We start from the raw sequence: 137384 nt of genomic DNA on the forward strand, positions 1-137384 counted from the left end.
TGCACAACAGGCGTATCCAACAGCACTGTCAGGACGGGCTGGGGGCTGACACCCAGGGGGTGTACCCCACGGGAATAGGTGAGAGTAGGGAAGCAACTCCCGCACCCGCTGCAGCTGGGAGCGGGCGGCTCTTGCGAAGCTCAAAGCTGGGGTGGGTTTTTTTTCAGTGGTGGTCTCTGATTGGCTGGGAGTCAAGCACTGGCCCCTGATTGGCTCAGACTCAAGCGGGTAGACAGGCAATTGGCTTCCCCCGTCGTTATCAGTGAGCTAGAAGGCGTGCTGGCTTTTGAATGCTTTAGGGAAGGGGATTGTGTGGAACAAACAGATTGTTACCCGTGGAGATTAGTTCAAGAGTTTCAAAAGTGAGGAAAAAAAAAGAGTTTCAAAAGTGAGGGCAGGGTTACCGCGTGGTGAAGGAGCCAGGGCCTACATAAGTGCCGAAGTGGGAGTTATGTTGAAAATCATCATCCGTGAAGGAGGGGGGAGGTGTTCTTGGTCAATGAGATGGATTCATCGGAGGAAGAAGAGCAGGACCCCTGACTACTGACCTCACCACGACTTCGCGGAAGCCTTTTGTCTCATTCAAGAAGGGAGGGCAACGTTGAAGGGGCAAGACCCCAATACAGAGAGGTTCCCCAGAGGTGGGCAGGCAGTTGCTGAGGGCCTCAGCTGCTAAGGGCTATGTGCCAGAAACATAAAAGCCCGATACCCCCCTCCCAGACTGCCTGTTTCATGCCGCCGACTCCACTAGTAAACTTGCCCCCTCCAAGGACCAGTCTGTGGTACCCAACCCTTGCCATCTGGAAGGCACAAGCGTCAACTTGTGATGGTGACTATTGATCTATCTAAACTGGGTTTTTGTTTTATGGTATTGTATACCTGTGTGCAGGCGCACACACACAACACACACAGATTCTCCTCTCGTGCATTTTGATTCCTACTGTATTATTACTTCCTGTCCTGTAGTGTTGTTGTTTTCTGTGACAAGAGACCACAGACCTCAACTATAACTGGAGCAGAACATTGATTAAGTCTTCAATAGGACACTGATAAAGACATGGTCTGGGTGGGGGGAAGCCCCTAGCTGGAGGTCATAAAGCCATCCGTGGCTTTACAGTCAGGCATGGGGGACTCAGGAAACGGTCACAAAGGCTGCCGTCCATCCTTCACAGTTCAAGGTGGGATGACAGGAGTAGGAGTGGGCCCAAGATTGGGTCACAAACAAAATGTCAGAAGGAGGTGCTTACAATAGGTCTCACCAAGGCAGTCAGGACTGATAGTGAATGACTCATGACTGTGGGGACCCCCACCCCCAGTAAAGGGAGCTCCCTTAAGGACACACCCAGGCCAGCCCCTAAGGGAGACTGCCCCTCCCTGGGCTGGCTAGAAAAGGGTGGAGGTCATCTAACTGCCAGCTGCACTCTGCCTGTAATCTCCTGGTCAAAGGCGCAAAGGGATTTAGTGGAAGTTTATTAATCCATGGGGTGGGACTTTGCAAATGCATTTTGAGGTTTAAGTGCCATCCATAGTCTTATGCAAATACGGTCTTTAGGATTTAAACGTGATAATACAAAGTGGTGTATTTGGGCTTTCAGTATCTGACAATACTCAGTAGCTCCTACAAGAGTAACTGAGTCTTGCTTCATGGTCTGTTCTTAGTCTGGAAGCCCGGCTGAAACTTGTTCACGTAGGGCCTTAGGGCTAACCTGCTGGTATTTGAAATACCAGTGACAGCTTCTGCTAGGTTTCTGGAGTCAGTAATACCTCGGTTCTTGGCTTCACAGAATGAAAGAATTTACGCCAAAGCCTGTTTTGTAATCCAAGTGGGTTTTTATGAAGGACAGGGCGAGTTTCAGGTTTTCAGTCTCAAGGGAGTTCACAACTGGGCCCGAACAACCACGTGGAAAAGAACACCCACGCGGATAGATCTTGGGGTGGGGAGGGGGTCCCGGGAGGCTAGGAACCCAAGAACCTAGAGGCTGAGAGCAGGTGGGTCAAGAGGCTGTGGGCCTGAGTAGGACCAGAGCGGGTGCATGTGCATGCTCCCCATTGGTTGAGTTAGGCCCACCTGGGTCATGTCATGAGCTGGGCCTACTTCGGCCCTCCCAGGTGTACTTCCCACCTGGCTCAGGGGCTTGAGCATGAGCATGCTCAGTTTGGGGTCTTCATAGGTGTCTAATGGTTGCCTGATTTCTTTGCAACCTCCACTGTGGCCTTTGCAGGCATGGGAGGGACAACCCCGTCCCTAAACTAGCTACCTAACACTCCCAGTATCACTGCCACACACAAGCCACCACAGTTCGACATTGTGTAGATCTGCTGCCCAAGATCTCTTTTGAGGATTGATGAGCAAGCGTGTTACTTTGAGGACTCTGGTGCACCTGACCCGAGCCATAGTAGTCTCCATTCCCTCACGTGAAAGTTGGGCACTGAATAAGGAAGACTGGAATAGAATGTTGAAAGTACCATGGACTGCTCCAAGGACAAACCGAGATCTATGTTGCAAGATGTATGTCCAGAATGCTTCTTAGGGCAGTGGTTCTCAACCTGTGGGTCGTGACCCCTTTGAGGGTCGAACGACCCTTTCACAGGGGTCGCCTGATTCCTAACAGTAGCAAAATGACAGTTTTGAAGTAGCAACAAAAATAATTTTATGGTTGGGGGGACCCAACAACATGGAGGATCTGTGAAAGGGTCGAGGCATTAGGTAGGTTGAGAACCACTGCCTTAGAAGCAAAGATGGCAAGACTTCCTCTTACATACTGTGGACATATTACTGTCAGGTGAGACCAGTCCCTGGAGAAGGCCATCATGCTTGGTAGAGGGGTAGTGGAGAGGAAGGTCCTCAATGGGACACTATAGGGCAGAGTATAACTGCAAATTTCCAAGACTGTAACTTTTTAAAAGGCATCCAAAGCCTCATCTTTCTTCTACAGGGTGGTGGGGTTTTTTGAACTTCTGGCCTCGGAGTTGCCAGCCCAAAGTGTAACCACTGTGAAGCTCTAATAACAGGACCTGTTCCGACTGACCTCCACATGTGACTTCCAGACAGACTTAGGAACCGATCTCATTCCTCACTGGGGAACTGCTTAAGTAGTCCTAGGTAGCCAGGATCAGGTGTTCGGCATTTTTCTAAGTGCAGCATGATGCCATTAGATTGTGGAGCTGGGTTGTGGCCAAGGCTTCCTGGAAATCTGGACTGCTGAAGGACTTCTATCCGCTCATCAATCTGTGCAAAAACCTGGCTGTGAACTGGTGGCTGTGCCTCAAAAGAAAGGTCTGGCCAGCTATTTCCCAGAGGTCACAGCCATCGAAATCCTATCGAGCAGAGTTCTGCTCTGACACACAGGGCCTCCATCCTGGAGTTGTCATGGCTTCCCTTCTCTATTATGCCTGGCTTCCTGGCAGAGGGAACCCATTTCAGGCCAACCAACGGGGCTTTCATTTCCTCAAAGCACGCATTTTCTCGGCCTCTGGCTGTTCCATCTGCCAGAAAGATTCCCCTTGGAGCTGTGGCTGATTTTGGCTGGAAGTTCACAGCCTCTTAGAAGCTTTTCCTAACCCCCAGCAGGAAGCAGGCGCTGCCTTAGGGCGCCTATTCTTCACACACACCCCCCACCCCACCAGGTCACCAGGTCTGACCCTTGTCTGATCTTTGGACTGTGGCACTAACAGAGCAGGGGTTAGGTTTGTCTTGCTCACTGCAGAAAACTAAAGTACAGGGCCTGACGCTTTAAATGAAAAACCAACCAACCAACCCAAAACCTCTATTGATTCCTGGTTGCAGGGCGTAGTGGTGGTAAGGGCCTTGGCCCTAGTGACCCTTCTCCCGGTGCAAACTGGTCCCCAAGGAAGCCAAGGATCATTTTCCGCGCTAGTCCGCAGTCCTTGTGCGCAGGCGCTGTGGCTCGGGCGGACCCTTCTCCCCCCTCCCCCCAACCTTCCCCCCTCCCCCTATGCTAATCACTGCGCTCAGGAGCAGGGCTTCCACGGGGAATATGCAAAGCAACCCTTCCAGCAGGAAGCCAGCCGGCGTCCCGGGGCTAATTATGCAAATGACGCCTCCGAAGGCCGATTCCGCCCGAATTGACGACCCCCACCCCAGCCCATATTTATAAGAGGGGGGCGGCTCCAGCTCCGCACACGCAGGCGCCAGCGCCGCAGCGGTCCGTGCGCCCCGCGGACCGTACCAAGAGCCGCCGCCCAGCGAGGGGCGAAGCCCGGCAGCCCCCGAGCGGGCCTCCCCGCTCGCCAGCTCTGGGGGGCCCCTCTGCTCCGCGCGCGACAGGAACGGTCCGTTTGGACGCGCAAGCGCCCTAGCCCCTGCGCGCCCCCCAAGCGCTCCCTGCCCTCCCCGTTCGCGGCGCAGGCGCAGGCGCAGAGCCCGGGCCGGGCCTCCCCGCCGCCACCGTCCACCCGAGCTGGGGCCGCCGGCGCCGGTGAGTGTCCGGGCCGCGAGGCGCGGGGCATGCCGGGAAGCGGGCAGTGTGGCCCCTGTGCATGCTGGGAGTGACGGGCCTGTCGCCGGGCAGCTGGCCGCGGCCGGGGCCCCGATGGCTCGTGCGCGGGACCCCGTGCCCCGTTCCGTGCCTCGCGCCGGTGCCTCGGGGCATCCTGGGAAAACGGGGCGCCTAGGCCGACGTGGGAGTCGGGGAGCCGGCCTGCTGGCCGTTCCAGGCGGAGTGCATTCTGGGGAAGGACTCATCCTGGCCCTTTGGGGCGGGGGGTCGTCTGCGAGCATCTTGGCAGCGTCGCCTGGACCCGGGACACTCCGGAATGTGATCGTGGTGGGGCCAGCGGCCTCTGCGGAAGCATGGCCCCAGCGCCCTCGGGAGCTGGTCCTTAATTGCCTTTTCCAGGATTGTGGGAGCCGGTGCCTATTGTGTCCCCCTGGGCATCTTGGGAGGTGTTTGCTGTAGGCTTGGGCATTGTGGGGTGTCTGCCTTATGGAATTGGAAGGCCTTATCCACCAAGGGATGGGTCCACTAGAGGCGGGGCAGTTTTTGAAGAGGCATTCAGTGATGCTTGGCTTGGAAAAGCCCCCACCCCCCAAAAAAAAGATTAAATAAATCACTGGCATCCAGTCAATGGTTATTCATAAAGACCCCATCTGACAGGGTAGAACTGCCCTTGCCCATTTCCGAGACTAACTCTTTATAGGCGTAGAAAGACTCATCTTTCTGAGGGAGCGGCTGGTGGTTTCGAACTGCTAACATAGCAGTTAGCAACTCAGTGCCTAACCACTATACCACCTGGCCTCCTCAGGCTTGGAGAAGGGGAGGCCAAAAACCTATGGTCATCGAAATCCTGGTTGTCCCTGGTGTACATTGGGCAGTAAAATTGGACATGCATAAGGGAAAACTCTTAGCAAATACTGCCCCGAATATTGCAGGTGACATTGTTTGTTACCCTAGTGTTGGCTTGCCTGAAATTCAAAATCAGATTTTATTTGCTAAGTCTGGCCAGCCTTCTTCCGGTAGAAAGCAAAACCTTTGCCGCCCAGTTGGATTGTGATTCACAGTGACCTTATAGGGCAGGGCAAATCTCCTATTGAAGCCCTGGTGTTTTCGGGAGTTACAAATTGGACTGCTAACCATGAGGTTGGCAGTTTGAAACCACCAGTCTCTTCCTGGGAGAAAAAGGAGGCTTTCTACTCCCATAAAGAGTTACAGCCTGGACACTCACAGGGCCAGTTCTACCCAGTCCCATAGGGTGGTTGTAAGTCAAAATCTGCTCCACCGTAGTGAGTTTTGATAGGAGTTCTGGTGGCACAGTGGATTACTCATTGGTCTCCTAGCCACAGTGGTGACGGTTCAAGGCCACGAGCCTCAGAAACCCACAGGGCCAGTGGAGCTCTATCCTGCAGGGTTGCGGTGAGGCAGAGTTGACTTGGTGTGGTAGTGAGTTCGTTTTTGGAAATCTTCCCGGAAGCAGATGACCACGCCATCCTTCTCCTTGTGGCTGCGGGGTTCCAACCACTGACCTGTTGGGCTCGCAATCACTGCGCCACCAGAGCCAATTGCAGTACAACTATTAGATTCCTCAGGTGGAAATACCTCCGGTCCTCGGCTTCGCAAGAGAAAAAATTCAAGCCTAAGCCTGATTTGTGATCCAAGCAAGTTTTTATAAAGGACTGAAGTAGTTTCAGGTTTTACACAGGCAGAAAAAATGTTCCACACTCTTCCTGAAAAATGGGTTCCAGGACATTTGGTCTACTGCTCCCTTTTCAGGGAAAATAAAAATTGATTCGCCCATTGGTAGCCAACCGGACACCCCTTACTGAAGGGTTGTGGGGAGGAGATGAACCAGTCAGGGTGCAGGGTAGCAATGATGAAACATCTAAATTTCCTCTAGTTCTTAAATGCTTCCTCCCCCCCCCCCCCCACTATCATGATCCCAATTCTACCTTACAAATCTGGCTAGACCAGAGGATGTACATAGGTACAGGTAGCAACTGGAAACAGGGATTCCAGGACAGATGACTCCTTCGGGACCAGTGGTGAGAGTGGCGATGCCTGGAGGGTGGAGAGAATGTGGAGTAGAAAGGGGGAACTGATTACAAGAATCTACGTATAGCCTCCTCCCTTGGGGAGGGACAGCAGAGAAGAAGACGGGGGGGGGGGGCGCATTAGACAGTATAATATATGACAAATAATAATTTATGAATGATGAAGGGTTCATGAGGTAGGGAGGGGGAAAATGAGCAGCAGATATTAAGGGCTCAAGTAGAAAGCAAATGTTTTGAGAATGATGATGGCAACACATATACATATGTTCTTTACATATTGGATGGATGGATTATGACAAGAATTGTAGGAGCCCCCAATAAAATGATTAAATAAAAACATTGATTCGGGATCCCCCTGGCTAGTCAAACGTTTTGTGCCCTAGTCCATAACCTGGGATAAAGTGTACTCATCCGCTTTTACGGCTCCTCCCCATGGGTCCTTCCAGCACCTCTAGGAGGCAGTAGCACCCACTCTGGAAAAAGCAGCTGCTCATCTGAACAGAGTGGAGAGCCTCATCTTTCTCGGAAGGGGCGAGTGGTGGTGGGTGAGTGCAGCCAACCTTGTGGTCAGCAGTCCAAGGCATAACCACCACGCCCAGGCTCCGAAGCTCCCAGCACACGCCTGGGCGGATGTATAGGAGGTGCAGTTGATTCTGCCAAGCCAGACTGCTCACTTGTTCACCGTGGTTTTCCACCTTCAGGGAGTACCCCAAACTCACCCCACTCGTCGTGGAGTCCATTCTGACCGATAGCGACCTGACGGGAGACTAGAACTGCCCTGCGGTATTCCTAAGGCTGTAATCTTTACCGAAGCAGCCCTCCACATTTCTCTCTCCACAGCGCCACCCAGCAGCCTTTCGGTTCATGGCCAAGTGCTTACACACTGTGCCCTAGGGCTCCTTTCAGGACATACTCACTGCCATCTGATGTCTGTAGGACTGGGTAGCCCTGCCCCTGTGAATTGCCGAGACTAACTCTTTACGGGAACAGAAAGCCCTGACCTTTCTCCCGAGGATCAGCTGGTGGTCTTGAACTGCTGACCTTGCGGACGGCAGCCTAATGCGAAAGCAGGGCTCCCGCATGCAACTAAAGGGTGACTCCAGGATGGGTGCGGGGGGAGAGAAAGGAAGACGTCAGGGAAAGTTTCGGGAAAGATGCAGTGTTGGGGCTGGGAAGAAGTAGAGGGTCAGGTTTGATGTGGGCTTTGAAGGGTGGGTAGGAGCCCTCCAGGCAGAGAAGGGCCAAGAGGACATTGGAAAGAAAGTGCCAGGATGTGGAAGGACTGGGTTGCAGCAGCAAGAGATGATGGGGGCAGAGTTGCAGTAACAGCCCCTGTTCATGGACTCCCTACCACATACTGGCAGTCTGTACTTAAGAACATAACTAGATCGGTACCCCCAGGAACCTTTACTGGAGAGAGACCAATTTTATGGGGTCGTTGTATCTAGGCTTCCAGGAGGAGCCAGTGCCCACTAGACAGCACGACCCAGAGCTAGTTGTTTATTCCATGGGCTCCCCGTTCTTTGGTCTGTACAGTGGGGGCGGGGGGGGGGGTCAGGGTCTCTGTCTTAACCTGGTTCAAAGGAGACCCTGCGGCGAGCCCCTTCTCAAAAGAGCAGGAACTTGGCTGGAGAACACGTTAAGACCGCTCTGCTTGAAGCCACACTGGAGAGCGGCCGGGGCCCCATATTGCAGCCTGGACAGGCTCTAAATCCTGGGAAAACTGGGGCTGACATTCACAACCCCGGGGTCGGCCCTCGCTGTGCTTGGCTATCGAAATACTTCCTGACTGATCATTCACCCCCCCCACCCCCCAGCGATCCCTACCTGCAACTGCCACTTTGGAGCATCCCCCCAATCCCAGATGCCCCCTGCCCTAGTTCAGCCACTTAAGGGCCTTGGTTGGCCCACTTGGCACCTGCACCAAGAGCTGGGGCAGTGAAGGTGACTGGTGCCCATAAAGCCCACGGAGAAGCCAAGGTCGGGCAGGCGGGGATCTACAGCCATCTTTGTCTCCCCCGGCTGCTGCCCATCCCTCTCCCCAATCCCCCCGTGTGGCAGACCCCACAGCTGGATCTGGGCCAGGGTGGAGGGTGATATGTAAAAATGTATTGAGTCAACACGGGCCTTTTCTTTCCCCTACCCAGTATCCCTCTCAACCTGCCAACAGTCTGCGTCAGAGAAGCCCTTGTGGCCGGAGGTGTGGCTGTGGAGAGCTGGCGGGGAGGTCGGACACTGCCCAGCTGCTGCTCTCTCCTGTCTCCTGTCCCCTTCCCCGGCCATGACAGAGACCCGTGAGCCAGCGGAGACCGGGGGCTACGCCAGCTTGGAAGACGACGACGAGGATTTGTCCCCAGGTGAAGTGGTCTTCGGTTTGGTGGTGGTGCTGGCCATGGCGGCGGCGGCCCGAGCCACCTGCTGGCCAAGGACTGGGGCTCTGCTGGGGATTCTCGACGGCGAGGGGCTCCAGGTCTCGCTGGGGGTTCGGGCCTCACTGGGACTCCTCGCCCTCCTCGAGGGTCTCTTCCGGCTGCACTGCCGGGGTTTTCTGGCCTGGCTGTGTGTGCCCTCCTGGCTGGAGGTGGTAGACTGGCTGTGGCCTTCTGCATCCTTGGGCATCCTGGAGCCGCTGCAGCCTCTCTTGGGGCTGGGGGTCCTAGACCGGCTCTGAGGGCGCTCCCTGGTGTTGGGTCGAGCTGGCCTGTGATAGCGTCTCTTGATGGGCATTCTAGATTGGTCGGGGCTGCTCCCCTCGCTGCTGCGTCGTCCCCCTGTGCTGGGCTCTCTCCACCTGCGGGCACTTCGGGATGGGCTGCGTGCCCTGGATCTGCTGTGGTACCTCCTGCTGCTGCGGCTTCTGGGCCAGCGGGGGCTTGTTGCGTAGTCGTCGTCGTCGCTGGAGCTGCTGGACGGGCTCTGCCTCCGTCGCTCCTTCCTGGGCCGTCTCAGGGAGGTTCGGCTTGGCCCCTTGCTGTGGGTCCCAGACTGGCTCGAGGAACTCTCCCGGGCGCGGCTTCTGCTCCGACTGCTCCAGCTGTGGTTTCGGTTCCAGCTATGGCTTCTCTTCTGACTGTAGCTTCTTACCCTACTGGGGCTCCTGGACCAGCTGGGGTTTCGGGTCCTGCTGTGGGTCCTAGACCCGCTGGGACTTCTTACCCTGCTGGGGCTCCTGGCTCGGTTGTCACTCGTGGTCCCACTGGACAGCTTGGGTGGGCTGTAACTCCTTTCCTCACTGGGGGTGACCATCTGACCCGAACTCTTGGCTCTCCTTGGTGACAGCGGAGACTGGCTGTAGCTCTTCTCCTTGGTGGCAGGCTTCGTGGGGCTGTAACTCTTGGCCCTGCTGGGGACGGCGGCCAGCCCGGAACTGCTGCCCATCCCTGAGGCCCCTGGGGGGCTGTTGCTCTTCTCCCTGCTCGCCGTCCCAGACGGGCTGGCGGTCCTGGCCTGAGTCCCGGTTCTGGGCCGGCTGTGACTCCTGGCCCCGCGGTGTTTGTGCTGGGCAGTCGGCGTTCTCACCCTGCCGCCCGGGCCCACTCGGGCCCTGGGTGTTCTCACCCTGCTGGGGGTGCTGGCCCTGCTGGGTGACCTCTGGGACTTTCGGCTTCCCCTCCTGCCGGGAGTCCGGCCCCTGCTTTGTGCGCTCCTCTGTCGGCGGCGCCTCGAGCCACCGGCCTTGTTGGCTTTGGTGTCCGTGCTGGCCCTGCTGGGGGTCCTGGACTTGCTGCCGGGCTGCTTAGAAGGTGGCTTGGTGCCTGCTGACCGGGTGAACTTGGAACTGCTGGGGCTCACGGTCGAGTTGGGCCCCGAGGCGGCACCAGGAGGCTGAGGAGACATGGTGGGCACGGATGGTCCAGTGGATGCTGGGGACATGTTGGGCTTGAAGGTTCTCCCAGGAGGAGAGGGCCTGGTGGGCGTGAAAGGGCTGGGGACCCCAGGGTCACAGTGGACACAAAATACCTGGTAGCCGGGGGCAACCCCCTGATGCCTTTCCCAGGCCAACTGGGTGAAGTCATAGTGGGCATTGAAGACCCTGCAGGGCAGTAGTGTGAAATCAGAGGCAGGGCCTTGGCCAGGGACCCGGGCTGTTTTCCCTCTGGCCTTGTCCCCTTGCCGCCGGGGCATGGAATTAGGGAATTCCCAGCTCTTGCTTTGAAGGGGATCTTCAGTGTGCCGAGAACAAACCCAGACAGTCACTGCCCAGCTGGTCAGGATGTGAGGGCAGCACAGGGGCCTGAAAGGAGGGACAGCTTGCCCTAAGCAAGAACAGAGGCAGACTCCCAAGAGTGGACTCTTGGGGCCGCCCTTGACCAACCAGCTACCCAGCCTGTGCTGGGCAGGAAGGGGAACCTTAAGAGGGGCCTGATCTGCCCTGCTGCGGGGTCTTAGTTTACAACTGCCAGCACCAGCACCATGACAGGCTGTATAAAACCAAAGTCTGGGGCAGGCTTAAGCTTTAATTTCAGATTTTTGGACATTGAGGTAATTCAGTCAGAGAAGGCGTCATCTGTTTTAGACTGACCAGTAGAGTGCAGCAATTACTACCCCTAATTGACTAGTTAAGAAAACACGTGCGAAACTGCTTGCTAACCACCACTGGACAATGCTGGCGCCAGAAGTTTTTTTAAATTTAAAGAACAGCAGCACTGGACTGTCCCCAGTCCCTGGCCCCATAAAAGCCCAGGGAACAAAGAACTCAGGGTTGATTCCCTTTTGGACACTGGGTCCCCGCTGCGCTGGGCAGTGGAGGGAGGGAAGCCCTAGCTCAAGCTAGAAAAATAAACTTTTGCCGTTTTTGCATCTCAACTGGTCGCAATTCTTCCCGTGCGCCCAAGGTGAGCTCGCGTTCCCTTCCCCAATCCAACAATGCTAGGGATCCCAGTCTCACTCGATGCAGGGGGAGGTGGCTGTTAGGTGCCCTGGAGGTGGTTTCGATGTACAGCGACCCTGTGTTTAACGGATAAAGCACCACCCTGTGCCAAGCCATCCTCCTAATCAGAGCTGTGCCGAGCCCATCGTTCCTGCCGCTGGGCCAATCCATCTCTTGGACGGTCTTCCTCTGTTTCCTTAAGCTTCTGTTTCACCGAGCATTGAGTCCTTCTCCAGGGACTGGTCCCTCTTGATTATATGTCCAGGTAGGTGAGGAGGCCAGAAGTCCAATTGTAAAGGACCCAATTGAGGAAGGCCCGCTCTCTCTCTCAATGTTGGGGGAAAGTCCCTGTCTCCTTTCAGCATCTGCAGGCCCCCTATTTGAGGAGCCTTTGCGGCAAGAGGGGGTTACTCGTTGGGCAAGGTCAGTCGTTCAAACCCGTGAGCAGCTCATCTGGAGGGAGATGAGGCTTTCTACTACAGGCTTAGAAAACCGCAGGGGGGCTGCCATCTTGTGTGTGGCGGGAACTGTGTGTCTGGGGGGCTGAAAGGTTATAGAACAGCTCGTCGTTTGAGAGAGGTCCTGGGGGAGCAGTGAGGGAGATGAGGGGTCTGAGAAAGGAGGTCGGTGCCTTCTCACTTCAGAGGAAACATTTTTCTGGCCTCCGTCTAAGCGCTGGCTAGAGAGGGCGAGAAGTTGTGTTGGTAGGGGTGCCAAGCTTTGGCTCATTCGTCCAGGTGGCGCCTTGGGGGGTTGGTGGGTGGGGGTTGCTCTGATGCCTGATTAACATCGATCCTTGGTTACGGGGGCTGATCTCTGACTTGGAAAGATTCTGTTACTTTATCTCCCGGACTGACAAAAGAGGATGACGCTAGAGACGTGGCTGGTGATGGACGAAGGGAGAGGAAGATGTCTTTACCACTCTTCTCAGCTTCAGAAGCGGTCTCTTCATCATCTGTCGCTCGCGCGGGAGAGATGGCACTTGTAGGCGATTTTCCCAGTCGTCAGCCTTTGAATAAGGTTTTTTCGGATGGCAGTGGACGTCAGGTTTTGCGCTTGCGTTCCTGAAGCTTTTTTTTTTTTTCTGGGGGTGGGGTGAGGAAGCTACATTAAAGTCTGCAGAAAAAAAAAAAAAAAAAAAAGAAAACCGCAGGGGAGGTTCCACCCTGCTCTGTTGGGTCGCTGTGAGTCAGAATCCACTCAGCGGCAGTGAGTTTGGGATGAGGCAGGGCTTTCCTTGGAGATGGCTGTCTATCCTGGCCTCAGCCTTCCCCTGGATCTAGAACTTTCTCAGTACAGGGACTCCAGGACTCCATTCTACTCTTATTTGTGCAAGTGAGTGCCCCTCATCCCCACACCACAAGGACACTCCCCAGCATTGGATCAGGACAGTGATAGGGGATGGAAGGACGCGCTGCCTTCAGTCCTTTTACCAACTTCCTTTACCAGTGGCCACACCATGTTCATATCACATCATTACGTAAGCACACACGCCTCACTGAGAGCCTCAGCCCAGCCACGGGGGCACATGCTGGGGAGGGGCGGGGGTGCAGGTGGGGGCGGTACCAGTCCATCCCGAACAGTGTGGCATTGGTCATCGCTCTGCTAACACCCGGATTGTGCTGTCGGATCAGCTTCCTTCGGAATGGGCAGGCACTCGGCTCTCGCCCAGGGGCTTGACAAGGTCGCCCTCTTCCAGATTGCTTGGCACTGCGGCGCCCAGGTGTTGAGACATTTCCGTGAATGTCCTGCAAGTGCCCAGTGCCTTGCTCCGCTCCACAGTGCCCTCAGTGCAGCTTGCACTTGGGCCTTCGGTACCTGGGCTTCTTGAGCGTGCGCTTCCTCCTGAACCGGCTTGGAGGCTGACCATGCTAGGAGCCTGCAGGACCCGAGATCAGGGCAGCATTGGGGGAAATCCTGGAGGGAGCTGGAGTAGACACTGCTCCCTGGATCCACAGGGAAAGAGCACTGGCTTCCTGGAGGATGAGCCTGTGCTGGGTCCTGGAGGATGAGTAGGAAGGAGGTTACCAGGCAGACAGCAGGGAACAGCATGTCAAACAGAGGGAACAGCCCTTGCCAAAGCCTCAGCCAATGGTGGTTAAAACGCAGGGAGACGGCCGACTGAGGCAGGAGCAGGTAGAGACAGAGAGGGGCAGGGGGGGGAAGTCATGCCCTGGGACACTCCCCAGCAGACTCAGGGCAGGGACAGAGAGACCATTAGAAGTTCCTGACTTCCGAGACAGGGAGGGAGGGAGGGGAGGAGGGAGGCCCTGTCCTGGAGGATGATGAAGGGATGGCACATGAGGGCCCAGGAAAGGCTTGTCCCATGGAATGAGGTGCTGTTGGCCGTCCGTGCCAGGTACTACTGCAGGAGACACAGCTGAGAGCCAAACACTGTCCCTGCTCTCTGGGACACGCAAGTGCTTGTATGAGGTGCGGGGAGCCCGGTAGGGAGGGCTGGGGAAGGGCTGCTGGTGTGCCAAGTGGCTCAGGGGGTAGGTGAGGGTGAGGGGCTGGGCGTGTCTGCAGAGGGGGAAAGACAAGCTCCCAGCTGGTGGCTGCACACCTGCGCCTGCAGCCTGCAGGTGTTAGCAGCATGGAGCCCAGAGTGGTTTGTAGGGTCAGGGGTGAGGTCAGAGAGGTGGGCCCTTTTATTAGGACCTTTCTGGGCTGCTGGGGGAGAGATGGAGGCGGCGTTGGGGCCAGCCCCGGCACAGGGGAAAGCTGTCCTGGCCTGTCTGACCGCTGCTGTGGGCAGTCACCCTCACCACGGCCAGCGCAGAGGGTTTCTCCCCCACTGCAGCTGAGGGACCCCGATGCACTCCCTTGTCTGTCGTTGGCACTGTCGGGGCCGTCACGCCTTGTGGCTGTCTTCCTGAGTGACTTTCCCAGGGTTCTTTGCGAACTGTCCCCTGCAAGGTCAGCAGTTCGAACCTGCCCACCTCAGGAGAGGATTCATGGTCTTGGAAACCTGAGGTGGCCCTGACCCCTCCCGTGGGCCCCCGATGCGTCACTCTGTCGTATAGGGCATCGACTCAACGGTACTGGGTCCAGGCATCTAGCAGGGACGGCGGTGGGTCAGTGGGAGACTCCCCACGGGTGAGCCGCGGGTTCGATTCCTGGCCAGTGCCCCGTCAGCCAGCGGAGGCTGGCGGTCGCTGTGTGCGGAGCAGGTGTCGGTGGAGCCTCTGGCCAGACTCGGACGCCCCGGAAGAAAGGCCTGCTTTCTGAAACCACTGACCCCTGGTCTGCCGCCAGCCAGTCCTGGGGAAGGGGCGGGGCCAGGCAGTGTCTCCTCCCACCCCGGGACAAAGTGGGCGGGGTCTTTGTCAGTTTGCTGCCAGGCAGCTGGTTCCTACCCAGGTGTTTGCTGAGTAGTACCGCTCCGTCCTGGTGTTTCCTGGGCTGTAATCTCCGCAGGGGCGATCGCCACCCCTTTCTTCCACATCACTGCAAGGCAGGCCTGGTGCACCAGCCCCTATCTTACTTCGTGCAGGGCAAGCCATCTTTGCCCGCCTACCACTAAGCACCCGACTGGCACCGAGCCCATGCCATCTCATAAGGACCCCACGGGGCAGGGTAGAGCTGACCCCTCTGGGAATCCGAGGCTGTGAATCTCCAAGCCTCTTCTTCTCCTTTCTGAGCGGCTGGTGGTTTCGAACCGCCGACCTTGGGGTGAGCAGCCCCCTGAGTCACCACCGCGCCACCCGGGCTCCGGTATTGTGATGACGGGGGGTTAGTGGGAAGGCTAGTTCTTCGTTGCTGGGGTGTTGGGGTGCAGTTCTCCCACAAGACACCCTTCGCTTGACACGTGTTGAGCATCTGCTGGGTACCGGGCCTTGCGTGCTGTGGTGGGGCAGCAGGGGGCTCGGGGAAGGGACAACTGGGCATGGTCTTCTGGCCTCTGATGGCGCTCTCTCCCCACACCCCCCTGCCCCCCCCAGGCCCCGAGCACTCCTCGGACTCCGAGTACACCCTCTCAGAGCCAGACTCGGAAGAGGAGGAAGATGAGGAGGAAGAGGAGGAGGAGACCACGGACGATCCCGAATACGATCCCGGCTACAAGGTGAAGCAGCGCCTGGGGGGCGGCCGAGGGGGTCCATCCCGCCGAGCCCCGCGAGCAGCCCAGCCCCCGGGCCCAGCGGCCCAGCCCTGCCAGCTGTGTGGCCGCCCTCCTCTGGGGGAGGCCCCCCCAGGCACCCCACCTTGTCGGCTCTGCTGCCCTGCGACAGCCCCCCAGGAAGCACCGGCCCCGGAAGGCAGGGTCCTCGGGGAGGAAGAGGAAGAGCCCCCGCGGGCTGGGGAGAGGGCTAGGGAGGGCCGGCCAGCCGGACGCCGGGAGGAGGACGAGGAGGAGGAGGACGAGGAGGAGGACGAGGAGGACGAGGACGAGGAGGGCTCCTACCAGTGTACGGAGTGCGAGGACTCCTTCGATAACCTCGGGGAGCTGCATGGCCACTTCATGCTACACGCCCGCGGGGAGGTGTAGGCGGAGCCAGGGCGGGGGCGGGGGAGGAGGGGGGGCTGGGGGGGTGTCTCGATGGTCGCGGCGGATGGGGCACCCGCCGATCTGTGTCGTCTCAGTAATAAAAGCCAGACTCCGTGTGTGTCGGTCGGTCCAGCGTGTGAGTGTGCGCGCGCAGGCGCGCGTGTCTGGACGTGCCCCCCACCCTCACCCCAACCCAGTGCCCATAAGCTGGTCCTGGCCAACACGGCACCCCCTGCCTGTGCTGTCCTCGGGGAAACTCGGGCTGGCCCGTGCCAGGTGGGCAGGCTGGCGGCAGGACCACGTGGGCCCCCAGATGTAAGCACCCCAGCCTCACAGTGGCGCTGGGAGGGCCCGCGGGGAAGGACCCACTCCAGGGCGCTCTCCTAACTAGCCCTTCACCCTCACCCCCCCAGCCCCCACCTCTGGAAGCCGCACAGATTGTTTCTGTTTCCTGCCTTCCCTGGGCCATGCATCACGTGGTCACTGCTGGCTGATCGGGGCGTTGAGGCAGCCCCCCGCCCCCCCCCATTGCCATGCAGAAGCAGAAACCTGCTGGCTCTTGGAGGGCAGCTCAGCGCCCCCCAAGACTCCACAAAGAGATTGTAATTGTAATTACAGCCGCGCTTCCTGGGGGCCCTGCTGACTCAGGGAAGTGGTGCGTCTAGGAACGCCACCAAAATAGACCTGTGAGGAAGGATGTGAGCCCAGCCGCAGCCTTGTGCTTCCACGAGGCCGCCTCCGGCTCCCCAGAATAACTCAGAGGCTGAGCCGTGGTGCCTCCTGCAGCAAGTGCCCCTCCAGTGCCCGCTGTGCGGTCCCAGGGACTCCTGTCCTGAAGGAGCCTGCAAGGCGGTCAGGAAGGGGTGCTGTGCAGATGGACCGTCCCCAAACCAACAAGGTGGAACCCTTGGAGATGGTGACCAGCCTGGAGGGGGGGATGGATCAGTGAAGCAGAGCAGGGAAGACGGGCCGGGCCGCCCTTTTACAACAGGGCCACATGGATGGTGGTGGCTGGCGGTTAGGGGCCATCGAGTCTGCTCTGAGCCCTATGGACCGCATACAAAGTGGGCCCCAGCCCTGCCTGGCCCTGCACCCTCCTGTGCTCCAGCCCATTGTGGCAGGCGCCCTGTCAGTCCACCCTCACTGAGGGTCCTTCTCCCGGGACTGGCCCCTCCTGATAGCGTGTCCAAAGTACGGGAGATCAAGTCTCACCATCCTCCCGGTACTTCAGGACCAGACGCCTGTCATCTTCGGGCCAGCCTTAGGTCTGTCTTTCCCAGCACCCGCATTCAGATGCCTCCGTTCCTCACCAGTCTCCCTTCTTCACGGCCTAGCTTTCCCAGGCATATGGGTGAACGGAGATACCGCGTCCTGGGTCAGACGCCCCAGCTCTGGGTGGACAAGGGTTATGCAGTGGGCTGCTAAGGGCAGGCAGGGTCAGCAGTTCGAAACCACCAGCCTCTCCAAGGGTGAACGACAGGGCTGTCTACTCCCAGCCAGAGTTTTACAGCCTCGGGAACTCACAGAGGCAGTTCTGCCCTGTTCTGTGAGTTACCTTCGATTCGATGACAGTGAAGTTTGTTTGGGGCTGTTTTGTTTTCCATGTCGGGTCAGGTGCACTGTAGTTTTTGGTGACTGCCAGCCAGCTGCGGGCTGGGAGCGGCCTCACCCAGGCGTAGTGCAGGAGGAAGACTGGAGAGCCCGGTCCATAAGACGAAGGCCGCTGGGGGCACAGTTCTACTCTGAAGCCCACAGCATGGTCCTGAGTGGGCACCGTGACAGGGCAGCAGCACCCAGTCCTCCCTGAGAAGCCCTGCTGGTGGGTGGGGAAGAACACTCCAGGCCAGAGAGGGGCCGGAGCTGCGCCCGGATGTCGCGGGGGCCGGAGGAGCCAAAGGAAGGGGAAGCTGGAGCGATGAGGCCGAGGGTGGCAGAGGGGTGGGGTTTCCACAGCCCCTCAGGACGTTGCCTCTTGTTCTGAGGTGGGAAGCGTTCACTCACTGAAGCTGGGCACCGAAGCCCCTTCGGAAACAGAAGCCCAGCTCTCATGTTAGCCACCACCTGCTGAGCCTTAGCTGCTGTTAGGGTTCTCTAGAGAAACAAAACCCGAATGCTAATAAATTTATATATTATTTATACAGATAGATGTATAGCATAAGAAATAAACAGGTAATTAAATTCTAAAGCAATACAAACGGCTCAGTGCAACTCACTCCCATGAGACAGTTGTGAGACACTGGCAGTCCTTCATGTCCTGAGGGCCACCGGGTAGACCTCTGTAGAGCAATTCAGGCTATCCAGCCACAGGCAGCAAACAGCAAGGCAGGTCACCAACAGTCAGCCAGATGACAGGGTCTGACAGTCCCCAGTTCAAGAGAGGTAAATTCCAATGGGGTGGCGAAGCAGGTCTTGAAGGAACTTCAAATGACAGCGACACAGTCCACAGGTTAGGTGTCCCACAGGTGTGTAGCTTGAAAATTGAGACAAAGAACAAGCAAGGCAGCCGCACACTGGTCCGATGATCAAAGAGCAAGAGACAAGAAAGGCGAGGCTCATGGAGCCATTTCTCTCTCTGCCCTTCAATGAATCCCACTTGTGGTTGTCGGCCAGGTTGGCAAAACTAACTACCTCAGCTGCCTCATACGGACCAGGTGCTTTATGTGTGTTGACCCAGAGAAGCTTGGCAGCTCAGAGCCTCCAGCAATAGGACTTGCCTTCTCGTCAGGAAGCGGACCTGAAGTGCTCTGTACAGACGGTCACTCCAATCCGCACGAGGAGGGGACTGGTCTTTGTTTACTCACCCATCCGAGAATGGATTGAGCACCTACTCCATGGCAGGCCCCATTCTGGGAGCAAAACACCACCCTTTGCGCTGGGAGAGACAGGGCAACCACGGGTGTCAGTAAATGCACACGGGATCTAGGAGATTAGAAAGTATGAGTGATGTGGAGGCAGGGCAGGGTGGGGCTTTAAACAGGGTGGTCAGGGACGAGGTCACAGCCAGCAGAGCAGAGCTGGCGAAGCTGGACGGTGCTGCATGCAGGGAGTGTCCCAAGGGGACAGCAAGTGGAAAGGCCCAGAGCTTGTGAGGAATGTGTCCAGAGGAGCACGTGACCCCCGAGGCTGGGCCAGAGAGCCAGGCCTAGGAGGCCATTGTGTAGGGACTGCTGAGGTGGGAAGTCCATAGGACGTGAAATTTGTACCCATTTCCTAGGGTTCTCCGTGTGATGTAGACCGGGCTCTCCCAATAGCCCTCTGTGACTGTCATTCTATCCATTTGCTGGCCTAGTGCGTTAATGTGTCTGCTTGCTAACCACAAGGTCAGCAGTTCAAAGCCCCAGCCGCTCTGAGGGAGAAAGATGAGGCTTTCTGGTCCCATAAAGAGTCACGGTCTCAGAAGCCCACAGGGGCACATCTGCCCTGTCTTATAGGGTCCGCATTGGCTGGAAATGATGCAGTGGCAGTGAGTAACAGGGCCTGAGACAAGCGCCTCTTTCCATACCCACCCTTCTCGCCCTGGCAGCTTTGCATCTCTCTTCCCGCCCGCCATTCTAGCCCTACCGCTCACGGGCAGGGCTTAATGGAAGTCCGCTCTGAAGGGTGTTGGGGAGACCTTGGCAGACCGAGAACCCTTGGCATCCCAAAGCAGGGTGGCTGGCGGCTGCCAGACCATAAATAGTGGGCATGGCCAACGGGCCCTGGCCCAGCCTCTGGGTGAAGCTGGCTCGGAGGTGTTGGGCAGGAAGCAGCGAGGCCATCGCCACGGTTCTGGGTAAGGACACATTTTGAGAAAGAACTGCCTGCTCTCCAGTTAATGCCAACTCAGAGCCACCCTATAGGGACGGGTAGCACTCTCCGTGTGGGTTTCCCAGATGATAACTCTTTACGGGAGTTAGGGCCTCCTTTCTCTCTCGGAGCAGCTGGGGGTTCTGAACCGCTGACTCCGTTGGGTGAGCAGCGCAGCGTGTGACCGCTACGTCACCAGGGCTCCTAAGGACATAGATCATTCCTGACGCTGGTGAAGAGTCCTAGGAAGAAAATCGATCCTCATGACTGGGGGTTGTCAGTGCCGAGGAGGCAGAGTTGTGGGGTGAGAGCACCCCAGGTGGAGGCCACAGCAGGTCACGAGCCCCAGGCAGCGGCAGCCAGCTGGGGGTGGGTGGTTGGGCCTAACGGAAGGGTAGTGAAAAGAGAAGTGATGGTTAGTGGGGGCTGGTCAAAGGTTGAAGAGTAGCTAGGCTTCAGGAGTTCAGAAGGGGCGCCCTTGGGGTTTGACTAATGTGTTGGGCACAGTTCTCTAGAGAAATGAAACCTGGCTCTTACGATTTTATATGTATATATGTAGGTTTATACAGCGAGAAGGAATATAACAGCTGGGTTAGTCTACACAGCAGTACAGATGGTTCAGTTCAACTCACTTCCATGGAACAGTTAATATACTGAAGTTCTTCAATCGCATGGGCTGCCGGGTCCAAGGCCAAGGAAGCAGATGGCAAACAGTCTGTCCACAGGCAGCACGGCTGAGTCCTCCCTTAGGCAAGGCAAACAGTCTGTCCACAGGCAGCAAGCAGCAGGGTGGGTCAGCAACAGTCAGTAGCTCTGGAGCTTATTAGCAGAGCAGGCCCAGATGGGATATTGAAAGCAAGCAATGCATGGGGACAGGATCTCAAGCTCAAGGGCTGTACACACCAGCAGCATGACAAAGCAGGTCCTGAAAAGAGCCTCAAGCTCTAACATGATCCACAGGTTGGCCTGGCCCGCAGGTAGTGTAGCTCACAGGCTGAGGCAGAGAACTAGCAATAGTAGCAACTCACACACTCCAACACTTTCCGATTGCCAGAGCAAGGGAGGGGGCAGGTCTGGCAGAGCCATTGTCCCCTGTCCTCCAAACGGTGACCTGATTAATCTCACATGTCCCTATTGGCCAGGTTGGCACAATAAACCTGGAAGAGTGTGTGTGGGGGGGTATCTCCGAGGGTCACAGGTAAGTGTGAGGTTTCCATTGGTCACTCGGGTGGCTGTGGCCCAAGGCAGAGGTGGGGGACATGAGCTGTCATTTCCACATCACCACACCTCTCTGGTCTTGGGGATCTTAGAGCAGGGAATGGAGGTTAAGGGGGTGCCGGGCTCAACCCTGATGCTTCCAGTCACTCCAGCAAGGAGGCCTAGGCTGGCCCTGCCCAAATCCCACAGCAGCCATAGCACCACTGCAGGGTTAACAGGGACTCAGACACAGCAGGCTTGTCCGAAGGTGTCTTCCCCCCACACACACACAAACAGTGGCTGCCTTAGACTTTGAGCCAATAGGTCGCATCTTTTCCGACTGCTCCACCCTGTGGGCCTTGGGAGCATCCGAGGACAAGTCAATGAAGGAGCATGACTGTGCTCCAATAAAACTTTATAAAACCCGGCAGCAGTTGAATTGGGCTATGGCTTACACACCCCTGCCTTAGGCTGTGCACCTGTGACACAGGCCCAGAATAATGGTGACTTACCCAAGACAGGAAGCAGCCCTGGTGGTGCAGGTGTTAAGCGCCTGACCTTGAACTACTGAAAGGCTGACACTTTGAACCCACCAGCAGGTGAAGGGTGAAGCTGTCCACTCCCGAACAGATTCACGGTCTGAGAAACCCAACAGCTTGGACCCCTCTTGTAGAGTTGCCATGAGCAGGGATGGACCGTGGGCCGACTTTAAAAAGATCGGGGCTTCCTTCTCCTTTGCGTAGGCTCAGAAATGGATGTTCTAGGGGTAGGGGCTTGAGTGGTGGTGCTGGTGAACACTATCCAAAGTACCATGGGGAGGGGGGAGTACCACGAAGTACCAAAAGGACAAACAGTCTGTGTTGGAAGAAGTCCGGCTAGCGTGCTCCTTAGTAGTGGGGTTTTGTCCCACGTACTTCGGACATGTTGTGAGGAGAGACCAGTTCCTGGAGAAGAATGTCACGCTTGGTAGAGTGGAGGGGCAGCGACACAGGAGGAAAGCCCCAGATGATGGACACTGGGCTCCATTGTGAGGGTGGTGCATGGCCGGGCGTTGTTTTGTTCTGTCATGCATAAGGTCGCTCTGAGTCTGAAAGGACTCCATGGCAAGGACAGGGGTAGTGTGGCCGCTCTGAGCCAGGAAGCCAAACGGAGGCTTGCACCTCTGCCATCTTGCTCCCCTGCCATTCACCATCCCAGTTCCACACGACACTCTTAGCCTAGTGGCTCTCGATGGCTCTGCCTAAATCCACATTTCAGGCAGGAAGTAGGGGAAGGGCCTGGTCTTTGTTGAAGCTGAAGGACACTTCCCAGAAACCTCCTATTAGCCAGAATGTCGTGGGGCCACACACATCCAGCCTCAAAGGGTTCTGGGAAATAGGGCCTCCTCACCACACACGAGAAGGCGGGTCTCAATCGCTGCCACATCCATGTCTCCTGTGTGCTTTGAAGCACCCTTCAATTCAAATAGGGCTCCGAGCATCAATGGCAGTGGGCAGGACCGGTGGGGTAGGGGATAAATAGGTGAGGTGGGGCTCACCTCCAGGCTACTGGTGACACCCACCGCCCAGCACCTCGCTGCCCCTGAGACAAGCACAGTCAGCCCAGGGTTGGGTCTTTCAAGGGAGTGGAGAATAGGCTCTGAATAGGACATCTCGCCAGGTTTCCAACTTTGGCCAAATCGGACTGCAACCAGATGGTCTCTCTGCTGGATCCTTCCGCAGCTCCCCCCCACAGGACCGGGTCAGCTCTGCTCCACCCCCACCCACCCCTTATGGTCTCTGGATCCTCAAAGTCCCCCACTCAAGGGCCAGGGGCCCTATAGAGACATTTTAACACGACCTTTTCTCCCAGAGGTAGTGTCTGTTTATATATGCCAGCACATCCGGAAAATGCGACCCAAAACCCTCTAAAGGGGACTCAGGACCCTGAGGGCCATAGCCCCTCCTTGGGTGAGGGGAGAGGCTGGCTGGGAGTGAGCAGAGTCCAGGACTCAGATCAACCCCCACACCCCAGGGGACCCAAGGCCCGGCTCCCACCCTTGCCACCCCATTTCCGAAGACCCAAGTGGCTGCTCATCTGGAAGCAGGCACTGCAGGACTGCCCTGGCTGTCCCACTCCCCCACCCCAATTCGGGGCAGCATTGCCGACGACACGGTTCGTGGTGCCCACCCGGGAAGAATTACGGGTGATTACACCCTTCAGTGGCTTGTGGCGATTTCAGAGGGTTTGATTGAAAAGGAGGGAAACACGGGGAACATTTTCCCTCGCTGACATCTCCTGTGCGTGATTTAAAGAAAAAAAGATCTCACGGTTGTCCGAGCCCCCTGCTTCTCCAAAGGTGTGTAGGGGTCCCATCGCCTGGGGCCCCAGGGGAGAGGCTCCTGGGGTGTATATGGAGGGGGGCAGGATCTCAACCCCTTGCCAGACCCCCAGGGGACCTGGACCCGGGGTCACCTGTGGGTGCCAGCACGCGCCGGAAGGAGTGCCGTCCAGCCTGGGGGATGGGGGAGTCCTGCGCACGTTCAGTGCAGGCCAAGGGGCCACGCGCACCAGGCGAGGCTGCCTCCCCAGAGGCCTGGCCACGGTCGGCCGGTCAGCACCCGCCACGGTCGGTCAGCACCCGGGTGGGCGGGCGGGCTGGGCGGCGGTGGCGCCGGACCTTGGCTGCGCCTGGGGTCGGGGGCGCCGGGGAGGGAGGGGGAGGAGCGGGCGCGCGCACGTACGCACGTAACGCGGGCGAACAGCGCCCCCTGCCGCTTCTCCGGTGGGCGTACGCTCCCGGGTCACGTGACGTCACGTGACGCGACGCTCCTGGACCTTGGCGGCGGCGGCGAAGGTGATGACGCAGCGACCCGCAGGGCGTGGGGAGTGGTCGCGGGAGGCCAGCCGGCGTCTCCCAGGATCTCTCCCGAGCCTCTGTCAGCCACACTGCGAGCTCGCCGGGCCGGACCGGGCCTGGGGCAAACGACCACTGGACCCAACCGGTGGAATGGACGTGCAGGCTGAGGCTGTGGGGGTGAGGGTTTGGAATGTGGGCGCCTGGACAGGGGTCCAGAGCCTCCCAGCCCGAGCCACGTGGTCAAGCCAGCAGAGCCTCGAGGTTGAACCCCGGCTGCCCCACTTCACAGGCTGGGACTCCAGCTCTCCGTCTGAAAAACGGGCCGGAGGGGAGGGGTAAGAAGTGGAGCTGATACCCGGGGCGCAAATAGAATGGAAATGTTTAGAAAATGTTGATGGCAACCTCTGTTCAAATATGCTTGAAAATGATCTTTAAAAAAATCCGTCTCAGCCAAAAAAAAAACAGGGTGAGGGCAGTGTCCACCTCCCTGGGTCACTGGAAGGACTCCCAGGACTGATGTCTATAAAGGGCTTAGATCAGTGTCAGCAGCCACAGTCACCAAGCAAGGAAAGCTGCCTCCCGCCAGGTCTTGTGTTCTGTTGAATACACACCTTCTCCCAGGTCATCCACAGCAGATGCGGCAGTGTGCTGTGATTGTGATGGATCAAGACAACGGACTACACCCTGTTCGCGCCAGGACCCGGACAAACCATGAATGTGGCCCAAGCCACAGAAACGACCAGCCCCAGACCCTCTACCACGGCTGATCCCCGAGGCTGTGGCAGGCTCTTTCCTCACCAACCACAGCTTGAACCTCACTCTGTAATGTGAGAAACAGAAAGACTACTCCCCCCAGGTTGTCTCCCCATAATATATGCCAAACCCAAGGTGTTGCTTGCTAACACATAGTCAATGACTACACACTTGGAGGTCAACTGCTTGAAGGTTCTCAGCCATCTAGAGCAATCAGACCCTATAGTCTGTCCCACCCTGAGTAGGGCCCACTCCCTTCTGAGAAGGAAAATTGATTGTTCCCTTGAAAGAGAGCCTAAAGACACTTACGGTCAAGCCCACTCAGGGATGACCAAGGTTAGGCTGTCATCTTGACTGAACCAGTCCATCTTGTTACATTTGTGCCTTCCTGTCACCTGTGCCCCTAGCTCGTTCCCTTCCTGTTGCACATATGCCTATTGTACAATCTTCTTGTTCCATATGTGGTTACCTGTAATTAGGGGGGCTTGCGCGCCCTGAGTGTATATAAGCCTTGGTTGGAAATGTATTCTCTCTGCACAGACCTGGCTGCTGACATCATGGCTGTACCGTAGGTGAGCATTCACATGCTTTATCTTTTCTGATGTCTCTTTAATTTTACTCTCAATTACACAACTAACCCTTGGACCCATTTGTTGGAGTATACAGCCTCTAACAACTGAGGGGTCTATAGGCACAATTGTATGGCGATAATATATAAAGATCTTAGTAAAGCCATAGACTATAGGAGAGATAGGGAAGAGAGTAAAATAAAGGAGTCAGACACATTTCAAGGTAGCATGCTCACCTGTGGGGCGGCCATGATCTCAGCACCAGGTCCATCCAGACAGAGGATCTTTCCTGTCTTGGGATATTTGTAGGTATCCATATATATGCATATTCAGGAGTCACATAGGTCACAAGGTGGGTGGTAACCACAGTAAGGTCCCTGAGCTCACAGGTGAAGAAACCCAACCCCTGCATTGGGGGGAGGCATGAGGGGGATGGGTGCAACAGGGGGAGGAAATAATCAAAGAATGTCTGCTTCCGCAGGGAGACGGAAGCAACCATGTGTTCACTTTAAAGCAGCATGGCTGTGAGGAGAGAATCTGTGGGAGTGACATTTAAAGCAGGGCAATGTGCTTACCAAAGTGGTGCCTTTCCTACCCTGGAAGACCAGCTTTCCAGATTTCCTCGTCCTAGTTCCCTCAGTGTTACTTTCCCACACCCATTCATTTGTAAGGGCTGGTCCCCCACATTGTTTAGTCCGCTTCCTCCTCGTAGGATTTATTTAGATTTACCCAATCAGAATCACTCCTGCTCCCTGGTGCCCTCCAATCCCAGGATGGTCCCTAGTTGGAATGCGCATTAACTCCAATTTGTCCAATCCAAGGTGTGTGTGTGTGTGTGTGTGTGTGTGTGTTTTTAAATCCTTTTATTTGGGCTCTTACAGCCCTTATAACAATACATACATCAATTGTATCAAGCATATTTGTACATATGTTGCCATCATTTTCTAAACATTTACTTTCTATTTGAGCCCTTGTTATCAGCTCCTCTTAATTCCCTCCCTCTTCCCTGGTGACCTCTTAATAAATTATAAATGATTATTTTCCTATCTTACACCGACTTCTGTCTCCCTTCACCCACATTTCTGTTGTGATCCCACTAGGTATGTTATGTGTTCATCATTGTGATCGGGTCACCCTTCCTCCCCACTTCCCCCCACCCTCTTGGTATCTATACTTCCAATTCTGTTCCTGAAGGGGTGTATTTGACCTGTATTTTGTGTGTCCTGAGCTCTTATCTGTACCACTGTAAATGCTCTGGTCCAGCCAGAACTGAAAGGCAGGACTGAGGTCATGATAGTGGGGGTGAGGAAGCCTCAAAGAACCAGATGAATATTGTATTTACTCAGTGCTATACTGTATGCTGGCTGACTCATCCCTTCCTTGTGACCCTTCTGTGAGGGGATGTCCTATTGTCTACAGATGGATTTTGGGTCTCTGCTTGGACTCCCTTCATTCTCAACATTATGGTTTTTGATGTTGTTTAGGGTCTTGTGATGCCTGTTACCTGATCCCATCACCATCTTATGATCACACAGGCTGATATGCTTCTTCCATGTGGGCTTGTTGCTTCTCTGCTTGATGACTGCTTCTTTAACTTCAACCCTTTAAGACCTCAGATGCTTTATCTTGATAGCCAGACACCATCTGCTTTCCTCACCACATATGATTATTCACCCATTTTATCTTCAGTGATTGTGTTGGGGGAGTGAGCATCACAGAATGCCAGGTTGCTAGAATAAAGTGTTTTTGCGTTGAGGGAGGACTTGAGCAGAGGCCCAAAGTCCGTTCACTTCCTCAATGTATTGCTAGATAAATATATATACATAGGCCAATACATCTATTTTAATGAACTAATCTATTTATGTGTACACACCTATGTTTATACCTCTACCCACAGCTTTGCTTCCTAAATCTTTCATGTTTTCTTTTACCTTCTTCCTGTCCCCGCATCACGCTCACCCTTCTGCCTTAGTAGCTCCTCAGCTAGATTGCTATTGCTCCAACATCCCCGAGATCTCTACGTCCTCCCTAGTTGTTGATTTTAATTCCCTAGTTGTTCCGGTCAATGGCATTGTTTGCTCACTGCTCCCTTCCCCTGCCTCCTCCTCCCCACCAAATCCCTCTGGAACCTCTGTCCAGTTCTGTTGCTTTCTCCTCAGGCTTGCCTCTCAATTTTCTGGTCTAAAAACTGGAGCACCTGGCAGGTGATTTTACCTGGATACCATCGTGACTTCTCTTCCCAATGACTTCCTGAAACTTCTTAGTATCCCCAGGTGTGTTCTCGTTGGTCTCTGGCTGGAGAGCATTAATGTGGCCGCTTTCATCATGAATCCTCACTCGCAGCTCTGAGGGAGAAGGATCAGGTTTTCTGCTCCCCATTAATGAGTACAGAAACTGTGGGTAGCAGTTCTACTCTGTCCTATAGGGTTGCAATGACCTGGGAACTGGAGAGCATTAGGTTTTTTGGGTTTTTTTTAGCTATTGATAATAGTTCTTGCCAAAGAGATGCCCTCTTTAGCACTGAACCTTCCCACCTTCCTTCAGCGAATCCAGAACAGAACAGCAGCCTTTTGAGGTGGGTACCGGCCGCCCTACTTCACAGACCGGGAAACCGAGGCCCACGCCACAATGCTGGACAAGGCTGGACCCTGGGGCCTCCTCTCTGAAGGTCTCTGCTCTGTCCTAGCCACATCTCCCACCACAAGCCTCTCCTGGGTGCCATCCTGTCCCTCCGCACTGCTTCCTGCCTGGGTGGCCAGAGCAGGGTGAGTGCAGCTGAGAGTAGTGAGTGAGGTGGAGATGGTCAGTCGGATCAAACAGCTCAGCCAGCACAGCCCTTAGCAATGGGCAAGTCTTGGACATCCAAGCAATGGAGAGAGCCTTTGGTCAGCTCAGGCACCAGGCCCTTCGTGGCAGTACTCACTGATCGCATCTCCAGTGAGTGGGGCGGGGGCTCCATGGTCTCTCTGGGACCGCACTAGTCAAGAGAGGGGATGCAAGTGCAAAGCCAATCATCACCTGAGGGCCTAGGCAGAGGCTGGCGCAAAGCTCACTCCCCCTACCCATCCAATGTTGATCTGGACAGTGACTCTCCTTTTTACCAGCCTCTCTCTGGCTCTCCAGAGATGCAGTTTTCTAAAACTCTCAGCAGGATGGAGCTCTTTACCGAGGGAAGCGTCAAACCGACCAAAAGAGTCCCGAGTTTGAGATTCTTAGAGCCTCCTCGCCGTTGTGCCTCGAACCTTCTGCACCAAACTAACTCCTTGCACCCAGAGTGTTAGTCACTCACGCCCGTCGATCGCCCAGGCGTCTTGGGCTGCTACCCCCCCCCGCCCCCTTTAGGTCGTCTCCTCTCGGCAGACATCCCTCTCTGGCACCCTAAGACCCCTCCAGTCTCCCAGCGGAGTGTCCGAGTGGCGCAGGCACTTGCTCGCCCAGCTTCCCAAGACTAAGGCCCCCAGCGCAGGCTCCAGCTTTTTTCCGTACAGCGCAGGGCTGCCTTTCGCAGTGCCTGTCAGTCGCGCGCCACAGCGCCGCCAGCCGGTAGGAAGCGGCGGAGGGTCCCCTGAATGTCCGCGTCCCCGAGGTTACTGCACGGTGGGGCTCGCGGAGCCTCGAAGCCCAGCGAGGTTCCGGAATGCCACCGGGCAGTGATGCGGTCGCACCAACCTCGTCCTCTGGGAGGGGTCCTTCTCCGCACCGGGGTCCTTCTCTGATGACGTCCCCGGCCACCTGTACCGTACAAACAGCTGGTTGCGCAAATGAGCGCAGGCGCCTTGGCACCCTCATTGTTCCAGGCCCCCGGGGGCAATCCCAGCCGCGCAGAAGCGCCGGCTGGCCGTTCTGCGCAGGCGCGTGAGGGGCGTCTCCGAGGTCACGCTTCGAAGACTCCTGGGCCCTAGAGGGAGCGTCTTCAGGCTAGAACCCCAAGACAGCCCCAGATCTCGGCGCCCGGAGCTCTTCGGTCTGCAGGGCCCCCCGAGAGCGGCTCCTCTGCCGGCCCGCCGCCCAGAACTGCGCTCCCGAGGTTCTCTGCTCTTTGCTTGCTTGGGGATTTGGAAAATCTCTGGAAGATGGGAGCGGGGAGGGCAAGGGAGGACGGGCCAGAGGCCCGGATTTCTGAGGTTTCAAATCAGAAATCTGGGCGCCGGGATTCTAGGTCCCGGAGAGTGACGCCGGGATGGGAGAAGGCTATGGGGACGGGACGGAGGACTGGATTCCCGGTTCCGTGTGGGCGGCTAGAAACGCCGAAGATTGGGGGCTCCCTGACCCGGGTCTCCCCGATCCCTTTTGCAGCCATGCCTCCGCCGCGGGGTGACGTGACAGCCTTGTTCCTGGGCCCCCCGGGCACCGGCAAGTCCGCGTTGATCGCAGCCCTGTGCGACAAGGATGTGGAGACGCTGGAGCCCCCCGAGGGGCCGTCGGACTCCAGGGTCCCCAGCCTGCGGGCGGCGGGCCCCGGCCTCTTTCTGGGCGAGCTGAGCTGCCCACCCGCCGTGCCGGGGCCCTGGGCGGCGGAGGCCAACGTGCTGGTGTTGGTGCTGCCCGGACCCGAGGGGAACGGCGAGGTCTTGCCCCCGGCGCTGGGGGAGGCCGCGCGGGCCGCCCTGGCGCGAGGGACGCCGCTGCTGGCGGTGCGGACCCTCGGCGCCGGGAGTGCCCAGGACGAAGCCCAAGCGCGCGAGCAGACGGCGGCCTTGCTGGACGGCGCCGGGTTGGGAGCCGTGGCTCTCTTCGTGGTCCCGACCGACCGCAGCGGCAGCCCTGGCGGCGAGGAGCTGGAGCGCCTGCGGGCAGCTGTGCAGAGCCAGGCGGAGGCCCTGCAGAGGTGAGCCGGGGGGTGGGGTGTTTGTGGGGAGGCTGGGAGGCTGGAGACCTAGCTGGAGGTTCCGCTCCTCCATCCAGCCCTCCCCCAGCCCAGCTCTCGGTGCAAGCTTTGAGGTCCCCGAGGCTCCGCCCCAAACCAGCGAGTGTGACCTGAGTGTGTGATCCTGCTCTGTCATCCACGCCCAGCCTCCAGCCAGGCCTCAGACCACAAGGTCCAGGCTCTCTCTAGGGAGAATTCTAGGACAGGCCCGGAGCTATGGTCCAAGTTCAACCCGCATCTAAAATGTTGGAGGGCTGGCTCACTCTGGCCACACAAGCTAACAAGTGATCCCAGTTAAGACTCTGGGAGCGCGAATGACATAGTGGGTGAGTAAGGCTACTAACCTCAACTGGGTCAGCAGCTTGAAACCAATAGCCGCTCCTAGGAGGGAGAAGAGGCCTTCTGCTCTTGTGAGGAGTGACCGTCTAGGAAACCCACTGTGGCAGGTCTACCCTGCCCTCTAGGGTTGCCAAGAGTCGGACTTGACCTGCAAGGGGTGTGTAGGTTTGTTTTTGAAAAGAATTACAGTCTTGGAAACCCACCGGGTCGTGCTGAGTGGGAATACGCTCCTGGTGGTGAGCGTTAAGACTCCACACCTGCATGCCCCGCCCGCCTCCCGGTCCCCCACCAGCTGGACAACCCTGGCTCTCAATGAACCGTATTGTTTTGAGCACCCTGCACTTGCTATCGCCTGTCTCCTGCCATGTCCGTGCCCAGGGTTGTGAGTTACCCCAGCTCCTACACACATGTAACTGAAGGAACCGTAGCTGGGTACTGTGCATCCTCATGGTCCTTGATGTGCTATGAGCCCATTATTGCCATTGCCCTTGCTAGCTACCCTCATTTTCTCTAGCCTCACCACTCCCCTTCCACTGGCCCTCTTCACCCCCTTATGCCGCTCAGGAAAGAGGTTCCGGGAACCTTGCCCTTTTCCAATAGAGATGACTTTTGTTAAGACTACTACCCAGGCCCGATTCTTTCTTTGTCCCAAGCCCCACCCTAGTATTCCCCCAACCTTTTAACCTCCCGACACCCGGACCCCTCAGGAGGAGGAAGGAAAGACCTCACTCAGCATATTGGGCTGTGCTGAGGGTCTGTCCCCACTCTGCCAGAGACCCTCCCTCCCTTCTCCTAGGCCCGCCCTGCTGTTGCTTTTTAGAAACCACAAGGCCAGCAGTTCAAAACCACTAGCCACTCCTTGGAGAATGATGAAATTTTATTTCCAAGTTAACTATGTCGGAAACCCACAGGGACAGGTCTACTCTGCCCCAAGTGTCCTTATGAGTTGGAATTGACCTGATGGCGGTCCCACCCCTACGATGGTTGTCAGTTTGGAGCCCCTGGCTGAAGCCCCTTGCTGTCAGTTCATCTCATTGAGGGTCTTCATCCTTTCTGCTGACCCTCTACACAATGTCCTTCTCCAAGGACTGGTCTCTCCTGGTCACATGTCCAAAGGATGTATGTGCCCTGACATCTGGTTTTCATTTACTGTGCACTCAGTTTGGCCCCTCCTTTCTTTTTTTTGGCTCCTCCTTTCTATGGTGGCCTCATGTTTATGCAGTAGGCTGCTAAAAGCAAGGTTAGTAGTTCTAGCCCTCTAGCCAGTCCTTGGGAGAAATATGAGGCTTTCTCCTGTTAAAAAAAGTTACAATCTTGGGCTCACACAGGGGCAGTTCTCCCGTGCTTTATAGGGTCCCAATGAGTTGGAATCAGTGTTTGGACTTTGGCTTTTCTTTGGCCCCACCCCTCTCCTGCTCACCTGGCCCAGTGCTCAGATCTGAGGATTCTTATGTCCTTGACACGCCCACCCCATCCCTGCTTCCCTGTGTCCACAGGCTCCTGCCGCCGGCCCAGGATGGCTTCGAGGTACTGGGTGCAGCAGAGCTGGAAGCCGTGCGTGAAGCCTTTGAGACAGGTGGCTTGGAGGCAGCTCTGTCATGGGTGCGCGCCGGCCTGGAGCGCCTGGGCAGCGCGCGCGTGGACCTGGCTGTGGTCGGCACAGCCCACCTAGGCCTCGTGCTGGACCTGCTCCTGGGTCTGGATCCTGGCGACCCAGGTGCCGCCCCTGCTTCTGCGCCTGCGGACCCCACGCCTTACCCAGCTCCTGAGCGTCCCAATGTGGTGCTGTGGACAGTCCCTCTGGACCCCGCGTGCGCTGCAGCCACCCCGCAGCCAACTCACTTCGATGCCGTCATCCTTGTCACGCCTGGGGCCCCCACCGAGAAGGACTGGGCCCAGGCCCGGGCCTTGATGCCTCCGGATGGGCCGCTGGTCTGCGTGCGAACTGACGGCGAGGGTGAAGAACCCACGGCTCTGGAAGGAGAGGAAATGATGGAGAAGCCCCGCGGCGGAGAGGGAATTGAGAATCGCGCCGCTGGATCGTCACTAGCGGGCAGCGATGATGGTTTGCCGCCGATTGGCACCGGTACATCGGGCACGTCCATCTCAGAGGACGAGACTTGGGAGGTGCTGGAGGAGGCGCAGCCGCCAGTGTTCCCTCTGCGCCAGGCCGGGCTGCCCGGGCTCTGCGCTTGGCTTCGGCACGCGCTCCCCCCAGGCCAGGCTGGGGCGCTGCTACTGGCGCTGCCACCCTCCTCGCCCAGCGCGGCCCAAACCAAGGCGGCAGCTTTGCGGGCCGGGGCCTGGCGGCCTGCCCTGCTGGCTAGCCTGGCAGCGGCCGCGGCACCCATACCAGGACTGGGCTGGGCTTGCGACGTGGCGCTCCTGCGGGGCCAGCTGGCCGAGTGGCGGCGGGGGCTGGGGCTCGAACCAGCAGCCCTGGCGCGACGCGAGCGCGCACTGGGCCTGACTCCCGGAGAGCTGGCATCACGGGCACACTTTCCTGGCCCCGTGACACGCGCGGAGGTGGAGGCCAGGCTGGGTGCGTGGGCTGGCGAGGGCAGGGCCGGGGGCGCGGCGCTGGGGGCACTCTCCTTTCTGTGGCCGGCCGGCGGCGCTGCGGCCACCGGTGGCCTGGGCTACCGGGCTGCCCACGGCGTCCTGCTGCAGGCGCTGGATGAGATGCTGGCAGATGCCCAAGCCGTGCTGGCATTCCCGTCTTCTGCCCAGTAAGGCATGGATGGGGACCAGGGCTTCCGAGGGTTCCTGAGACGGGAGCTGCTGGTTCCACCCAGGTTGAGGACCCTGAATCCCTGATAGAGGGAAGGGGCTTGAAGTGTCCTGGTCCGGCGGTGGGATGTCTGGTCCCGAGGGACAATGGAGCCCTGACAGCCACCTCCGTGCTTGAAGAACAAGTCCTTCTGATTTATGACTATCGGGTGGGCAGGACTCCTGGATTCTCTTGGTGCTGGGAACCTAACACTTCGTGCCCTGCCACCCCACTTGGGCTCCAAGGGAATAGAAACTGGACATTGGTCATATGACCCTCAGCTGGGGAAAGGGAACCTGGAAACCCCAGGAAGCTGGAGCCTTTGGAAACCCCAAAGGGACCCAGGGCATGGAGTTTCCTGGGTGCAGTGGCTGGCACATAGACTCCCCCTGTGCTCGGACGGGTCTGGGATTTCACCTTTCCCTGGCACTGGCGAGGGGGACAGGCTGGCCTCTCAAGAAGACCGTGGACTCTTTTCTTAGCTATTAGGTGGAAAGGGAAAGAGGGCTGGACAGGGTGGGCTCTGGGCAGCAGCCTGCGACCTGGAGCGATGTGTAGAGGTGCAGGACCCCAGGCCCTCACAGCCATCTTCCAGCAGCCTCCCAGATCCGGAGCTCGGTGAGTTTGTGTGGGAGCAGGTTTGACTCTTCGGTGAGTTTAAGGGGAATGTGTTTGACTGTCCCCACGTCGCAGGGGCTGGGTGACACTGTTCTCCAGGGAGTCTGTTCGATCTCCCTTCTTTGGAGGTTTCTGTCTCTTTGGAGTTGAGCTCCTCCGTCCCTGAGCCCTAAAACCCTTTCCGGGCCTCCCATGTCTAAAAAGCAGCTACACTGCTGTCACCGTTCAGACATTTCTGTGGGGCCCCCAGAAAGACTAGACAAGCGTCCCAGACTGGGAGAGAGTGATCCCCCCTCCCCTGCAGGAAGAGTGAGGTGAAGAAGCCACGGTGCCTAGGTTTCCAGCTGCTAGCTCCAGGTTCCCGGATTCTCAGATGTCAAGAAGAGAAAGGGAGCCAGCCTGGGGCTAGGACCACCCTTTGTGACAGGGAGAGGGGAGGCTGCAGGCCCAACGCCGCACAGTCAGGCCCTGCCCATCTCGTGCCCTGTGTGTGCCAGCCCCAACCAGCATGGCAGCTCCACCTTCGGATGCTTGAGTGGCCCACCCTGGGGGCTGCCCTCGCGCTTGGCTATGTTCTGCCCTCAGACCAGCCCCCTGGCAGTCTGGAGTCCGCTCCACTACCCCCTCAGCGAGGCCCCCCCTGCCTCCCCTCACGGAAGTGTGTCTCACCCAGTTGCTTCTGCAACTAGCAGTGACCCTCAGTGTGTTCTGGAGTTTCCCATGACGGATTATTAGGAGGAGATTTCTTAGGGGGGCGGGGCACTGGGTGGGCTCATGTGTCCAGCCTTGCTGTAAGGAGTTGAGTGTTGACCATCTGTGCTACCCAGGCACCCCTAGCTCCCCCAATTCCTTGCATCTCCTCCGGGTGGTTTTCCTCGGCTCAATCGTGATCTTTATTTACCAGTGTCATGCCTCTCACTCTGCTGTATCCACCCCCACCATCACCTAGAACAGCGCCTGGCAGACAGTCAGTGCTAAGTGTTTCAGAATGAGTCCCCTGAAGAGCGACCTGCAGGGGGTGGGAGGAGGCAGCTGGCCCTGTGCCAGCTAGTTATTGACCTCCATGCCCCTCAACCGGGAGAGAATGCTGGCCGCTTCTGTTGCCATCGGTGCACCACGAGGTGGCCTGTCCCACGCCTCAGTCTGGCTGTGAAGCCCCTCCACCAAGCTTGCCAACCACCTGAAGGAGCAGGGGGGCGGCCCACCCCCCAGGAGGAATTCAAGCCACACCTGTCCCTCCTTGGACCTTTTCCCGCAGCCACATACATTCCTGACATAAAAAGAAGGCAGGAGAAGCGAATGTTTCTTAGCTTTGACTTAACCCAGTGTAACCCGAACTCTCGTCTCAATGGGGAGCCACTCTCGAAAGCATGAGCTGCATTTCTGTGTTTTGTGTTCAGGCTGAGCCTTGGAAAGGAGGAGCGGCTGGCGATGCTCTGTCCGGCAGGGCAGCTAAGAGTTGGAATTGGTTCCCCGGCAACGGTTGGTGGGTTGATTAAATCTGCAAACTGCTGCGCATGTGGTCCAGCGCATGTCCGTTCAGGTGATCACACTGATTTGCACCAGGCTGCAGTTGGTGAAGCTGATGGAGCTCCTTCGATGGGGGTGTGTCACTGAGTATTACTCTCAGGGTTCCAATGCGTGGAAGGCGTCCAAACGAGATGTCCCAACCCCGTCTGCCATCAGTGGATGGCTGCCGACAAGTTTTCTCAGTCATACACTCATCAGGATCTCGGGGCTTTCACGAAAAAAGGGTCTACTCACAATGGTGAACTCCCAGGAGATCTGCTGGGCCAGTTAAACTCGGCTTCCAGAGAGGTCGGCGCAGAAAACAATGGTGACTGGGGATCCCAAAGGGGGATGTGGGTGTCGGGGAGGGGCAGCTGGATAGATTTTCTTGAAGGGCACAGGACACTGACCGGGTCTTGTCAGGAAGAAGTTTTAAGCAAATGGAAAACTGCATTGGTAAGGAAAAGGCCAGGAGACTTGTGCCGAAGGATCCCGCCCCCCCCCCCCCCCCATGACAGCCCACTTGCTTGTTCTTTGAGGGTCACCAAGGTTGTCTTAGGAGAATTTTCATTGGGAAACCTTACCCCATCCATGCTACAGCCCGAATCTTGTCCCTTCAGAGTTCTAGTTGTCCACAAAAGTCAAGTGACGGGACCTAAATTGTAGAGTAAGGAGCCCTGGTGGTGTGGTGGTTACACACCCGGCTGCTAAGGTCAGCAGTTTGAAACCACCAGCTGCTCTGGGAGCGAAAGATGGGGCTTTCTACTCCTGTGGAGTTGTCAGGTTGCTGTGAGTGGAACAGGAAGCTGGTTTTGGGGGGATGATGGCATTTATGGAGGCTACGGGGTTTGTGCCAGGGTTGCCTGTCTGGCTGCCCTGTCAGCTGCTTGGTGGCCCATGGCAACTTCTGAGTCCCCCTTCTGGTGCCCTGATTTGACCCCCGTACTTAATGGGGCTTCTCCGAGTGGTGAGCTGTCTTCTTTCCTGCCAGATTGAAGAGTGTGCATGGAGAAATGAAAACCCATACTTTGAATCTGTGTACAGCGCTCATGTCTTTCCCTCTGCTAGTTTGAGGCCCCATGACAAAGCTATGAGTTTAGCCAGCTGGGCTGAAGTATCCCCGGGCAGGGGACTGGCTTCAGTGACTTGGTTGAGGGAAACTGGCATAACCAACCCCGCGTACTTCACTGGTCACAAAGCTGCTGCCGTCAGAACCAGGCACACACTGCTACAGTATGTGGTTGGTCTTTAGTAGACAATAGCTCAAAGCAGGAGTGGAGGGGCTTGGAGTCCTCCCCAGGGTCAGGGAGTGTGGGGAAAAGGCTAGCCCCCACAACTAATCATGGGTTCCGTAGGTGCAATTGTACAGTTAAGATACGTAAGGATTATAGTAAAGTCTTAGAGAACATGAGAGAGACAGAAGAGTCAAATGATTAAGCCAGACATGTGTCATGGTAGCATGCTCACCTCCTGGATGGCCATGGTCTTACCAGCCAGGTCTGCACACAGCGTGGGCCAGGGTGAGGTGGGGCAGAGACTAGGTCAAGAGCAGGAGGCAACTGGGGGGTGGGGGGGCGTGGTTACAGGTAACTATGGGTCACAGGAAGGGGCAGTACAATAGGTGTAAGCATCATAGGAAGGGGATGTGCGGTAGGCGAAAGCGTGACAGGAAGGGGATGAATTAGGGGTATACACGTAATAGGAAGGAGGGACTAGAGGTTACGTGTGACACAAGGGGCAGACCCTAGACTCAATTTGGCAGCCTAACCTTGGTCATCCTTGAGTGGGCTTGACCTCCCTGGGCTCTCCTTCAGGGAAACAATCTACTATCCTAATCAGAAGGGAGTGAGCCATACTTGTGGGATAAACAGTGGTGTCTGCTTGCTCTGGATGGCTGATAACCCTTAGGGAGAATAACCCCTGACCTACTTCTGTTGACCTCCAAGTGTATAGTCTTGTTTTTTTGTGTGTGTGTATAGTCATTTGCCGTGTGTAGCAAGCAGCTAAGTTTGGGATATATTTGGGGGAGACAACTTGGGTGAAATCTTTGCTTCCCACAAGGGAGTAACATAGCTGGATTGAGTGTGCTACAAGTCTGGAAGGTGATATCGGGGTTCTCTATAGGGAGTTGGTACTTCTATAGGTGGCTGTCAGAAAGCCACTTACAGCCTTTAGCTTGTAGCACTTCAGAGACCCTGTGGTTAGTCAGGACCTCTAAAGTTCCTCCTATAGTGATCTTTACTGCTTCTTGGAGTAACAGGGCCACGACAACTGTATCAGGTTGGCAAGGTGGCTAGCTGAATGAGGTAAGATCTAACATTGATAACTATGTCACCGGCTGAGGCTGGTGTCTAGCTTCTGGATTAGCACTTCCAGGGCCACCACCTTTCTCTCATGAGCACTTAGGAAAAACCTTCTCGTAGGGTCTGGGAGATCTAGTGCTGGAGCCTAGAGCAGAAGAGCCTTAAATTGGTCACTGTATCCTTTTGCTTTGTGCCCCACAGGAGTCGTTCTAAGTCACTTGTTCCTTCCAGGCTCTCATTGGGCTTTGCAAGGAGTCTGTAGTTGGGATCCAGATTCTACAAAGCCTAGTAAGGCTTAGACACTTGTAGCTGTAAGTTTCCGGCTCAGACAGCTCCACAATTGCCCTTATTCATTCTAAGGAGAGCTCTACCTCTTGTTTCATTCCCTGGGCCTTGTCCCTAGGGACTTCGTAGCTTCTCTGTCAAGTTTAAGACTTGTACCGTATGAGCAATAGACTGTTCCCAAGTGGCGCAGCACATGAGCTCGTCTACGTATTGTAGGACTGTGCCCCCTCTAGAGTAAGGCCAGCTAGGACCTGGCTTAGGGCTTGTCCAAACATGGGGGGCTATCTCGGAAGCCCTGTGGCAATACCATCCAGTAAAATTGGTGTGACCCTGCCCCTGTTCTAATTTCCACTCAAAAGCAAAAAGGAAGTGGCTCTGTGGGTCCAGCAGGATGCAGAAAAAGGCATCCTTGAAGTCCAGAATGCTGTACCACTGTGGAGTTAGGAACTTTCGCTAGGAGTGTATAGGGTGCAGTGGGATCTCTGCTCCGTTTATTATCCTGATGCCTTGAATCAGATGGTAAGACCCATCTTTCTTTTTGACTGGTGAAATTGGGGTGCCACATGGGGAATTAACAGCGACCATTAGTCAATGCTGGAGGAATTTTTGAAGAAGGGGTTGTAATCCTTTGATGGCTTCAGATTTCAAAGGTTACTGCTACTGGCAGGGAAACTGCGTGGGGTCTTTCAGGAAAATACAGGGGTTGCATATTTAGCTCTGCCGGGGACTCCTGTGTCCCAGACGTCAGAGTTTATGACACTTTGCCACTGTCCCTGTGTAGGGCTTAGCAGCTTCTCCGAGGTAAGGAACATATGGAAGGCTGTAGTACTAGGATGAGGATCTTTGACTATGGAGGTGTGTGGCTTAGACAATACAGGTGGACATTCAAGGATTACTACGATGCCATAAAAGATGTAAAAGTTGTCCCAGAGGCACCTTAAGGGTTCCCTAAAGCGTTTGACTACAGGTTTTCCTGACACTCCCATGGTCGTGCGTGGTGCCAGGGGTCCGGGGAGGGAGGTAAGGACAGAGTAGGCGGCCCCACATCTATGCTCACCCGAAGCTCCAGACCAGTAACAGCAAGCTCCTGCTCCTGGCCCATCCGGGCCTTTTCAATCCTCAGCAGCTGCACACTTGCCTGGGGCAGCTCCCCTCCTGGTGTCTCCCATAGGACAGAGTGCTGCCCAATGGCCAGTTTTTTGGGTTTTTTTGGTAGTAGTAGCAGCCTGGCCCTCATGGAGGCCTATTCTGGTTAGGCCAATCCCTTGTCCAGTTACTTGGGCCATGAATCACATAACACGTGGTACCTTCTTCAGGGGTCTTGGGAACCTGGGAGGCAGTCAATGGGCGTTGGTTAGCAATGGCGGCCAGTATCTGCGCATGCCTAATGTTCTTGCCTGAGCCTGGGCTTCCTGTTCTTTGTCCCTGTTGTAAAAGGTTGCATTGGTTCTAGTGACCATCTCTTCAAAGGTCGCTCCTTCAGGCTTCTGCACTAACTTCTGGAGCTTCTTCAGAGTGTCTGGTGCAGCCTGTGTGAGAAATTTGTCTCCCTTCATTTGCTTCAGTGCCTACAGTGGTGTGACAACTCAGGGCGTCTCTCAGCTGCTCTAAGAGACTTACGGGACTTCCATTAAGCCCATGGTGAATAGCTGTCACTTGAGTGTAGTTGATGGCCTTTTGCCGCCCTGACTTTAGTCCATTTTGGATACACGCCAGAAAATGTTCCCGTGCCCACCTGTCATTGGGATCATTATAATCCCAGGTGGGGTCAGTGGGAAGCACAGCTATTTCTCCTACTGGATACTTATCGTTCACATGTAAACCTGCAAACTTCCTAGCTCCCTTCAGCGCTGTCCCTTTCTCACAGTCTGTCATGGTCTGTACCGGAATGATCATTACATCCTTCCAAGCCAAGTCATAGGCTGGGGTGAGGTGCTGAAAGGTCTCTGTGTGCTGTTCTGGACTTTCTGAATAACTGCCTAGGTCACAATATGCCCAAGTTCAATTAGGGTGAAAGCCTTGTGAATTGCCCAGGGACCCAACTCCCCTGATGCCGCTATTAAGGGTAGGACTTTGATGGAGACACCTCTCCCCCCAGGTTCAGAGACCGAGGGTGGTGTGACTGGGCTGGGGGTGGAGGGACCTTTAGCTTCAGGGTCCCTTAAGGAGGGGTCCTTGGTACACTTGGAACCAAGGTCTTCACCGCTTCTCCAGATGAAAATGCTTTAACATAAGGGAACCCCGCCCCCCACTTCTCCATCCCATTGCAGAAACGTCCCAGCAGAATCAGAGTCAGGAGGGAAAGTGCCATTCCTTGGCCACGATTCCCCATGACCTAGAATGTACCGAGACAGATATTGTTATATTGCAGATGATAATAGTGTCTATCTCTCTAGTGTCTGTGGGTCAAATCGATACCAGTCAGGACACAGTGTAACGCCGCTCCCCGGGCAACAGATCCTGCATTGCCCCTGTTGGAAACCAAACAAGCCATTAGAGAGCCCTGTGCCCTGCAGTCAGATGTCCCAATGCACATAGCACCTAAGACACCCTGAGACTTGAGCCCAAACAGATGCCTCTATTTGGGGGGGGGGAGGGCGGGGAACCTGGTCTCTATCAGAAAACTGGGCCCCTAGCATTTTCTAGACAGCATGCAAGGGATTTGAGTCACCGGTGCAGGTGGCCTTACAGAGCCGACGAATGAACGTCTGTCGGTCAGATCTGGACCACAGGTCGGGTTAGACTCCGGGATCCTCATCTAGAAACAAGCAATGAGAAGTTGGAGGGTCTGGTGCCCCAGGGTCATAACCGAGGTCCCAGGGTACACCACACTTAAGGCACCCTGAAACTTGAGCCCCAAGCAGGCACCCATGGTCTCGAGGGAAGTGGGGGGGGCAGGGGGCGCGATCATTTTCTAGAGAGCAAGGAAGAAGTAGGCCACTGACGCAGGTGACCTCACAGGCTGACATGGAATTACTGGCATGAGTAATCCACCTGGACATCCACAGGCAGGACCACTGGCTTATGAGCAGGCCATTCTAGGGAAATTGGGATCCTTGATTGGACACATACTGTCACAGGGGAACTGGACCAGGACTACAAATGATCCAGAGGCCAAAGGCAGGGAGGCAGTTGTGCTTAAAAACCTTTCAAAAACAGGATTAGCAGTTACTTCAGAGGCCTTGCTTCCTGCCAAATGCCTTTTTAAAATCTTGGCAAAAGGGGAAGCCAACCAGTAGAAGCAGCAAAACAACAGCAGAAAGCCAAGCCCAAACAGGACCACCAAGCTGCTTATTTGTGGACAGGAGAAAGCCCAGGCCAAAAAATCTGGGAACGTGGTGGGGTCAGAACTGTGAGAACTGGGCGGGGCTAGCCACGAAGTCCCCACCCCTCCACTTGGTTGGAGCTCTGAGTGCCATCTTGACGAGGTCAGTAGGAGACCACTAGCTCAGTTGCCCTGTAACAAATGGCGGGCACTGGGGGCACCGTCTTGATGAGGTTGGTAGAGTCATGTGTTCCACTACCCTGCAAGAAAAGGCGGAGTTGGGGGTCCGAGGGGAGAAAGCAGGGGAACCGGCATCCTGCAAAGAGGCCAACAGGTTTACGTGAGCAACAGTGTGCTGGCAGCAACACGGAGCAAAACATTGGAAAGCAAGGGACCTTTTGGCACCAGAGTTCCCCCAAACTCAGCAGCAGTTTTCTGCTGGCATCACAGGAAGGGAAGCTGAGGGACACCTGTGGGGTAGGGAGGTTGGGGGAGTGAGTAAGGGGGTCCAAGTAAAGTTCGCTCAGCAACTCCAAAGGGGGCAGGGTTGAATGATCCTGGGGACATGTCCCTGTGTCTGGGAGTGGGGAGTCCCATCTCCCTCCTACAGAGGCCGGCGCCCTCAAACTTCAGGCCTTGCGCTTTACATCCAACACTTAGGAAGTTCTACCCACCCGCCACAGCTTCACAGTCTCTCCAGGGCGGTGAGGTGAAGTCTGAGAAGTGCAGAGTCAGGTGGAGATGGGTGTCCGTTCCAGGGACAAGTGTCCCGAGCTGGGCTTGCCTTAGAGCAGTGACTCTCAACCTTCCTAAGGCCGCGGCCCTTTCATACAGTTCCTCATGTGGTGGTGACCCCCCCAACCATAAAATTATTTTTAAATCGTTTTATTAGGGGCTCATACAACTCTTAGCACAATCCATACATACATCAGTTGTGTAAAGCACATTTGTACATTCATTGCCCCCATAACATTTTTTCGTTGCTACTTCATAACTAATTTTACTACTGTTAACGAATCGGGGGATCCCTATGAAAGGGTTGTTTGACCCCACAGGTTGAGAACCACTGCCTTAGAGGATGGCGTCCAACGTTTTTATCTGAGTACCGGCACCACAATGTTAGGTATCTCGAGTGAGTAAGCCCTCATTGGTTCTTGGCTTCACATAAGTGGGTTTTTGTGAAGTGCAGAACACATTTCTGGTTTTACAGTCTCAAAGGGGATCCCAACTGAGCACAAATAGCCTTGTGGAAAAGAGTACTCAAGGGTGCGGAACTTGGCGGGGAGGGGATCCCAGGTGGCCAGGAGTCCAAGACCCCTAGAGGCTAAGAGCATATGAGGGAGACCCTCCCTCTGCCTCTGACCTGGATTGAGGTAAGAGCATGGGGGCAAGAGAGAGTCCCTGCCTTTCTCATAGCCGACCCCTGGTGGGGGAAGGCATGGTTGAAGGCTTTAGTTGACCCCATTGACTGGGTTGAGCCTACCTGGGTGAGGTCATGAGCCTGGGCCTAGTTTGGACCACCCAGGTGTGCCTCCCACCTGGCTGGGGGCTTGAATTGGAGCGTGCTCAGTTTTGGGTTTTCCTAGGTGTTTAATGGTCGCCTGACTTCCTTCTCAACTTTTTGCAGGCATGGGAGGGGCAACTCCCTGTCTGTAAACCATCTACCTAACAGGGTGTGTTGAGCAACAATAGCTTTACATGCTGCTATTTTTGTTTAGTCCAGGTTTTTACTATTTTGTAGTGATTCGTTTACTTTTTTAATTTACCATCCCTATTTAATAGCTCCCCTTCAGTGGATACTTATCAGTTTTCAAATGAACTCCCCAACCAGCTGCCATCCAATCCCTTCCGACCCGTGGCGACAGCATGTGTTCAGAGCTGGGCTGAGCAGCCCCAAAAGGTTTCCAGTGTCTGTGACCTTTCGGATGGAAGTCGCCTGGCTTTTCTTCCCGGGCAACTTTGCGTGTGCCCGGACCCCAACCTCTGCATCTGTAGCTGTGTGCTTGCTCACATAGGGCTTCCAGGGACTACAAGCCAACCAGTCTTTCAGCAGAACTAACTCCATTCTCAGCATTCTGCCATGCATGGCTCACGGCTAGCAGCAGAGGTCGCGAACACATCCTCCGTCACCAATGAAGCTAGACAGCCTAGCGCCTGCTGCCGACTGAGGATGGCCTGGGCCACATTGTGTCCACCTCACAGGGTTCCCGGAAGGATTGAGTGCCGCACAGCATCGCGAGAAAGCAGGCACAGAAGCCAGTGGCCCTGTTCACCCACAAGCCCTTGGCCCCAGGCAGCAAGAAGACAATCTCAGGCCGGGCACCTTCTGTCTGGCCACCAAGCCTTTGCTCACAGTGCTTGTTGCTGCCCTCCTGACCTTGGCTTCTCTGGACCCCTCGCGCCTGGGGGAGTCACAGTGGAGAAGGCAAGGCCCAGTTTGTGTGAGGTGGGTGTTAGGGAGGGGCTTTGTGTTCCCAAAGCTGTGTCCTGGCATTCCTGGGTCTCTCGGTGACTGTCAACGGGGGTGGGTTTTTGAACCCCGACTTCTGCTTGGATTGTGTCATGGACACTGGAGGCCTTGGGTTGCTATGGAGCAGCTGCGTCCCGGGGTGGCACCTGCACACACCACCCCCTCAATGGCCCTCATGGCAGGACCCCGGGCAGCTGTAGGGTAGGTACTACAGCAGCCCAAAGGGAGGCAGAGCAGCTCCCCCCAGCAAGGTTGGGGAGAAGCAACCTTGTCATGACAGTTGCCTCAGACGGCGCGGGGTCCTGAAGAAGTTGCAGTGTCTCCGGTCAGGGTGCCGAGGATTAGTGTGTGTGTGGGAAGAGGGGAGATGGTGCTTGTGTGTTTGTTTTGAGAAATGAATAAAGATGCGTGGAAAAGTCCCTGAGGTGCATAGCTGTGCCTTGTCAGTTTGTCCTGAAGGAGCCTCATCACCACTCACAGCCTCCCTATCAGAGAAGTCCCACAGAGGGGTCCCAGCTACATCCACTTCCCTGCTCCGTGTCTCCTCCGTTGTCTCCAGGCTCAGGGAGAGGAGGCACCACCTGGGACTGCCGTGATGTGGGAAGTTGGTACGTACACACACACACACACACACACACACACACACACACACACACACGATGAGCCCCTCCCTTGCCCACTCCTTCCCGGCACATCTATTGGTTTCCTGGTCACAATCTGTGGCCCCGTGAAGAATCGATTCTTCATGGGCGTGCATGTCACTTCTGGGTCCCAGCCGGCAGCCACCCACACATCATCTTTCCCTACTGCGCTGCTGGCTGCAGGGTTGGGGTCTGTGACCCCTGTGCCTCCGACTGCAATGAGCAGAGCCCCCTGTGGGAGGGGCTGGGCTTGGGGAGGAAGGGAAAATCAGCTGCCTGTGCATGAGCCCCTCCCTTAAAAACACTCCTCTTCACCACACACAGAGGTTGACTAAGGAAACTGGTGGTGCTGTGGGTTAAGTGTTAGACCACTAACTAACCTCCAAGGTTTGTGGTTCAAACCCACCAGCTGCCCCCCTTAAAAGATTCACAGCCTCTTAGACCCTAAGGGGGAGGTAGGGAGTCCTACTCTGTCCTCTGGGGTCCCTATGAGTGAGAATCAACCAGGGCAGCAGGTGTGGTCAGGAGATGGCACGCTTTTTTCCCCCTGTCCCCAGGGAGGAGGTTTGGCCGTGTGGTTTCCTTAGGCCAATGGAATGTGCACACGTAGGACCTGAGCACACACCTTCCATGTTCTTCACTCTGCCCCGTGATTGGCTAGGAGAACATGCCTCCCGAGACGGGGAGCCCACGAGGAGGCAAGCTCTGTCCCCACACTGGAATGAGCCAGCCAATTTGCAGCCGGGAAGCAGTGCCACCCCGTGACCCAGAGAAAGGAAAAATTGCTCGTTAGATGTCTCTGCTTGGGAATGTTGTTACCTGGCATCATGGCAACTTTGGCTGACTAATACATCGTTGTTATTTTACACCTGGGAGATGAGGGGCTTGCTGCCATAGTATCTGCTCATCTGACCTGAACGGTGCCAGCGTTTGGGCAACTAGGTTAGTGCCTGGCAACTCGTGGCAGCTAATTAGGGTGATGATTATTTACTTAAGACTTGCAGCCTACTTTGTCGGCATTGAAGGGGCCGTGTGTACACTGAGCTTTGTAGACGTTCATATGACTTACAAAGCCCTCTGTGAGGTGGAGGCTGCTCATGCCCTCAGTTTGCAGGCATGGAACTGGGGACAAGTAGAAGTCTCATCAGCAGGGGCCATCTGGGACTCTGGAGTGTGATGGATAAAGGGGGGGGGGTCAAATGAGCCCCTTTCTAGCTGTCTGACCCGGGGCAAGTAACTGCCACAACCCGTGGGTACCTTGTTAGAAAACAACAAAAAACACATGGAAGGGTGGCAGAGGGTCCCACTCAACCCGCTGCTGTCAACTCAGCTGCAGCCCAGTCAGTTCTGACTCACAGGGACCCGACATACGGTGGCTGAGGCTGGCAACCCCTACCGGAAGCAGCCAGCCTCATCGTTCTCCTGAGGACTGGGTGGGTCTGAAGGGCTGACCTCAGGCCCAGTGCCTGACCCGCAGCCACCTGAGTTAGCTGGGAACAAGGGGGCCTTACTGAACAAGAAGCAGGGCCTTCTCGGTCTTCCTCACCAAGAGGGAGTCTGGGCTGAGAAGCCTAATCTGATCCTGTCTCTTAAGTCACAACATTTTCGGGCTTCCTGGGTTAACCCTTTAATTCACAGGCACAAGAGAGAACAGCAGGCTCGGGGCAGATGGAGCCTCCAGCCACCGGTTCACCCCTTCTTCACTCAGCCCGGCCGGGTGGATACGGGGCTGGGAGGCAGTCGGCTCGGCGCAGGAAGTAGAGGTAGGAGGCGGAGGGCACCTCGGACCCAGGCTTGGTGAAGCAGGCACTCTTGGTAGCGCAGCCTCGTGTGGCAAATCTGGTGTTGATGATGCCTGGTGACGAGAGTTCAGACTGGAGGGGCCCCAGTACGCCAGCCCGACCCCATGACTACATACCCATACCCTCCCACCCATCCTTCGCACCTTGATTACCCAGGCATCCTGCAACCTCCTTTCTCACCTCTCCCCTGGAACCCACACCTGGGAACCCCCACATTCCCAGCCCCCCCTCCTCTTCCCAGGCGTTTCTCACCAGCCTGCACCTTGCCCGCGAAGTAGATGCAATGAGTCTCCTGCCCGACACAGCGGGCCGCCTCGGTGCCCGGGCAAGTCTCCTGGAAGGGCGCGATGCAGGCCGGGCACTGGAAGCCATTCTCCGTGCGGTTGTTTTGGGGAACTGGGGGCGAGAGGTGAGGGGTGGGTGCCCAGGGAACACTGAAGCCCTCCCCTGGCCTCCTAGCTACCCTGGGCGGCACCAGGGACACCCAGCCACGTATTTAACACAAGAAAGGAAACAGCAAGGTGCTCCGCAGGTGTCACTGCAGGGCAGTGGTGGTGGGATCCTGGGGCGGGGCTCGCCCTTTACCTACCTGGCAAGTCACCCTGGTTACAGCCGTCGCTCTGGCAGCAGCGGGCGTTGGAGACCATGTAGTCCTTGGGGCCCATGGTGGTGGACACGAAGCCCGAGTAGCAGTCTTTGAACTTCATGCAGGCCTTGTAGGTATTCAGGGAATGGCGGCCCTCTGTGGGGTGGGGGTGGACTAGAGCTGGCTGGGCAACTCACTGACCACCCCCAACATCAGGGCTCAACCTAACCTCAACCTCTTTGACACCGGGGGTGGGGGCACGGGACTCTTGGCCCCATATCCCTCCCCTATCCTCTGCCTGCGGTGGTCTTTTCCAGCCCCGTAAGGCCAGCCTTCCTGGTCGGTCAGGTTTTGGAGTGGTGTCTTGGGAAGGCCTCCTTACTCCATCGCAAAACACCCAGGATCCTTAGCGCCCTAGTCTCCGCCGACAGCCTGCCGTCGCTTCTAGGGGCGCTCTCTCAGGCTGCCGATGGCTATCTCCCATGTTCTTGTGAGGTGGTCTCTTCCAGTCTCCTCCAGGCCTGGGGGTGGTCCCTCATCCCACCTAGCACCTGTACCCCCTCTCTGTCTAGAAGAGTCTGAGATTGCCAGACCTCCCTCCATGTGTTACGTCTTGTTCTACCATATGTCCCCTCCAGCTCAAGCCTATGGTTTTCTCTATCCCACCCTGGAAGGGGGGGTTCTTCTCCAGCACCCCTCAACACCCCAACGTCCTTGGACCAGCAAGCTTGTACCCAACTTCCCTCACACACCCCCTTCGGAAGTTTCTAATTACACTCAGCATTACCCGTCTCTTGTCACAGCCCTTAGCCCCACCTGTGCCCCCATCCTCTGCGAAGAATGATCTTGCATCTTGAACGACAGTCACTGCCCTGTACCCAGTGGTCTCGTCTGCCAGTATACAACACCCCCTTGTCCTCCACCCCCCAAGCTTCTCTCAGGTCTGGGATGGTCTCTTCCATTTCAGTGAAGTTCCTTCTTACCACGCTAGTTTATTCTTGGTTTGAACCTCTTACTTCTTGTCTCCCCACTTGGTGGCTCTCTCTACTCCCAAACCCCTGACCTAGACCCCATCACTGCTCCTCTTCCTCAGACCTGGTCACTGCCAGCCCGCACTCCCCACAGACCCCTGGGGTGGTCTCTTCAGAACAACAATTTTCAGTTGATCCCCCTCTCTCCTTTCCACCTCCCTCCCATTCCCAATCTCCTCCTTCTCCACTGTGTCTTGTCCACTACATTCCTCCACCCCCATGATTTCTCCCTCCCACAGTACCCTTTCCGCAGCATGCACCCCTGCTTCAGAAAGTCTCTCTCGCCCCTTCCCCTGAGTCGCCACCTCCTTTTGGGGTGACCCTGTTTGGGGGGGCACCTAAACATGGTTTCTGTTCCCACTCACTTGTCACCTTCCAACTCCGGGGGTTTTTCCTCGTCCTGGGAATTGTGATTACATCCCCCCACCCCCCACCATGATGGTGGTATCTCCCTCCTACACAGAAATATCACCCACCCCTGGACACCCCCCTCCCCCCCCCCCCCCCGGCTCTGAGCACGCGCACTTGTGCTTGACTCGCCCACGATGACCACGCAGGCGTCCTTGCCATCCTCGCACGTCCGTATCTTTCCAGTGCACGTGGGCCCGGAGCCCCTGCACACCTCGCACCTCAGGGGGCATCCTGCGGGCCGAGAGAGCAGGGCTTAGTCAGGGGATAACTTCAGAGCCCCGGGGGAGGTGGAGGCCTGGGGTCCGGACCTCAGGATTTGAGAGAGGTTGGGGAGATTTCTGGTCTTGAGGAAGGCGGGCAGGCGTGAGGGGGGCGGGCTGCTGGATTGATGGCCCATATTTCAGGGACCTGGAACGCTCTGTGTGTCTCATGGGCGAGGTACTGATTCGAATCCAGGGAAGTGGTCAGAGGTGGCAGGGACGCGATGATGAAGCCTGCCAAGCTGCTCCCAGGGCAGGAAGCGACTCCACCAGGGAGCCTTTTTTAAACCTAATTACAAGGCTGGGGGCTCTGACTCCCAGGCTCGTAGCGGGGAGGGGTCGTGGTGAAGGCGTTCATGGATTCTTAGGAAGCTTCAGGTTCGGCTGGTTCGGGGGTGGGGTGGGGCGCCCTCCTCCTTGTGGATAGATCGGTCTGGGAGCCAGTAGGAGCTCAGGCAGCGGTCCCCAGGCCAGGGGTTTACAGCCCAGGCGGCAGAGAGGACCAGGAGTGGGTGCTAACAGAGGAGGGGACTGGAGGCCCAGACACCTGAGTCATGGAGAGTAGGGCTGGTACTCAGATTCCAGGAGGAGGGGGCTGGGGGCCTGGACCCCTGGGGCTGAGGGAGGAAGAGGCTGGACCTGGGGCTGAGGGGGGAGGGGGCTGGGGGCCTGGACCCCTGGAGCTGAGGGAGGAAGAGGCTGGGGCCGAGGGAGGAGGGGGCTGGGGGCCTGGACCCCTGGGGCTGAGGGAGGAGGGGTCTGGACCCCTGGGTCTGAGGGAGGAAGAGGCTGGACCCCTGGGTCTGAGGGAGGAAGGGGCTGGAATCTTGGGTCTGGGTCAGGATGAGGCTGGGGGTGTGGACTCCTGAGTGTGAAGAATGGCTGGGGGCTGGACCCCTGGGTCTGAGGGAGGGGGGCTGGCTGGACTCCTGGGTCTGAGGGAGGAGGGGCCGGTCCCGCAGTCCTTGGGAGTCCAGGAAGAAAGGAGAGCACTCTGATCCTCGTTCTCTTAAACCTCTTTCCAGTCCTGCTCTCACCTGATTTTCCAGCATTTAGGTGCCTGCCGCTGGGAACCTGCCTGAAGGAAAGCCCACCAAGTCCCCTTCTCTTTGCAGGATCCAATCCTATGAGCATTTCTTCTCTCAGCTGCCTCTCTCCCCGGAAAAACCTTCCACCCCCACCCCCACTCCCACCCCCTCTGTGGAATGCTCTTTTACAACCTAGCTTTCCAGAGGGTCCCAGGAGCCGAAGCCTCCCCAGTCACTCACCGAGGTCCACAAGGGTGCAGAGCAGCGTGAAGACCAGCAAGGTCCCGGGGCTCCCAGACGTCCTCATGGCGTGTGAGCCGAAGTCCCAGGTCCCCAGCCCTTATAGGGAACTGAGGAGGGGCGGGTCCAGACCCACCTTCACCCTGGGGTGAGAAGGAGCTGAGGTCAGAGCTGAGGACAGGCTCTGCAGCCCCCGGGGTAGGGGAGGTGGACCGGCCATCCCATAGACACCAGGCACCTGACGTCCAGCTCTGTCCCCCGCCGCCGTCGCCATCCTCCAGCCAACAGGACCAGTCACCTTCCCTTTCCACAGCATTTTCTTAACTCAAAAGCCCACGGCCTGCGCGGGGCCATTTACTCCCCAAGGCAGCGAAGCAACTGCAAGGACCAGGAGGCCCTGTTTCCCAAGGCGGCGCCTAGCGTGGGTGGGGCCCGGCCTGGCAGCGCCCAGCAAGTCCGGGCTCGTTCCATGGGGATTCGGGTGACACGTCTTCCTTCCCTTTTCCTTCTGTCACTTGGCTCCTACGCGCTTCTCTGTGCGCGGGCATTCTGTGGCCCGAGCCGCCGAGAGCTGCAAGTCCGGGTCGCTAGCTGGTGGCATCGAGGGGTGCCCGTCAGAAGCCAGGGAAACTGAGGCAAGGGTGGGAATCCTTGAGGAAACGGAGGGAATCCAGGGAAACTGAGACAAGGGTGGGATGTGCGCGCGCGCGCGTGCGCGTGCGCGTAGCCACCGGAACCGGTGGAAGAGATCTTGTTGGGGAGACTCCCCTGGCTGCCCGCAAAATCCTAACTCCGGTCGCGTTCAAGGCTTCAGTTTGGGCGGTGATCGACTTGTCCAATGAGAATGGAGGATTTCCCTCCGGGGCCAATCGCGAAGGCTGCTCCTGTTGCTAGGCGCCCAGAGAGTAGGATGCAGACGTCATCGGGAGGCGGGGCTCGAGAGCAGTGGGACTCCCAGGGAAGCGTGACCAGAGGCCCGCTCGTTGCTAGGCTGCTCCGGGCCTCGCGCCGTAGAGGCGCGACTGGGCATGCGCGGTTCCGACGCGCGCGCCGGCGCGCCGCGGTTTGAAAGGCCCGAGCGCCGCGCGCCTGCGTACTGACGCCCGGCCGGTGCGCACCCCTTCGGGGCTCCGGGTTCTCCGCTCCCGGACTGTCTGGCGTCCTGCGGGGCGGGCGAGGCCCACGACGTCGATATGCCGGAGATCCGCCTCCGTCACGTCGTGTCCTGCAGCAGCCAGGACTCGGTGAGGGGCCAGCGTGGCGGCGGGGGAGGGGGAGAAGACGGAAGGGTATTAATGAGGTGGGCGGGGGGTGGGGTTGTCCGAGAACTTTGGGGGCGTTACCGGGAAGTGCCAGGGGGGCGGTGGGTACATTTCCCCGGAGACGCTTAATGAGTTCTGAGGGACGGGGTCTAGGGGCACTTCCGGGCCAGTGTGGACGCTCCTGAGAGGAAATAAGGGATAGAGGAGTTTCCCTGGAAAGCCTGCAGGTGAACTTCGAGGGTGAAAACTTGTAGAGGAAATAGAAGCCCCCGTTGGTGGGGGTCGGGGTGGGGGTGGCGATTCTGACTCATAGAACCCTTTAGGACAGAGTAGAACTCCCCCAAAGGGTAGCCACGGATATGATCTTGGTGGAAGCCTACAGCCTCGTCTGTCTCCTGAGGAGAGCCTGCTGCGTTCGAACTACCGACCTTTTGGTTAGCATGAGAGCGCTTTAGCCACAGTACAAACCAGCCCTCCTTTGAGGGGTGAGGGAGTAACCAAAAACAAAGGAACAAACTCATTGCTGTTGAGTGGATGCCGACTGACAGCAACCGTATAAAACCATATAGAACTGCCCCTTGTGGGTTTCCAAGACTAATTATGGGTGTAGAAAGCCTCACCATTCTCCCGTGGGGCAGTTGGTGGTTTCGAACTGCTGATCTCAAAAGCAGCCCATTGCCCCAAGGACTTGCCACCAGGGTTTTGGGGCAGTAACAGGGAACTTAAATGTGTCTGAGGAACAATTTGAGGGCTGAGCTTGCCTGGCATCTGTGCCCTAACCTTCTCTTTCCCATGTTGCCTCCAGACCCACTGTGCAGAAAACCTCCTCAAGGCGGACACATACCGGAAATGGCGGGCAGCCAAGGCAGGCGAGAAGACCATCTCTGTGGTCCTCCAGGTGACCTTGCCCTCCCCCCGAACCCCAGTCTCAGTGTGTGTCTGGAGACCCCTGGGTCTAGACGCAGCTCTGGAATCAACTGGCAGTGAGTGGACTCGGTTTCCTTCTGGGGCCTCAGTTTCCTGACCCAGAAAATGGATAGTGTTTACCATCCCTGTTCCCCTCAGCAGATTTGACAAGAGCCAGGGGCAAGGCCAGGGATGATCACAGGAAGCAGAGAGCCATCTTCCAGGAAGTTGCTTCTACCTCCCGGGCCGTTGTGTCCTCGACTGGCACAGAGTGAATGGTGGCCATCTAGCCTGACTCCTGGAGTCAGTGGGCACATGGGTGGAGGGTACCCCGGGGTGACCAACTAAGCCAGGCCACGCCTGCCATTTTCACGATGGGGAAACCCGAGGTATGGGGTGAGGAAGTGATGGCCAGTCCACACTATCCTTTCCGGAATGCTGGTAGGCTTCTTTTTAGCCCGTTTGGGCTGTGTTCCCTCTGAATTCACACCACGACCCTATGAGGTGCGGCCCCCATGTGCGAGAGAACTTCCCAGGCGGGGCTTTTCCAAGGCTGGGGCTTTTCAGGAGCAGATCGCCAGGCCTGCCTTCCGAGGTACCTGGGTTAGCAGCCCAGTGTCGCACCTACTGCTCCCCACAGGCCCCTTCCCCAGAGGATGAAGGGAGGCAAATCAGAAAGCTGCTTGACCTGAGATGGTTGCAGAATTCCAAACAGGCTCTTCTTGTCAGGAACAAGAAAACCATGGAGGGTGTACGGGATGGGCAGAATGCTAAATGGGATTAAACATATACAGCTTGACATTTCAGAGCCCTGGGTTAGAAGTTGGGTGGCTAACCGTAAGGTCAATAGTTCCAGCTTCTCCGTGACGGAAAGAGCAAGCTTTCTGTCCTCATAAAGATTTACAGTTGTAGAAACCACAGGGGACGTTCTGTTCTGCCCTGTAGGCGCACTCTGAGTTGGAAGTGACCTGAATGCAGTGAGTTTGCTGCTGCTGCTGTTGTTTCACTTTGATGATGTCAACCTTCAGAGTCGGAGACTGAACTGACCCCTTTGTGTTCCAGCAACAGCATTCTCAGTTCTGGCCTTAGTCCTGATGAGCGTGGGAGTGTTTGCGGAGGGATGTTGGGAAGACTAGGAGATCCTCCTGCTTGACGCTGAGCATGCTCTGGGTGGTTCTCTCTGTGGTCCAGTGATACTGAAACACTGGTGGAGGAGTGGGACTGGGTGGGAGTTGGGACTCCTTGGATGTCGTAGAACCTGAGAATTGGCTAGAAGCTAAGGATTCTCTTCCCAGGCAAACCACACAGACCCCCGCCATGTCCTCAGTTCCGAACATAGCAGTGACAAGCACTAACATTCATTCCAGAAGCCCTGGTGGCATAGTGGTTGTGTACCATGCTGCTAAGTGTAAGGTCAGCAGTTCAAAACCATTAGCTGCCTCTTAGGGGAAGACTGAGGCTTTCTGCTTTCGAAAACCCACTGAGGCAGTCCTAGCCTGTCCTATACGGTTGCTATGAGTCAGCCTTGACCTGATGGCAGTGAGAGAGTGTTCATTCAACATTATAAACTGTGAGTTACCACGCTAACCCCCCAGATGGCTTGCCTTGTTGAATCCTCACCAAACACCCTTACCCCCACCATGCCCAGTTCAAGGGTGTAAGACTATTTCCATATTCCCAAAGAGGAAACCGAGGTCCAGAGAAGTTACTAAGAGTCAGTGTTTTTAGTCAAGGGAGCTATAGCTTCCTCCAGATTGGTTGACTCTTGAGAGCCTAGTTCAAGTCCCCAGCTTACCCTCTGGACTCTTTCTCTGACTCCAGGCAAATTGTTTTCTTTCTCTGAATGTATTTTCCGCTCTATCCATTGGGCACAATAAGATCTAAGCTCGGGGGTGGTTGTGAAAACCCAGTGACATCATGTCTGCCCCAGCGCCCTGTCAGCATGCAGGTGTTTGTGTAAGGGGCGGGATGGGTGCTTTATGACAGGGTGAGGATTCCGCTGGGTTCCCTGATGATCAGGTGACCCCAGAGAGATCATGTTCAGTCTTGTATCCCAGTGGTAGAGGGAACACAGAGAGGGGTGGGCAGAAATGATGGGGAGCGTGGGGAGGGAGCAGACGGGCTGCGGCTGCAGCTTCTCAGGCTGGAGTGCAGCTGAAGTGGGGTGCCCAGAGAAGGGGCAGCGAGGGAAGGTCATGAGCTTAGTGAGGACTTCCGGGTTTGATGGATTTGGGGACACGCAGCAGGCAGCATCCAGGAGGCAGTTGGGGATCAGAGATAGAGACAGAGGTGTGGGAACTAGCAGTACGGGGACAGGACCGTATTTATTCATTCATCCATTTAACACACATCTACTAAGCAATTTCTGTTGCGTCAGAAAGGATCCCTGGTGGGTAGTAAGTTACGAGTTGGGCTGCTCACCACAAGGTCAGCTATTCGAATCCACCAGCTATTTCAAGCAAGAACGATGAGACTGTCTGCTCCCGTAAAGATTTCCAGTCTCAGAAACCCAAAGGAGCAGCTCTCTTCTGCCCTGCAGGGTGGCTGTGGCAGCGGGGATGGGGTCAGAATCTGCTTAATAGTGTATGGCTACAAGACGAAAATGGTCTCAGCCACTGGCCAGGAAAGGCAGGCCTGTCTCCAGGATCAGAGGGAAAGCTTGTGTCAGAAGACACGTGCTGGGTGGGGGCGGGGCGGGTGCAATTAAGGGTAGTGGGGCCGAGAGGGTGGTCGAGGAGGGTTTTCTTTCTTTTTTTTTTAAGCTTTTCTTTTTTCTTTTTTTTTAAATTTTAACAATTTATTAGGGGCTCATACAATTCTTATCACAGTTCATACATATACATACATCAATTGTATAAAGCACATCTGTATGGTCTTTGCCCTAATCATTTTTTCTCCTCTTTTCTTTTTTACATTTTATTAGGAACTCATACAACTCTCTTCACCATCCATACATATACATACATCAATTGTATAAAGCACATCCATACATTCCCTGCCCCAATCATTCTCAAGGCATTTGCTCTCCACTTAAGCCCCTTGCATCAGGTCCTCCTTTTTTTTTTCCCCTCCCTCCCCTTTCCCCCCTCCCTCATGTGCCCTTGGTAATTTATACATCGTTATTTTGTCATACCTTGCCCTATCCGGAGTCTCCCTTCCCCCCTTCTCTGCCGTCCATCTCCCAGGGAAGAGGTCACATGTGGATCCTTGTAATCAGTTCCCCCTTTCCAACCCACTCACCCTCCACTCTCCCAGCATTGTCCCTCACACCCTTGGTCCTGAAGGTATCATCCACCCTGGATTCCCTGTACCTCCAGCCCTCATATGTACCAGTGTACAGCCTCTGTCCTATCCAGGCCTGCAAGGTAGAATTCGGATCATGGTAGTTGGGGGGAGGAAGCATCCAGGATCTGGGGGAAAGCTGTGTTCTTCATCGGTACTACCTCACACCCTAATTAACCCATCTCCTCTCCTAAACGCCTCTATGAGGGGATCTCCATTGGCCGACACTTGGGCCTTGGGTCTCCACTCTGCACTTCCCCCTTCATTTAATATGGTATATATATATACATATACATATACACATATATACACATACATACACACACTTATATCGTTGTTTTTTTGGTTTTTTTTTTTTGCATGATGCCTTATACCTGGTCCCTTGGCACCTCGTGATCGCACTGGCCGGTGTGCTTCTTCCATGTGGGCTTTTTTGCTTCTGAGCTTGATGGCCGCTTGTTCACCTTCAAGCCTTTAAAACCCCAGACACTATCTCTTTTGATAGCCGGGCACCATCAGCTTTCTTAACCACATTTGCTTATGCACCCATTTGTCTTCGGAGGGTTTTCTTTCAATAGTGAGTCGAGAAGGTGACATGTGAGCAGAGGGAACTGTGTCAGTGCTCGGGGAAGGGGCCCCCAGGGAGCTGGGGCTGATAGCTGTTGCTGACGGCGGCCTCCTGCACGCTGCCCAGGCCCCCACAGGGCTCACGATTGCAGGTGGGCTCGAGCCCAGCCTTGTGGTGGTGTAATGGTCACGAGATGGGTTGCTCACTGCAGAGTCAGCAATTGGAAACCACCCGCCGCAACAGCTGGAGTCAGATGAGGCTGTCTGTCCCCATGAAGGGTGATGGTCTCAGAGACCCCCAAGGACATTTCCACCCCATCCTCCGGGGTCGCTATGAGTGGGACTTGAGCTGGATGGGAGTGCAAGCGTGTCTTGAGGGCCACCTACCCAGGGGGGCTCCTCCATGCCTGCACAGAATGCTGCTGTGGTCCAGGGGGCTTTCACTGGCTGGTTTCCGGAAGTAGATCGCCAGGCCTTTCCTCCTAGCCTCTCTTCGCTTGGAAACTTTGCCAGCACCTGCTGACGCTGCTGGTACATGAGATAACCAGTGGCTGACCTTCGAGTGTCAGCACCACACCAGTCACCCCAGTGGGACACACGGACAGGACTGTGGACTGCAGAGGGAGGGAGTAGCCGAGGCGGAGCCTGAGATGGGTTGGTGCCTGGCCGGTTGGCAGAGTCACAGGGAGGCCAGTTTGGCCAGAGTGGACTTGCCTGCGGGTGGAGAGGTGCTGGGAGGCGCTGAACCCCCGGGCCTAGACCACTACTGAAGGACGTAGCCTCTGAGTAGAGGGTCACGGCTTCCCAAGCCAACAGCCGAACCCAGGGCCATCCAGTGGTTCCGCTCATAGCCACCTTCTCCAGGGTGTCCAAGACAGCCTCATCTTTCTTCCTCGGAGCCGCTAGTGCGTTTGAACAGCTGACCTTGTGGTTATCAGCCGGACACCCAGTCCACTGCACCCACAGGGCTCCTTTAGGTTTTCAGAGGGGGTCATTGGTCAGTAGGCCTAGGGCGAGGGCAAATGCCCGACTCTGCCAGGGTGGCTAGCTGTATGTCCTTTGGCAAATCTGGTTATGAGGGTAGGTGCCAGTATTAGGGGCAACTCCCTGCTGAGGGCTCCCATTGGGCCTTTGCAAGTGTGTGTGTGGGCTAAGGCCGAAATCAGGGGACATAGACTCGGCTCCCATCCGGGTTTGCTGACAACTGCCTTGCCAACAGTATTTTGTAATGCCCGGATGTCACCGCCCAGGGCGCAGCCCTCAGCGTGTGACAACTGCACACCCCTCTGCTGGCCCGAGGTGGCCACTCGAGGCTCGGCAGCCTGCCCTGTCGTCAGCTCTGGCCTCTTTCCTAACCGCACCTGGGCTGCAGGGGCGTCATGGGAGGTGGTCCATGTGGTTGAGATGTGGGCGGGGGGGGGGGGGGGGGGGGGGGGGAGGAGTAGCTTTTCAGCAAGGGTGGCACCTGCTTTCTGTCCCTGGAGGCTCCTGTGTTTTAGCTCTGTTTCCACCTGGGGTTTGACCGACCATGAAAAGGACATGCTGCAAAGGGGCTTCCATAGGCTAGTGGGAACCCCGAAGTCAAAGATCATGGCCTTTTCCCCTACGTTATGAAGCCACCTGGCCTGCATGAGTAAGGACCCAGCCCAAAGCCCCCTCCAAGCAGAGACTCCACGTCCTCCACACCTCCACCTGCTCCCAGAAGCTTCCCAGCCCCCCAGGCAGCCCCTCTTGCTCCTTCCTCACACCTCTACCTCCCCGCACCCAGGCAGGGTCGGAGTGCCGGGTCAGCAAGGTATGCAAGGGCTGGCCTGTGCTTCCTCGCCAGCCTGCAGGCAACGGTGGTGCCACAGACTCTCCCAGCCCCTTCCTGCCGAATCAAAGCAAGCAAGGGAAGCACGTGCGTGCGTCCTGCTTTCTCTCTAATCTGTCAGGAAGTCAGCAGGTGAGCAAGTAAGCACAAGTGAGGCTGTGCTGACCTTGCCGGTTGGGGAACCCGCTCTGCCCCCGCCCCTGAGGGGAACCACCACCTAGTATTTAACAGCACAGATTAGTGCGGACATGTGGAGTTCGGCAGTGTGTTCATGTATGTACATAAGTAAGCATGTGCATGTAGTTGAAAATGATCTTGTGTCTGAAACTGTACACCTCGAAGCAGAGAGCAGATCCTGCACCGCAGTGTGTCCAAGGCTGTGGTGCCCCCGCTGCTTCAATTGGCCCAACCATCCTCCCCTAGTCATGGGACCTCACCGCCCTCTAATTAACCCGGTCAATTAAAAAAAAATTACTGTTTATATGGTCGTTAAGAAGATACCAGGCAGGACAGTCACCGTCGCGACGATTGTCCAGAGTCGTGCAATGCGAGTCCTCCCGGCCCGTTTGTGAGACCACATTGTTTGTGCGGGGTGCACGTGTGCTCCCTCAGCTCACACAACACTGGAGATGTGTGCCTGTCAGAAGCTGCTGAGATGGGAATCTGCTGAGGGCCAGGCGTGGCCATCTGATCCGATGGTTGGGGTGTGTCCCGTCTGGAGAGGTGGCTCCACTTGACCAAGAAGGGATGGGCTTCGATCCTTGTTCAGTCAGGAGAAACTGAAGAAACTGCCAGAGGGTGTGTAGTGAGCTGACAAACAGGCTGGGGTGTGGCACATGAGGAAGCTGGACCCCACAAAGAGGCCCTGATGCCACTGCTCCAGGCACACCCTAGAACCCTAAGGATTTCCCTGTCCCTTCTCCCAGCCTCCTGTGGTGTGGCCAGCCCTGTGGTCGTGGTCCTGGTGGTGGATGTGGCTGTGAGGGTGCTCTGCACTCGGGCCTGCTGAGGCCTCTCCTACACCTGCCTCCTAAAGATGTTGAAAACCACTCTGTCCTCTCTTGTGTATCGGCAATAACTTGTTTGTTCTCGACGTGTTGTTGTTGGCTGCCATCCTGTCAGTTCTGACCCAGATTAACCCAGAGCCATAACAGAAGGAAGCACTGCCCGCCCTCACCATCCCCACCGACGGCTGTCTTTCACCGCTTCTCCTTGGCAGTCTTCCTCCTCTTCGCTGACCTGCCATGGCCTCATCCAGGGACTGGTTCCTCCTAATGTCATGTATGAAGTAAGTGAGAGAGAAGTCATCTATATCTTCATATGTGTGAAGATGCCCTCACTTCCAAGGAGCATCCGGGCTGGATTCCCAAAATGGATTGTGTTTGTTCTTCTGGAAGTCCATGATAGACCAGGGGTGCCCCCCAAACCCGGAACTGCATTGGGTGGGCGGAGCTTTCATAGGAAGCATCCCCCCTCACCTCCCACCCCCTCACCCTGCAGAATGGAGTAACTCACTCTGAGTTAGTGCACCCAGTGGAGTTGCCTGGGAAGAAGGTTCTTTCTGGTCACAGGAATTTTTTTCTTAAAAGAAGTTTTGCCCGAACCTCGTTTTTCTTTGGATGGCTGGTTTACGAAAACAGCATGCAGCTCTGAAAATGTTTTTCCTGCTGTGGAAAAACGCTACAGAAACTGTTATAAAGGCAGTGCGATAGGGGAAAACTCAAGTGTACAAACGAGTGGTTTTCTCAGTTCATAAAAGGTGACATGTTGATGGATGACAAACCTAATTCTGGACGTCCATCAACTTCCCAAATGGACAAAAATGTAAGCTAGCAGTGCAGTCTTCGCACTGCCACCGGAAGTTTGTTAGGGCCCACGTGATTGGCTACCTCTGTGTAATCAGTGCAGCACAAGTAAGCCTCTTCCTGGGGTTCTCTGCCTCCAGCCAAGACCCATCAAGTGACATCAACAGTGCTTTCCTATTTGGGGGTCTACATCACCTTTCCTCCAAGGCAGCTCTGGGAGGGCTCACACTGCCAGCCCTCTGGTGCAGCAGCCATGGGTCAGCCGCCCACACCACCCGGGACGCCACCCACCGTGTGCTGCCGGGTCATTAGCTGACCTGGTGGGGTGTGCTCACGAGACTGTGTGTACGGGCCTTGCCTACTGTTCCCAGCAAGGAACTGGCTGTCAGCATTGTACAGGTGAGGAAGGACAGTGTGCGGGGTGAAGCTGAACCTTGTGCTCCAGGAGCTGGAAGGAGCAGGCGCTACTGCATGGAGGACCCAGCAGAACATGACTCAGGTCTTGTCCCTGCTCCAGGGAGCGTCTGTGTGTAGTGGGGAGAAACGAGTTCCCAAAACATGGTGGTCCGTGTGTGGACCTGAGTACGACGTGCATAAAGTGAATCACGTTACCCCTCCCCCAAGCAGATATTCTGTGTTCTCACGTTTATGAAATGACCCGAACCAGCAAATATGCAGACATGGACCTTGAACAAGTAAAGCTCTTGTTCTTTTAGACGACCTTGAGGGGGCGTGTACACAGTTCAGCATCGGTGAACCGTGTCACCAAAACGCCCACTACCTGCTGGTGAGTGCCACGGCGTAGACAAACCCAGATAGGAATGCGTGAGGGGACCAGGAAATTAAACAGTTCAAATGTAATGGACGAGACCTGTGTGTGTGTGCGCTGCCATCACTCTGTGGCTTTACAGCACAAAGTAGGACTGCTTAACACCAAAAAAGAAATTATTTTCGTTGCTACTTCATCACGGGCATTTTGCTACTGTTAATAGTCATTCAAAACCTCCCCCTCCCCCCAAGGGGCCTCCACCCACAGGTTGAGAACCACTGCTTTAAGGGATCTCTCCAGGAGCAACCGCAAAAGAGAAAGGAACCGCGTGAACCTCGTCTCATCTATCCTGAGACCAGAGGGACTAGATGGTGCCCGGCTCCCCCGTCTACCCACCGCTGTGATCAAGGCCACCGTGGGGGGATCCTGGGAGAGGGAAGGAAAATGTGTAGCAGAATCCCTATAGAAGGAGCACAAACTACGACAAAAACCCAGACCCACCGGACCGGTTGAAACTGGGGCACTGAGAGACTTGCCAAGTTGCTCTTCAAAACTTAAAACCGAAACGAGCCCCTGAGGTCAGCTTGGCGCCCAAAGATGACCACCTGTGAGTTCTGTGCACCTTTCAACAAAACCCACCCCTAGTGAGACCACATGGCCAGGAGTGAACATCAAAACCAGGTTGAGTCGCTCGGGGCAGGAAGAGAGGTGACGAATGGAGCAGCCAGAGTGGAAACCCTGAGTGTGTTCACGCCCTTGAGGCGAGTCGCTGGTGCCACCGAGCAACTCGTGGAAAGATAGTTGCCAGGCACACCTTCACCCTAAACAGTAAGACCGCATGAAAACAAATGGAGGGTGAGCCGAGCCACGCACACACGTGCCACTGTCTCCCAAGTCTGCCCCATCCAGCGGTGACAGTGCCGGCCTGGGGCATGTGGTGGGGAGAGGTGTTCCAGGCGCGGGGAGTGGCAGGTGGGAAGGCACTGAGGGGTGCCGGCAAGGGAGCCGGAAGGAAGCCAGTGGGAGTTGCCTGGAGGCTGGTGGGGCTCAGCACTGTCTCTAGAAGATTCCGCGGACACGGAGCGTGTAGGTACTGCAGCCCGCCTGCCTGCGTCCCACTCTGTTAGGCACCAGCTGTGTGTGACTTTGGGGAAGTCACCTAACCGTTTCCTGCCACCTGTGTCAGATGCTCGGTGGCAAACGAAGGTGGGCACAGCGCCTGCCTGTGACCAGGTGTTGGTGCAGTCGCGTGCACGGTGGTGTCTGTCATCTGGGCTCCCTTCACGGTGAGCATGCTGACCGTGAGAAGCTGGGATGCTGCCCAGGATTTGGACTCAGGATTGCTTCACCCCCAAGTGTAGCCCTCTGGGTGTAGGGCTGTCTGTCTGGAAGAGCATGCCGGTGATGGTTGTGGAGCAGGTGGGACTGATGGACCTTTGGGGGCCATGGTAATCTGATGTCCTAGAAGGAGCCAGCACTCTTCTGAGACAGAAGAGCCATTCCTGTCCCTCAACAATTAGAGAATTATTTGTATTTTTTACAAACCCGTGAAATCACCATTGCCTGAATATCACCTTTTTAAACTGTTCCATTTTCCTTCAGAGCCCTGTGTAGCCACCCAAAGCACCGCCTCTGGCTCGGGAGCTGCGGTTTGCCCACACGGAGGGCAGGGGACTTGACTACCGCGCCTGCCTGGCCCCCCAGCACCGCCTGCCACAGCTCTGCTGGTTTGTCAGGCAGCAGGGCAGGTCCTTTGAGGAAACCCTACTTAACGTGGCTCTGAACTACCTCCTTGTAACCACTACTAAAAGTGGCACTTTCAGGGAAGCGCTACTCACCGCAAGTTCAGTGGTTCAAGCTCTCTAACCACTCCTCAGGAGAAAGATGAGGCTCTGCTCCTTTCAACATTTGCAGTCTTGGAAGCCCCGTGTCAGGGTGCTGTGCTTGGGACTGACTGGAAGCCAGTGGGTTTTCATTTGAGTCTTGTCTCACAGTGCCTCCCGACTGGCCGCACCTGGGTGGGTAGGACATGCCATCCCCCCCCTCAGTGGCGTGATTTCCTGTCCTAGGGCCAGCACAAAAGTCGCAGAACCAGCTGTTGTGTGCCTCTTCCATCCAGGGCTTCCCAAAGTGGGCACTACCGCCCCCTGGTGGGAGCTGGGAGAATCCCGGCAGGGCTGGAATAACAGTACCTACACTTAATCCCGCCGTGGGCCAGAGCGCTAAAGGTTTTAACTGCCACCACAGGAGTGCCCAGTAATTTTTAATTTTTGATTTTTTTTTTCTGGAAAAGGGGGCGGTAGGCCGAATAAGTTTGGGAACTTGTGGGCCATATGCTTCAGAAGGTTGTGTTCCCAAGTAGAGGGGCAGCAAAAAAGAGGAAGGCCCTCGTTGGGGTAGACTGGCACCTGGCTGCCGCCGTGGGCACAGACAGCAATCTCAGGGACCGCTGGGTGCTTCCTTCAGTTGTCAACCCGGCCCGACCACATCCAAAGGGATTCGTTCCTTTCCTCGCACTGGTCTTTGAGCTGAGGAGCAAAAGGAAGTATGAAGGAGCAAGATAGGGCTGAAGGGTGCCTGCGGTGGGGTCTGAATTCCCCAGTGTGGTTCCTGTGGGACAGCGCTCGGTGCCTGGCCCCTAAATCACCATCTTGACTTTCTATTTTCTTAAAGACGTCTCCCCAAACCTCTGTGATCATCTCATCTTGTAACCTCTGTAAAGATTTAGCAAGATGACGACACCTTGGGGATCCCAGGAAAATGGCACAACCTTGTGCAGTGGCCTCCCTGCTTCTGTGGCCCAGCAGAGCCCCTCAGAAGCCACGGCTCTTAGTGGGCATTTCTTGAAGCACCTGGCAAGTGTGGCTGATAGAACCCGCCTGCTGCCCCCCCCCCCCCCCGTTGACCACAGGACTGCTTTAAACACTGTTTTTCGTCATCAAGCCGGGCGTGGATGAACTGGGACCCCTAATAACTGTACCGTGTGACTGCCCACATGTGTCGCATGACAACCCTGCAGAAAGCAGAGGCAAATACCCCCTCTCCCCTGACTGCTGAGGAAGCTGAGGCTCCAAGAGAAGAGGCTGGTAGTCAATGGGGCCTAACGGCCAGTGTGTGGCCAGGCTGGGGTTGAAACCCAGGGTTCAGTAGTGTGCAGACCAGGACCCGGACCCTGCCCAGAAGGGGTGGTTGGGGTCGGAGCAGCAGATGGGCCATTGTGAGATGATATACCCAAACCTGGTATATTCCGCTGACTCCTCCCACGGAGAGCACCACACAGGTGATGTGTGGTAAAGGGAGGGATCTAGAAGGGTCTGGAGGGCCTGGTGAGAAGGGCAGGGGTGGGTTTGGCTGCCAGGGCTGCAGTGGGCCTGCCACGGGGTTGGCATTCCGAGGGGACGAGGTGCCCTGGCGTGGCTTCCTCACTCTCCCGAGGTCCCCCTAACCCTGGGCTGGCCTCTCCCCACAGCTGGAGAAGGAGGAGCGGATCCACAGCGTGGACCTTGGGAACGACGGCTCGGCCTTTGTGGAGATGCTGGTGGGCAGCTCGGCGGGGGGCGGCGGCGAGCAGGACTACGAGGTAAGCTGAGGCCCCAGGCCAGCTCGGCCTCTCACACTGCACTCGCCCTGCCCTCTCCAGCACTCAGGCTTGGGGAGAGGTGCTAAAGAGACGACGTGCAGAGCCAGGCAGCCAGCGCATCACGTGAGGGGAGACGCCCTTACCTGTCCCTCGGCCCAGGCAGTGCTGGGAGACCACCTGCTTGACTCCGGGGGCGGTGTCCGCAGGTGTCCCCGCAAAGGGAGGGCTGCGTCGTCGTTGGGGGCTGGCTCTGGGCGTCTCCGTGTCTGCTGCGAGTGCTTTGGCTGCTTTCTGACCCAAGGAGCCAGCCCGGCTCCCCTTTTCCACAGGGAGCTCCCTGGGGCGGGGCTTGGGAGGTGGCTGACCAGGGCAGTGGGTGAAAACGCAGCACCCTGGTTATCCCAGGAGGCACGTCTTGAGTGGACAAACAAACCCAGCTTTCCATGAGATACTGTGTTCTTTAACTGGGGAAAGCGCCCTTTTATTGAGGTGATTCTGACATAGGAAGCAGATACCTAGATCTTCCTGTACCGCTCAGAGAGTTTGGTCAGGTGTACAGCCCCAAACACCTGTGTGGTCCAGTCGATTGTGCCTCGAGGAGGCCCCGGACATGAGCACCGCTGCTCCCTGCTCCTGATGGTCAGGAGTCGTCAAAGAAGCAGGTTGCCAGGCCTTTCGGCCGTGGTGCTTCCGGTTTCATCCCATGCGTTGCTTGAGGATTCGGATACACGTGGAAAACCAAACTCACTGTTACTGAGTCGACGGACAGCAATGCCGAGTAGGGTGTCCAAGGCTGTGAATCTTGACGGGAGCAGCCCGTCCCGTCTTCTCCCGCGGGGCGAGAAGTGTTCTCTGTCTTGCTCGGGGCGGGGGGGGGGGGGGGGGGATTGCGCCCGTGTTGCCCACACTCTACCCCCGTAAAGAGTGACAGTGTCAGGAACCACGGGCAGGTCTGAGTGGGCATCGACACAACGGCAGGGCGCTTGTGATTGTTGGTTTCGGTGTGTGGTTACACTGGGGTGTGTCCGCAGCTGTGCATGTGACCCCACAGAGCACGTCCAGCTCCCACCATCGTGCCCCTTGGCAGTCAGTGTCCCCCTCCCTCCATCCCCCTTCCCCCTTCGCTACGCATCACTGTAGCTCTGCCTCAGAAGCCCGGGTGGTGCTGTGGGTTAAACACGGGGTCAGTGGGTTGAGCCCACCAGGAGGAAGATGTGGCATTTGGCTCCCACAAAGACTTAAAAACACCCAAACCTCCCTCTCCCCTCCCTCTCCCCCCTCAGGATCACTAACGAGAGTGGCAGTAACAGGAGGGGAATGATCACCATGTAGCCCCCTCCCTGGGGGACGGACAATAGAAAAGTGGGTGAAGGGAGACATCGGTCAGTGTAAGACATGAAAAGTTAATAATAACATAAATTATCAAGGGTTCGGGAGGGGGAGGGGGAACTGAGCTGATACCAAGGACTCAAGTAGAAATAAAATGTTTTGAAAACGATGGCAACACATGTGCAAATGTGTTTAACGTGATGGATGGATGGATTGTGATAAGAGCTGTACGAGCCCCCAATAAATTGATTTTTTAATTGTTTTATTAGGGGCTCATACAACTCTTATCACAATCCATACATGCATTAGTTGTGTAAAGCACATGTGTACATTCATTGCCCTCAACATTCTCAAAACATTTGCTCTCCACTTAAAGGTATTTTTTTTTAAGCGATTTAAAACCATCTCCCTGCCATGGAATTGATACTGACTCATCGATGGCACCTTGAAGACCCCTGGGGCTGATCTCTGTTCTCCCAGGCTCGCTGTGAGTCAGGCTCCACCCGGTGTCCATGTCTTCTGTTCCCACCTGCCCTGGACTTTCCCATCAAGGGAGTCATGCAGCGTGCGTTCTGTTTGTGTCTGGAGTCTGCCTGACCACGGCTAGTCTTTTAGTTTCAACTCTCCGCGAGGCTCGCAGTGGGGCTTTATTACGGCCTTCATTTGCATCTTTCTGTCAAGCAATGGCATTGCGAATCTCTCCTACTGACTGGCCATCGGTTTATCTTGTTTAATGATGTGTCTACTTGAGTCTTTTGCCCTGTTTTCTTCCTGGAGCTGGGTAAAAATAATGTGGTTGACCTCTTGCCTCACAAGGCGTGGGGCAGGTGGAGCAGGAGAGTCCTGGCAGCATCAACAACTCAAAGTCAAGTGCTCTGAAGTGGAGGTCAGACACACCTTCTCCTCCAAGGCCTTGCCCCATTCTGACACCCGCAGTCCCCGCCAGGGCATTTCCACTCCTCTGAGCATTTGCTGCGTAGCCTCAGAGAACTCCGAGACCACGCTCCTAGTGACAGGGTTTACTAGAAAAGCTAGAGGTCATGATTCAGGATCAGGAGTCACTCGGGATGCAGTTCTTCAGCCAGGATAGCTTCTCAGCTGTGTTCTCCAGCAGGCTGCTTGCGCCTCCCTGTCTCTCAGCCCTCAGCCTCTTGGCCCTCTTGACCTCTTGGGCCAGGCTGAGCCCTGTCTTTCTCAGGCACTGGTTACAAAGCTTTAGCCTGGAGATACTTTCTCTGCTTAGAACACCCCCCCCAGTCCCTCCCCATCCCCCCCCCCCCCGCCCCACGCTGAGTCTTGGTTCTGTTGCCTCTGCTGTTTCTGCGTCGCTCCACATTTCTTTAGACCAGTGGTTCTCAACCTTCCTAATGCCATGACCATTTCATAGAGTTCCTTATGTGGTGGTGACCCCCAGCTACTTCATCACTCTAATTTTGCTTCTGTTATGAATTGGGTGACCCCTGTGACAGGGTCGTTGTACCCCCCCCCAAGGGGTCGAGACCCACTGGTTGAGAACCACTGCTTTATAAGGCGAATATAATCAGCTGCCTGTTTCCCTTAAACTTGGGTGGTAGTTTAGGCCTTAGCTAGTTTGGTTGATTTAAAGGTACTTTACATTCAAAAACAGAATTTTAAAAATATTTTACCATCTGACTTAAAATCTGTATAATTAAAAAAAATCATTTTGGGGGGGGCTCTTACAGCTCTTATAACATTACAGACATCAGTTCTATCAAGCAAATTTTTACATATGTTGCCATCATCATTTCCAAAACATTTTCTACTTGAGCCCTTGGTATCAACTCCTCTTTTATCTCCTCCCTCTCCCACCCTCGTGAATCTTTGATCAATTCTATGTTGTTATTATTATTTCATATCTTAACACTGTTCGTTGTCTCCCTTCACCCACATTTCTGTTATGTGTCCCCTTCGGGGTAGGGGGGCTGTATATCCAACTTTGTGATGGGTTCCCCCAGTCTCCCCTTCCCCCCTCTCTTCCCATCCCCCTAAGTCTGTACTAGTTTCATGTAGGGGAGGTCATGATAAGCCAGTCCTCTTAGCTTAGTAATGAGTATTGACACGAGTGGTCTTCAACATGCTCTTGGCTGTTCTAGAGACCTTTTGCATTTCCACGTAAGTGATGTAACCAACCTGACACCTTACTGAACATCAGAGCCTGATCACAGTTCGGGAGTGAGTCCCGATGGGCCCCACCATCGAGTTCAGGTGACCTTCCCGCTCCCAGGGTGTCCCTTTAATGGTTTCTTTTTATGGAGACCAGCATTTAGAGCGACTATCAAGGAGGTGAGTGAATGGCATCGGGGGGTGGGAACCCATCTGACCCCCTCTGGTTACCTAAGGGAGGAGAATCCGGGTGTACACCTCCCCGAGGCCAAGTGCCGCAAGGCAGTCGGGTGTGTGCCCCCCAACCTCCTAACTTCCTTCTCTTACTGCACCACCCATTCCTCCCACGGCACTCTCCTTCCCCGCTGGGTTCGCTGAGCCATTTCAGTGGCCTCACAGACGATAGCCAGGGCTATGGGGTGATTAGGGGAGCTACCAGGTTCCCACAAGTTGGGGTCATAAGAACTCCAGGAAACAGTCAGTCATGGGTCCACAAGCAGCCAGGTCTCTCTCTGAGCCTCAGCCTCTTGCACGCCTGAGCCCATGGCCTCTGCCTTGTCCCGTGGATCAGGAGTCCTCTCTGCTCTGCCCCACAGTCTCAAGGCCTCTGGTCTTGGTGCTGAGGCTCCCCTGTTGCTAAGCCCTTCAGGGAGGGATCTTGGATGTGCTTCACGGTGGCTCTTCTTCCTCAGTGGTCCTGGACTTGCTCGCTTCCTGCTTCTGATTTACCTCCTGCTTACTAGACCCACTCATCCCCCAGCTGCTTGCGCCTACCAGTCACTGGGTAGGAGGCTCCCAGACAGGCAGAGAGAGGCCCGTGCAGGAAGCTTCACCTGGCCACAGCAGGGTGTGAGGGGTCACCCTGGCAAGCTGGGGCCCGAGTTTCCGTGGCAGGGAGGGCAAAGCCACAGTCCGTCCACCAGGGCGGGTTGCATGGCGGGGCCCTGTACTTGCGGTGTCAGTAAGCTGTCCGCCTGTACAAGAGTGGAATTGGCAAAAGGTGTGTGGTAGGTACGCTCACAACAGAACACCAAACCAAAGCACAAGTGGCTGCCCAGGTGGTTTGCTGCATTGGTTTGGGAGAAGGTCCGGGGTCATCCCAGCGCAGTAACCGTCCAAAACCTGCTGGTGCTCTCCGCCCCCTCGCCCAGGCAGGCCCTGTACCCAAGGGGAGACCCCTCTCCCCAAGGGCCTGTGGCTTCCTGATGGGTTGTGTTTGCAGATAGTCCCCACTGGAAGGGACCTTCATCCATACACCTAAAGTGGTTGCTAGGCGACCAAGTGGCCGCTGAGGCTGTTGGGGCCCAATCCTGTTTGTCACTGCAGGAATGTTGGGGCATCTGCGGGACCAAAAGTCATGACCACGTCCCTCTGGTTTCCCTTTGTCGGGAAAGGCCTCCTAGAACTTTCCCTTTGCATGTCACACCCCCTTGACCCATCGGTTTCTACACAGCCTGGACAGCCTGTGACCTTCCAGGGTGATGTTGTTCCTCCCAGGTTTGTGGAAATCTTTGGTGACTGCAGACCATTTCCCCTCGCTCATTTTTTTATGACCGCCCCTTTTATCCTCTTTCTTTCTCTCTCTCTCTCTCTTTAATTCTCTCTCACTTTATCTCTCTCTTTCATTCTCTCTCTCTTTCTTTCATTCTCCCTCTGTCTTTCATTCTATCTCTCTCTTTCATTCTCTCTCTCTCTGTCTCTTTCATTCTATCTCTCTCTCTCTTTCGCCCCTTGTTGCACTCATCAGTTCTTGTAGCGCTAATGGACTCAGGCGGGATTGCTGAGAGGCCGCGGACATCTGCCCGTGGGGCCTGACGTCCAGGGAGCGCATTGGGTCTTCCGCCCTAGGTGTGAGGCTGGCGGTGGGGTTTTAGCAGTGCCCTCGGGCAGCATGAGGAGGACCTTCTAGTCGGCCGAATTGGCTACACACTCTTCTTGCAAACTCACCTTAGCCTTTAACAAGAGAGTCTTGCTGCTCTACAAGGTTCATTTTAACAAAAGGGGTTCCGGCAACAGACTGGTTTGTTTTTTTCAAGTCTTTTCTCTTAAGAGATGTTCCTGAAGCACAAGAGAAAGATAGTCATTTTGTTGTTGAGAATATGCGCAAGACGTGCACCAACTCCGCAGTTCCTTCCTGCGTGATTCAGTGACATTGATCATGTTCAATTGTAGAGCCTTCTTCCCCCTCATTGTCCCTCGCCCTCTTTGTCCTTCCTCCTTCATAGAAATTGACTTACCCGCCCCCACCCCCCAGCATCCTGTGGAACCTGGGAGTTTCTGGTGTCAATTTGTTGCCACGCAGATACCAGAGCATGTAGTGCTCAAGGCAGACCTTCTTACCAGCTAAGCTACCTTACTATTCTTTGCTTCCAGGGGGATTTCAGGGGGTGGTTTGACTTCAGGTTTAAAGGTTATTTTACCAAGAGCAATGCCTTTAGGGGGATTCATCCACCTTCCATGGCTCTCGAACGTCTAGAGTCGCTGAGGATTTGACGGTCTGCCCTGCATTTCCCCCCTCTCGATCAGGAGTCTTCAGTGGACTCTTTGATCGAAACAGTCAGTAGTGGTGGCACACGGCACAGGAGGCAGCTGCTCATGGAGGCCGCCCCACATTCCATATTCTGTTCTTTATTTTTCTGTTATTTCAGATGCATGAATAGACACTCCTTGTGCCTGGGATGGCTGCCCGCAAGCTTTTAAGACCCAGGGACCACCCGTTGAGGTACAACAGAAGCACCCAATAAGTGATTGGGTCACTTAACTGAGATGTCCCATGAAGCCAAGGCCCTTAACCTCCAGACCAGGGAACCAAGTCCCACGAGGCCTGTGTTTGTACATGGGTAGCATCTCTCTCTCTCTCTCTCTCTGTCACTGTTACAAATAAATCTGTCACGCAGCTTTTTTTTTTTTAATCAAAAGATCTTCATGAAGCACAAGAGAAAGGCAGTCGTTCAAATGTCGGCCGTTGGCCCGTGTGTGCCAGGCACCAGGGGCTAGCAAACTGGCCCGAACCTACAACACATTGACTGTTACAAGCGGCCATGAAGTGTTGAGTTCGGAATGCTGATTCACACAAACGTATCATTGTTAAGGGGGGAGTAACAGCTGCAGGCTGGGAAAAGCACCCCATTGGGGTGTGCGTTTAATTAAAGGCCAGCCTAGGTTTTCATGACCCGGCTGGTGAGGCAGTGGCTATGGTGAACTCCTGAACATGTGACTCTGAGTCTTGGTCACAATGCCAGGACCCTCCAGCCTTGAACTTTAAATCACATGTCAGCCAAAGCATCCCTGCCTTCCTGTCACCCAGGGACACTTCTTAACAGAAGAGGGGGCCCGTGTCAGTGCCAGTATGGTTGTCACACAGCTAGGTGGGACTCGGGCACTCGCACTGCCATGGAGTCGATGCCGACTCAGAGGGACCCTGTAGGTCAGGGCAGAACTGCCCCTGTGGGTTTCCTAGACTGCCACTCTTTATGGGAGACATGTGACTCATCTCTCTCCTACAGAGTGATTGGTGGTTTCAGACTGCTGATCTTGGGTATGCAGCCCAACAAGTAACCCGCCACACCACAGGGGCTCTTATGTGGAACAGAAGTTAATTGTAGTCTAGCTGTTTTGTGTCATGGCCAGGCACCTAGAAGAAACCTTCTGGGTCTCTACTGGCCATATGTCCGATGAGGATGCCCTTTAGGACCAGGGCCTCGCAAATGGAGCCGCAGGGCAGGGGTTCATGGCTGTGATGTCAGCACACTTAAATGGACCCCATCTGTAGGCATGAGTGCACGGGGTAAGGGACTGACCTCTGTCTGACCAGAGTCGGGAAGCCACAGCTGAGCCTGATCACCAAGCAAGGCCAGGCAGACCCCCAAACTTTTCGGTCGTCGTCCTCAGAAGGGCTGAAACAGTCGGGGGCATTCAGAGGAAGGCACCAGACTCGCCCTGGCACTGTTGTCCCGTGTGAAATGCGCCCTGTCATCAGCAGCGGGGTTGTAGGGCCTCGCCTTCAGGGCAGGAACCTGCCTCTGACTGGTGGTCCATCACCTCGTCAGTGCGGGCCTGTGTCTGGTCAGTGCTGGTGGATGCGGTGGTTTCTGCAGAGTTCTCAGACCAAGAACGAACAGCCTGGCCGTCTACTCCCAGGAGTTGGGCAGCAGAAACACCACGAACAACAAAGACCCAATCCAGGACCACCGGGGCGGGCGAGGGCCTGGAGGTGCTCAGGGCAGCTCCAGCTGACCGCAGCCGAGCTCACCGCACAGTCCGTACACTTCAGAGCCCCAGAGAGAAGTGGCCCGCCGGCCACCGCCTTACAGGCCTTCACGGTGTGGACAGTGTGCAGTGGGCCCTGTAGATCTTTGTCTCGTTTTCATTTTGAACCTTTCTGTCTGTCATGAGCTAGACCAGCGGTTCTCAGCCTGGGGGTCGAGACCCCTTTGGGGGTCAAACAACCCTTTCACAGGGGTCGCTCGATTCATAACAGCAGCAAAATTACAGTGACGAAGTAGCAACGGAAATAATTTTGCGGCGGGGGGGGGGTGTCACCACAACATGAGGGACTGTTTAAAGGGTTGCTAGATTAGGAAGGTTGAGAACCGCTGACTTAGACGAAGGCTGACCGCAGACCATGGTCTTTTATTTAAAATCATTTTATTGGGGCTCATACAACTCTTATCACAGTCCATCCATCCACCCACCCATTGTGTCAAGCATTTTGTACATTTGTTGTCATCATCATTCTCAAAATATGTACTTTCTATTTGAGCCCTTGGTTTGGTATCAGCTCCTCATCTTCCCCTCCCTCCCTGCCACCCCCTCTCATGAACCCTTGATAATTTATAAATTATTATTTTGTCATGTCTTACACTGTCTGACATCTCCCTTCACCCCCTTTTCTGTTGTCCGTCCCCCAGGGAGGAGGTTACATGTAGATCCTTGTAATCGGATGGTCTTATCTCCAGCAGTTCACACCCAGCGTGTCCGGTGCAGCCCCTCTGTGTGCTGTCTCATACCTCACTTGCCTAACCCTCTGAACTCTGTCCTGGGTCACCCCTACCCGCTGGATCTTCAGTGGGGTGAGCTCAGTTCCTGCCTGAAGGGGTCCCAGCAGCCTCTGTGCGACCAGTCAGCCTCACCTTCTTAGTGATGTTGAGTTCTGATCTATGTTTTTCTCCCCCTTTGCCCAGGACCCTTTTCCGAGCAGTTGGTGTGGTGACCAGACACCGTCAGGTCAGCTGGTCCCGGTGGTGGAGCTGATGCCTGCCTGGGCTGTTAGGCCATTGGGCCAATTGTTCCAGTGTATCTTCCCATTTTCATCATTCTTTCCTCAGATGGGGAGAGACCTCACGAGGCCCTTTAAGGCCCCAGTCACTGCTTACCACGTTAGGGTGTAGGGCAGCGGTTCTCCACCTTTCTGGTGCTGCGACCCTTTCATACAGTTCCTCATGTGGTGGTGACCCCTCCCCCCCATAAATTTATTTTCACTGCTACTTCAGTACTGTAATTTTGTTACTGTTATGAATTGTCGTGTAAATACTTGATATGCAGAATATACCATATATACTCGAGTGTAAGCCCACCCAAATATCAACCGAGGCACCTAATTTTACCATAAAAACTGCTTTAAAATGTGCTGAAAAACACGGCTTATACAAGAGTATATATGGTATTTTTATTTTTACAAATTGAGCATAAAGCATTGTGATGAATCACAAAAACACTATGTATTTGTATATTGCGAAATATTTATTTCTAATGACAAATAAGTGAAATGTTGCCTTGAAGCATGGTGTAGCGTGGGTCACAGTCTTCATACATGGTACTGGTATGTGGGCATGGGCGTATCTGCGCGTGGGTGGACCCCCCTGGAGACATAGAGGAGCGGTGTCTTGGTTCCTAAGACCATCGGACCCTGTGAAAGGGTCGTTTGACTCCCAGAGGGATCTCGACCCACAGGTTGAGAAGCGCTGGTGTAGAACGCTGTCTTGCGCTCAGCCTGATGGGAGCCCCCTGATCCCCCAGGCCCAGCGACTCATGCCTGCAGCTGTTTGGTTATGTGCGCTGAACATTGGGAGAGGGAACCGTGCATGTGCCCACGGCCCCTGCTGACCTGGGTCTGGCCCTGGGTCTGTCCCGCTCTCCCACCCAGCCGGGTGTCGGTCCAAGCATGTGCTTGAGGGAGGGAGCGGGAGAGGCAGCCCCCACGGCTGTCGACAGCAGCACTTGCCTCTGTTGCCTCTGATTTTCCTCAACCTCCCGCTGTCTTCCCCTGGTTGTCTGAACTGCCTGCTCAGTTTGTCATTAGTTCTTTAAACTCTGCACCAGCCGTGCCCTGTATCGCGTCTGGCTACTTTAGTATTGAAATATTGCGGGCTCCCCTGCTGGCAGAGCCTCAGGGAGCTGCTCAAACCTCTCCCCCCCCCCAATCTTGGCCGCTGTGGGTATCCAAGACTTAACATCTTCCTGGAAGCAGGCAGCCTCCTGTCTTCTACGGAGTGACTGCTGGGTTGGAACCGCTGACCGTGCTGTGGGCAGCTCAGAGTAGTCCACTGCACCCCCGGGGAGCAGCAGAGTCAGGGCCGACACGGAACGGGGCCCAGAGCGAGCAGAGACACTTTGCGGCCCTGTCCCCCCACCTGCCGTCTTTCAGGCTTCTGGTCACCCTCCTGGGTCCCCACCCCTCCGCTGTGTTTCTAAAAGGTACCTGGTACCCTGCCGCCGGTTTGGGGCTCTCTCAGTGTAGCTGTGTAGCCTCCGGGCTGGGAAGGACTGCTCGGATCCGGACGTTAGAAGGATCCCTCCACGTGTGTGTCAAGGACCCCTGGTGGCGCAGTAGGTTAGGCGCTGGGCTGCTAACCACAGGACATCAGTTCAAACCAACCCCGCTGCTCCGTTTCCTTAGAGCCTGACAGTCTCCGTTCCCCTTTGCCTTAGAGGGTGGGAATTGGGTGTCTGCCGGTGAGTGAGTGGTGACAAGGACTAGGAGACATTCCCACGGAGGAGGTGCTAGATTCCCAGGGCTCCCTGGCTGCAGGGCAGCCCTTGGGCCCTTAGCAGGGCTTGCGGGAAGCAGCCAGCCCCAGCATCTTTCCTCTCCAGGTCCTGCTGGTCACCTCTTCCTTCATGTCCCCCTCGGAGAGCCGCAGTGGCTCTAACCCCAACCGCGTCCGCTTCTTCGGGCCCGACAAGTTGGTGCGGGCGACTGCTGAGAAGCGCTGGGACCGCATCAAGATTGTCTGCAGCCAGCCTTACAGCAAGGTGTGTCGGCTGGGGCTGGGGAGGAGACCCAGCCCCATGGTTCCCAAGATGGACTTAGGGTGTGTGAGGTGTGACAGGGCCCCATATGGAGGCTTTGCAAGGGAGTCCGGGAAGGCAGACCTGCAGGATCCCAGGGGAGGTGGCCTAGGGGTTCCGGGTGCACATCCTGGTGACACTACATCTTAGCTGCGTGGTCTTTGGCCCTGGCCCCCATTCGCCGAGGTGACAGTGAGGCTGGGGATGTGATGCAGTGTGCAGTAGACGTCCCCAGTGAGCAGTGGTACTTGTGCCTGAACCATCCTGAGCGGGTAGCAGACAGCCCCTGGCTTCTCTCAGAAGGCCCTCCAGAACCCAGCCTCTTTCCTTGAGGGGTCTGCCCCCCAGCCTGGAGCCCTTGGGACCCCCTGGGCCAGGCAGGCTGGACACAGCAGGAGTGGGAGTGACCTTACGCAGACACCCAGACTCCTTGGCCCAATGATGATGTCTGCAGATTCTTCACAAGGAGCCGGCCCTCAGCCAGAGGAGCCACTGTCCCCAGGGCCTTGGGAGCCCCTGGCCTGTGTGTCCAGAGAAAGGGCATTTTCCTCAGGCCTGGAGCCCCTCACACCTACCCCTCCTTTCCCAGGACTCCCCTTATGGTCTGAGCTTTGTCCGGCTTCACAGCCCCCCAGACAAAGATGAGGCAGAGGCCCCACCCCAGGTAAGCTCTAGCCCAACCACCCCCCACCGCCACCCCTTCCGAGCTTGTCCTCCCCATCCTCACCCCCACCTGTTGGCACTGACCCTGTGGGGCCCTAGAAGGTGACCAAACTTGGGCAGTTCCTCGTGAAGGACGAGGATGAGAGCAGCAGCGCCCTGAGGCCGGGGGCACTCTTCTTCAGCCGGGTCAGCAGGACGCCCCCCGGTGAGTGGTGAAGACGCTTTCTGGGCCTGAGGGAAGAGGGAACAGAGCAGAGTCTTGGGAGCCCTGCCGGGGTTGTGGGTCATACCTGGTACCCCTTAGACAGGAGCCTCAAGGCCTAGCCCCTCGTCCCCTGTCTCTAGCCACAGCCAGTGACCAGGCAGGACCCAGCTACGCAGCTGCCACGCTCCAGGCTTCCAGCACTGCTGCTTCCCCTTCAGCGCCCCTGGCCTCCAAAACCACGGGCAACACCCCCAAGGTGAGCACCGCAGACCTCGGGGGCAGGAGAGTGGAGAGAGGCTGGAAAGAGTTCACCGTCCATCTCCTCCCCTCCCCTCTGCTGCAGGAGTCATCCAAGGGGAAGCGGAAGTTGGATTTGAACCAAGAAGAACGGAAGACCCCCAGCAAACCAGCATCCCAGACCTCACCGCCTGCCCTCAAGAGACCCAGACGTGAGCGTGCTAGGGGCTGGGGCCCGAGCTGGATCCTTGGGAGGGATGGGCTGAGGCTTAGACTCCTGGGTCCTGAGGGAGGAGGAAGTTGGAAACCTGTGAACCCCTAGGTCCTGGTGGGGGAGAGGGGCTGGGGCATAGACTCCTGGATTCTGAAGGAAGCACGTGATGAGGGCTGGGTGGGAACCAGGGGGCTGAGACGTCCCAGGCTGACTGGCACTAATAGAACCTCCCTTCTCCATTGGCAGCCTCTCCCCGGACACCAGCCCCCTCCTCAGCCCCTGCGTCAGCACGAGGGGCAGGCCCAGGGAAGCCCCCAGGAGGGGGCTCCAAGCCCAAGGCACCCCAGTCTGGCCCCCAGGAACTGGGCAGGATCCTTCAGGGGGTGGTGGTGGTGCTGAGCGGCTTCCAGAACCCCTTCCGCTCGGAGCTCCGGGACAAGGCCCTAGAGCTGGGGGCCAAGTACCGACCGGACTGGACCCCAGACAGCACCCACCTCATGTGAGCTGCACCTGTCCCCCAGGCTGCTCCCATCACCCTGTCCCTGCCACCCTACTCTGCCCTGGCATGCTCTCACCTCTCTGCCAGTCTCTCCCCGAGTGCTGTCGCCTCCTGCCTCTGCTTATCCACCTGTCTCTGTTTCCTCCTCTGCCCTCCCTGTCTTCCCTTCCCCCCACATCCACCTGACACCCCTCCATTCTGCTCCCCACCAGCTGCGCCTTTGCCAACACCCCCAAATACAGCCAGGTCCTAGGCCTGGGTGGCCGGATCGTGCGGAAGGAGTGGGTGCTGGACTGTCACCGCATGCGCCGACGGCTGCCCTACCAGAGGTGAGGCTGCACTGCTCTGTGTGCAACAGGAACGCACGCCTCTCCCCCCTGACTGCCCCGCTCCCGTCCCCACCGGGCAGCTCCAGGGCTCCAGAGAGCCTTGCTCCTGAGGGGAGCTTGGCTGGGGCGGATCACGTGGATGCTGTGAAAGCCGTGGCTGGGGTGGGGATGGGGTGCAGTGCCTCGGGGTAGGCAGAGGTGTGGTGCCTGGCCAGGTGGCCTGGGCCCTGCTCACGAAGGGTCTCGAGGGTGGCCTGGTTACAAAGCAGGTAGCACCGCCAGCCTGGAGGGTTGGAGTCTTCCAGGAGAGTTTTTCCTGGCCAGACAGAGGCCGAGGGAGGCTTTGGAGCTGGCCTGGGCAGCCCTGCTGAGACCAGAGCTGTGCACCAAAGGGCGCACTGAGCCCTGGGAGAGAGACCGAGGCCTGAGCTGGGTGGAAAGTGGCCAGTGGGCTCCGAAAGACGCTGGGCTGGCTCTGTCGGGTCCACAGGCCCAGCCTCCCCTGGAGGCCCAGGAAGCAGAGTGCACGTGTGTTCCTGAGCTGAGCAGCTCGGAGCTGCTGAGGCTGCTGCACCCCCTGAGGGCACAGTGGGGTGTCTGTGTGTCTGAGGACTGGCTCTCCCCCAGGTACCTCATGGCAGGGCCAGGCTCCAGCAGCGAGGACGAGGAGGGCGACCCTCACGCTGGTGCTGCTGGAGATGACGCTGCCAAGCTTCCTCAGAAGGTCTGTTGCCACCTAGCCCCTACGGGCAGGGAGGGTACTGGGGGGATGGGGGCACACCAGCTTTGGCACTCCACTTCTCACTCCTGCATGCACATCTTGTCCCCACTCCCCCTCCTTAGGGCCCTCAGACCAAACCCAAGCCCCCTCAGACAGCAGGACCCAGCTCACCTCAGAGGTCCCTAACACCTGAAGAGACTAAACCGCCCACTCCAGGGACCCAGGAGTATCCAGACTCTGAGGGGGACCAGTCAGGTTAGAGACTGAGTAAGGAGTGGGATGGGGGACTGGACTCCTGGGTCTGAGGGTAGAGGGGACTGGACTCCTGGGTTTGAGGGAGGAGTGTGGCTGGATTCCTGGGTCTGAGGGAGGAGGGACTGGGGGTCTGGACTCCTGGGTCTGAGGGAGGAGAGGCTGGACTCCTGGGTTTGAGGGAGGAGGGACTGGGGGTCTGGACTCGTGGGTCTGAGGGAGGAGGGGCTAGGCCTGATATTAACTAAGCCTCCCCTTGCAGAAGGACAGGACAATGGGGCAGACGATTCTGGGGACACTGAGGATGAGCTGAGAAGGTAGGGACTTGGTGGGTGGGGGTTCAGACAGCTCAGGGCTTGGGTCTAGGGGTCTGCATGCTGACCGTCTGCCCGTTTCCCCAGGGTGGCCGAGCAGAGGGAACGTAGGCAGCCCCCAGGCCAGGCGGAAAATGGCGAGGACCCATATGCGGGCTCCACAGATGAGAACACGGACAAGGAGGATCAGCCCGAGTCCCCCACCCTGTCCATCCCCGAGCTCCCAGGTCGGAACTGCCTCCCCTTCAAGTGGAATATGCTCCTCTGTGTGTTCAGCTGTGGTGCACCCCCCCACCCCCACCTCCTGTGCCTGTGTTTCCCAGCTTACTCCTCTGTCCTCAGCCTCCCGTCCCCACCTCCCACTTCCTGCCCCAGCACCCTCCCAGTTCTAGCAAGGAGCAGGGGCTTCGGAGTTTCCTGAGGGGAATGAAAGGGTTGTGGGATTTTCCCACCACCTCTTTGAAGGCCCCTCATATTGCAAGCGAGCAGCTTTAAAGGACAGAAATGTAGCAGCCAGGTTGAGATGGAGCTTTGGGTGAGGGAGTCCACTCTGTTATTTCACCTTGTCTGTGTGTCTGTCCATCTTACTCTGCTACAACTCGGAAGTGATGCGATTTAGGTCCTTCCAGCTGGTTCCCACCAGCTCACCTTCCTTGCCATCAAAAAGAAAACCCTCCTTCCCAGTGGGGTTCTGCCTCCAGGCACTGAGGATGGCATTTCATGCATCTTTTCTCTGTGGACTGTGTGTGGCGGGGGGTAATCATTCAACCCATCAAAAGGGGCTGAGCAGATGGCTGGCCTGAAACACGTGACCTCAGGGAGCAGAGCGATCCTTCCCAGGGGCTGGATGGCAATGTTGAGGGACGAGGCTGCCTGTAGCTCCCAGGTTCCCACTGTCCATCGGCAGCCTGGCCGAGTTTCCCGCCTGGAATGGGCACGTGGCAGCGATAGTAGTTGTGTCTTTTCCCATTAAAACCAAAGGAAATCCCACTAGCAGACTTTGGTGGGGGCTGGACCGGGCATCGCCTCTGGTGACCCGAGACATGCCCTCCCGCAGACTTCTTCCAGGGCAAGCACTTCTTCCTGTACGGGGACTTCCCTGGGGACGAGCGGCGGATGCTCATCCGATACGTCACAGCCTTTAATGGGTCAGTGTCCCGTGGGAGTGGTAGGAGGGATGAGCCAGGGAGCCCTGCTCTGTGCAAGGGTCCCAGAGGACTGAGGTGGGTGGGGCTCAGTGGCCACGGGCACCAGTGGACGGAACACTGGGCCCCTAATGTCCCCTTGACTGCTTCTCTCCACCAGGGAACTGGAGGACTACATGAGTGACCGGGTCCAGTTTGTGATCACTGCCCAGGAGTGGGACCCCAGCTTTGAGGAGGTGAGTACCTGAGGGGCAAGGTGGGGGAGGGACAGCCTAAGCTGCCTCCACTGCCCCACCCTCCCATGGCTCCCCAGCCACAATGGCACACCCACCCTGCCTCGCAGGCCCTGATGGACAACCCCTCCCTGGCCTTTGTCCGCCCCCGATGGATCTACAGCTGCAACGAGAAACAGAAGCTACTCCCCCACCAGCTGTATGGGGTGGTGCCACAGGCCTGAAGGATGCACACAGGCGCGCGCACACATACCCGCAACTTGATGAGTTTAATAAAGACTTGCTGTGGAGCTGCCGCCCTCTCACTCAGGAGCTTCCCACAGCTCTCCATCTCCTGGTTGTGTTTTGTTCCCCCAGGGCTGGGGGCCAGGGTCTGGGCTGCTGACCACAAAGTCTGGTTGGAGGCCATCAGCCCCTGTGGGCGGGACATGAGACAGCCTGCTCCCTTAAAGAATGACCGCCACGGGACCCCCAGAGAGTTCTGATCTCGCGCTGGGTGTCCGTTTGTGCACTGGAGAGCAGTCTGGTCCTGACTGCGTGAGCTCCACAGGAACTGAGAAGGCAGTGTCGTCCGAGAAGGGGAAAGGCTGGGCTGCCGTCCTCGGGAGGCCAGCGTCGGGACGCACAGCCAGGACTGCCAAGCTCCTAAGGTCTTCATTCAAAAAACTGTTTCCCAGGATGTGACAGTGCCCTTGGTCCTGGCTCTCCTTTCATCACTTAGGGTAATGGTTCTCAACCTTCCTAATGCCGGGACCCTTTGATACAGTTCCCTCGTGTTGTGGTGACCCCCAACCATCTAATTATTTTCACTGCTACTTCATCACTGTCATTTTGCTACTGTGGTGAATTGGGTGACCCCTGTGAAAGGGTCGTTTGACACCCCTACCCCCCCCCAAAGGGGTCGAGACTCACAGGTTGAGAACCGCTGACTTAGGGGGGAGTCTTAGATTTTCACAGACACTACCAAGCCCGGCGCCTGAGTCAATGCAGACTTGGGCAAGTGCTCCCAACTTGCTGCCATCCTGTCCTTAACTCATAGTGACCCTGTAGGACAGTAGAACTGCCCTTCCAAGGAGTCCTAATAGGGCCGAGGCTGCTAAGCACAAGGTCAGCAGTTCAAACCCACCAGTCTCTCTGGAGAAAGATGAGGCTTTCTACAACTATAAAGATACACAATCTTGAAAGTCCACAGGGACAGTTGTTTTGTCTTGTAGGGTTATAAGTCAGAAATGAGTTTCTTTCTTAAGAACGGCCCCTGTGGGTTTCTGAAACGGAATCTTTTCCAGGAGCAGAAAGCTCCCTCCATACCCCACAAAGCAGCTGGTGGGTTTGAACCGCTGACTTGGTGGTCAGCAGCCCAGTTCATAACCTACCACGCCACCAGGGCTCCTTGTAGATCCTGGAGGACAGTAAAACTACCCATAGGGTTTCCAGGTCTGTAACTCTCAGGGCCCTGCTGGGGCCCTGGTTTCATGTTGGGCTGGTTACTGCCAGGTCAGCAGTTTGGAATCCCCAGCTGCTCTCGACTCCCATCAACAGGGAAACACGGGCGGCTCTGCCCTGTCCTATAGGGTCGCTGCGAGGTGGCGTCAACTCACTGGCAGTGCGTGAGCTCCTAGGGAAGCCCACTGTGTAGTTATTCCCCTGCCTGGGTGTTCCAGCCACCCACCTTTAATGAGCCGCACACCTGAGCCCTGTGGCAGCAGGGCTCCTTAGACAGGTGGTGTTTATTCCCCTTGATTGGCACCTGGGTGGTCTGCACCTCCCTCTTCCACGGTCTAGTTTCTCCAGGTGAAGTCCCTGGAATGGAAGCCTCTGCAGCTGCTGTAACTTTGTTGTTAGTAGCCACCCTGGCAGACAGCACTGTCCAGCCCAGCACCACCCAGCAAGGGCTGCCCCGCACACGGCGGGCCCCTACGGTGGTACTGGCTGGTTCTCAGGAGTCAGTCACCAGGCCTTTCCTCCTAGACTGCTTCGCCTTGAACCTCACCTGGAACCTGTTCAGCATCATCGCAGCATGCAAACCTCCACCGCACACCTGGGGCACCGGACCCAGGCCTTGCACATGGAGGGCGAGCTTTCTCCTGATGAGCCAAAATGAAGGCCTCCTCCTTCACAGCTACAGCCAGATGGCCAAAGTGGCTGCAGTGCCAGCATCCGGTAGCCCTCCACCCCAGCCATCAGACATAGGAGCACAGTTGCAACAAGTTGGCCCAACTCCAGTCCTTGGTTGTGGGCCCGGCACACACTTGAGGCTACACGCCCCTCTCCCCAGAGCAGGGCGACAGTTTCTGCGCCTTCCAAGTCCCAGTTAGGCCCATCTGCCTCCTTGCCGGTGGCGGCGGCGGGCCAGCACGCCTCGCTTCACTCCTACCTCCGGCCGGGGCTGGCCCTTCACTCGCGCTCTCCCTGGCTCTCCGCCTGGTGGCAGCGTTGGTGAAGGAGCAGGAGGCGCCGCTGCCCGAAGGCCTGGCTGCAGCTGGAGCACCGGTGGCGGGCAGCGGCCTGGCCGCCCGGCACGCTGGGGGGGTCGTGACACAGGCGGTGGGCGGCCAGCTTGGAGGGGAACGAGAACGCCTTGGGGCAGTGTGGGCAGGGATAGGGGCGGGCGTCGGTGGCGTGGTGCGTGTGGCGATGGGCCGCCAGCTTGGACGGGTAGCAGAAGGACTTGGGGCAGTCGGGGCACGGGTAGGGGCGCGCTGGCGCATGCGTCCAGAGGTGAGCCGCCAGCTTGGAGCGGTGGCCAAAGGCCTTGGGGCAGTGGGGGCACAGGTGCGGGCGCGCGCCGCTGTGCGTGAGCCGGTGGGCCGCCAGCTTGGACGGGTAGGAGAAGGCCTTGGGGCAGTCAGGGCACGGGTGCGGGCGGGCGCCGCCGTGCGCCAGCCTGTGCGTGGCCAGCTTGGAGGGGTAGGCGAAGGCCTTGTCACAGTCGGGGCAGCGGTGCGGGCGATGCAGCGGGGGGCGCCGGCGGGGGCAGGGAGGGACCCCGGAGCGCGCAGCAGGCCCTGCAGCAGGCTGGCTGGGCTTCGACGACGGGCCCCGGAGGGGAGCTGGGGTAAAGGAGGGCTGGTAGACTCCAGGAAGGAACCACTGCTCCCACAAAGTGTTTATTTGGGGACCTCAAGCATCCACCCCACGGCGCCTCCCCCATTACCATCCCGAGGGTGTCCAAAGAGTCCTCTGGACCCTCAAAATTATTAAGCATTCCCTCAGTGCCATTGTAATATAACCGCCCCCCAAATGACACCCTGGAATCCCACATGCCTCTTGTCTGTCCTGCAACTCATCCGTCTTTGAGGCCTCAGGACCAGGGTTGAATTCTGGGGAATCCTTAGAGCCCTCCCCCCGTCCTGAATGTGGTTCTTTCAGGGCACCCCCACTTCCAGGGAAGCCCCACCCACGGGTGGGGATGTTCTCACCTTTGGTGACTGGTTCCTTGTCACTGGGACTCGGTTCAGTGCCCCCAGCCTCGGGCTTAGCGCCCCGCTCCAGCATCTTGTGAGACCAGGGACCTAGGAACAGGATCTGGAGGGGACAGGGTGGGGGTGGGAGGGGGACAACGCCGGGGAGTAACAGTAAGCAGATGATGGCCAGGAAACAGGGTCTTCAAAGCCGGGGCGTCGGCGGGGCCTCCGCCCAGAATGGGTGGGGCATGCAAATACAACCCAAAGTCGGGGTTTTCTGCCTTTGAGACCGGAAGACCGGACTTTGACCGGAGGGGGCGGGCCCTGGGGCCGTCCCCAGGGTGGGGCCTGCGAGCGCAGCGGGCGGGGCTTCACGTCGAAGGGGCCGCTGCCCCCCAGCTCTACTCTCAGGCCATTGACAACTCAACCCGCTTGCGCTTTGGCTGCTAGATCTCTTCTCCCGCCGCCGGGCTGGCAGTGAGCGGGATCGAGGGGCGAGGGAGGGAGAAGAAGGTCCGGGAGGAACGTGGGTGTGTGGTGACACCCCGAAGCTCCCTGATGAATGTATCGGGGTCCCGAGCCCCGGGCCTCAATGAACCCTCCCAAGGCTCAGGCACCATGCACAGCCCCTCCCGGGCAGACGTCCAAACCCGCATCAGTCTCCATGGCGTGCGGCCTCCAATCCATTCCCCAGGAGGACCCAGGTGCCTGGGCCGAGACCCCCGCCCGCCTCACCTGCGAACGACCCCTCCCTAGGGGCGGGGCTCCAGCCCCCCACCCCCACCCCGCCGCGGCTGCAGCTGCGGTGCGGCCCTCGGACCAGCGGAGCTGCAAGGTCCGGCGCGTGCACGGCGACTGGGGAGGAGAGGGGCGGGAGCGCGCGGGCCGCCAGCTCGGCCTCAGTTTCGTTCCCTCCCACGCCGAACCCCGGGAGGGGGGCGCGCATGCGCAGTCGCGGCGGCGCGGCCCGAGCCCGCGTAACGCCCGCAGCGGACGGGTGGGCGACGTTGGCCGGTTAGCGAGTGGGCAGCAATCGGCCGAGGGGCGGCAAGAAGGTGCAAGCGGGTGCCGGGCTGGAGTCCAGCGCATCCGGCTCCCGGCCTAGCGAACCCCCCTTGTTTTAGGAGAATTCCGCTGGAACCTCGCTTCCTTCTCCGGAGCCCGCCGGGCACCCAAACCCACTGCCATCGAGGGGGTTCGAACTCATGGCAACCTTATAGGGCAGGGTGGTGTGGGTTCCCGAGACTGACTCTTTTTGGGGAGCAGGATGCCTTGGGGAGGCTGCTGTTAGAAATGCTGGCTTTGAGGTTAGCAGCCCAACCCATAACCCATACCACCAGGACCCCTAATTCCACTCCCTTCCGCCTCCCTCGCCCCCTCAATAAAAAAACCCAACCCTTGATTCCAATGGACGTGCAGCGGGCAGGGCCGCTGCTCCAAGCTCAGGGCAGACTGATCAAGGGGACGTTATCCGCGTAATGCTTGGGTCCCTTTTGCCTTTGGATGATTCAAGATGCTCAGCCTCGCTCACGCTCCCCCCACCGCCCCCCCAACCCCGTAGGGAGGACGCCTCGCCGCCTCGTGCCCAGTCCCGGGTGAGAAGCGTTTTTTGGTGTCCTAACCTGGGGCGTGACACGGTGCACTTTTCCCCGCTTGGCGCAGGAGCGATCACGAGGTGTGTGTAAAAGTCCACTGCCTGGGGGGGCGGGGGCGCTCCAGCCTGATACCCCACTGGGTCTGGCGAGTTATAGAAACCCTGGGGTTTTTTTTGAGGGGTGGGGGGCGGGAAGGGGGAAGGAGGGATTATATATCAGAGGCTGGACTCTTCCAAACCGGATTCGAGATGTTGGCTCTGGCCACTTGGTGTGTCCTTGGGCAAGCCTTTTCATCTTTTCAGACTTTATGCATGTTCTGGGGATTGTTGGAATAGAATATGATCATCAATAAAAAGTGCTTAGAGCAGTTCTTAGCATGCAGAGTGACCAAAAATGTTTAGTATTACCTTTTTGTACTGTGCTTAAATTACCCACTAAATCCACTGCCACCCAGTCGATTCGGATTCCTAGCGACCCTATGGGACAGAGTAGAACTGCTCTCAAGGGCTTCCAAGACTAAACCCTTAAAGGAGCAGGCAACCTCATCTTTCTTTCCCAGAGGGGCTAATGGTTTTGAACCACGGACCTTGCGGTTAGCAACCCAACGCCTAATCCACAGCATTACTAGAGCTCTTTGCATGAAGCTGGACCGGGATCAACTCACTGGTATTCTAGGAACAGCAAGTGGACAGACCTGCAGGTGGAAAGAGGCTTGTTGTGTTCTGGCTCTTAAAACATGACAGCGGAAAGACGGAGGTCTAAAACAACATGTGGAAGGGATGTCGGTCAATGGCTAACAGTCCAGTGAAACCAAATATCTAGAGGTTGGTGAAGGGAAAACTGGTTTGCCCTGTAACCCTTCCCCCAGTTCACTATGAAAAGTAAAAAACAAATATATGAAACGTCCCACCATGGTCTGGATTCGCTGCCTTACTTCCGCTATGCCCAGCGCTACCCCAGGGCCCTTGCACTTGGTGCTGCCTCTGTCCTCCAGGGCCTCCTTCCATCTTCTTGCCTGCCTTCGCTGCCAGTGATTCAATTCCGACTCACAGAGATCTGTAGGACAGGGTAGGACCACCCCCCTCCTACCAGCCCGCCCCTTACCCGCATGGGGTTCCAAGATTGAAACTCTTGGAGGAGAAAGCCTTGTCTTTTTCCTGTGGTTTTGAAATGCTGATCTTAGAGTTAACATCCCAAGACTCAGCTCACTGCATCATCAGCGCTCCTCCCCACACTCGGTTTCAGCTAAATGTTTCTGCCACAACGGCCCCCCCTCACACCATCTCATGCTGATATTCTGTATCATATATATACACATACACACGTGTGTTTGTGTGTAGTGACTCCCTTGGAATGTATATTCTGTTCAATGTGTTCATCTCTCACTGTCCTCAACACTCCGTACAAGCATGGAACCCACCCCTCCTGCCCATCCAGAGGACTCAGACTCATAAAGGAAGAGTCTTGCAGGTGTCCCTAGGCGGAGGCTGTCCATCTTTAGGAGAGCTGGGCTCATCTTTCTCCCCCTGAGTGACTGGTGGGTCCAAACAGCTGAGTGCTTCCATCAGTGGGCCACCAGGGCTCCATAGATACGCACCTAGCCATCCACACATGCAAAAATAAACATACCTGCATGTATCCATAGACAAACCTGTACATACACAGCTCAAATCTAAACGGAACTGCTATGGAGCTGAGTTCATAGTGAACCTATGGGACAGAGCAGGACTGCGTCATAGGCTGTAAATCTTTACGGGGACAGACAGCCTCGTCTTCCTCCCTGTGACGGACGGCACAACGTACAATGCTGCAAGCTGTACAACGCTGAGCCCGCAGCCCCACTGGAGCTCCGAGGCTTGGAACCCACTCCCACTGAGTCCATTCCATCTCACGACAATCCCATCTCGGCAGGGTGTCTGAGACTGCACGTCTTTATGGGGGCAGAGAGCCTCATCTTTTCTGGAAGTGACATAGACTGCTTTAGGGTTTCCGATACTGTATGTTTGGGCCGGGGCCGGACCAAGGCAGCCCCTTGTACCAGCTTCTCGAGAAGACAAATGACCTGGCTGAACCTCAAAGCACCTGAACTTCAGTGCTTCACAGAGCTTACCTCCCCAGACAGAACACAGCCCCCCTCTCCCTAGCATTGTTTCCTTGGAACACCTGGCCCGAAACTTGTAACCGCAGCACAAACAGCACAAAGAACCTCCCTTCCCCTTACTAGCCCATATGCCTTTAAGCTCATGCCCTATATAAGTCCCGCAGCGCCAATACCAGGTGCGACTTCCTTGACCTAACTCCTTGGGTCACAGAACAGCCCTGGTGCTCAAAATGCCCCTGTCCCTTTCTCTGCTCTCTCTCTTCCCTCCCAGGAGTGCTTTCCCTGCCTCAATAAAATCTCAACTTCACATTTCTGGCTAAATTCTATCTCTGTTCCTCGCCTCTATCTCCAACCTTTCACTGTATAAGTTTTCCTTTCTCTTCCTCTCTCTCTAAAGGAAAAGTCGATCATGTATTAAGTGGAGAGTTTACATTTCAGACATCAACTCTGCATTCAACAGTTCAAATCATTCATCAATACCCACCCCCACCATTGTACAAGGTTTTAAATTGTTGCTTGTTTTTACCATGAAAAAAAAAATATGATCAACCTATGGCCCCCCTCCAAGGGGGGATGGACAAGAGAAAACTGGGTGAAGGGACACAACAGAAAACTATGTGCAAGATGTGAAAAAAATAATTTATAAATTATCAAGGGTTTATGGGGGAGAGGGAGGGGGAAAAAGGAGGAGCTGATACCAAGGGCTCAAAGAGAAAGAAAATGTTTTGAGAATGATGATGGCAACATATGTACAGATGTGCTTGACACAATAGATGTATGTATGGATTGTGAGAAGAGTTCTATGATCCCCCAATAAAATGATTGAAAAAAAGATGAAAAAAAGGAAAAACGAAAAAAAACGTTAACTCCCAAAAAGAAAAAGAAAATTTCAAAAAAGAAAGTAAATGTCTAGAAAATACTGATGGTACCCTATATGCATATGTGCTTGATAGAACTGATGTATGGATTATTATATGAGCTATATGAACCCTCAATAAAATGACTTTTTAAAATGTAACAAGTTTCATACACAAAATGAGGGAGGTAGGGAGAGAGGGAAGACGATAACTACCTCCCAGATGCACACCAACCAGACTCAGCCCAGCCAGGAACCCAGTGCTCCATGTTGAACTCCTAGGCTTAATTTGGACACCTGACCCCACCAGACACTTCTTGCAGACACACGTCATTCTGCGCCTCTAAGATATAAGGACTCCCCTCTTTCACATGTAGCTACACCACTATTATCAAGCCTTTACAAACAGTCATGTTCTTCATGTGATGGGGAAGGGCATTTCCCCAGGTTGTCTCCCCAAACGCAAGACACTGCTTGCTCCACACCTTAAAGAACTGGACACTTGGAGATGAACCCAAGCTGCTTAGAGGTTATCAGCCATCTAGAGCAATCAGATTATATGGTCAGTCCCACCCTAAGTGGGGCCCACTCCCTGCTGATAAGGACAGTGGATTACTTCCTGAAGGAGAGCCCAGAGACAAGGTCAAGCCCACTCAAGGAGGACTGAAGTTAGACTGTCATCTTGAAACTAGGATCCGCCCTCTTGTCACATGTGTACCCCTAATCCCTCCCCTTCCTATTACATGTACACCCCTAGTTCATCCCCTTCCTGTGATGTATGTGGTTACCTGTAATCAGGAGGGGCTTGCACTTACCTAAGTATTTATAGGCCATGGTCAGAAATAACGGGGGTCTCCTCCTCCTCCCCTCCCACTCTCTGTGCGAACCTGGCTGCTGAGATCATGGCCATCCTGGAGGTGAGCATGCTACCGTAAATTGTGTCTGACTGCATCTTCTTTTTTTTTTTTTTTGTGATCCAAGTGAATTTAATGAAAGTTCAAAGAAGCATCAGGTTTTACACGGCACCCATAGGATTCCTTTGACCTTGCGGCCTGGCAGAGACTGCTCCGGGACACGCAAGGATCTTTCCCCTCCCATGAAGACGACCAGACCACCCAAGCAAGACAAGACCAAAAGACCAAGAGACCAAGAGCCCAAGAGCCCAAGAGCCCAAGAGCCCAAGAGCCCAAGAGCCCAAGAGCCCAAGAGCCCAAGAGCCCAAGAGCCCAAGAGCCCAAGAGCCCAAGAGCCCAAGAGCCCAAGAGCGCATCTTCTTTCCTACCTTCCCTATTCTCTATGACTTTACTATAGTCTTTAGATATTGTCACTGTACAATTGTGCCTACAGGCCCCCCCCACAACTGTCAGAGGCTGGTTACTCTAACAATCACATATCCTTCCGGGTGGTTCACATTCAGCTACAATCTCCCTTTGTTTTTCCTCTTTTCCAAGCACAATGTTCTAGTTCAGGTGTCTTCAAATTACGGCCCATGGGCCACATGTGGCCCGCCGAGGACAGTTATCAGGCCCACCGGGTGCTTTTGCCCCGTTTGTTTTTTTACTTCAGAATAAGATATGTGCAGTGTGCATAGGAATTTGTTCATTGTTTTTTAAAACTATAGTCTGGCCCTCCTATGGGACAGAGGGACAGTGAACTGGCCCCCCGTTTGAAAAATTTGAGGACTCCTGTTCTAGTTTTATCTCAAGCAGACAGCAGAGCAGAGAGAATAACAGAACAGACTCCTGTGTTGCCAATCGACCAGCTTCACTCAGGGCCTGGTGGCATAGTGGTTCCCAGTGAGGCTCCTAACCACAAGATCAATGGTTCCAAACCACCAGCAGGCTCCTCAGGAGAAAGAGGAGGCTTTCTACTCTCAAGAAAAGATTTTCAGTCTCAGAAACCCACAGGGGTAGTTACGCTGGGGGGTGGGGGGCGGGGAGAGGAGGTCACTGTGAGTCAGAATGGAGTTGGTGGCAGTGAGTTTAGGCGTTGTTTGCTTGTTTTTCTTAGATGATTTTGGGGGCAAATGCTAGGTTCTCTAGAGCGTTGTTGGTTTTTGTCTTTCTTAATCCCAATGGGCTTGTTTGAATCTGGATCAAAAGAATTAGGTTCGCTGCAAAGATAAACTGAGGCCAGGCCAGAGAGAAGGAAAAGGAGGAGGTGATTCTGCGCTTCCAGGAGAGATTCAGGGGCTCCTGCAAGGAGTCCGTGACATTGTGCTGCCTGAGAGGGAGAGATATGGGAGCCCTGAGCTCCTGGGAAAGGTTCATGAACCCCCAGGGTGGGGGGAACTAAGAAGTCAGGCCTATCTGTGGTGGAGAGCGAGGTTTGAAGCTGATCAGGAGGGTAAACAAGGGGCTTAAGTCCTCTCCATCCAGGAAATCCGGAGGTGAGGTGGTGTCTAGATGTTCAGCGGAGGAGATGGTTCACTGTCCTCGAGCCCTTTATGAAGCTAGCCATCTCGGTCTGATAAGGCGGGCCAGCCTGTTCCTGATGTCCCCCACCTGTACCTGACCCACAAGAAACTATTGTAGACGTTACATTTGTTCAATGAGCATCTTTAGGACCTAGCTTTTCGAAGCCCTCTCCTCTTACCTTGCTCTGCAACCCGAAAAATGGGTTGTAGGAGGCGACAGAGGGTTAAAAACAAACAAACGCCGAGCAAACTCACTGCCAGGGCCTCCTGTGGAGGTAGCTGTTATATATCAACAGTAATATTAATTGTTAACACCTATTAGGCACTTATATCCCGAGGTATGGTACGCTAAAGACTTTGCTAACCGCAGGGCTTCTTAGTGAGGCAGCCGTTACCTATTAACTGTACTGTTGCCAACACTTTTTAGGCATCTACCATATTTCAAAAAAAGGCGGTCTGGTGTCATAGTGGGTTGCATGCTGCTAACCCACAAGGCCTGCAGTTCAAACCCACCAGTTGTTCCACAGGAGGAAATGGAGGCGATTTTGCTCTCGGAAAGAGTTACAGCCACAGAAACCCACAGGGGCCGTTCTACCCCGTCCTAGGAATCAGAACCCACTCCATGGCAATGGGTTTGGTTTGGGTTGGATATACTGAGGCACGCTGGTTGTACAGCAGGTTAAGCATTGGTCTGCACACAGCAGGTTGGCAGTTCCAACCCATCAATTGCTCTATCTATGGGGGGCAAATATGAGGTGGCACCCTCTTAGAAGGACTGACAATCTCAAAACCCACAAGGAGTTGTTCTACTCTTTCCGACAGGGCAGGGGTGTCAAACTGGCAGCCCTCGGGCCACATGCGGCCCCGGAGGTAATTTTTTGTGGCCCAGGATCCTGTGAAATAAAATGAAAATAGAAGAAAAACATTATGAAGAAAATAGCGCTTAGGGGAGATCGAGGCAATACCGTACACAATTCCCTCATTTACATTCTATTTCAGAGCATTGTGGGCCACAAATGACTACCTCGGGGGCGGCATGTGGAACCAGCGGCCGCCAGTTTGACACCTTGCTATAGGGTGACTGAGTCAAAACTAACTCGTTGGCAGTGGGTAATTATTAGAAACTAGCAAATACTTGATGTGCAGGGAATTTATTTACCTCCTACAAGAACTTTACAAGATAGCTCTCCAGAGGAAGAGGAAGGGGTACAGAAGGGGAGGCGCACCTTGGCAGTGCTGTGAATCCCTGCAGGCTGTATTTGTGCTGCTTGTCCGCCTCTTGCCTGGGATTCATGCTGAGGTTCTCCATCGGTGCAGGTGATGCTTTGGGTGGGAGTGGCTGAGAAGCAGTGGGATAAATACTCGGGATACTTGGGATAAAGTGGAGTAGTGAGTTACTGTTGGGCTGTGAACCACGAGTGACAAGCTTAATTGTGGGAGGAAGGAAGATGAATGAGGCTTTCTGATCCTCTAAAGACGGACAGTGAAGGAAACAAACCCACAAGGGCAATTCTCCCCTGCCCTACGGGGTCGCTGTGAGTTGGAATCCACTCACTGGTGATGCGAATGAGATGATTCTCCTGTGTGGTTTCTCAGCTCTAGGTCCATGGATCAATTGGCAAGGGGAATTTGTGCAGGCTCATACTGTTAGATTCCTCAGGTGGGAAATGTCTCGGTCCTTGGCTTCGCAGGAGGAAGAATTCATGCAGAAGCCCAGTTTGTGATCCAAGTGAGTTTTAATAAAGGACAGAAGGAGTTTCTGGTTTCACACAGGTACCCTCAGGGCACATCACACCCACACGTGGAGACCTGCAGCCAGAGAAACCACAGCCACTGGCCAAGGAACTGCTGGCCCGATTCAGGCTTTCCAGGCCCCTCCACCGGGAGGTGTGGTCAAAGGCACTGGTTGACCCCATTGACTGAATTAAGCCCACCTGGCCTAGATTGGGGTCCACCCAGGTGTACTGGCTGAATTTGCACCTGCCCTCTAGCCTTCATTGGCTTCCAACTTCCTGTAAGGGGAGGGGGCCTTGGCCCGTGGAGGGTCACCCATGGTTTCTGCCTCTGGCTACCTGACAATACTTCAACAGAAGACTGGGGATCACAGAGCAGGTTTTGTAACAGACAGTGCTGGATGTGTTTGAGTAGCTTCACACACACACATACATGTTTCCATTTCCTCATCTACATCCACATGTCATGCGTGCCCATCTCTGATGCCATCTGGATTCAGACTCAGCCACCCTATAGGAGAGTATAGAACTGCCCCATAGCGTTCCCAAGGCTGTAAGTCTTCATGGATGCAGACTGCCTCCTGTTTCTCATCTGGAGTGACGGGTGATTTAAAATGGGCCAGCCTTTGGATTAGCAGCCCGGTGCTTAACCACTGCACTGTTTATATGTTCCTGCCCTGGCGGGGGAGTGGGCAATGAGTTGGACCGCTCACCTCAAGGCCAGCAGTTCAAAACCACCAGCCCTTCAAGAGGGAAAGACCAGGTCTTCTAAGCAGCTGCCGACTTGAAACCCAGAGGGAACAGTCCACTCTGTCCTACAGGGTTGCTGTGTGTGTGAGTCCAGGTGGACGAGAGAAACGAGTCCAGGGAGACCCTCATGTGTGTAAGAAAGAGCTTTCAGGGAATCCAGGATGGATGATCCCTTCAGGACCAGTGGTAAGAGTGGTGATACTGGGAGGGTGTAGGGAAAGTGGGAGGAAGGGGGAACCGATTATAAGGATCTTGCATAACCTCCTTCCTGGGGGATGGACAAGAGGAAGTGGGTGAAGGTGTAAAGCCAAATTGCCTCCATGGCAGGCTCCACCACCTTGGGTAGGCCTTGGTTTCATTTTTGCCCTAGTAGTACAGAACTGGAAAATCCCGGAGACTGAGGCTAGCCAACCCGGGAACGACAGGGCGGGAGAAGCCACCAATGAGAAAAGGACACGCCCAGCGCGGGAACAGCACAAAGGACCAAACTGCTGACCACCACGAACAGAACGAGCCAATCAGCGGAAAGCGGGAGGGACGGGCTGGGGACGCCCTGGCTACATCAACCCCGTGTATATAAAGGGCAGCGTTCTCTTTGTGCGGGGCTCTTGTCCAAGACTGTGCGCTTGGTTGAGTCCCTGAAGACTTGAGCCCTGGCTTAAGCTAGTACAAATGAAACTGCTTTTGTTATTGCAGCCTTGTGTCTGATCTTCTTCCACTGTTGGGGTAAGCACTCCCGGTCCCTACAAAGGGAGATGTTGGACAGTGTAAGCGATGACAAACTAATACAAATTTATGAATTATCAAGGGTTCATGAGGGAGGAGGGAGGAGAAAAATGAGCTGATACCAAGGACTCAAGTAGGAAGCAAACGTTTTGAGAATGATGAGGGAAACAAATGTACAAGAGTTGTTGACACAATGGATGGATGTGTGGAGAGTGATGGGTTTGAGCCCCCAATAAAAAGATTTTTTTTAAAAGATGAAAAAGTAATAAAAAATTGCCAAAAAAAATCCCGAAAATGTTTCAAAGAGAAAGTAAATGTCTAGAAAATACTGATGGCACCCTATATGCATATGTGCTTGATAGAACTGATGTATGGATTATTATAGAGCTGTATGAACCCTCAATAAAATGACTTTTTAAAATGTAACAAGTTTCAAACACAAAACGAGGGAGGTAGGGAGAGAGGGAAGACGATAACTACCTCCCAGGCGCACACCACCCAGACTCAGCCCAGCCAGGAACCCAATGCTCCATGTTGAACTCCTAGGCTTAATTTGGACCCCTGACCCCACCAGACACATGTCATTCTGTGCCCCTAAGAGATAAGGACTCCCCTCTTTCACATGTAGCTACACCACCATTATCAAGCCTTTACAAACAGTCATGTTCCTCAAGTTATCACATGTGGATGCGGAAGGGCATTTCCCCAGGTTGTCCCCCCAATATGTGCCAAACCTAAGACACTTCTTGCTCCACACATAAATGACTGCACACTTGGAGGTGAACCCAAGCAACTTAGAGGTGACCTCCCTGAGGGTTACCAGCCATGTAGAGCAATCAGACTGTATAATCTGTCCCACCCTAAGTGGGGCCCACTCCCTGCTGATAAGGACAGTGGATTACTTCCTGAAGGAGAGTCCAGAGACAAGGTCAAGCCCACTCAAGGAGGACATAGGTTAGACTGTCATCTTGAATCTAGGATCCGCCCTCTTGCCACATGTGTACCCCTAATCCCTCCCCTTCCTATTACATGTGCACCCCTAGTTCATCCCCTTCCTGTGGCAGGTATGCCTATTGTACAGCCCCTTCCTGTGATGTGGTTACCTGTAACCAGGAGGGGATTGGACTTCCCTAAGCATACATAGGCCATGGTCAGAAATAACGGGGTCTCCTCCTCCCCTCCCCTCCTACTCTCTGCAAGGACCTGGCTGCTGAGATCATGGCCATCCTGGAGGCGAGCATGCTACCATGGAATGTGTCTGACTGTATTATTTTATCTTCTCTCCTACCTTCCCTATTCTCTATGACTTTACTATAATCTTTATATATTATCGTTGTATAATTGTGGCTACAGCCCCCCATCCCCCCCCCCCCCCCTGCAATGATTGTCAGAGGCTGGTTACTCTAACAATCACATATCCTTCCGGGTGTTCACATTCAGCAACAATCTCCCTTTGTTTTTCTCCTTCCAAGCACAATATTCCCTTGGCTTCGCAGGAGGAAGAATTCATGCAGAAGCCCAGTTTGTGATCCAAGTGAGTTTTAATAAAGGACAGAAGGAGTTTCTGGTTTCACACAGGTACCCTCAGGGCACTTCACACCCACATGTGGAGACCTGCAGCCAGAGAAACCACAGCCACTGGCCAAGGAACTGCTGGCCCGATTCAGGCTTTCCAGGCCCCTCCACTGGGAGGTGTGGTCAAAGGCACTGGTTGACCCCATTGACTGAATTAAGCCCACCTGGCCTAGATTGGGGTCCACCCAGGTGTACTGGCTGAATTTGCACCTGCCCTCTAGCCTTCATTGGCTTCCAACTTCCTGTAAGGGGAGGGGGCCTTGGCCCGTGGAGGGTCACCCCGTGGTTTCTGCCTCTGGCTACCTGACAATACTTCAACAGAAGACTGGGGATCACAGAGCAGGTTTTGTAACAGACAGTGCTGGTTGTGTTTGAGTAGCTTCACACACACACACATGCATGTTTCCATTTCCTCATCTACATCCACATGCCATGTGTGCCCATCTCCGATGCCATCTGGAATTCAGACTCAGCCACCCTATAGGAGAGTATAGATCTTCCCCATAGGGTTCCCAAGGCTGTAAATCTTCATGGATGCAGACTGCCTCCTGTTTCTCGTCTGGAGTGACTGGTGATTTAAAATGGGCCAGCCTTTGAATTAGCAGCCCGGTGCTTAACCACTGTGCTATTTTTTGTTCCTGCCTTGGTGGTGGAGTGGGTAACGAGTTAGACCGCTCATCTCAAGGTCAGCAGTTCAAAACCACCAGCCCTTCAAGAGGGAAAGACCAGGCCTTCTAAGCAGCTGCTGTCTTGGAAACCCAGAGGGAACAGTCTACTCTGTCCTATAGGGTTGCTGTGTGTGTGAGTTCAGGTAGACGAGAGAAACAAGTCCAGAGAGACACTCGTGTATGTAAGAAAGAGCTTTCAGGGAAACCAAGGCAGATGATCCCTTCAGGACCAGTGGTGAGAGTGGTGATACTGGGAGGGTGGAGGGAAAGTGGGTGGAAAGGGGGACCCCATTTTAAGGATCTACATATAACCTCCTTGGGGGGTGGGCAACAGAAAAGTGGGTAAAATATGACAAAATAATACTAATTTATAAATTATCAAGAGTTTAAGAGAAGGGGAAGCAGGGAGGGAGGGGGAAAATGAGGAGCTCATACCAAGGGCTAAAGTAGTAAGCAAATGTGTTGAGAATTATTAGGGCAACAAATGTACAAAAGTGCTTGACCCAGTGGATGGCTGTATGGGTTGTGATAAGAGTTGCATGAGCCCCCAATAAAATGATTTGTTTTAAAAAGAGCTTTATATACAAGAGCAATTGGATATTAAGAAAACATCCCAGCCCAAAGCAGATCAAGTCCATAAGTCCAATATTAGCCCATATGTCTGATACCAATGCATACACTCCTCTTCAAACTCACCAAACACAAGCAATGACGGCTGGATGCAGGGAGATCACAGGCCAGTGGATCGAAAGTTTTGTGGATCCAGTGGTTGCATAAGTATCTCTGCGCTGGCGTGGGTCTTCAGGTGGCTCCTCCAGCTCCAGGGCTCTAGCCTAGATCCATGTGTCTTGTCATCAGGAATAGGAAGCAGAGGCTGTGGGTCCCACCTCCAGGGAGAAAGACAGGAGTTTCCAGAATCCTCAGGCGAAGGACATGCCTACACAGAGGCCATATTGGCTATGACATGATCGACAGGCGAGACTCCACCCCTTCGCAAGTTGACACGAGAGGATGTAACTGCCACATTATGAGTTGGAATCGGCTCAATGGCAGTGAGGTTTTTTATTTTTGTTTTTCAGTTGTTAACTGCTGTCTAATAGGTTCCGGCTCCTAAGCGACTGTAGGTACAGCAGAACGGAACACTGTCCAGTCCTGTGTCATCCTCACCATCGTTGCTGTGTTTGGTCCCTTGTTACAGGCGCTGCCTCAATCCAGCTGGTTGAGAGTCTTCACTGCACAATCTCCTCCAGGGACTGGTCGCTCCTGATGGCAGATCCAAAGTACAGGAGAGGCAGTCACCATCCTGGCTTCCCAGGAGCATTCTGGTGGTTGGTTGGAACTTTTCCCATAACAGATTGGCTGGTTCTTCTGGCAATTAATAATAGATTTATACAAATATAAACAACCTATTTATATACGTGAAGAGTGTTCTATTATCTTCCTGGGAAGATAAAGAAACCTGCTAGGTAGCATGCTTACCCAATTTGTGGGCTGAGCTTTGCTGGGTTAAGCTGTGTTCCTTGAAGGCAACCGTCCCTCAGAACTAGTCATCTGGAGACAAAACGTTTTTCTCTTCGTAGCAATGGCTGCGTAGCCACCTGCCAAGGGCCCTGGCCTCTAAGTGTGATTTGGCCTCTGTTTTGTTTTGTTTTCTATGATTTGGGAGAGGACCTGTGTGTCCGTGTCCCTCGCTCTCACTGGAGGCCCTTCGCTGTTTCTCCAGACCCCAGAGAGTTTCTGTCGCCCACTGTCGTCTTGGTCTCTGACTTGTCCACACTGTCCACCCCTCTGCGTGCCCAGCGTCCAGCTCTCCGTTCCGCGCGCACCGCGGCCCCTTTAAGGCTGGCCCCGCCCTCGCCCCGCCCTCCCACCACGCCCCTCCGCCCGCGCCACTTTAAGGCCGGCCCCGCCCTCGCCCCGCCCTCCCTCCACGCCCCTCCGCCCGCGCTCCTTTAAGGCTGGCCCCGCCCTCGCCCCGCCCTCCCACCACGCCCCTCCGCGCTGTGGCCCCTTTAAGGCTGACCCCGCCCTCTCCTCACGCCCCTCCGCTCCGCGCCTCCTTTAAGGCGGGCCCCCCCCCCCCGCCCCGCCAGGCCCCGCCCTCGCCCCGCCCCCGGGTCACCCGGAGAGCTCCCGGCTTCAGCCGCCGGGCAACCCCAGCTCTGCCCGCTCGGCAGTAGCGCGATGGCAGCGGCGGCGGTGCGGGTGGCAGGCCGGCATCTCAGCCAGCGCGCGGGGCCTGGCGCCCCCATCCTCCTCCGACAGGTAGCGGGTGGCTGGGCCGGGGAGCGGGCTCCCTGGGCCTGACGGAAGTGGGGGTCTGGGGTTCTCGCACTCCTGGGCCCCTGAAAGGGACCTGGACCTTTACGGGAGAGGGACGCATGGGGGCCCCACTTCTGGGGTCCTTTAGGGAAGAGGGGACTGGGGACTCCCGATTGGGGAGCTGGGAGCCCTTGGCCTTGAGGGAAGGAGGAAGGAACTGAGGGCTCAGACTCCTAACTGACTCAGGGTGACCTCACATGGGCGGTTTAAGACGGGGTGCTCTTTATGGGAGCGGACAGCCTGGTCTTTCTTCCGCCGTGCAGTGGGTGGGTTTGAACCTCCGACCTCGAAGTTGGCCACGGGTTGCCTAACCCGCAGCGCCACCAGGGCTTCTTAGAAAGTTAGGACTCTTGCTCCCAGACTCCTAGCTCCAGGGTCTTAAGAAAAGGATCTTAACGGAAGTGGGGACCCAGGAAGTGGCTGGTTCTGTCTCTGGCTCTCACTGTCCCCCTCCCTGTCCCCAGCTGTTTGAACCCAAAAGCTGCACCTACACTTACCTGCTGGGGGACCGGGAGTCCCGAGAGGCCATCCTGATCGACCCGGTTGTGGACACAGCCAAGCGGGATGCCCAGCTGGTGAAGGAGTTGGGGCTTCGACTACTATACGCTGGTCGGTCTGGGGATCCCCACTGCCCAGAGGGGGGCGGGGCCACGGAATCGGTTGGTGGGAGGGAAGGAGTCCTGCACCCCCAAGATCCCCCGGAGCGGGGCTGGGCTTTAGCTGTCCTGGCCCCCTTCTCTCGCAGTGAACACACACTGCCACGCGGACCACATTACGGGGACAGGGCTGCTGCGGTCCCTGCTCCCCGGCTGCCAGTCCGTCATCTCGCGCCGCAGTGGGGCCCAGGCCGATGTGCACATTGACGATGGAGACGCCATCCGCTTCGGCCGTTTTGTGAGTTGGGACCTTGGCAGGGGGTGGGTGGGGGGAAATCTGGACTCCTGGGATTTAAGAAAGGTGGGGTCTGGGGGCCTGGACTCCTGGGCCTGAGGGAGGAGGGGACTGGTGTCCTATTCCTGAGTTTGAACCATCCAAAGGTGTGTGTGGTCCTGCCCTTGGGAGGAAAGGATTGTAAACGCAGGTGAAGCACCAGCGCCCTAGACTTTGGTCAGACATGGCTCTGGCTGAGCCCCTTAAGTCAACAGCAGCCTGGGTGATGGCACTTCCTGAGGTGTTGGGCGGAGCCCTCTGCCTGGCATGCCAAAGCAGTTGATTAGGGGTTGCCATTCAAGGTCCTACAGAAGGACCTTGGCTACTCCAAGGCTAGTCTTCCAGTGGGCTAAGCCAGGCACCTGTGAGCCCACCATGAAAAAGGGTCATGCCAATGCAGGGGGGGCTCCTGAGGTGAGCGCCTTGCCTGACTTGGCTTGGCCCCCTTGCCTCACACACCAGTTCCGGCCTCCTGTCCCTTCCTGCCCACGGGCTGCACGGGCTGCGTAATCAGTAGGTTTCTGGGCAGAATTTCAACCCAGCACCTTGTGGGCGGGGTGGGGTGGCACGGAGGGGGAGGGGGGAGTGGGTGGCTCTCAGAGGGAGGGGACATAGCTTTGCAGGGCCTTTTCCCGTTGACAGTAGCAGAAGATACCGTCTGGGTGACACGGGCCACGGAATGTCAGGTAGCAGGGTGCAGCCTGGGCCTCCAGGTTAGCGAATTAAGCGAAATGAGGAGGTTCGAGGGTAGGACTGAGTGGGAGGGCATGAGGCCAGAGGGTTTAGCTCCAGTGGTTACACAGGGTTCTCTGGAAGCCCTTTCCTGGTAACTGATTAAATTTAACAAAGAAAAAGAATACATTGTACACAATAAGTATTCCATCTCAGCTGTGGTTAAGCATTGGATCGCTAAACTGAAGGTCAGCTGTTCAAAGCCCCCCTGAGATAGATGAGGCTGTCTGTCTGTCTCTCAGAAAGTGTAGGAAGCAATTCTGCTCTGTCCTACGGGTCCCTATGAGCTAGGACTGCCTCCGTCGCAGTGGGTTTGGGTTTAGGGGTTTAGCTAAGAAAGTTACTTCTTGGATTGAGAGGGATCAGTAACCCCCAGGGGGCAGTTCTACTCCGTCCTATAAGGGTGGTCAGGAGTTGAAATAGACCTGATGGCGGTGAGGTTTGTTGTTGTTTGTTTTGAGTTTAAATGGTTGAATGCTGCTGTCCATGAATGCATGTTGCAGGGTTGAGCAGTGGTACACTTCATTTCCATGTTGTTTTTTTTTAACAGCCTTATCAGCATGTAATTCTCATGCACACATTTAAAGTATTCAGTTTAGGGGCTCTTAGTGTGTTCAATTTTCATCCGGGGTGGGATAAAAATAATTTATCAACCAGTTCACTGCCCTAATGATGACTGTAACTATTAAAAAGAGATACATGGAAAGGTAGCTTATTATTTTCTATAGTTAATATTTAAATATTAAAAAGAGGTACATGGAAAGGTAGTTTATTTTCTATAGTTAATATTTATCTAAGAACAAAGCAAGAGGTACACAAAAACAAAATTAAATTGTTTTAATTTAATATTAAATAGGTTAAAATATTTAATAGTTTTAAAACATTAATGAAAAAAATACTAAAATAAAACCTGACCCAAACCACTAAAACTGTTATTTAAGATATTTTCATATTGCTACTTTTTAAAAATTAAAAGATCATTTTATTGGGGGATTTTACAGCTCTTATTTTATTTTTTTTTCTGATATTTTTTTTAATTTTTAAAAAACATTTTATTAGGGGCTCATACAACTCTTATCACAATCCATACATATACATACATCAATTGTATAAAGCACATCCATACATTCCCTGCCCCTACAGCTCTTATAACATCAATTGTATCAACATATTTGCACATATGTTGCCATCATTATTTTGTATATTTCTTTTTAAAACAGTTTTATTGGCATATAATTCACCTACCACACAATTCAACAGCACACTCAGATCAAGAAGAGTTGTACACTCATCACCACAATCAGTTTTAGGACATTCTTCATTTTTTGTTTTGTTTTGTAGTTTATTGGGGGCTTGTACAGCTTTTCATCACAATCCATACATAGATCCATTGTGTCACACACATCTGTACACATGTTGTCATCATCTTTTCCACAGCAGTTTCTTTCTACTTGAGTCCCTGGTAACAGCTCCTCATTTTTCCCCTCCTTCCCCAACCTTCTCCCTCAAATCCCCTTGATAATTTAAAAAAATGTTTTGCTGTGTATTCTTTTGTTTAAAAAAATCATTTTACACCCCCCCACCCACACCACCACCACCACCACCACCACCCCCCCAAAAAAATCATTTTATTTATTATTTTTTAATCATTTTATTGGGGGCTTATACAACTGATTTTACAATCCATACATGCATCAATTGTATAAAAACATTTGTACATTCATTACACTCATTCTAAAAACACTTATATTCCACATAAGCCCCTGGCATCAGCTCATTTTATCCCCTCCCTCCCCGCTGCCCCTCCCTCATGAACCCTTGATAATTTATAAATTATTATTTTGTCATATCTCACACTGTCCGTCTCCCTTCACCCACTTTTCTGTTGTCCGTTCCCCAGGGAGGAGGTTATATGTAGATCCTTGTGATCGGTTTCCCCATTCCACTCCACCTTCTCTCCACCCTCCCAGTATCGCCACTCTCACCACTGGTCCTCAAGGGATCATCTGTCCTGGATTCCCTGTGTTTCCAGTTCCTATCTGTACCAGTGTACATCCTCTGGTCTAGTCATATTTGTAAGGTAGAATTGGGATTATCATAGTGGGTGGGGAGGAAGCATTTAGGAACTAGAGGAAAGTTGTATGTATCATCTTTGCTACACTGCACCCTGACTGGCTCATCCCCTCCCCTCCCTGCAACCCTTCTGTAAGGGGAGGTCCAGTTGCCTACAGATGGGCTTTGTGTCCCCACCCCACCCTTCATTCACATTGATATGATGTTTTGTTCTTTGCTCCCTCATAACTGATCCCTTTGGCACTTCGTGAGCACACAGGCTGGTGTGCTTCCTCCATGTGGGCTCTGTTGCTTCTGAGCTAGATGGCCGCTTGTTTACCTTCAAGTCTTTAAGACCCTAGACACTATATCTTTTGATAGCCAGGCTCCACAGTGTTCTTCACCACATTTGCTTATGCACCTGCCTTGTCTTCAGCGATTGTGTTGGGAAGGTGAGCATCATGGAATGCCAGTTTAATAAAACAGAGTGTTCTTGCATTGAGGGAGTACTTGAGTGGAGGCCCAATGTCCATCTGCTATCTAAACACTAAACCTATAAATATATGCACATAAATATATTTCCTCATCTTCATATCTAAATATATTTACATATGTACATGCCTTTATTTAGACCTCTATAAATGCCCTTTGCCTGCTAGCTCTTTCCTCTATTTCCTTTTACTTTCTTCCTGCCCCCTATCATGTTTAGCTTTCATTTGGATTTCAGTAATTCCTCTTGGTTACATTACCCTTGATCACACTCTACCAGGCCTCCTACACCCACTTCACCACTGATTTGGATCACTTGTTGTTCCCTTGTCCCTGGGTTTGTTAACACCACTTCCTTTCCCCCCACCTCCCCCTCTCTCATGGCCCCCCCAAACTGTCAGTCCCATTGTTTACTCCTCCAGAGTGCTCATCCAGCCTACCTTATTTAGACAGACCTGCAGAGATAATAACATGCACAAACACAAGACAGAGCAAAACCAAACAACAAAAGAAAAACAACCACAAAAAGCCAATGACAAAAAAATAAAAACCAGCAACACAACAACAACAACAAGAAAGAAAAGCTTGTAGTTACTTCAAGGACTGTTTGTTGGCCTTTAGGAGTGTTTTCCAGTGGAGTCTGATGGGGTGCCAAGGCCTGGCTCCAAAGTCTATTTTTGGTATTCCCTGGGGACTTTGTTGCTCTGTTACCCTTGCTGCTCTGTTGTATGCCCTTAGTGTTTTGCCTTGGTGTGGTGGGATCAGATTGGGCAGAATTTCCACACTGTGTCTCCAGTGTTGTTCCTGTAGGGATATGGGTCAGTGAGGGATGTCGTGTCTCATAGTGGGGCTGGCCATATGGTCCTCTCTGTGGATTGGCTGCTCTGAGTGGAAATATCATCCTCAAGGCTTGGTGGGCCAGGATGTGCTCCACTCTGTCTTCCTTCCCCTTCATTTGCTCCCATGCACTCTGATCAGACATGTCCCTCTCCCTGAGTTGCAGCTTCAGTGCTGTCCTCTGAAATAAATTCTTCTGGGGGGAAGGGCAGCTGTCTACGTAGTTGGGATTGTTTTTTTTTCAATCCTTTCTACCCCACCATCCCTCCCCCCTCCCCCAGGGAATTGGGGTTTTTAATCATTTTATACCATCATTATTTTCTAAACATTTACTTTCTATCTGCTCCTCTTTTTTCTTATTGCTTCTTGATTGGCGTCCTCACTTGCAATATTCTTCGACTTTATCTGAGCATCATTATTTATCCGTCACTGTCTTTTCACTGTCGGAATAGGATCATAGGATCCCCTTCCTTGAGAGCAGTGATTCTCAACCTTCCTAATGCCGCGACCCTTTAACACAGTTCCTCATGTGGTGGGGACCACCCCCCTCCCACCAGCCATAACATTATTTTCGTTGCTACTTCATCACTGTCATTTTGCTACTGTTATGAATCGAGTGACACCTCTGAAAGGGTCATTTGACCCCCCAAAGGGGTAGCGACCCACAGGTTGAGAACCTCTAAAGTTGAGAGGTTGGCCAAAGACAATAGTCATTGTGTTTGATAGATTAGAATCAGGTGACTTCTCTGAACATATTATGTTCACCTTTGAAAAACCCCTTTCCGCTTCTGCAGAACTGTATTAGACAGGGTTCTCTAGAGAGATAAAACCAGATTGCTGGTAATTATATATATATATTATTTATAAAGATAGCTAAATATATAACACAAGAAATGAACTGTTACATTATATACAGATAAATAGATATATAATACAAGAAATGAACAGTTAAATTATAAACAGATATATAATACAAGAAATGAACAGTTACATTATAAAGCAGTACAAATGGCTCAGTGCGACTGACTCCCGTGAGAGAGTTGTGAGACACTGGCAGTCCTTCAAGTCTTGAGGGCCCTCAGGTAGTCCTCTGTAGAGAGAGAGAGCTAGGCTATCCCAGCACAGGCAGCAAACAGCAAGGCAGGTCACCAACTGTCAGTCCTCAGAGATGTAATTTCCAATCGTGTGGTCTTAAAGGGACCTCAACTTACAGCGACACGGTCCACAGGCTAGGCGTCCCACAGGTAGTGTGCCCTTTAAACTGAGGCACAGAACAAGCAAGGCAGCCGCACACTGGTCAGATGATTAAAGAGAGACAAGAAAGGCGAGGCTCACTGAGCCATTTATCTCTCCACCCTTCAGTTAATCCCACTTGTGTTTATCAGCCAGCCTGGCACAATAAACTTTCTCAGGAACTTACTAGCAATTGTCCTCACAATGTTTTGAGCTCCTTGAGAACTTTCAGGAATTTCACAAATCACTCAACATCTTGTAGGATTTGGGGGCGTGACACAAGGGTGAAACAAATGACAGGGTGTCACCCTCTGGTTGTTTGGCACTGCTTCTCTTTACATTCCATGTGTGTTTAGTGAAGCAACGAACACAAGGGGCTAAAACTGTAGTCGTTCATCAAAAGTATACGGAGTTTTATGAAGTGGGCAAACATTACAAGCATCGTTCCGTCTAGATTTTTGTACCTATGGACAGAATGAACATTCGATGGGTGCGTAGGCTATGCTGCTGCCCAGATGAACGCTAACACGCTGTGAGGAATGTAAATGGGTGATGTCCACACTGGGCGACTGCCGGGCCTTCCACCACAGACAGAACCTTGATTATAAGTGCCATTTTAGCAACCGGTTTGCCAAAACTCGACCCAAAATTAGGTATCGGTTCAGCCAAGCTGGCTGAATCTGCACCACTCCTTTGAATCCATTGCTACAGCCAATTTCAGAATCTATTTGTTACCTCGCCAGGAAACCTGCATCCTTTCAGCTTTCCCCTGGCCCTGCCCGCCCTCCATCCTCTGTAGACCTAAACCTCACCCCCATCAAGTCATTTCTGAGCCATGTAGAGTAAAGGCAGAACTTCCTTTGTGGGTTTCTGAGATTTTTAACTCGTTATTGGAGTAGAAAGTCTCATCTTTCTACCGCATCCCAACATGCCACCGCTAGGCAACCACTAATCTATAGATCTGCCTATTCTACACATACTAAGAAGCTTCAGGAATCTCGCGGAAAAATGGAATGGAAGGGGACAGTTTCTTTTAGACGTTTTATTGTGGATTGGGGGAAGGTTCCCAAGCCCGCCAATCACCCATCAGGCTTCTTCTTGACCAGTGACTCAGCCTCCTGTGGGGCACCCGCTCTTCTGACTTATTTCACATATACTGGTTTGAGCTTGTTTGGGATCTTAAACACGAATGTTGAAACCAAAGAGCCCGCTCCCGTCCGGTGGATTCCAACTCAAAGCCTTGGGTGTCTGAGGTAGTCAGTCTTTACCCAGGCAGTAGCCTTCCTCTTTGACAGAAGGAAGAAGGCTGAACTTGGCCAACTAAACAGGAGCCTAGGGCTTAAGTGCCACAAGGGGGCGGCAGAGGCCACGGGGACGGCCAGGTAAGCGCCTCCTCAGCCCTCACCAATACTACCTGTAGCAGGTGGGGGCTTGTTAGCTTAGGAAGTTTTAGCTGCTGTGGGAAAGGAATTGAAAACATCTGCGAGGGTCAGCGGTTCGACCCTGACCTATAGGGCCGCCATGAATTGGAATTGCACAAAAGGACGCGGTTGGAATAGTTGGTAACCCAAGAAATCATTCGAGGCGCCCTGGGCGGTGTAGGGGTTTATGCATCGTGCTACTTAACTCTAAGGTCAACAGTTCAAAACTACCAGTGCGCTCTTAGTGAGAGAGAAGACTTTCTACTCCCCAAAAGTTCCAGTCCCAGAAACCCACAGGGCCAGTTCGACTCTGCCCTCTAGGGTGGCTTTGAGTCGGAATCGACTCGATGGCGGTGGATTTGGGGGAGCGGGAGGTCAAGAGGTTAGGAGGTGCCTTCGACTTTTTATTTTGAAGAATTTTCAACTTGACATGAACTTGGGACAGTGCAGCTACTGCCCTCATGGTGACGGCCCATAGTTTGCCGGATTTGCTTTATTTCTCTCTCCATAGATTCATTTCTCTCCTATGCACGTTCAAAAGTAAGTTGCAGATTAAAAAAAAAAGCAATTGTTGCATATGGAAAAAGTGGGGGATGGGACAAGGGCGCTGGTTGAACAGCACAATGAAGAGAATGTCCCCCAGGTGTGTGGAAACAGTACGTGCTTCGTGTGACACACACTCAGTTTTATTGTGAGTTTTTGGGTGGAAGTGCACGGAGAAAATCGGCTTTCTGCTCCGTGATCCGCATTTTGCTTCGTGTTGCGTTCTGATTGCAACCCCCACCATGGGACGCCCCTTGTTTCACTTCCCGCTTTTCCGGTCCCTTTTTTCCTAACCATTCCTCTGTCCCAACTTGGTCCTTGGGGGAAGTGCTGCCCTCTGGAGCTCACACGCGGGATGGCTGCTTGTTCTGCGCGGGGTGGGCCTCGGGAGTGTGATTGTTGGCCCTCCGGCCTTGCCTGTGACGCGGCTGAAAATGCCATCCTGGAGGCGATTCTGTGTCAGGATTGAAGGTTGACTCAAGGGCCAGGGTCCCGGGGGGTGGGGTGGGTGGTGTGTGTGTGTGTGTGTGTGTGACATAGTTGCCACAGCAAAAAATAAAGAACTAAAAGCAAGCCGCAGACAGCTCATGCTGGCAGATGTCAGAGGTCAGCAGTTCTCAGATCACGCAAGCTTGTTCGACTTTGGCCTCCTACCATCCCATCCATTCTGACTCAGTGACGCTGTGGGACAGGGTGGAACTGCCTCTGTGGGTTTTCCAGGCCGTCAGTTTGTACGGGAACAGAAAACCTCTTTTTTTTTTCCTTCTCCAAACCAGCTGGTGAGTTCAAACTGCTGACCTTGTGGTTAGCTGTCCAAGGCGTAACCCCACTACCCCACCAGTCCTCCTTGGGTGGTTGCTCCCAATACTGAATATTCCAACAGGGTCCTTTTCTGCCCTCATTACCATTGGGGTGGATGCTGACTCCTAGTGACCCCACAGAATAGGGTAAAACGGCCCCTGAGGGTTTGCGAGACTGTAATGTTCACAGGAGTAGAAAGCCCTGTCTTTCTCCCTTGCAGCGGCTGTGTGTTTCGAACTGCTGACCTTGCAGTTAGCAGCCCAATACATAGCTGAGTGCTTACAAGTATCCCACCCACTGTCATCAAGTCAATTCCAACTCATAGCGACGCCATGCAGGGGTCCTAAGAGAGGCTGTAAATCCCTACTGGAACAGACAGCCTCATCTTTCTCCCTCGGAGTGGCTGGCAGACTTGAACCACTGACCTGGAGGCTAGCAGCCCAACACCCGGCAGCACCGGCGCCAACTAGGGCTGTCAGGGGCCCTAAGAAGCTTTTGTTTACGTAGGTTCCATCCACCTGTGTTTACCGTCTTAGCAATTCAAACTGGGAAAATATTTAAGCTAAGAACACACACGTGTCATCAGCTGTCAAAGACCAATGATGTCATCACAAGCCACACGGACTCTGGAAAATTCCACTGCCTGCTTGTGGGAGGAGGAGGGGGAAAAGGATGAGAGAGGTCTCCCTGTTGTTTGGGAAAGGCTTGGGTCTTGCAGACCCCAGGGTGCCTGAGCTCCGCTTCAAGAGCCACTTACTTATAAAAGCCCTAATGCTTCCCTCACACTGAACCCAGCCCATCTGGAGCCCTAGGGGCACAGTGAGGGGTCCCCGGAGCTGCTGACTGATCCATGATGCTCCAGCAGCTCCAAGGGAGAAAGACGGAACTGTCTGCTCCCACTAGGATGTCAATGTCTCAGAAACCCAAAGGGGGAAGTTCTACCCCCGCCCCCCTTGCAGGGCGGCAGCAATTCAGCATTCCCCGGCACTAAGCATCACCTGCCTCCTCCCAGGTCCCAGTTGCCCCAGGCATCATCTCTACATCCTTTTAGGGGAGCCAGGACCTGCTCAGGGGGAAACGCAGGGCACGGAGGTAGTGTTTCCTCTGCCAGCAGATGTCATTAGCCTTTTAGAGCAGCGGTTCTCAACCTGTGGGTCGCGACCCCTGTGGGTGTGGGTGTCACACCCCTGTGGGTGTGGGTGTCACACGACCCTTTCACAGGGGGTCGCCCGATTCATCACAGGAGCAAAATGCCAGCTATGAAGTAGCAACAAAAATGATTTCATGGTTCGGGGGGGTCACCACAACATGCACGGTATGAAAGGGTCGCGGCATTAGGAAGGTTGAGAACCACTGTATTAGAGCATTCTACAGCTGAATGAGGCAAAAGCTAACTGAACCGCCAAAGTAGGGATGAACCCCCATCACTAGGTCAGGGCACCAGACTAATCGGAACGGTGGACCGGCCGCGCTCTCTGTGCCTACAGCAGGACACTGGTTCAGCAGACAGCTATTGGGTATCCATTTGGTGCCAGCAACGGACACGGTTTAAGGTACTGGGCACTGAAGACAGACCAAGCTATGGCTCCATCCCGGAAAGATTCCCTGGAGGCAGATAAGCAAACTGCCTCCGGTGCTAAGTAATCTCATGAGGTTCTGAGGCGAGCGCTAGGCATGATGAATCGAGATGCCCAGGATGAAGTACACATGGAGAGTTGGTGGGAGAGCATTTGGGTCTTGTGCCTACTGAGTTTGTCTTTGTGGGCCGAGTTCACACTCTCCCCTACCACACCCTCACCCTCACCCCTGCCACCCGTGAAATGGACTTTCAAACCTTCCAGGCCTCCTAGGGGAGCCTTAGTGGCATTGTGGTTACTTAACTGGGCTGCCAGCCACAAGGTCAGCAGTTCGAAGCCACCAGCCGCTCCGTGGATGCAAGATGAGGTTCTGTATTCCTGTAACGAGTTTACAGTCTCAGAAACCCCCAGGGGGCCATGCTACCCTGTCTTGTAGTGTTTCTGTGAGTCAGAAGGGACTTGATGGTCATGGGAGAGAGAGGACTCGGTACCGGCTGGACGGCAGTGAGTTTGGTTTGGAGGCTGGCTCTTTGGGGGAATGCCTGGCCTTCTAGATGTGTCCGATTGTTGCCTTGTGACATGGTCTGCCTTGTTCTTTTAAAACCCGCCTTCCCTATAACTGGAAGTAGATGTTGAGAATTTTGCATGTTGTTGAAGAATAACGTGGCCCACAACATTTCATCTCATTCCTCTGTGCTTCTGTGTTACCCTACCCCCCACTTCACCCCATTCCACTCCATTCTTTTGAATATGGCTCTTGTTGTTGTTCATCGTTTTGTCTGCTGGGACTCTCCCGTGACGCCCTGTGTTGGTATAATTTATTCATGCGCCCTCTGTAGAGTGTCCCCTGCTGTGACTGCGTCCCGCCTCACCCATCGGTCTCTTGTCCATGGAACATGCAGCCGGAGTGCTCAGTTTTAGGGGCTGCGACACACAGTGCTGCCAGAACATTCCTGCATTGGATTTGGCCAGCCCACCCATGCATTTTGTTTTGTGTTGTTTCGACTTTCTACCGTGTAAACGTTTCACTTCGCAATCTTATTTAAAGTTAATCCATTTCCTGGAAGGCTTTTAGCACGTCGCATTCGCGGTCCATCAAAGTCAATGGCTCCTCCAAAGCCAGTGAAGGTTTCCCCTTCTTTCAAGGAACCCACAGTACCTCGCTGCTGCTCTCAGTATAAAGTACAGTAGCCACAGGGGTGGCGGGGGCTTTCTATTCCCATCAGCAGTCGCAGTCTCGGACACTCACAGGGGCAGTTGTGCCCTGTCCTGTAGGCTCGCTGTGGGCTGCCTCAGCCTGGTGGCAGTGAGATGCTGCTGTCACCTATGGTGTCACTCTGGTCATGAGCTGCGCTAACCTCCGAGTCCCTCTGGACAGGCTCCACACATCTCTGACCTGGAACCCCTTCCGATTCCTTACTTCAGGGCCATTTACCACATCCTCTCACCACATGGCTTGAAATCCCTTGCAGTCCCAAGACACATGCAGATCTGTGGGCTGTGCCGATACCGACAGGCAAAACCGTGTGCTTATGAGCGCTTTCATACTGTCTGCGTGCTTCTGCGTGCGTGTGTGTGTGTGTCAGGTGCAAACCACAGAGTTCCTCTGGGAGGCATTTCCAACGATGGGGGCGTGGGGGGGCCCTGCCGGGATCAACCTCAGCCCTCTGCATTTTTGTGGATGTATCCAGGAGGGCGCCCGGCAGTGTGGGCGTTTAGGGGCCAGATGGCGCCCTTCTACTCCATTCAAGAGTTAGGCAGGCTTCGAGGAGGGCTATTCTCCCCAAACGACACATGTGCACTATAGAATGTGTCTGGCAAACTGTAAGGTCTCCCCAGCGGGCCGTACCTCGGTTCTTGGCTGTGCGCGATGAAAGCATTCACACGAAAGCCCGTGTGTCACTCAAGTGGGCTTTTATGAAGGGCGGGCGAAGTTTCAGGTTTTACAGTCTTGACAGGGTCCATGCCGTTTCAGGGAAGCGTGCCGAGCGGCGGGAAGCCGCACTGGGGCTCACAACTGCTCCCTGGAACAGCGCACCCACCTGTGCAGAACTGGGGGAGGAATCCCTGGGACCGAGGGGTCCAGGGAGAAAGGGGCAAGAGGACTGGGGCCAGAGAGAGTGTGGGACAGGAGAACAAGAGTGCACAGGGGTGAGAGAGAGGCTGTGGCCCCAAGCAGGCCCGGAGCGGGTGCATGGGTGCCTGCTCGAGGTAGGGAGAGCTTCACCCTCCGACCTGACCTGCCAGGATGCTTCAAGCCTCTGGCTGGGGAAGGCATGGTTGATGGGATGGGTTGACCCCATTGGCTCTATGAAGCCCACCTGGGTGATGTCATGGGCCCTGGCCTAGTTTGGGCTGCCCAGGTGTGCCTCCCACCTGGCTGGAGGCTTGAATTTGAGCATGCTCAATTTGGGGGTCTTCACAGGTGTCTCATGGTCACTTGAGTTCTGCCCAACCTCCTTTACGGCGGCCCGTGCAGGCCCATGAGGGACAAACCCTGTCTCTGACCCAGCTACCTAACAAAGGCAGTTTTCCTGGGGTTTAATGTATGTAATGAGAATGACGGAGGACGCTCTTAAGACATTATGATCCTGGCTTTGAGGTGCAATCAGCTGGGTGTTTTGAATCCTCCGGCAGCCACCAGAAACTGAATTTTTAAAAAAACTTTTTATTGTGAACTAGGTGAAGGTTTACAGCGTAAATCATCAGTTTTACATCTAACAACCCACACGGATTTTGCCTCAATGCATGCATGGCAATCCCCACGAAGCTGGATTCTTGGGCCCACGTGTGCATGTTGTTTTTAACTTCTGATCAAGGGCCACGCGAACCAAGGACACACGGGGACCTTTGCCCCCCACATGTAGACTAGGGGGCTTCTTAAAAGTAAAACTCGGGAGTTATAAAAACACTGGAACTCTTTGAAAGCCACTTGCTAGTTCTATTATTAGTCAAAAATGGTCACCCCAAATACTTATTGTAAAGGGAAAACACAGCCCCGAGGACGTGGAGAGCCGAGCTCTCTGAGGGATGTCGTTTAAAACGGCTTGCTGGCTGACCTCTCTTGTTGGCCCCTGGTCTGTAGGTCGGGCAGGCGGCATGAACTTTTATTCATTTACCTTCAGAACAACGGTGTCTTACATTAAAGTTCGTCTTTCTAAAATTAAAACGATGAAAAGGAGTCTCCGTGTCGTGTCGGAAACTATGGTAGTTACACAGTTTCATGTCAGCTTGATAAATAAGGATGAAGGGGTGGAGTCTAGCCTGTCAATCAGGCCACTGCTGGTGATCCCTCCTGTGGGCGTGGCCTTCTCATGGGGAGTCTGGGACTTCCTTTCTTCCTCCCTGGAGGGGGACACACACACACACACACACACACACACACACACACACTGTCTCTGCTCCACCTTCCTGTTGACAAGCCACATGGAGCCACGCTGAGGGCAACCAGAGCCCTGGCGATGTGTCCACAGCCGTTGGACCCACAGGACCTTCCACCCACCGGCCTGTGATCTCCCTGCATCCAGCATCTTTGCATGCGCTGCATGATTCTGAAGAGGAATTTATGGATTAGTATAAGGTGACCAGACGTCCCGCTTTTTAACAATTTGTCCTGCGTCCCATGGCGTTTTAAAAAAGTCCCGATTTTGGGAAAGAATGCACGACAAGCTAGGGTGTACGGTTTTCGGCTGCCATGTGGCTGTTTCACCAGGATATGAGTTTTATCAATGGTGTCCTGCTGGTGTCCCGCTTTACCAATGTTAAAATCTGGTCACCTTAGCAGAAATCTGGGCTAATATCGAACTTATGGACTTGATCTGGACTGGGCTGGGGTGCTTTCTCAATAAACAATTGCTCTTTGATATGAAGCTTTCTCACAGGCTTATGAGCATCTTTGGATTTGTTTCTCTAGTTAACCCGGACTAACACAGTGACCCACAGGGGCAGTCCTGCCCTGGCCTGTAGGGTCGCCCGTGTTGGGATCGACTCCGGTTGAGCGAGAGGTGTAGTTTCCTGGAGTTCAGTTGTTCTCTGTTCAGACTTCTGCCACAGTGTCTTCCCCTCCCTGCTTGGCAAGCACTGCTTGCATGGGAAGTCTGTGCACGCTCCATGCATGCTACAGATAGAGGGTCCCCCGGTTTTCCGAGTCTCTTTAAATTTAGCTTATGGCGCTGTTACCCTTAAAATGCTGCACATTTCTTTCCAATTAAGCTGCCCGCCTTCCCTTCCAGACTTATGGCTTCAGGGATCTAATGTGGACACTGCCTGTGTGAAGAGTTACAGTCTTGGAAAACCACAGGTGGAGGTGGGGGGTGTTCTACCCTGTCCTCTGGGCTTGCCATGAGTTGGAATCGAGTTGATGGAAGTGGGTTTGCTTTGGAGTTTTCCTTAATCAAATTATAGACCTTCCTTGGGTGTGTTTGTGTGTGTGGTCGTCATTGCCTTCCGATTTTTCTTCTCTTGCCTTGCAGTCTTTGATCCATCTGGAGTTAACCCAGGTGGCATAGTAGTAGTTACATGCTGGGCTGCTAACCACAAGGCCAGCAGTTCGAACCCACCAGTCTGTCCTCGGGAGAAAGATGAGGCTTTCCACTCCCATCCAGAGTGACAGTCTCAGAAGCTCACAGCGGCAGTTCTACCCTGTCTTGTAGGACACGAGCCAGGAGGAGAGAACTTGGCAGTCGACCTTAATGTTTTTCCGAGACAGTCCCCTAGAGATGGCCTGAGCTTGGTGGGGGCTCCTGGGCCCCGTTTCACCTGGAGGCTGGAGCCAAGGAGCCATGGATGTGCTGCTGATGACTGGCTCCATGTTCCCTCTTCCCTGCCAGGCTTTGGAGACCCGGGCCAGCCCTGGCCACACCCCAGGCTGCGTCACCTTCGTCCTGAATGACCACAGCATGGCCTTCACGGGAGATGCCCTGCTCATCCGAGGGTGTGGGCGGACAGATTTCCAGCAAGGTCAGTCAGGTTAATGTGTGCGTGCGCCAGCGTCTCAAGACTCCGCTGCAAGAGCAGGCCACCGAGCACACACGTTGGACTTATGGAGGCAGGAGTGGGGGCGCTGAGGGGTGTCAGGGTGAGATTCAGAGGAGGCATGAGTTAGATTGAGGGGCTAGCTGCTGAGGGACAGTTAAACTCAAGGGCAGAGCTGTTAGGGACAATCAGAGTTCTATTAGCTCTACAAGGAGCCCTAGGGTGTAGGGGTTACAACCTGGGCTGCTAACCAAAAGGTCAGCAGTTTGAAACCACCAGCTGCTCCAAGGGGGGAAAGATGAGGCTTTCTACTCCCGTGAAAACTTACCGTCTCAGAAACCCACAGGGAAATCCCACCCTTTCCAACAGGGCTGCTATGAGTCAGAATTAAGTTTGGGCTCTGGAATCGAACTCATCCCGGACAACTCAACCCATCCAAACCATGTCTAACTGCTCCCACCAGCTTATCGACAAATGGAACAAGATTCCCCTCGCCCTGCCCCACCCCCAGTCATTAAACCACCAAATACAACTTCCTGGCAGCTAAATCCTAGGATCTGACCACCCACTGGGAGGAAGACAGGGCTTTCTAGTCCCATCAAGAGCAACAGTCTCAGAAACCTGCAGGGGCAGGCCTACTCTGTCCTAGAGGGTCACACTGAGTCAGTTGACTCAAGAGCAGTGAGTTTGGAGTTGTTTTGTTTGTAATTGTTGGGTAACACATTCCCTCAGAGCTTACTTAGGGGGAAAAATAAGTCTCACACAGTGTCTGAGGGCCCGGAATCTCAGGCTGGCTTAGTGCGGTGGTGGTAGTTCTTGCTCACATGTTAAGAAGGTGTTTGACTGCAAGTAACTTCTAGCAGGACCCACCGTCGGGGCTTGGGGAAGTGGAAACTCGGGTTTCTCCCATAACAAGGAATCTGGGAGAAGGCAGTTGCGGCCTTTCCTTCATCAGCACACAACGGCTTGTGGGCCTCTCTGGACTTGTGCCTCCTGGTTGCAACGCGGCTGCCGCTGCAGCAGCCATCACACCTCCCGTCCGCAGTCAGAAGAAACAGTGGCAGCCCTGTTTCTCAGGAACGGAAAGGCTATCCCAGAAATCCTCAGGAGTCTCTTGAGAGGCGGTTAGTCAAGCTGCCAGCCAGGAGAGTCATCAGATGGCTCGCCTGGAGCTGGAGAATCCTTCCAGACAGTGGCTCATGAACAGGGCCGACCAATAAATTGGTCCTGCCTCCTTGCCCGAGGCCTCAGTCCCTTGCCTCAGGGACTTCTCCAGACGGCTACTCTAGGGACCTCGTGACCAAGCCGCTGGATTCTCCCAGAGGGAGCCATCACAGAGAAAGAAAAAGCTACCGCAGCTGTCCTATGGCCTGATCCCCACAGTATCCGGGGCGGGGGGGGGGGGGGGGGGCTCTCATCTGTACAGTATCCTTCTTAGGAAAAGCAGGGTGCTCCGTCCACACCATTCTGACGAGGTGAGGGAAATGAAGCTTCCCGTTTTGAAGAAAGTATCAAAGAGTATGTGGACCTATTATATAACTAATCAGGGATAGAGATGCTGATGTTATAGAGTAGATAGTTTTTTTTTTTTAACATTTTATTAGGGGCTCATACAACTCTTATCACAATCCATACATATACATACATCAATTGTATAAAGCACATCTGTACATTCTTTGCCCTAATAATTTTCAAAGCATTTGCTCTCTACTTAAGCCCTTTGCATCAGGTCCTCTTTTCCCCCCCTCCCTCCCCACTCCCTCATGAGCCCTTGATCATTTATAAATTATTATTTTGTCATATCTTGCCCTATCCGGCATCTCCTTTCACTCCCTTCTCTGTTGTCCATCCCCTAGGGAGGAGGTCACATGTAGATCCTTGTAATCAGTTCCCCTCTTTCCAACCCACTCACCCTCTCCTCTCCCAGTATTGCCCCTCACACCCTGGTTCTGAAGGTATCATCCACCCTGGATTCCCTGTGCCTCCAGCTCCTATCTGCACCAGTGTACAATCTCTGCCCTATCCAGTCCTGCAAGGTAGAATTTGGATCATGGTAGTTGAGGGGGAGGAAGCATTTAGGAACTGGAGGAAAACTGTATTCTTCATCGGTGCTACATCGCATCCTGACTGACCCATCTCCTCCCCTAGACCCCTCTGTGAGGGGTTGTTTCGTTTTTTTAAACAACCAACCAAGCTCACTGCTATTAAACTGCATCAGACTCATATGGGACAAGGTAGAACTGCCCCGGTGGGTTTTCAAGTCTGTAACTCTCTAGGGGAGTAGCCAGCCTCATCCTTATCCCAATGGATACTCAAATTCTGGAATCTGGCTGCCAGGAGGTTGGTGGAGTCGGTGGTTTAGTTGCTGGGGGAGTCTTGCTCCACTTGGAGATGAGCTGGTGGGGAGCAGCTAGACGTGGGGAGGAAGTTTAGTTCCTGGGTCTCAGGGTTTAGTTAGATGCCCTTTGAGTTGGGAAAGGGACCCTGGTGGGACTGTGGGATAAGCTGCACCCCGCAAGGTCAGCAGTTCAAACCCACCAGCTGCTCAGCATGAGAAAGACGAGGCCATGTGCTCCTGTACAGATTCATAGCCTTGCAAACCCCGAGAAGCAGCTCGGCTCTGCCCGATAGGCTGGCAGTGAGTGGGAATCCATTCAGGGCAGTCGGTATGGACTTCTGCTTTTTGTTTTGCGTATGTGTGTGATGGTGGGAAGCTTTTGCAGCCTCAGGGGACAAGGGCCAGGGCAGGTAAGAGAGAACAGGAGCCACCCTGAGTGGATTGTGGGCAGCCAGGCCTCCACATCCCTCTGCCCTTCTATCTCCACCTCATTCTCTCTCTGAGGTGCTCTGCATCCCACATCCATCCCGCCCCCAGCCTGACAGCCTCCTTGTCTTAGTCTTAGTCGGACAGACCATTCCAGAAAAGTGTACCCCCACCCCAGCTTAGCACTCAGGTCTTCTCAGAAGCAAGTCTCCTCGTTGGCCTCCTGCCTCTAGTTTCTTATCTTCCATCTACCTTCTTGGTCCAGAACCTTCTCTTTTTTAAATAAGTAATTTTATTGGGGGGCTCCTACAGCTCTTATAGCAATCCATACATCAATTTTTAAAAATCATTTTATTGGGGGCTCATACAACTCTTTTTACAATCCATACCTACATCAATTGTGTAAAGCACATTTGTATATTCGTTACCCTTATCGCTCTCAAAACACTTGCTCTTGGCATCAGCTCCTCATCCATACATCAGTTGTATCAAGCATCTTTGTGCATTTGTTCATCATCATTTTCAAAATATTTCCTTTCTGTTTGAGCCCTTGGTTTCAGTTCCTCTTTTTCCCCCTACCTTCCCCTCCCTCCCACCCTCACAGAGCCCTAATCAATTATTATTTTCATATCTTACACCACCCGCTGTCTCCCTTCGCCCATGCTACTGTTGCAGAAGCAAGGATGGGGTCACCCTTCTGGGTGCTTCCAGGGCCCCATCCCAGACTCCTTTGCAACCACAATACATCCCTCACCCTCTCTCAGTTCTTCGCATACGCTGTTCCACCTGCCTAGAATGCCTTTCTCTCTTCTGCTTCTCTACCCAGGCAAAAGGGCACTGGGAAGTGGGGGATGGGGTGGGGTGGAGGGAGATGAAGAGACAGTTTATTAGCTACCATGACCCCTGAAGGAAGGGTCAGGTCAGGGGGAGTTTCCTGCCCTGCCTATCCACTAACCTCAGAGCTCTCCCTCCCCAGGCTGTGCTAAAACCTTGTACCACTCGGTCCATGAAAAGATCTTCACGCTTCCAGGAGACTGTCTCATCTACCCAGCTCACGACTACCATGGTGAGGCTTCTGGATGGAGGTGTGGGGCTTCTGGGATGGGCTGACGGCAGTGGCTGCACCCACGGGCCACCACATACCAGCCGTGGTCTGGCTGGACACTGTTTTCGTTCTGTTGTGCGTAGGGTCGCTACGAGTCGGAACAGACTCGGCGGCTCCTAACGACGACAACAAGAACAACCAACAGCAAAGGTTGGTGGTTCAAATCCATGCAGAGTCGCCGCGGAAGGCATGGCGGGCAAGCTGCTTCCCAAACCTATCAACATGCCAAGGAATGCAATTCTCCTGAATAACGCATGTGGTAGCCACAGGTCGGCATCAAATGGACAGCGGCTGGTGGTGGTTATTTTTTTTTGGGCCCCTAGGTCCTCAAGAGCACAAACCCTTTGCGGCGTACTGCGAGTCCAAGGTCAGTGGTTCCAACCCACTGGCTGCTCCGTGGAGAAAAATGAGGCTCTCTGCTCCTATAAAGATTTACAGCCTCAAAAAAGAAATTATAGCCTCAGAAATCCTATATTTCAGGAGTGGGGGCCTCTTTTTGTCCTGCCAAAGGCCATTTGCATATTTGTCACATCCTTTGAGGACCACACTGGTCAGACATTTAACTAACTCACCCCGCCTGGGACAGCTGGAGCAACATCTCTTGGTGACGCATGTGGCGTTTACTGGTCCTGATGGTTTGGTGGACCTTCTGTGACACCGCACAACACAACAACAATACGACCCACCGGAGTCCTGGTAGTGTAGTGGTTTGACATTGGGCTGATAACCACAAGGTCAGCAGTTTGAAGCTCCCAGCCGCTCCGAGGGAGAAAGATGGGGCTGGCTGCTCTCTCCAGAGATAGTCTGGGAAGCCCCAGGGCCTGCCCAGTAGGTTTCCTATGAGCTGGCATCAACTAGATGACCGTGAGTGAATATGCGCGAGGGACCTGGCCCTTAAAGCCAGAAAGAGGTCCCCCATCCCTGCTACAGCAGGTTGCAATGGGTCATCATGGGCTTGGTTTGTGATTTCCACCCAACAGTTGGCAGTTTGAGTCCATGCATTGGCACCGTGGAAGAAAGGCTTGTCTATTTAAAGTTTGTCCTTAAGGCTGACAGCTAAGAAAACCCCGTAGGGCAGTTTCGCTCTGTGACACGTGGGGGCACCATGACTTACAATCAATTCAATTACAGTGCGTGTGGTTTAGTTGGTTCACCAGGCTGCCAGAATCCTTGTGGAGCTGGGAGGACTCCCTGTGGCCCAAAAGAACAAGGGCTTAGGCGTGTACTGTGTGTGGATGTAGAAACTATGACTCCTAGAATTCCAGAGGGACCGGGACTGACTTCTTGCTAGTTCTTCTTTTTTGGGGTGGGGTTGGGGGGAAGACTGGGAAACTACATTTCCCATAGTGCCATTCGTGGCAGTCTCACCAATGCTTCTGCTAGTCCCAAGCCAGAGAGGCACCGTAAGGCCTCCTGGGAAATGTAGTCCCAGGAGCCTCGAGGCCCTGGCTTGGTTGACTCTTCACCGCCTCCCTTGGCCACTAGGGCTCACGGTGTCCACTGTGGAGGAGGAACGGACTCTGAACCCTCGGCTGACGCTCAGCTGTGAGGAGTTTATCAAGGTCATGGACAACCTGAATTTGCCCAAGCCGCAGCAGATAGGTGAGCAGGGTCTGAGGGAGGAGGGGATTGAAGATTGGACTCCTAGGCCTGAAGGTGGAGGGGCTGGGGTGGGGGACACCTGGGTTTGAGGGAGGGGGGCAGTCTACTGTGGCCCAGACCCCTGAGACGAGGGAGGAGGAGTTTGGAAGACTTGGTTGGACCTTTGAATCTGCCAAGGACTCTTGTCCAGAGTTCTAGATCCACCCCACAAAAGGATTCTCATGATTTCTGGGTCCCTAGAAGGAAGGCCCTGGAACCTGCCTCGGTCCCCTAATTTCCCCCTCGGTCTCTTCCTTTCAGACGTAGCTGTTCCAGCCAACATGCGCTGTGGGGTGCAGACGCCCCTCTCCTGACGGCTGCTTTCTGTCGCGTGCTCCTGTCCATGATGCAGTAGATGGCACAGGATGGGGTGTCGGCTCCACTCCCTCAGTCTACCCTTCACCAGCCCTTCCAGTGTCTTAAATAAACGTTTGTGTGTGTGTGTGCTGTCAATCTGACAACTATCTTTTTTTTTTTTTAACCCCGGGAGCAGGGCAGAGGGGCCACGGGTAGTTGGGTGTCTGGACTGAGGTGCCAGGACACGGGTGACAGTCCAGGTATCCGGAATCAGGTTTCATAACAGCACAGGAAGCCCCGGGGGCAGGCCTTCTCATTCCCAGGGCTGGGAACATGCACTTGGAGCCGGAGCCAGTTCTCCCTGTGGGACGACACCTCCCCAGGCCTCAGCTTCCTCCTCTGTGAAATGACCAGCGGCTCGGTAGCAATCACAGGGTTGTCCACACACGGGAAGGTGCCATCATCGCTGTTAACGATGATCGTTATTATTCAGAATGATCCTTCAGACGCTTCCTGGCTCGCACGGACAGCCAGACAACATGGGGCTACCAGAAAATGAGTCTTTGACGTTAATATTTACGGCAGGTGCAAGCCTTGGGTGCATTTGCTCCCCTCTCCCATCTGCCCCAACCCGCCCCAGCTGTAGAACGGGGAGCACAATCCCTTCTGTCCCTGGGCGGCTGCGAAGATGAAATGGATGTGTATGAAATGGCACGGTTCCCAAACTAATAATACCTGTTCACACACCAGCTATTTTCCTGTTTTTGCCCAGAAGGGAAAGGGCCTGGTGGAGACCTTTAACCTCTGCCAGCCACCCCATCGCAACGTGGGGAGGGGCACACTCCCGCCCTCAGTCGTGGGTCTCTGATTCAGCTGCGGGCGCCCCCATCCCCCGCCCCGCCACGCCCAGCTCCCCAAAGTGGTGGAGAAAAGGGGGGCTTTTCTAAAGGACTCTAAATTCGAGGGGACAGGTCCTGATTTTCATCCCCTCCTTTCAGGATGGCCAGCGTCTGGGCATGAAGAATTGCGCTTCTTCAGCGTCACCTGAGCACCTGGGACTTCCAGGGGCCGGGATAGGGGCGCTGGAGGCAGACTGGGATGGGGTGCTGGGCTCTCCGAGGGTGGGGCCAGTGGGGCCGGGATGGTTAGATGCCACAGCTGCGGGCGGGGCAAACTGGTCGTTCCCTCCTCCCTCGGGAGCAGTCGGACCTGTTGTGGGCCCCCTCCCTCCACTTCCGGGCTCCTGGGGAGGGGGACGGGGCGCCTCAGCTCTTCCCCAGCCACCTGTCTCTCACACGCGAGCGGCAGCGCCCCGAGCAGAGAGGGAGTGCGCCCGAGCCGCAGCTGGTGAGGAGGCCGGGGCCGCGGGGGGAGGAAGAGCCCGTGGACTTGGCCTCGCGGGGTGCGGGGGAGGTGGGGCTCCCGGGAGGAGCGGAGGAGACTGGGAGCCGGGTCCTGGCTCCCTGGGGACGGTGGCGTGGGCGCTGCTCTCCACCCGGGCGGTCTGGGCTCCGGATTCTCCAGCTCGGCGGAGGAGGGGCTTGGGGTTCAAGTGAAAAGGGGCAGGAGCCTGCACTCCCGAGCCCCGGGGGGAGGAGGAGATGGGTTGGCTTTAAGGTCAAGCAATGGATTCTGAGAGGCTGCTGGCGGGGTATCCGGAGGGGGAAAGAGGGGTCCGAGAGGCCGGTAGGGGGCGTGCTGGGACCCCGGCCCCTGATCCGGCCCCGCCTCTGGGGGCGTGGCACTCCAGGGGCCATCAAGCCCCGCCCCAACCTAATACCTCCCCCTTGGACACGCCCCCGAATGCTCCGTTCCCGTCTTTTGAACCGTAGGCCCCGCCTCCCGAAGCACTCCGTCGCCGGCTCTCCGGAGGCCTAGACCACGCCCCCAAGCGGTCTGGCCCCGCCCCCGGTGCTGCGAGCCCCGCCCACACCGTAAGAGTACGTCGCGGCCATGGGGACGCCGAGCCGCTCGGACGAGGGGTCTCTGCCGCCAGCCGCCGCCGAGAGCGACGCTGAGGCCCAGCACCTAGAGGCCACCTCGCCGCGGGCGTCCTCTGGGGAGCCTCGGGAGCCAGAGCGCCCCCGGGTGCCGCCGGAGCTCCCGAGCGGCCAGGGAGCAGAGCGGCAAGCCGAGGACGAGGAAGAAGTGGAGGGCAGCAGCACCGAGAGCAGCCGCGACGCGGTAAGGGGACCTGAGGGAGAGTGGCGGGGCGACCCCGAGAGAGAGACAGGCTCGGAGAGACCAGCCTCAGAGATGTGACTCAGAGACCCGAGGCCCAGGGTGAGAGACAGAGACCCCGAGAGGCAGAACCCGCCAAGACCCAACATGTAAGAGATAGAGAGACACCCAGCCGCGGAGCCCCGGAGAGATAGAGACAGACGGCTGAGAGACCGGACTCAGAGACTCTGCGAGACACAGCGACACAGAGACCCGCAGAGGCCAACGATGGGAGACACGCGATCTCAGAGACAGAGACCCAGAGAGAGACAGAGACCACAGACAGGACCCGGACCAGACACACACCGAGCGAGACAGACCCCCCCCACCATGCTGAGCCAGAGAAAGTCACAGCGAGATGTGGAGACAGAGACGCAGAGACATCCAGACTCAGAGATCACAAGACCCAAAAGGGCGGGCCAGAGACTTGGAGAGATGGAGGCAGAGACACCCAGAAACCAGACACGACGTGAGACCCACAGATTCTGAGTCAGAGACTACCAGTTAGAATACCAGTTGGAACACTAACTAGCTGGGAGAGAGAGATGTGGAGACACAGAGACCTTGAGAGACACACAGAGAACTTGAGAGAGAGAGAGAGACAGACAGACAGACAGACAGGCGCCCTGGGACTCTGGGAGTGAGAGTTGTCCAGAGACTGGGGCCAGGATGGAAGGAAACTTGGCCCACTTCCCACCCTCCCCAGTCGGCCCCCCAGCTGTTGAGCCTCTGGGTACCTGGGCCAGGTGGTCCGTAGAACCTGTCCTACCTTGAGTATTGGAACTTGGGCTGGAGAAGGAACTCTGGGGGGTGGGGGGACATGACCTCCAGCACCCACCACACCTTCTTCCACCTCAGCAGGAGGTATCCCCAGCCCTGCCCATCCCCACACCCATGCCGGCAGTGGAAGGGGTCCGAGGGATGGCCCGGCGGCTTCGAGGGCAGCAGCTGGAGGCCCTGACTCGCGTGGCTCTGATGGAGCAGCGGGTGAAGGAGCTCCAGCGCCAGCGGAAGGAGCTGCGGATCGAGGTGAGGCTGTGGAGTGTGTGTGTGTGTGTGTGTGTGTGTGTGTGTGTGTGTGTGTATGTGGGTGGGGGTGCTCAAGGCAGAGGGTCCATAATGCTGGTGACCCCGCCCCTCCTCCCTGAGTATCTGATTCTAGGTCCCCAGCTTCCTCCTCTCTCAGACCCAGCCCTAGAAATCCCCACTTTGCTTCCCTACTACTGTCTGACCCCTGGCTCCCTCCTCCCTCAGACCCAGGACTTTGGATCCCCAGCCCCTTCCTCTCAGACCTAGAGGCTCAGGCCCCTACCTCCCACTTTTTCCGACTCTAGATTCCAGGGCCCTCAGACCTAGTCCGTCATTCTCAGGAATCCCTACCCGGCCCCCTCCTCCTTCAGACCCCCCCACCCCCAGCCCAGGCCTTGATCCTGCCCATTCTCTGCAGATGGAGGTGGAGGTGGCCCTTTTGCGGGGCGAGCTGGCTGGGGAGCGTGTGGCCGCCCGGCGGGAAGAGGAGCAGCTGCGGGATCTCCTGGGGCAGCAGGCCAGCTCCGAGCAGGGAGGCCAAGGCAGCCTGGAGCAGCGGGAACAGGTGGGTGTCTGGTCCGCTGATCATCACCTGTTCCCTCTCTTGGTGGATCTTCCTGGTGGCCCTCCTGACATCGGGAATCCATTATGTACCCTCCCCCACCCCCTGCCAGGGACCCTTGAGACATGAGGCGGCCATCTGGCTCCCTTTTCCTCCTTTCTCCCTGATGGTGATTTGGGTGGTGGATGGTGGATGGGGACTAATTGTTGGGACCCTCTCCATTTGCCTCCCACCCCCTTGCTCTTTCCATCTCAAGGCCCCTACTCCCGCTTGCTGGTTTCAACAGTGATCAGCCTTCTTCCATTCCTATGTCGTGCCCTCTCAATTGATGTCTTTGTCCTGAATCTTAAAAATCCAACCCCAGATACCATATGGCCTCCAAAATACTGCAGCCCCCCGCCCCCTTACAGAGACCAACCTCCCCCACTCCCAACGACCCGATTCCAACTCCCAGCAATGCTACAGGACTGTGCCCTAGAACAGACAGCCTCGACTTACTCCCTCGGCGTCACCGGTGGGTTCAAACTGCCAATGCTGGGGTTAGCAGGCCAATGTGTAACCCACTAGGACGCTCTTTACTGATGGAGAGAGAACGCGTTAAAAAGTATCACCGCTCTATTTTAAAACACAGAATGCAGTGTTTCCCAAGGTGGGTGATGCCGCCCCCTGGGGGCACGGGATGGATCCAGGTGGCCTGCAGAAGCCCTTAGGGGCTAGAGTACAACTATTTTTAATGGCCAGGGGGACACTGCGTGATTTTTTATTTGTTTTCTTCTGAAAAGGGGGCGGTAGGCCAAATGAGTTTGAGAACTTCTCATCTAACGAATGAATACACATTATTTTTTAAAAAAAGAATGAATACTCTTTTAAAATTTTTTTTGAATACACTCTTAATATCATTGAATGGGCAGTTATTTTCCAGCTCTCTCAGTTGTCTTAGAACTGTCTCTTTAACGGTTGGTTGTTGTGTTAGGTCCCTAGCAGGCTGTGGGCATATTGTCCCTGGCTGAACCCTCTCATGAGTACATTCTCCTCCCAGATGGTCCAGCTGGGACGGGCTGTGTCCCCTATGGGTCTGGGACTGACTTCCGTGTCCTCAGGGTCACACCCGCCTGGAGATGGTTTGCATCTATTCCTTCAACAACTGTCAAGTTCATGAGAGCGGGCTGGACAAGGTCGACTCTCAGGCAGGGGTCTGCCACCCTTGCCAGCCTTGGTTTCCCTGCCTGTGGTTGGGCTCAGACCCTGCCTTGTTCTCTCAGGAACAGAGGCGGCTTAGGCAGGAGCGAGACCGTGTGGACAGTCTTCGGCAGAGACTCCGGGAGGCCCAGGGAAAGCTTGACTCACAGCCAGAGGACCAGCGAGAACAGCTTCTGCAGCGGGTGCAGGAGGTGAGGGCCACCTGACCTCTCAGCTCCACCTGGTGCCCAGTACCCAAGAACCCAACCCCTTGTTCCATGCTCCTCAGACCTTGGTCCCTTTTCTCCTCAGACCCAGGAGTCCAGGAGTCCAGCCCCCTCCTCCCTCAGACCCAGGAGTTCAGCCCCCTCCTCCCTCAGACCCAGGAGTTCAGCCCCCCTCCTCCCTCAGACCCAGGAGTTCAGCCCCCTCCTCCCTCAGACCCAGGAGTTCAGCCCCCCTCCTCCCTCAGACCCAGGAGTCCAGCCCCCAGCCCCCTCCTCCCTCAGACCCAGGAGTCCAGCCCCCTCCTCCTTCAGACCCAGGAGTTCAGCCCCCCTCCTTCCTCAGCCTCAGGAGTCCAGCCCCCCAGCCCCCTCTTCCCTCAGACCCAGGAGTTCAGCCCCTCCTCCCTCAGACCCAGGAGTCCAGCCCCCCTCCTCCCTCAGACCCAGGAGTCCAGCTCCTCCTCCCTCAGACCCAGGAGTCCAGCCCCCTTCCTTCCTCAGCCTCAGGAGTCCAGCCCCCCAGCCCCCTCTTCCCTCAGACCCAGGAGTTCAGCCCCTCCTCCCTCAGACCCAGGAAGTCCAGCCCCCTCCTCCCTCAGACCCAGGAGTCCAGCCCCCCTCCTCCCTCAGACCCAGGAGTCCAGCCCCCCTCCTCCCTCAGACCCAGGAGTCCAGCTCCTCCTCCCTCAGACCCAGGAGTCCAGCCCCCCTCCTCCCTCAGACCCAGGAGTCCAGCCCCCCTCCTCCCTCAGACCCAGGAGTCCAGCTCCTCCTCCCTCAGACCCAGGAGTCCAGCCCCCTCCTCCCTCAGACCCAGGAGTCCAGCCCCCTCCTCCCTCAGACCCAGGAGTTCAGCCCCCCTCCTTCCTCAGTCTCAGGAGTCCAGCACCCCAGCCCCCTCTTCCCTCAGACCCAGGAGTTCAGCCCCTCCTCCCTCAGACCCAGGAAGTCCAGCCCCCTCCTCCCTCAGACCCAGGAGTCCAGCCCCCCTCCTCCCTCAGACCCAGGAGTCCAGCCCCCCTCCTCCCTCAGACCCAGGAGTCCAGGCCCCCAGCCCCCTCCTCCCTCAGACCCAGGAGTCCAGGCCCCCACCCCTCCTCCCTCAGTCCCAGGAGTCCAGGCCCCCACCCCTCCTCCCTCAGACTCAGGAGTCCAGGCCCCTCCTCCCTCAGACCCAGGAGTTCTCACTTTGCCCCCATCTTCTTCAGATCCAGGAGTCCTTTCCTCTTTTAGGATCAGGAGTTTAGGTCTCTAGACCCCCTCCTCCCTCAGGCTCAAGCATTCAGACAACCCAGAGCCTCCTTGCTTACTGACCAGGAGTCCTGGCTCCCAGACCGTGGGTTCCAGACCTCCAGCCCTACTGTGCTCTGACCTGTAGGCAAGGGACCAGCTGGAGGCAGCCCAGCGAACCTACGAAGACCTGGAGTTCCAGCAGCTGGAGCAGGAGAGCCGGCGGGAGGAGGAAGATCGGGACAGCCCTGGGGCCCGGGCGCTGGATCCCAAGATGCAGGAGCTCCAGGACAGTTTGGCACAGCACAGGGTGAGCCGGGGCCCAGTCCCCAGCATCCACCCCGCATTCTGCATCTGTGCCTCTCTATTCTGGTGGCCTGCCTCTGCCATGTTCCTCTGAACAAGATTGAGTATTTACTGCGTGCCAGGCACTGTCTGAAGCCTGGTGGCATCGTGGTTACACATTGGACTCTGCTCCACAAGGTCAGCAGTTCGAAACCACCAGTTGCTCCTTGGGAGGAGGAGCAGGGTTTTCTGCTCCTGTAAAGAGTCACAGTCTCAGAACTTCACAGGGGCAAGTCTCCCTTGTCCTATAATATCCGGGCACTGTGAGTCGGCATCAACTGGATAGCAGTGAGGCACTGCCCTAAGCGTGTCATGAGTATTAACTAGCTCACTGAATGCTTACAGCCGTCTAATGGGACGAGTTGCAGAATGGTGGAAGTGACCGTGTCAGAGCCCGTCCTGAGCCTCGTCATGCCTCCACCGCCCCACCTTCCTCACCCAGCCTGACATCCGCTGTCCCTCCCACGGGCCCCTCTACGTCTCTGCTGGGTTCACCCACACAGAACTCCCGGGCCATCCTCACAGTGAGGGAGTAGGGAAGTTACAGGGACACTCAGGATGAGCATCAACTTAGAAGTCACAGCAACTCAAGGAGCCAGTTCTACAGCCGAGCCGGTTCTTCCATCAGGAAGGTTTCTTTATTAGTCCTGCATTGCCAGCAGGCCTCAGCCACTGGGCTCAGCTCAGGCAAGTGTTACAACCTTTGAGCTCTGCTGATACGTGCCCAGGGGCACTCCACTTTGCCAGCAAGCCTCTTGCCCGACGGCACTCGGCCTCCTGGGGCTGCTGCTGCAGTTTCTGTGCCCCAGGTTGCCGCCTTGCTTGTCCAGCTCTGTCTCTAGCTCCTGGGTCTAGGAGGTTCTCAGCAAAGGGACCTTGGGCCCAAAGGACTCACTCTGTGCCTGGCTCTTATTCATGATGGTAGATAGGTTCTCCCCACTCCAGCCTGAACGGGACTTGCTCTTTGAAGCCCAATGGGATGGCAGACCTGAGAGCCCTTTCCAGGGCTTCATGCACCCCAGCTGCCCGGCCTCACCCAGTGACACGAGCATGCCTGTAAAAGCAAGTCATGGCACCACCCAAGACCTTCCCCCCCGCTTGTTTTATACATGGAGACACTGAGACCCCAGGTGCTCGGGGCATTTTTCGGAGGGCCCGAATGGAACCTGCTCAGTGCTCACGCTCCCAGTCAAGGATCCGTCAGGTCCCGCGTGGACAAAGCAACACGCTTGACTGTGTTTACGCCGGAGCTTCCCAGAGTTGGAGGAGGAAGTCTCCATCCTCCACGGTGCTGTCTCTGGAAGTTTCCCTCTTACTGTTTCGCACACCTCTGTCTTGTCTGGCCGTGGTGACCCTTCTGTCTGTACCCCTCTCAGTGATGCTCTCTGGGTCTCTGTCTCCGTGCCAGACACCCCCAGCTTCTGTTTGTGCATCCAGTGCCCTTCCTTCCACCCGGCCCCAGGTCTCTGCTGGACCCCCCAAAGGCAGAGCATGATGGGGCTCCACCTCAAGTCCCCTCCCAGGGCTCTGTGAGCAAGTGGTGCAGACCTTGGGCTCTCATGGAGAACTTGGTTCTGGGGTGTGGGGATGGGTAGGGGAACCAGCGAGTGACCTGGCGGTGTGGGGGCCCTACAGCGCCGGATCCAGGTCATAGAAGAGCAGCTCAAGTCGCTGGGCGAGCAGATGGCGGCTGAGAGCCGGGGGCTGAGCCGGAAGAAAGAAGAGGCTCTTCAGGCCCTCACGCAGGTGAGTCTCCCTTCTAAGATCTCCTTCCAGCCCACCCCTCACGGGTCACCCCCCCACATCCCTGCCCATGGGACGCCTCCTGGCATCAGGGCGAACAGCTCTGAGAGGAGGTGTCCCTGACCACCCTTAGGAGCAGAGCCGGCTGCTGGAGCTGAGTCGCCTCCAGGGATCGCCCAGCGGAGACTTCTCTGAGCCCAGCCAGGCCCTCACTAAGGTATGGGTGGGTGGTGGGCGTGTGTGTGGGGGTGGTGGTGGGGGATGGGAGGTGGTGTGTGCGTGTGAGTGTGTGAGACTCGCTCTCCTCCCTCAGACCCCCTCCTCATTCAGGAGTTGAGGCCCTAGCTCCCTCTTTTCAAGGGAAACCGCCCCCCTCCTCTCCCCCAACACATACAGTTAAGTGTATGCTGGGAGGCTGGACACTATGCAGCAGGCCCCGTGTCCGTGGGACTTGAAGCCGTGTTTCCATCCGGGAAGTGGGCTGGCGCTGGAAGGCCTTGGCAGCCCTGCCCAGCTCCCCGTCACCTGTGCCCCATCCTCGCAGCTCCTGTTCACCCACAAGACAGACCGCCAGCTGCTGGTGCTCCAGGACCCCACCGCCCATGCCGCCACCGCCACTGCTGCCACCTCCTCCTGCCTCTTCTCGGTCCACAGCTCCCTGCAGGTACACCGCCCCCCTCTCCCCCCCCCCCCCCCGCAGCGGAGCTCCCCAGGGCTTAGTGTCCGGGGGCGGGGGGGGGGGGGTCTGAGACTGGAAGGATCACGGGACAGGGTAGTGAGGTTCCCAGAATGTCCCAGGTGGCTTCTCGGCCGTGGCGGGGCAGGTGGAGGGTGCGGCCGGGGTGGGGGGGTGGGGATGGGGGGAAGGTGCAGCAGCAGGGCCTGTGTCAGGTTCCAGCCTTACTGCCTAGTATCTTTGATTCTTTCGCTTCCCCTTCCTGCCCCTCCTCTCCCCCACGAAAATGGGGCTTGTGCATCCAGGAGTACATTTTTACTTATTTATCCAACCGTTTTATTGGCATGTAATTCACATATCATTCAATTCCTTCATTCATTCACACCCAGAAGAATTGTACACTCACCACCATGATCAGTACTCATCATTCCCCCCCTCCCCGCCCCACCCCCCTGCCCCATTGGTCCCCCAAAGAATCATTCATCCAGTTAGTGTCTCTATAGATTTACCTATCCTGGATTTAAAAAAAAGTTTATTTTCCCCTCTGGATTTCACATATAGGAAAACATCCAAGAACCGAAACAAAACAAAACTAGCAACAAGAACAAAGCAAACCTAAAAACCTCAATCGAAAAGAAAACAGAAAATAGGAAAGTACTGAAACAAACTTGGATGGACCCCAAGGGAGACAAGAGTCCATTTTTAAAGTGCTTAAGCAGGCTATATGAGAGAGAATCAAAAACGTTTGCGGGGGTGGCGGTGGAGGGTGGGTCTGGTATCTTTTAATTCCCTTTTCCACCACTTAAAAAAACAAACAGAACACTTTTTAGGGAGAGCTGGGCGGAGTGTGTTACTGTGTTTACGGAATAGACCAGTTTTCCACTGGCCAATTCCCTCTTTTGCTTCGCCTCATCGATTGTCGTCCCATAATGCAACAGCCCTTCTCCCACTTCCTGTGTCTGCCGTCTTCCTCCTGGCCTCGCCCTTTGGCCCAGGGCTTCTCCCGGGAACGTTGACCCTGGACAAAGTCCACCCTTGAGATCTCAAATGGCTGTTGACCCGGCGGCGTGTGGACCTCACTGATGGGACTGGGCTTGGGCCCCTTGCAGACTTGCCTGCTGTTTGGCACTGAGACATTTGGGTTGGGGGTGGGGGGGTGCTTACGGCCACACTTGAAGGGCCAGAGCCCTGGGGACTCCTGCCAGTCTCCACCCGGGCCGTCAGCCTGGTCTCTTAGGAATTTGTTTTCTTCACATTTTCCCCTCTCTCCCCAGTACTTTTCCCCGCAACTTCTTTCGGAGGAGGTGGCCGTGGTAGCCGGACACCATGGGGCGCTTCTGGTCTCGGGGTCGTAGAGCGCTGCTGTGCGTGTGTGGGCCATGAACCCCTCGGACGGATTGTTCCCAGGCTTCTTAGACTGTCATTACGTTTCTCGCCTCCAGTCGGGGGAAGACCAAGAGCATGGCATCGTAGATGGTCCTAGAACCTTCTCCGTGCGCACCATGCCGATTGACCTTGGTGTCCCCGAAACTATGGTCCTAGGCCCTCAGGCCCAGCGCCTCCTTCCCTTATGGTCTAAGGCGTTTGCAGGCCCCTTGTACCCTCCACCACAATAGTGGGCCGCAAAGGTAAACAGCCATGTACAAACACCCTCTGTCAAAGCCAGACACACGTTTATCTGTGGGGCACCTCCCACTCGCTCCCACACCTGTCTGTCCATCATCACCCCACCACCCCCCTTGTCACAAGTTGGCTCCAAAAACCCATCGAAGCCACCTCGTATTGCTAAGGTCGTCTGTACCATCATCATCCCCATCCCCCAACTGCCATCCCCAGAAGCAGTATAGTAGCTACTGGTGGTCCAAGCAACCTTCCAGGCCACCTAAAAACTTCCCAAGGTGGGCCTGGGTCGAAACTTGCATCTAACTGGATACCTTTTTTTAGCTCCCCCCCACCAATGAACTAGAATAGGGAATGTTACACTCATGTCCCCCAATGAACTGGAATAGGGAATGTTACAATGCTGTGTATAAAGGAGAGTGACTATTAATTAGAAGGAAATGGCTTCTTTTTTTCAGTTGGGTAGAAACATGGCGAACCCTTAGAATGTGGTAGCCCTTATTATAAGGAGCCCTGGTGGCGGCCTAGTGGGTTACTCATTGGGCGGCTCATCACAAGGTCAGCAGTTCGAAGCCACCAGCCACTCCAAGTAAGAAAGAAGAGGCTTTCTACTCCCTTTGAGTAGAAAGAGTTACAATCTGAAAAACCCACAGGGGCCGCTCCACCCAGTCCCGCAGGGTCGCTTTGAGTCAGAAGGGGCTCCATGGCAGTGGGTTTGGTTTTGGTATTAGATGATGCATGTTTCTCCCACCCGCCCGCTCCTCTCCCCAATTACAGACAGGAAGGGCCTTCAAAGAGCTTGTAGAAGAATTCCATTATCTTTTAATTCCATATAGTACAATTCATTTAAAGTGTACTGGTGAGTGGTTTTTAATCATGGTCAGAACCATGATCGATTCTAGAACATTCGCATTGCCCCAGATGGGAAGCTCACCCACGCCTCTCCATGTCCTGTCTCTGATCTAGCTGATTCGTAGACGTGGACGCGCACGACACGTGGGCCTTTGTGACTGGTGTCTCTTGTCACTGGGCATCACATTTTCAAGGTTCATCTGTGTTCACAGCGGGCCTTTTGGGCTTCGCCAAGGGGATGAGTGGCTTCCCTCAGCTGGTCTCTGACCTAAGGAGCCCTGGTGGTGCAGTGGGTTATACCTTGAGCTGCTAACCACAAGGTCAGCAGTTCGAAACCACCAACTGCTCCTCCGGAGAAAGACGAGGCTTTCTGTTCACATCAAGAGTGAGTCTCAGGAAAAGCAAAAAAAGAGTGAGTCTCAGAAACCACAGGGGGCAGCTCTGAGTGAGACTCATCGCCTGCAGTGAGTTTGGTGTGTGGTTTGGTTCCTTGACTTAGAATTTAGCTCCAGCATCTCTTTCCCTCTGTGATTGGCTTCCCATATTTCTAGGGCTCCATTGGCCTCCAGAGGACCGGAAGCCTGCCCCGGAGGCGGGGAGAGAGGACGAACCAGAGAGGATCCCCGCGACCTCTGTCCCTCCATTGTACTGGTAAGGACCCTTCCCCTCCCCACGACCCAGGTCCCCCTTCGCCATCTCTCCTGCAGCAGGGGGAAGGAACCGGCAAAGACCCCTACGGGGAGGAAATGCCCACTTGAGTAAAGGGATTGTCCAGCCCCTGACTCCACCTCCTCTCCCCTAGGACCCCTAGAGGCCTCAGCTCTTTCAACAGCAGCTGGAGATTCTGGGAGACACCCCCTCTATCAGCTACTGAACTGTAGCCCTGGGAATAGGTGAGCCATCAGGAGGAGGAGGGGGGATGGGAGGAGAAGGCCAAGCGGTTCTAATGGCCTTCCTCTTGGCTCTCTGCTCCCAGCCATGCGGCCCTTCACCCAGACATTGCCCGCATGGAGCAGCTCCTGCAGCAGGCCATGGCCGAGAGGGAGCGGTTACTCAAGGCCAGGGTGAGCCCTCTCCCTGGGTGCAGGGGATCCTATGGGGCCTCCTCTTCAGACCCCGGAGTCCAGATCCCAGCCCTTCCTTCCTGTAACTCAGTCCCTCTTCCCTGGGCCCCAGGAGTCCAGGCCCCTCCTCCCTGGGCCCCAGGAGTCCAGCCCCAAGCTCCCTCCTCCCTCAGACCCAGGAGTCCAGGCCCCCAGCCCCTCCACCCTCAGACCCAGGAGTCCAGCCCCAAGACCAGGAGTCAAGGCCCCAGCCCCTCCTCCCTCAGCCAGCACCCCTGCACATTCCCTGCATCTTACTGATGGATGTATCCTGAGCCTGCAGGAAGGGACCAGAAGGAGCACAGAAGGTTCTTCAGGCCCTGCCGTTCCCGCCATCATGGTCAGTGCCCCTCACCTCTCCCCTGCTCTCTCCCCTGGCCTAAGCACCTTCCTGACTCCACCCCTCCCCCTCCTCCAGTGGGAGAGGCTGGTGGTTTCGAACTGCTGACCTTGTGATTAGCAGCCCAACTTGTAACCCACTGCAACACCAAACCCAAAACACAACTGGCATAGAGCTGATGCTGAGTCGACAGGTTAGACCTGCCCCCGTGAGTTTCTGAGACCATCACTCTGTAGCCCTGTCTTTCTCCTGCAGAGGGGCTTCTGGTTTCAAACCATGGACCTTGGGGTAATGCAGCTCAACGCATTGCCACCCCACCCCCAGAGCTGCTCTTCCTACAATACCAGGGTGCCTAAAAACCTAGCCCAACCCAGCCTGTTGCCGTCAAGTCAATTCTGGCTCATCGCCCCTCTGTAGGGTTTCTGATGCTGTAAAATCTTTACTTATGAGAACAGCTAGCCTCGTCTTTCTTCCTTGGAAAGGCCGGTGGGTTTGAACCACCAACCTTGCAGTTAGCGTCCCAACAACGCTCACCGACAGCGCCACCAGGCATCCTCACCAGGCCGTTTAGCTCAGAACAGTGAGCACCAGCCGACAAAGAGTGACGAGGAAGCCAGTGCCCTCATTCATTTCTTGACCACTAGCTATTGGCTGCCTGGTTTAGAGACGTGGCCATGGGGGGCCCTGCCTCAGAGCCGCCGTGTCTCACATGCCCCTGGGTTTCATTTGGGTCAGGAGGGCCTGGGTTTGGGTCCCCGCTCTGCTCTCCTGGAGCGCAGGTGACCTGAGGGTGGGGGCGAATACATCACTCAGTTTGCTCATCTGTCAAATGGGGCTCCCCGGAGCCCTGTCTCCAGGGTGGTTGGGGGGAGAGTTGAGCAGTGCTGCGTGGAAAGCCATGGCAGTGTCGGAGATGGGGTGGTTGGGATCCCCCTTCTTTCCTCGTTACCGCCATAGAAAGGCTTCGGCCCGTAAATACACAGATGCATGAGGTGCTGTGGTCTGACTCCCTGGGGGGGGGGTGCGCTGCAGACTGCAGGTTGGTCAGCAGCCCCCTCCTCTTCCCTCCCCAGGCCCCGCCTGCACCCCCACCCCGCCCCCCAGGCCCTCGAGTCTTGGACCTCCAGCAGCACCTGGAACGATGGGGCCACAACCCGGACAGCTGCCCACAGGTGCGGGTGTCAGGGGGCTGCTGCCGCGGGCCCCTGGTGAAGATGGGGGGCCGCATCAAGACATGGAGGAAGCGCTGGTTCTGCTTTGACCGCCAGGCCCGGCGCCTGGCCTACTATGCAGGCAAGTCCAGCAGGGCTGCCCTGCGCCTTGGGCCCCCTGGGCCTGCAAGAGTGTAGCCGGAAGCCTTTGGCTTCAGCCAGCCAGGAACTCTGGTCCCCGGCTTCCAGCTCTCCTAGGCCTCTGAGCCTGGGTCCCCAGGCCCTTTCCCCCTCAGTACTCCTGAGTCACAGGAGTTCTTCTTGCTTTCCCAAGATCCAGGAATCCTGACCCCTAGCTCCTCCTTCCCATCACCCAGAGGACTGGTCTGTCAGGCCTCTCGTCTCTCGGGACCCTTAGCTCCTTCCCCCTTAAGCGAACTAATACCCAGCCCTATTATGTAACAGTGAGTTCTGGTTTGTGCAGTTCAGCTTTCCATGTTTCAGCAGTGTGAACCTAGAAGAGCAGTTCTCAACCTCTGGGTCGCGACCCCTTTGGGTTGGTCGAATGACCCTTTCACAAGGCTCACCCAGTTCATCACAGTAGCAGTGTGACAGTGATGAAGTAGTAACGAAAATAATCTTATGGATGGGGGCGTCCCCACACGAGGAACCTGTATTAAAGGGTCGAGGCATTCGGAAAGTTGAGAACCATTGGCCTAGAGCCTTTCCTCCCACTCCAAGACTCTCAGGAATCAAACCCCCCAGTCTTTCCTCCAGAGAGACACGGGCTCTGGTCCCCTCCCTGAGTCCCTGCCCTTCCCAGGGCTGAAGTACCGAGGGGCCCAGGACTCCAGCGCCCACACGCAGTCAGTCTCCCATGGCCGATCATCAGCATTCAGACTCTTCCCAACCACTGCACTTGAGGAATTCTCAGTCTTGCCAAGTTCCTGATCCCAGCCAACCCTAGTACTTGGGAGTTCTCCAGACGCGCACCACGTTCCCGACCCCAACCCCCGCCTCAACATGGGTCCAGTGATCCCATCCCAACCCCCACCTATCCACCCAGACTCTTAACTGTCTGTGTTTCTCCCTCATCCTCTCCCCAGACAAGGAAGAGACCAAGCTGAAAGGCGTCATCTACTTCCAGGCCATTGAGGAAGTCTACTATGACCACTTACGCTGTGCCTTCAAGGTGAAGCCCTCCTCCAGCCCTGGGGGACGGCCTGAGCTTATTGACTGTCTTCACCCCGAGAACTCAGGACTCAGAGCTTTCACAGACATGCAGAGCTGGCTGGGAAGGATCTGATCAATCATTCCATTTTTAGAAAGCTCCCGGAGCGGACACCAGAGAAAGCTTTTGGAATGTGACCTCCGGGAAGGACTTCCCTTCCCTGAGCCTTAGTTTCCCTCCTCTGTAGAGTGGACACAACCCAGCCCACCCTCAGGGCTATAAGGCTCACACAGAACGGATGTAAGGAGTGTGCCCAACTCATTAGTTGCCACTGACTCAGGGCGGCCTCATGGGGAGATAGTCCTGGTCCTGCCCGGTCTTCCTTCACGATCGCTGGCCTGCCCGAGCCCAAGGCTGAGCCCGCTGTGACCCAGCCCTGTATTGGACATGGTCCAGTTAGGGCCCTTACAGTTTTCATGGCTAATGTTCAGAAGTAGAGGGAACACACACACCAGCACAGTATGACACTCTCGCCGCCGGATGAGGCGGGGTAGTAAGTCCCCAAATCCAAACTCACGACCACCGAGCCCATTCGAGCTCCTAGCAACCCTCGATAAGAACTGCCCCCTGTGGGTTTCTGAGACTGTAACTTTTTACAGGAGCGAAAAGCCTCATCTTTCTCCCAAGGAGCAGCTGGTGCTTTTGAACTTATGACTATGGGGTTAGCAGGCCAAAGGCATAAGCACTAAGCCACCGTGGCGCCTGATCTAGCATCTAGAGCTCTTTTCTTGAGTTAATGACTCAATAAATAGGCACCCCAATAAAGGAGCCCTGGTAGCGCTGTGGGAGAAGAGTTGGGCTGCTAGCCATGAGCCTGGTGGTTCAAACCCACCGGCAGCTCCTCCGGAGAAAGATGAGGCTGCCCAGTCTTGCTTCCTGATGCACAGTGAGCAAATCCACATGGGTCTCACCACATCAGAGGTGTGGAGCAACCTGGGCCTCCGCTCACTCACCACAGATTAGTCAGCCAGCATCCGGCAGCTCGGGCTTCCAGCGGCTGGTTGTGAGTTTATAAAATTGGAAAAATCTGTAGCACGGTGTGGTAGGGTTGAGAGAGACCCAAGCCAGCCAGCCCTAGATGCAGGGTTCTTGCTGCCGAGAAAGCCCCTGCGAAGGCCCCCTGCAGATGAACCAGACAATCAAGCCCGAGTGTCCCTCTCCTATCAGGTGACCCAACACTGCCTGGGGGTGGGGGGCATTTAGAACCACAGGAAGGAATGAAGCCCACATTGCCACAAAGGGCCCCTGAGCTAAGCGCAGGCCGCGCATGGTGAAAGGCCAGGGCAGTGGTGTTTTGTGGAGATTGACCACGCCCTGGTCAGCATCGCCGGGAGCAGAGCCGAACTGCGCCCGTGGCCGTAGCTCTTGCCGGGAGTTGAAAGCCTCATTGTCCGGCGGAGTGGCTGGGGGATTCGAACTGCTGATCTTGCGATTGGCACCCCACGACCAGGGTTCCCGATTCTCTCCTACAAGCCGGGGCTTAGTGGTTAGCGAGTGTCAGGAGCAGGCTTGAACTTGGAACCTGGTGGGCAGCCCGTCTCCGCCCCCTTCCCCTTCCCCTTCCCCTTCCCCTTCCCCTTCCCCTTCCCCTCCCCTCATGTCCTGCTGCTGCGCCTTTCAGAGCCCCAGCCCGCGTCTGACCTTCTGCGTCAAAACCTACGAGCGCCTCTTCTACATGGTGGCCCCCAACCCGGAGGCCATGCGCATCTGGATGGACGTCATCGTGACCGCAGCCGACGAGAACCACGCCCCCTGACAGGCCCCGCCCACCGGGAGGGCGCCCCGCCCAGGCCCCGCCCGGTGTGCGTGCGCATCGCGGCGCCCCGCCCACTGCCCGCGAGCGCGTGCCCGCCCCTTCGGAACCGCCCCCGCTCGGAGAGTGGGCCTGGTTGCTTTCGGCGGGCGGTCGGCCTGGCCCGGGCGGCTGCTGGCGGACCTGCATCAAGGGCGCTGCCCCGGGCATACGGAAGCTTGCAGGGGCGGGAAGGAACTATTTATTGGTGCTCCTGTGAGACGGAATTAAACATGGAGGAACAACAGTAGTCGCTGTGGTTTCTGGCCCAGGTTTTGGGAGGGCGCGGTGGGGGTGGGGGTGGGGGGGGTGACTGGGCCCCTAAGGTAGGACAAGCCAGTTATGGGCGCTTCTGAGAAGGGAGCGCCCCACAGTTGGTTCCCCATTCTAGGAAAGTCCTGGGATGGGGGCCAAGGAGAATGCATGCATTCCTTAGTGTTCAGGGAATTTTACTCTGATCAGGCTATTTGCAAGCAGCCCTGGGCTGCTGACTGCAATATTGGGCGTTCAAACCCACCAGCTGTTCAGGGGGAGAAATAGGAGGCTGGCTGCTTAAGATGTACAGCCTCAGCAACCCAGAGAGTAGTTCTATGCTGCCCCATAAAAACTGACGGCAGTGAGGTGTGTATGTGTGCGTGTCCAGGGAGTTGGGGGCTGTTTGTAACTTCTAGTCACTACTAGATCCCCCCCCCCCACTCTAAGCCTTTGCCCACATTATTCCCTCTGCTCTTAAGCTTCCCACCAAATTCCCCCTTCTCCTTTCTTGTCTTTCTTATGATGTCCCCTCTTCTGAAAAGCCCTCCCTCATGTTCCCCATCCCATCCCTGAGCTCTCAGGGGTCATCGGATGTCCACAGCGCAGAACTGTCCCCAGACCAGAGCTCATCTCGCGCCATGAAAGTGAATTCAAAACATCCTCTCAAGCCTCCGGTGTCTTTGTTCTCCAAGAAGCTCTCCCTGTTACCCTGGTCAAGTCAGATGCTCCCCCCCTCGCCCGTGTGAACCCTCTGACTGTCTCCCCTGACCAGCCTGGGCCATCACTGCAGGTGGAAGGGGCTCCTGCATGGGCGGTTGCCCGAGCAAGCAGGCAGTGGTCCAGGCCTGGCCACCACCCAGTCTATTGGGAGCTGGATTCTGCATGAATGTGCGCTGGTTGAATCACGACGAGAGAGCGATGCTCGGGACTGGCGACAGCTGTGAACCAGGCAGACCAAACTTTGGGGTTCATGCTTCACGTCTCATTGTCGATGTCCGTTCAAGGTTCTCCCTGGTCCCTAGGCAGGGCCAGGTGCCTCTCTTGTAGTCCCACAGTCCCCGGGGTGTCCCCACTGCAGCCCTGACCACTCTTCAGTGGTCACTGTATGGGGACAGGTTGTCCCCCGCTGTCAAGCCCCTTGACTCGGACAGTTAGGCCCTCTGGTTCTCATCCCAGCATCCAGGTGTCCCATCACCCCCTGGGTGCCAGACTCCCTTGAGGTTCTGAAAGGGTGCTTCTAAATCCTGGAGGCAAACACTCCAATCCCCAGGCCCTGCTGGCGCAGGGACGAGTTGGGCCACTAACCACAGGT

General features: G+C 55.4%; 7 protein-coding genes and 1 long non-coding RNA gene across 10 annotated transcripts; 5 read left to right on the forward strand and 3 right to left on the reverse strand.

Annotated features, from left to right (window-relative positions):
- Positions 1 to 3966: 3966 nt before the first annotated feature.
- Positions 3967 to 15888, forward strand: ZNF428 (zinc finger protein 428). The gene is made up of 3 exons (XM_075536327.1): positions 3967 to 4439; positions 8656 to 8865; positions 15323 to 15888. Exons 2-3 carry the CDS (start codon positions 8790 to 8792, stop codon positions 15865 to 15867), a joined length of 621 nt encoding a protein of 206 aa, XP_075392442.1. The 5' UTR covers positions 3967 to 4439; positions 8656 to 8789; the 3' UTR covers positions 15868 to 15888.
- Positions 15889 to 23590: 7702 nt separating this feature from the next.
- On the reverse strand, positions 23591 to 29861 carry LOC142432353 (uncharacterized). Its single transcript, XR_012780882.1, has 3 exons — positions 28178 to 29861; positions 27226 to 27356; positions 23591 to 23999 (listed from the first exon to the last, which is right to left on the reverse strand). It is a non-coding gene; the product is annotated as an uncharacterized LOC142432353 (long non-coding RNA).
- On the forward strand, positions 28838 to 36666 carry IRGQ (immunity related GTPase Q). Its single transcript, XM_075537497.1, has 3 exons — positions 28838 to 29038; positions 29308 to 29839; positions 31714 to 36666. The coding sequence occupies exons 2-3, from the start codon at positions 29310 to 29312 to the stop codon at positions 32948 to 32950; spliced, it is 1767 nt and encodes a 588-aa protein (XP_075393612.1). The 5' UTR covers positions 28838 to 29038; positions 29308 to 29309; the 3' UTR covers positions 32951 to 36666.
- Positions 36667 to 45689: 9023 nt separating this feature from the next.
- PINLYP (phospholipase A2 inhibitor and LY6/PLAUR domain containing) lies at positions 45690 to 50117 on the reverse strand. The gene is made up of 6 exons (XM_075538002.1): positions 49675 to 50117; positions 49437 to 49579; positions 48023 to 48139; positions 46470 to 46622; positions 46133 to 46276; positions 45690 to 45933 (listed from the first exon to the last, which is right to left on the reverse strand). The coding sequence occupies exons 2-6, from the start codon at positions 49501 to 49503 to the stop codon at positions 45779 to 45781; spliced, it is 636 nt and encodes a 211-aa protein (XP_075394117.1). The 5' UTR covers positions 49504 to 49579; positions 49675 to 50117; the 3' UTR covers positions 45690 to 45778.
- Positions 50118 to 50423: 306 nt separating this feature from the next.
- On the forward strand, positions 50424 to 79305 carry XRCC1 (X-ray repair cross complementing 1). 2 transcript variants are annotated; one of them, XM_075538000.1, is made up of 17 exons: positions 50424 to 50680; positions 51504 to 51596; positions 63310 to 63420; positions 73969 to 74127; positions 74753 to 74827; positions 74929 to 75031; positions 75172 to 75287; positions 75375 to 75480; positions 75729 to 75981; positions 76194 to 76310; positions 76938 to 77034; positions 77154 to 77286; positions 77546 to 77600; positions 77685 to 77824; positions 78655 to 78745; positions 78903 to 78978; positions 79086 to 79305. In XM_075538000.1, the coding sequence occupies exons 1-17, from the start codon at positions 50630 to 50632 to the stop codon at positions 79197 to 79199; spliced, it is 1890 nt and encodes a 629-aa protein (XP_075394115.1). In that variant the 5' UTR covers positions 50424 to 50629; the 3' UTR covers positions 79200 to 79305. The 2 variants fall into 2 exon arrangements, with proteins under 2 accessions (XP_075394115.1, XP_075394114.1); XM_075537999.1 differs by having other exon boundaries at positions 50427 to 50680; positions 74926 to 75031.
- Positions 79306 to 81142: 1837 nt separating this feature from the next.
- ZNF575 (zinc finger protein 575) lies at positions 81143 to 83228 on the reverse strand. The gene is made up of 3 exons (XM_075538001.1): positions 83115 to 83228; positions 82395 to 82500; positions 81143 to 82025 (listed from the first exon to the last, which is right to left on the reverse strand). The coding sequence occupies exons 2-3, from the start codon at positions 82468 to 82470 to the stop codon at positions 81370 to 81372; spliced, it is 732 nt and encodes a 243-aa protein (XP_075394116.1). The 5' UTR covers positions 82471 to 82500; positions 83115 to 83228; the 3' UTR covers positions 81143 to 81369.
- Positions 83229 to 96905: 13677 nt separating this feature from the next.
- ETHE1 (ETHE1 persulfide dioxygenase) lies at positions 96906 to 118681 on the forward strand. The gene is made up of 7 exons (XM_075537348.1): positions 96906 to 97064; positions 97586 to 97730; positions 97867 to 98015; positions 112566 to 112695; positions 116451 to 116540; positions 118065 to 118181; positions 118482 to 118681. The coding sequence occupies exons 1-7, from the start codon at positions 96984 to 96986 to the stop codon at positions 118532 to 118534; spliced, it is 765 nt and encodes a 254-aa protein (XP_075393463.1). The 5' UTR covers positions 96906 to 96983; the 3' UTR covers positions 118535 to 118681.
- Positions 118682 to 119708: 1027 nt separating this feature from the next.
- PHLDB3 (pleckstrin homology like domain family B member 3) lies at positions 119709 to 136064 on the forward strand. 2 transcript variants are annotated; one of them, XM_075537061.1, is made up of 16 exons: positions 119709 to 119864; positions 120350 to 120701; positions 121596 to 121766; positions 122185 to 122331; positions 123591 to 123719; positions 125113 to 125274; positions 126945 to 127055; positions 127186 to 127269; positions 127597 to 127716; positions 130752 to 130851; positions 131003 to 131093; positions 131177 to 131264; positions 131587 to 131643; positions 132717 to 132936; positions 133901 to 133986; positions 135647 to 136064. In XM_075537061.1, exons 2-16 carry the CDS (start codon positions 120471 to 120473, stop codon positions 135779 to 135781), a joined length of 1932 nt encoding a protein of 643 aa, XP_075393176.1. In that variant the 5' UTR covers positions 119709 to 119864; positions 120350 to 120470; the 3' UTR covers positions 135782 to 136064. The 2 variants fall into 2 exon arrangements, with proteins under 2 accessions (XP_075393176.1, XP_075393177.1); XM_075537062.1 differs by having other exon boundaries at positions 121599 to 121766.
- The last annotated feature ends 1320 nt before the right edge of the window (positions 136065 to 137384 follow it).

This window comes from Tenrec ecaudatus, chromosome 18 (assembly GCF_050624435.1).
Source record: "Tenrec ecaudatus isolate mTenEca1 chromosome 18, mTenEca1.hap1, whole genome shotgun sequence".
NCBI lineage: Eukaryota > Metazoa > Chordata > Mammalia > Afrosoricida > Tenrecidae > Tenrec > Tenrec ecaudatus.

Bases quoted from the DNA above. Each gene is read 5' to 3' on its own strand.
- ZNF428 (XM_075536327.1), top strand. From the start codon at position 8,790: ATGACAGAGACCCGTGAGCCAGCGGAGACCGGGGGCTACGCCAGCTTG. The intron at 8,866-15,322 runs GTGAAGTGGTCT...TGCCCCCCCCAG, and splicing joins CGACGAGGATTTGTCCCCAG to GCCCCGAGCACTCCTCGGAC.
- IRGQ (XM_075537497.1), top strand. From the start codon at position 29,310: ATGCCTCCGCCGCGGGGTGACGTGACAGCCTTGTTCCTGGGCCCCCCG. The intron at 29,840-31,713 runs GTGAGCCGGGGG...CTGTGTCCACAG, and splicing joins CAGGCGGAGGCCCTGCAGAG to GCTCCTGCCGCCGGCCCAGG.
- PINLYP (XM_075538002.1), bottom strand. From the start codon at position 49,503: ATGAGGACGTCTGGGAGCCCCGGGACCTTGCTGGTCTTCACGCTGCTC. The intron at 46,623-48,022 runs GTGCGCGTGCTC...CCCACCCCACAG, and splicing joins CGTGGGCGAGTCAAGCACAA to AGGGCCGCCATTCCCTGAAT. The intron at 45,934-46,132 runs GTGAGAAACGCC...TCTCGTCACCAG, and splicing joins CGCGGGCAAGGTGCAGGCTG to GCATCATCAACACCAGATTT.
- XRCC1 (XM_075537999.1), top strand. From the start codon at position 50,630: ATGCCGGAGATCCGCCTCCGTCACGTCGTGTCCTGCAGCAGCCAGGAC. The intron at 51,597-63,309 runs GTGACCTTGCCC...CTCTCCCCACAG, and splicing joins CCATCTCTGTGGTCCTCCAG to CTGGAGAAGGAGGAGCGGAT. The intron at 78,746-78,902 runs GTCAGTGTCCCG...TCTCTCCACCAG, and splicing joins TACGTCACAGCCTTTAATGG to GGAACTGGAGGACTACATGA.
- ZNF575 (XM_075538001.1), bottom strand. From the start codon at position 82,470: ATGCTGGAGCGGGGCGCTAAGCCCGAGGCTGGGGGCACTGAACCGAGT. The intron at 82,026-82,394 runs GTGAGAACATCC...CCTTTACCCCAG, and splicing joins CAAGGAACCAGTCACCAAAG to CTCCCCTCCGGGGCCCGTCG.
- ETHE1 (XM_075537348.1), top strand. From the start codon at position 96,984: ATGGCAGCGGCGGCGGTGCGGGTGGCAGGCCGGCATCTCAGCCAGCGC. The intron at 97,731-97,866 runs GTCGGTCTGGGG...CTTCTCTCGCAG, and splicing joins GCTTCGACTACTATACGCTG to TGAACACACACTGCCACGCG. The intron at 98,016-112,565 runs GTGAGTTGGGAC...CTTCCCTGCCAG, and splicing joins CCATCCGCTTCGGCCGTTTT to GCTTTGGAGACCCGGGCCAG.
- PHLDB3 (XM_075537061.1), top strand. From the start codon at position 120,471: ATGGGGACGCCGAGCCGCTCGGACGAGGGGTCTCTGCCGCCAGCCGCC. The intron at 127,270-127,596 runs GTATGGGTGGGT...CCATCCTCGCAG, and splicing joins CCAGCCAGGCCCTCACTAAG to CTCCTGTTCACCCACAAGAC. The intron at 132,937-133,900 runs GCAAGTCCAGCA...TCCTCTCCCCAG, and splicing joins GCGCCTGGCCTACTATGCAG to ACAAGGAAGAGACCAAGCTG.